The 144,179-nt window shown below is 34.6% G+C and overlaps 4 protein-coding genes and 1 pseudogene across 4 annotated transcripts; 2 read left to right on the forward strand and 3 right to left on the reverse strand.

Annotated features, from left to right (window-relative positions):
* Positions 1-10,349: 10,349 nt before the first annotated feature.
* Positions 10,350-11,416, reverse strand: LOC149570784 (uncharacterized). Its single transcript, XM_089812331.1, has one exon. The coding sequence runs from the start codon at positions 11,397-11,399 to the stop codon at positions 10,350-10,352; it is 1,050 nt and encodes a 349-aa protein (XP_089668457.1). The 5' UTR covers positions 11,400-11,416.
* Positions 11,417-40,528: 29,112 nt separating this feature from the next.
* On the forward strand, positions 40,529-41,119 carry LOC149570785 (uncharacterized). The gene has a single exon (XM_089812332.1). It carries the CDS (start codon positions 40,529-40,531, stop codon positions 41,117-41,119), a length of 591 nt encoding a protein of 196 aa, XP_089668458.1.
* Positions 41,120-41,550: 431 nt separating this feature from the next.
* Positions 41,551-52,492, forward strand: LOC149570786 (PH, RCC1 and FYVE domains-containing protein 1 pseudogene; annotated as a pseudogene).
* On the reverse strand, positions 50,444-66,329 carry LOC149570787 (uncharacterized). Its single transcript, XM_089812346.1, has 4 exons — positions 66,212-66,329; positions 65,205-65,290; positions 53,106-54,446; positions 50,444-50,794 (listed from the first exon to the last, which is right to left on the reverse strand). Exon 3 carries the CDS (start codon positions 54,054-54,056, stop codon positions 53,454-53,456), a length of 603 nt encoding a protein of 200 aa, XP_089668472.1. The 5' UTR covers positions 54,057-54,446; positions 65,205-65,290; positions 66,212-66,329; the 3' UTR covers positions 50,444-50,794; positions 53,106-53,453.
* Positions 66,140-105,027, reverse strand: LOC149570788 (riboflavin synthase-like). The gene is made up of 2 exons (XM_089812345.1): positions 104,512-105,027; positions 66,140-66,732 (listed from the first exon to the last, which is right to left on the reverse strand). Exons 1-2 carry the CDS (start codon positions 104,975-104,977, stop codon positions 66,332-66,334), a joined length of 867 nt encoding a protein of 288 aa, XP_089668471.1. The 5' UTR covers positions 104,978-105,027; the 3' UTR covers positions 66,140-66,331.
* Positions 105,028-144,179: the final 39,152 nt, after the last annotated feature.

A 144,179-nucleotide genomic window follows, 5' to 3' on the forward strand; every position in this document is an offset into this window, starting at 1 on the left:
TCAGAACCCAAGTAAAGTGGACAAATCAAACTACCAACATAGTAAATACCATCAACGCATCCCACTGGCCTATATGGAATGTACAATCCAACTCTGCAACAATGGTGAACCCTCTCGAATGAAACTATACCAAGTATGGAGAATCCACACACTGTACAACTCCTACAGTCAACACAACTCTGCAAATCATCGGCCACTATCTCATAACCATAACTCCCATACACTGCTGATGGTGAAAAGACATTACAAGATAACGAGTAAGAAATGGAATCCAAACCAAATTTGTCTGCCATCAACTCTTCAGCACAGGGATCAAATGCTAACTGATGTACATACCCTGCAATATAATGTTGATAAAAAAAACCAACCTCAGTCAACAGCTCACCATGAAGAAGTGATACAACCCACTGATCACCAGCTAAGTCAAGAGATGTCATAGCCAAAGGAGTAGAATCAATAACAACACCTGCTAAAGCATCACTCCAAAAATCTTGCTCTAAGTCATGTATTATCAACTTGTCAATTGCAGGACCTATCACCATGTCATGCCCATCACAAATCTCATCCCGAGGCATCAAACTATCCCATAACTGATGATAAGCACTAGGAACCAAAGTACATCTCTGTACCATCATCTCATCAACATGGTCATCAAAGGTAGATAGATGAGCATACCTCACAGTGTAATGCCGATAGAATGCACCAATCTCAGTTAGTGGCTTAGACTGCAATCCAGATGTAACTAACTGCAATCGATCATTAACCAAGTTGGAACTGACTACTACCTCTGAAGACATTGCGAAGGGAGTAGTATTACTAGTAGGAACCATGCCAACTATCAGCTGACCAACATCACACATGGTCTTTGATACAACATCTCTAGTCTTCGTGCCATTAGTACTAGAGGTCACCACCATGTCAGGCACACCACAAAAATCTGCTACAGCACCCAACTCAATTGAACCTGACTCTAGTGGGAATGAACCTGATATGCCAATGTTAGTATCAAGGATGGATGCATCCCCATCTCCACTGTCTCTAACAATCTCGGCCATGGACATCCTCGGATCACCAAACACCATAGCTTGTGACTGTATAGAATCAGGTAAAGACTGTAGTCGCTCTAACTCCATGGTCACCTTAGCCAAATGAAACTGTGACTCCTTGAGAGCCAATTGTGTACTCTCAAGAATCTCAGAAGTCACCTCAAGCTGCTCAGTAAGATCACTCACCTCATCTTCCTTGGCCAACAATGCATCACATGCTGTACTGCCCCACTCCATAAGATAATCTCTGTCGGCTACCAACTGCATATAATTCTGTCTCAAAATCCGAATAGCCTCCCATAAAGAGTGGATCTCTGTCAAGGAAAGATAACTTCCTCCCTGCTCATCACTAGTAGGAGAACCCCATCCATAAACTGCTAACAACTGACGAGCAGCATCAAAATGTTGGCAAGTGATAGAAATGTCTTGGTCACTAACTCTCAACTGATTAGACAAATGATGGCACTGGCTTGACTGTCTCCTACAAACCTCCTCTGATGCACTGTCTGAAGGAGTGTCCTCAAAGTTACTAGTCTCTAGAGTATTACCATCCATATCCTGTGAATCAAATCTAAAGCTCATATCAACATACGGAGTATCAAAAACATTAGCATTGCTGTCCAACTCCTCTATACCCAAGGAAACTAAGTCTTCAAAACTGCCCATTGCATCCTTCTGGATGTCATCAATGCCAATGTGATCCTGGGACTCATCTATACACATTGCCAAATATGAAATATCATCAACACATTCCAGCAAGTATGGCCGACTGGATATATGAACAAAGCCCAACATTGGTGTATAAAAACTAATACCAACATCAGACAAGATACTGGCACAAGAAAAGACAACACCATGTAATCTGCTAATCAAATCCATGATAGCACCCAAACAAACACTGCTACCAAAAAGTGTTAAAGATCTCCAGCCAACTGAATCCCAAATGCCAATATAACAATCTCGAGTCCATATCCGTAAACTAGAATTAGCTGGTAACTCAAGCAAAATCCTGACTTGAGTAATATGACCAATACCAACTAACTCCACATACCTGTCATGATGAGATAATGTAGTGACAATACTGTCTTCACACACCTTCAGCTGGCGGGATAAATCATGTGAAGTACTACTAGCCTCAACCTCATGTGACGAAGCATCTAACTGTGCCTGGTACTCTCTCTCAAAAAAGTCATGAATGCTTAATGTCTGCTCATCTACACCAGGTATCTCACCATCATGCACAACAACATCCTCATAATCATCATCCTTGAGGTCAAATCTATCTATCACTCTTTGACTAAAATCATCAAATGTAGTTACCTGATCATGACCTTGAGTAGTCATTCCATGATACCACCAATCATAGGCTGCATCTTCCAAGTGTAGACTTGCAATTTGAACAACATCACTCTCCTTCATGGGATTAAGTGTGAAGAAGGTCTGTAATTTTTGTAGCCATGCTCTAGCTGAAATTTTATTTGTTCCATCAAAAGTAGGTGCTATAAACTTGCTTATTTTATTTTTGAGCTCTCTTCCACTTATGTCATGCTCCCTTCTGTACTCTTTCTTGGGCATCAAAGTGTTCATCATATCCACATATTCTCTAAAAGGAACTGAACTACGAAAATCATCATCTAAGCCATTATAAGTAGCTCTTAATGTAATCAAGTTACCTGTAACCTCTTCCATAGGATTAATGGCTGGATTTGGTACTGGTGGCTCATCTGCAGGCAAGAAAATAGTTTTGGTTGATTTAGATGGTGTGGATTTCAGATTTCTTGGCTCCTCTGAAGTGCTCCCTTTCTCATTAATAGATGCAACTCCTTGTAGTTTTTTTGTCAATATTCGCAAAGCCTCTCTAGTTTTTGCCAAACTATCCACTGTTTGCTTCTGAGTATTTTGGATGTCTTGGAAGAATTTCTTTGCCATCTTATCTGGATCAGCCATACTTTTCCCTTCCTTGGATTTTTTACTTTTACTTTCAACTGGAGGTTTGATCAAAATTTCTTTATTCTTTTCTCGCTGCAAATATCTTTTTTCTCTTTCACTTAGTTGCATGCAACCATAAATTTTGACATGCAACTGATTAGAAGCAACATGCAACCACCAAATTCACCAAGAACTAACATGCATATGATTAGAAGTAGAATGCAACCATAAATTTTGACATGCAAGATTTGGGTAGTTATCAAAACTGACATGCAAGATCTGGGTAGTTGTCAAAACTAACATGCAAGATCTGGGTAGTTGTCAAAACTGACCTGCAACTTCTACAAACCCTCAGGCTGGCAAGATCATGGCTCTGATACCACTGAAATGTCCCTTTTCTGATTTTGTATGATATTTCAAGCCTCAAATCAGATCTTTAAAATCAAACAACTGATATCACAAAGATCCTCCAAATTTCTCAAGAAACCCCCAAATCGGGTATGCCAGAAATTGTGCCAAAAGCTTCACAGCTTCACCAATTATTAATAAATCTGAAAATGGAAATTTTTACAGAACTTTCAGCAGCATAACAGCCTACAAATTGACATTTCCAGATCCGTATAGCCTTTACACAACAGCTCGAAAATGTAGGACCAAAACTATGCTCATCGGGCTCCCGAAATAGCACAAAATATGCCCGGAAACACCACAAGAACACTAATAATCTATCTCAGAAGTTTAATCACGTCCCAATATATATATTCAGATCTATTTTAACAGCTTAAAGTATAAAATACAGCAGCAACCAAAACTGATATGAAATACTCAACCGGAAACACCAAACTCTCACAAAAATACACCCGAAAACTCACAAATCTGCACTGTTCAGCACAAAGGCAAACTCTGTATGAGCATGCACATGGAATGGCTTCAAACTCCCGTCCTTAGCCTTCCTGGAAACCTGCAAACTCCCGTTCTTGGGTCTCCCTGGAAACCTGCAAACTCCCGTTCTTGGGTCTCCTTCTCCACAGGTTTGGCAGCCTCTGAAGAATAACAAGGAATGAGCAAAATCAAGTTCTGGAATCCCCCCAAAATGCCTCCAAACCTCTTTAAAAAGGGCATAACTGTAACTCACGTCCAAGAGAGGTTAATGAAACATATTTTAATAATAATTATCATTTATTAGTCCAACGGTTTCCAAAGATTAACTCCCTTTTTCCGAAACTTCACTTTCTTGGGCCTGCCTGTCTTAGCAAAGATTATTATTTTTTAATTATTTGAAAAGGGGACATGATAGATTATCTGAGACCAACTTCTTCAAGATGCTAATTAAATTCTTATTACTGGACTCTACTTGTCCATTGCCTTGAGGGAAGTAATCTGATGAATGACTAACCTGTATTCCATTATCGTAATAGAAAGTAATGATTTCTGCAGAAGTAAAGTAAGATGCATTATCCATTACTAGTTTTGCAAGAACTCCAAATCTAACCAATATTTGTTCTTTGATGAATTCACAAACCACTGTAGAAGTAGTCTTTTTCATTGCCTTTGCTTCTACCCATTTACTAAAATAATCTATGGCTATTAGGATATAGGTATGTCCTTGACTTGAAGGAGGATTTATAGGTCCTATAAAATCTAAACCCCGTTGTTGAAAAGGAGCATCTATTATCACTGGTCTTAAAGGTAAAGCGACCAATTGTGGCTTTCTTGTAAACAACTTACATTTCTCACAATTTGCAACCCATTTATACACATCTTTAAACATACCCGGCCAGTAATAGCATTGTCTGAGAATCTTAAATGCAGTCACAGTAGAAGAGAAATGTCCCCCACAGGCTTCATCATGAAAAGTCTTCAATAATCTTACCTGTTGTTCTTTATCCACACACCTTAAGAAAGTGCCATCTATTGCTTTCTTGTACAAAACATCATCAAATATTATGTACTTCAAAGCTTTATTTTTTAGATCTCTCTTTTGTTTTGCTGTTAAACCATCAAGACACTCACCATATGTCAGATAATAGGCAATGTTGGAAAACCAAGGATCTTGTAAACTCACCATGAGCACTTTATGATCATCTTCAATGTGCTGATCCTCTGCCATAGCTTTGCAAAGTGCATTTCCTCTTACTAACTTCGTTGGTTTTATGTCTATATCAAACTCCTGTACTTTAGCAATCCATGTTCCTCTATGATTACAACCCACTTCTTGCTGAGTCAAGATACTTTTTACTGCAACATCAGGCACATGAATAACTGAATGAGAATGCAGAATGTAAAATCTAAAATTTTTCAACGCCTTTACAACTACATATGCATGCTTTTCCATGTGAGAGTATTTCAATTCCTAATTTTTCAAAGGCATGCTCATGAAAGCAATGGGAGCTTGTATGCCTTCCTTATTTTCCTGCATTAGTATGGTTGAAACAGTATGTTCTGAAGCATAACAATATATAATGAATTCTTTATTGTAATTAGGATGAACTAAAACAAGCGCATTTGCAATAGCCTCTTTTATATTTTCAAAAGATTTTTTACCAACTTCAGTCCATTTGAAAGTTTGATTTCCTTTCATCATATCAACTATACTTTTTACAATCTCAGAAAAATCAGGCACAAACCTCCTTAGAAAATTCACCTGGCCAAAGAAGGATTTAACTCCTATTTTACTCAAAGGTAAACTTAACTGTTGAATAGCTTTAACTCTATCTGGATCAATTTTCACTCCTTGAGAAACAATATGGCCCAAAAGTTTACCTTCAGTAACGCAGAATACTGATTTCTTTGGATTCAATGAAATACCATGATCTCTGCACCGTTGCAACACTTTTCCCAAATCTGTAATGTGGTCTTTCCATTTTTTAGAAAACACAGTCAAGTAATCAAGATATATCACAATAATCTTATTCCTCAAATCACCAAAAGATAGATTCATGGGCCTCTGAATAGTTGCACCTGCATTTATTAAACCAAAAGGCATTCTGTTATATGCAAAGGTGCCCCAAGGTGTAGTGAAATTTGTCTTGTATTGATCTTCCTCCTCTACTTGTATCTGATTATATCCTGAAAATCCATCAAGCATGGACATCATTTCTGATCCTGCAACCGCCTACAATAAATGGTCCATGTTAGGTAAGGCATAGTTGTCCTTGAGGGATGACTGATTTAAATATCTGAAGTCTACACAAATTCTTATCTCTCCATTTTTCTTCCTCACAGGCACAATATTTGCCACCCAAGTAGAGTTATGAATAGGGTAAATAATCCTGGCTTTCAGCATCTTGTCAATTTCATTGAAAATTGTGCCTTCTACCAAAGGATTATAGTTCCTCTGTTTTTGCCTGACAGGTGTTGCTCCAAGTTTAAGGGGAATTGTGTGTTTGAATTTTCCATTCATAAAATTTTTCAGATCTTCATAACTCCAAGCAAATACATCTAAAAAATTAATCAACAATTCTTTGACTTTTATTCTCTCTTCTGGAGTACAACACTTTCCTACGTTTATCATCTTTGGGCTATCTTCTATCCCTATATTAATTCCATCAAATTCCCCACAAGTTTTCCCTTTTTTATTCCTTTCTTTCCTTATGTAAGCATCATGTTTATTGAAAATTTTTTCCAATGAAACAAAGTGGGAAGGAATTATGTTACCTTTTAATTGAATTGTGCCTAATTTAATTTTTCTTTCATTATCTGATGAATGTTCTTCTTGCTGATCACTTTCAAAACAAAGGTCTGCAAAAGGGCCTGTACCTTCAATAAATTGCTGAATATGTTTATCATCATCAAACACTTGCCAAGATTCTTCATTATTAGGGACACTAGGTCTGAACAAAACCTCCATTCTATACACTTGATCTTTGAAATCAGGATGAGGCAACAACAAAGATGCAGATACGGCCAGAGAATCTGCTCTAGTATTTTGATCTCTAAGTACTGAAATTATTGAAAATGCTTCAAAACTCTCAATCTCATCCCATACCTTATTCCTATGGTTTCTCAATCTATTATTTTTCACAAAATATTGTTTTTTGATTTGTCTTACCACCAATTCAACATCACCTTGTACTTTCAGCAATTTGATTCCTCTTTGCTTAGCCGCTTCCATACCAAGAAGGAGTGCTTCATATTCTGTAGTATTGTTAGTGTTCTTGAAATATAACTTATAAGCCAAGCATGTAATTTCTCCATTAGGAGCAATCAATACTACTCCTGCACCAGAACTGGCTTTAGCATAGCTACCATCAAATTCCAATGTCCATATTTGTTTATCATCAAAATTAGTCTGATCTTTTTCTTCCTGAACATTAGAATCATCAGAGAAAAGCATGTAATTACCAAATTACATTTCCTGATAAAGTATTTGGGACCTAGGATCATCTAACTTGAGCACAGTAAACTTGGCTTTTTCTTTCGTCTCTAACTTCACTTTCTTATACCCTACTTGAATAGTTGCAATAGACCAATCTAATTTAATTTCTCCTCCTATGTCTTTACAAAAGCTTCTACTAAGAAGAATCCCATAGTTGGCAGGGATATCAGCCACAAGTATGGTGAGTTTTAATCTTTTGGAAGGATAGGCTGCAAGGACAACTTGGGCATCTTTTATTTGGCCGACTAGAGGCACTTGTTTTGCATCCATTGAATAGCATCTACCAAAAGCTTTAGTCAAAGGCAATCCCAAGGCTTTAGCTACTGATGCAGGCATGACATTATTAGAGGCCCTTGAATCTATGATACAATTACTCAATCTATTGCCATTAATAAAAAGAGATATATAGAAGGGTCCCGGTTTTAAATTTGAACTAGTAGCTAAAACAGCGGACTCTTCTTCCTGAAACAACTTAGAAATTGAAACACCTTCTTCATTTAAGGATTTACCATTGACATTAGCATTGAAAAAATTGTCAACCTTACTCGTACAATGTTCCACTAATCTTTGAAGTTGATCAGGATTTGATTTCAAATAATCAATGGGAGAAATCTGAATTTTACTTTCTTCACAAAATTGTACAATGTCAAAAGAATCAGCTGACTTACCTCTGTGATCTTTGTGTGAAGAAGTAGCTGATATATTATTATCTTTACCAATTTTACTAGAAGATGCATGATTCTTATTAGGTACAACATTGGATATTTGATTTTTCTTCTTCTGATTTCTGGTCATCACAGTGAGTTGTGGTCCATCCAATGTAGCAAAACAATCACCTCCATTTTTTGAATCTGACTCATACTCACAAAATAGATTTATGGATTCGTCATGTAGAGCATGGTCATCATCACTTTCTAGATATTCTATTCTCTGTTCTTTCTCTTCTTCCATTTGTTTATACCTGATCATATCTGCGCATGTGTCTCCATCATGATCAGCTCTAAGATGAAAAGCACACATCACATGTTTCTTAGGAGGAGCCTCAATAGCCAACCTCTGTTGTGGAGCAGGAATTTTTAAATTCTTATTCCCACCTTGATAAGGCTAATGAAAAGAATGAGCAAGCTTAGTGACCTGTTTCTTTAATGCAATTAGTTCATTTGATAACTTCTGTAACATTGTTTCAGTGTTGTTTTAAGTGCCAGTTGTGCTATTAGAAGGCCCAATATGAAGGTCTTTCTTCCATCTCCTAGAAGCTATCATATCATCCTCCATCTCTACAGCTAATGTTTGAGTCGTTTGCAAATCAGCTACATTAGCTCTTCTTATTTGGTAGCCAAGTTCAGGAGGCATAGAACTGATGTAGAAAGTCTTCTGATTATCCACTGTAGGTGTACTGGTAGTTGGAATTCTTTTTATCAATTTATTAAATTTGGCATTAAAATCCCTCATAGATATAGACGGTTCTTTCTTTATTTGAGCTATCTATAATAACAAGACTTGAGCATCTTCAGTACTTTTATACCTGTCTTCAAATCTTTGTTTCATGTCATTTCAATTTGTTATACATCCTACAGGAAAATCCTGAAACCAATCTGCAACATCATCTACAAGAGTATCTACGAACATTCTCACCGCAGTGTCTTCATACTGAGGATTAACTACACTACAAGCCTTATGAAAAGCACTTAGATGCTGCTCTGCTGAAATTGCATCGTCACCATTGAATTTTGGAAAATTCTTCCTTGAAGCTCTTGGTAAATCATGATTATCTACAAGGTTCAATGGTCTTATTGCATTTCCCCATGGGACTGCCATGTTTGTTATTGCTAAGTTTTGTACAAGTGTCTGAATGGAAACTGATAGGGGAAGAGAAATACCATGTAACAACAGTGAATCACAAGTGGTTGAAATGGAAATTCTACCTATTGGAGGAGAGGAAGATTTGCTTCTTCTTGGTCTGAAAGAGGCTTGCACAGGCAACTAAAATTCTTCAGGATTCTTGACTTCAAACTCCTTTGTTCTCGTTATTCCTTTTATGAATCTATCATCCAAGATAGGAAAATTGACCTTCTTAAGTTCTTCGTACACTGGGTCAACTTTTCCCTTCTATTTCGCACTCCTGGTAAATTTGGAATCCAAGGTATTTATAATTCTGAGAAAAACTTCTAATACTCTTTATTTTCAAAATCTTTTCAAGTTCTCCCCAGTGGAGTCGCCGAAAACTGTTGGTTAATAGTTTGTCTTCTCATTAGATTTATAATCCCTGACTCTTCTTCACGCCCAAGGTGAGAAAATAAGAGAATGCCACCAACAAATGGGTCAGCATATATGTACAATCACTGCCCTCTGAATTAACAGGTACAACTCCCTGATTGTATTAAATATTCAATGAATTTGTTTTTATCAATCACCAGATACATTGAGTAATGAAATTAACTGAATTACTTTGTCGGCACAAGCAATTCAGGCTGGATAAAATGAAGATAATCTATAACCCCCAGTAGAATGTCGATTATAGATCATCACATGAGTTTTAATATCTAACTAATTCTATCCTATTTTATATGAAATGCATATTCTAATTGGCGAATAGGAGCAATCCTATATAATGAAAGGCAAATAGAATTACCATTACTGTAATTTTCTTGACAAGAAATAGAATTCAGGAAGACATCACAATATCCAAAATATAACTATGCTTTCTATTCAAAAAAATTGCAAGTAAAATAATACTGGAACAACAAACCAATAAGTAGGCTAAGTAAATGGAATTACTTTGCTATCTTCCAATTCGCCCCCCCCCCCCCCCCCCCGCCACCAATCCTTTTCATAGCAGTATATATAGATCTTTCAATACATCAAGCTCGTAAGGGCTCTTGACTTTTCCTCTTCTTTGAATACAAAAAGACAAAATATAGAGAAAAAGACTTTTCAAATTTGGGGACTCAAACAATCACTATTTGAATTCGGTTTTGTAACCATTTTAGATAAAACTATTCTGACTTGAATACTGTTGACATTCTTGATGGTATTTTGATTTCATTAAGTAAAACCTCTGGATTGTGTGGATACAAAGGACATAGCTTGTGTGTACCAGCTAGTACAACAAATGGAACAGCATGTTTGTGTGCTGCTAGTGCAACCATATGCAGTCCTGCTGGTGCAATTACTCCACCATTGGCCAAGACCGCATGAGCACCTACTATAACCATATTCACACATGATATCATAGCAAAGATTGCTGAATCTGTAATTACAGTTGTTTGTAAATCTTTTGCAACTAGTTCTTTAGCAAGAGTATGCCCTTGATATCTTGGAGCACCTTCTGCAACAAATACTTGAAAAGATCTCTTTTTCTTGGCCTCACAAAGGAACTTCATCATAGCCTTTGAGTGTGCTAGAGTTAATATCACCTCATTCTGATGAATATGTTCCAATGCTTGCTCTGCAATCTGAGAGTAACAGTTATCAATTTCTTCAATCAATTCATTGACGGCCTCAATTACACCATGTTTTAGTTTCCAGCTTTTTGAGTTTTTGTCAGCAGATTTGCTTTTTCCTTCAGAGTCACCTCCGGAAGAACCTGTAGAAGAAGCAACTTGTGGTCCAGGAGTAGATTCAAGAAGATTATGTAGGGAAGGAGCTTGTAATGTACTCCTATTTGTCGCAGCCATAGCAGCAGCAGATAGCTGTGATGGGTTTTTATGTTGAATGTCATCTTCATCATCACTCTCAACAGAAATGTCTGAGCCCTTAACATCTGTTGTTTCCAAAGGTACATCCTCATCACAAATAAGATGTAATACATGTCTCACAATGTTCCCAATAGCTAGCTCGACGGGATTAGCAGCAATGAGTTGCGCGCCCACTGATCTTACTGCTTGATTAAGGGATGCAGCCTGATTAGAATGTGGTACGCGTTGTTGACAAATAACTAACCTAAGTAGAACTGCAGTTTCTCTGGCACTAGCCTGTGAACCTTCAACCTGCCATCGCTTAAGTTTGACCACAAAGTCATTAACTGTTGACTGTAGATCTGGCATCTTTCAGTTCCTTATCTTAATCTGATGTGATCCTTGTGGATTTGATACATCACCTTTAGCTAGCATCATCTTGAGAAAGACTCTCAGAAACTCCCTTATACATGTCTGGAGAATATTTCACAACTCTCATCTGCAAAAGATCATCAATAAGAGCACAATATCCTTGTCGGGTTGGGATCTACAACCTACCCAATATGAACAGACCTTTAGAACAACCCAACCGGCTTAGAGAAGAAAAGGAAATGATAGGGAAACCCGACAAGGACAGCCTACCTAAAGAAGACTTAGACCTAGACTCTTTTGATTTACTTGACATGACCATTAACACAACTCATAACATAGAAAACCTGACACTCGGGCAACAAGTAGTAAGAAGTAGGCAATCATGGCTCTTTCTTCAACAAAAGAAAAGTATATTTCACCATTAGCAACTAGTTCTCAAGCAATATAGATTTGAAGGATTCTAGAAGATTTGCATTTGGTTCTAGAACATCCTAGAACTATTTTTTGTCATAATAGTAGTCCCATTGCAATGACCAAGAATATAGTGTTTCATGTTAAACCGAAGCACATTGAAATTCGCCATCACTTCATTTGAGATTTGGTTCAAAATGGTACACTAGAGTTATAGTTTTGCCCAACTTTTGAGCATGTTGTTGATATCTTCATCAAAGCTCTTTCTACATCCAATTTTACTACCTTGAGAAATTAGCTTAGTTTCATTCCCATTGTTCATGCACGAGTAGATTGAAGGCATGCACACATGCACCGCTCATGAAGCTTAAGTTCCAACACTCATAAGTGGAATGCATTCACAATGCATAACCACCACTTTTTTCAACATTTTAGTTCTATGCTTAGTTTTACCACATGAATCTACCACATCAGTCTTAATTTAGATTTTTTTATTTATCTCATGCTTAATAAAACTGCATGTTATAGTTAACTTTGTAGGCATCATTTTTAATTAATTTTTAATTAGTTTTCGTAGTATGTAAAACTTTTGTTATCATGAAATCTCTTTGCATGTTATTGTTTAGGAATATTTTTTTATTGCAGTTAACTCTGATTTCTTTCATCATAGTACAAAGGTTGATATTTTTAGTTTTTCTTTATAATGTACTTTTTTAATTTGAGAACATACATTCAATAAAAATTGAGTTTTTATTCTGAGCTTTGATGTTCATTTTTTATGCTTTGTTTTTTTATTTCTTTGATTATCAATATAGCATAAGATCTTTTATTTGATATCTTAAATAGCAATAAAGAATGCAAAGTCTCCCCAAGGAAATGCCATAATGGAGTTTTAAAAGTATTTAGCAACTTTCAAGAAAATGTATGTCAAAGTGATATTACAACTCATAAAGATGTGGTGAGCTAATTTGACCAAAGGCTTATCAAGAAGGAGATCTTATGTTGGGAGATCATGTTTGGGATGCACTTGCCAAGTCTTTTGCAATTCAAATCAAATCTACCTTCATAGAATAAAGTTTCATCAAAAGACATTTTCTCTGAGATTTCCACAACTATTGCCCATGGCTTCCCATCGCAAACCATAATGAAGTCCTTCAAAAAATAGGGTACACATTCATTGGGGATATTTGATTTAAATGATACCAAATTCTATTGGTTCTTAGCTACACAATTATCAAAAATATCAATGAAATCAATTCTGAGGCATTGGCCATTCATGGTTGATGAATGGCTATGGACGAATTATTAAAGCACACAAGGAATATGTATACCAAAATGAGGAAATGAGTGTCCCTCTAGTGAAATCGTCAAAAGTTGATATGTTGGGGGAACAAACTTTGAAAGTTTCAAGGTTGCAAAATTTGAAGAGAATGCAACTTTGGAATGTATATTCATAATTGGGAAGAATGTTGCATCAAAAGAAGCTTGACATGGTAGTTTATTAATATGATATGATTGTCTTGCATGATTAGGCACTTAGTTGGTTACAAATAGAAACAAGTTTGACAAATGTGGAGAAGTTTCATAACATAATAAGTCAAAAATTACAAGTTTCCAAATGTCATTTTGTAAATAGAGTCTTCTATCCATTTTAGTCAAGGTTAAAAAGTTGACTAATTTTGTGGAAATTTTTGAATTAACCTCTCTAAAATATGCAAATCAAAGTTAGTTATTAATCTAAGGATTTAGGTAGTTATTTTTGAAAGGCTATAAATAAAAGGCTATTTAGAATGTAAAAGGGCATAATTCTATGAAGGAGAAATGCTGGAGAAATTTGTAAATGGACTTTTAGATTTATATTATATATTGAGTGTCCTTGAACTTGTATATTTTCAAGAAAATAACAAAGAACTCATTTAGTCATAGGTCTTGAATGTGCTCACCATCTATTGCATCACTTACTTTTTGTATGTTAAGTCAATGGGCTCTTATGTAATGGTGTAATCTAATAGTCTTCCTAATCTATGTGTTAAATTTGGAAAAATGTATTCATTTCATGGTATCTTGTTGTGAACATATTAGAATAGCATATCTTTTTTGTATCCCAGTTTTTTTAATTTATGTTTTATCATCATTTCATTTATCTACTTATAACCCCTTGTAATTAGTTATCCACCATGGAGTCCCATTCAGTATGTATATGTCTACCATTGGGGTCTTTGTTACTCATTAATGTAACACTAGGTTGAACTACTTTCAAATCCTTACCTTTCCAAGGATTTAATCAAGCTTGATACTAGCCTATTAGGGTTCCTTTGATGCCCTAATCCCTAGAGGACCTCCATCCTATCCTCTATCCACTCTCCACCTAGTTACACCAATAGCTATGGTTCTTTCTTTACCCAAATGCCTTTTCACAACTCACTTGTTGACCTTATTCCTATGATTTTCCTTAACCATGTAGTGTGAGGGATATCACAAGTATTTTTGTACTTCCCTTGGACTTATGGACAAAAATCTTACAAGAAATCACCAAGTTATTTCTCCTAAGCCAAAACTGCCACAAATAGGGCTAGTAGGATTAGCTCTCCAACTTGGGTTTTTGGGTTTTAGTTCTAAATTTCTCCAAAAGAGGTGGCAAAAAAAACTTATATTAAAATACCATTTTATAAAATCTTAAATATTTTGTGGGTCTCAAATCTCTAAGGTGTCTATACACCAGAAAGCAACTTTTAAGCCTATTTTCAAGGGTTTCACACCAATGTTAACTAATCTAGTTAGGGTATGTTGTTTACCCCTTAAAAACTTATTGTGGAATATTTTCCTATGGTATATGTTGACACTAATCAACCCTCCTCATTTTGCATCACTCGGTTTGAAGTATCAGACACCTTCAAACCCCAAAACTTCTCCTTTAAATCTGTGATTTCTTAACCAAGTACAATGGACTTGCCTAGGACATCACTTTTAAATTGCTTTCCATGCTTTTCAAGGCACAAAAAATTATATACAATATGTACATAGGATCTACTCCCATGTCCCCTAAAACCATAAATAACTCACAACAGGAATTCATGGGAGAGCCATTATTGCTCAAATAACCAAAACTGAAACAACACACAACCTACTTAGAAAAGAATTTCAAAATCTAATTAAACGAACACTTACAACCTAGAAAATTGAAGAAAAAATTATTGTAGAAACATAAGCAACACAAATCCAACACCAAATTGGATTTCTCAATCCATTTGTTCGTACAAGAAACTCAAATGCTACAAAGTGTCTTAATTTGAACTCGAAAGACGTGCATTCACGTGCTCAAAATTTCTTAATACCATTCCCAACCCTTGGGATGTGTTTGATTTATGATTTCATAGGTTCCCAAAGAGGTTGCAAGTGGTTAGCATAACCACCAAGCTTTTCCTTGTTCTTTGTAATTTTTTTGCCAAGAAGTTGTCAAGCAACTTTTCAAAAAGTTGCACAATCTTGACAACTTTTGGCTTCTTTGAGAAAATTTTCTCTCTCTTACTTGGGGACCTCCAAACCTATTAAGTTGGATCCATAAATGGTGTCTAGACATAATTTATCCCTTAGGACATCAAAATTCTTGATTTAGGCCATTTTTGCCTTCTTGATAACTTTTCCCAATTGTTGCCCAATTTGACATCTATTCTCTTTCCAATTCCAAAATGACATATTAGGAGTCCTAGGCCATGTAAGAGGATTAAATCACATCATAGAGGTTAGGGTGGTTGAAAAATAAACCTTCAAACTTCTTAGGGTCCCAAGCCTATGCCCCTTAGCACAAGTCATACTCATAAACACACACCAAAAACATCTACCTAGCAACTTCTATAACCCAAAAAGATTCCCTCAAAAAAGTCCAAACTCACCCACACCCTTGAGTTGGCTAGAGTCAGGACAAGCCCAAAATCTAAACCAACTATCAAACCAAAAATGAAAACTTGGACTAGGTGCTACTACACTACTCATCTTGTTTAGTTTAATGACTTCTCCTTTATATACTTTGAGGTTAAGAGTACACAAAATTTTTTTAAAATAGTCATCATTGAGAGAGTTTCCCCTCTCAAACATGAAGGAAAATTGCAAGTTGGTGGTTCCTAGAAGGACCTGTGTTTTCTACCATTGTAAATGTAACCCTCCCCTCTACTATTTTGCAACCAAAACACTATATAATAACACATTGCCAAAAAAAATTGAACTAATTTTTTCCTTAAACAAAATGCATTTATTAACTATTGAAAATGTGGAAGACTTGCAAGGCATTGGAAAATACATTTATTGGGAGGTTCAAATTAATTTGTGCTTTTTTTGTTGTCCGCCACTAGACTTGGATCATTGTGTGTTCTCGCTTTTAGAAAGTTGTGTGATGCTCTCTTCAAGAACTGGCAAGCTAATGACAATAAAATATGATTAATTTTTCATCGCAATTGATTGATTTTTTATAATGAACTTTGAAAAATAAACTAATGCATGAAAATCTAGTAATTTTTTAATTGGCTAAAGCAAAAAAGACTAATAACTATTTAAACATCTAAGCCCTTCCTATAGTTGACAAGTTGTTAGACCAAAGTAAGGGATATTAATGACTCTTATGTATCACACTTTTGATCCCCAAGAATATTATGCATTACTTAATACACAAAAAATGATAAATTTATCATTTGATATAATATAGTTGACCTATATTTCTCACAATAATAGACTTAGCATCACCAAAATCCCAAAATAAGATGTAGTCCTCCAATTTTTCATATGACCCTAAACAATTAAGCAACAACCATGGATATTTATATGGTCACATGATTTAAGATCAATGTAGTTGTTACTCCAGGCAATTTTCTATGACATGGAAGGGAAGATTTTGAGAAAACAAAAATGATAGTAGAATTTGGGTATATACATTTTGTCAAGTGTAGAGTAATAGGAAAACATATTTCTCAATTTTCTTAACACAAAAGACTAATTATATTTAAGCAAATGATAGCTACTCACCAATGTTGTAAAGTGAAAACCCAACCAAAAAATAACACCAAGTGGGACACCCATTACATAATAACAACTAATGTTAACAAAAGTAACAATTGATTACCAACTTGATCTATTGGCTACTCCTATAAGAAAAAATGTGTTATAAAAAATTGTTTTTGGTGCTAAACAATGTGCAAAATTATTTCCAAAATTAAAATTAAGTATTTTTTTCATAAGATAAAACTATTAAGAAAAAAATATGCTAAGAGAGTAGGTCACACACTATTTAGTTGAATAGTGAGTACCAAAAAGTATGTCATTTTAGATAATGCCTCAATAATTATTTTTGTATTGATACCATTCTATGTCATTTTAGATAATGCCTCAATAATTATTTTTGTATTGATACCATTCAACCAAAAGGAAACAAAATAGATCTTATCATCTTTTTAGTTTAGGTAGGAGGATCCAAATACCAAAACAATCCCCATATTATTCATCGGAGTTACATATTAAATATAGATCATTGTAAGCTTAGAACAAGTATAACAAAATAAGAAACAACCTTAGCATCTAGATCTAATCTATTATTATTCTTATATAGAGTACTATTATGTAGGAGGGAAGTTGTTAGGTCCAATGGAAGTACTATTGACTATTGCAATGCTAGAAGCGCTTGTGTCTGCATTCTTCTTCCATTCTTCACTCTTTTTCAGTTGTATAATGAATTCTTCAAGTGAAACAATGAACTCATCTTTGTCTTTCTCCATACTATAACCATATACCATTTCTTTCTTTTCAAACTCATATTTTCCTTCCTCTTGAAGTTTGATGAACTTTCTTTCCTTTATCTTCATCATGGTCATTACCTGCAAGGAGATATCAATGTAAATGATTCTATGAAGAGACGCAATAAGAGACATTGACATGCCAACATATATGTCGGTGTTCCTCATTTCCCAAATATGCCACAACAATGAACAAGAGAAAATGGACCAAAAGGGATTACATTCTTTATTTCTGTCAATGATTTATCCAGAGATAATATTTACAAGACTAAAGTCTATAAATGGGGAGAGACCAAAGAGTTCCCAGGTATCTTTGCAAGAAGGCATTCAAAGAAAACATGTAAATTACATATTCAAGATGGTTACACAATCTATAGACATTTGGTTTCCCTAAAGGCATCTTAAGTGGTAGTTTGTGTCAGAGGAGCCACCAAAGGAAATAGACAACTTTAGGTTCAATAGGTCTTTTCTAGATGTTACAAAAATATTTCTTCCAAGACTCATGGTTTAAATTTAAATTCCATAATGTTCATCTAGTTGATCAAAGATAGAGTTATCTTGGGCAAGGAGGGAATATACATTCTTAACTTTGATTTTGTGAAGGAGTTATTAGGCTTGTAGAGGGAGTGAGGGAAGTCAAGAGGAGATCAACAATTTAAGGGAAAATTATGTGAGGCTATTGCATCCTTGACAACATTATAAGTTCTCCACTATGATTGGGGAATGTCAAACTTGATCTTCACTTCATCCCAATACATGAGCTCCTTATTAACTATAATATGTCTAAAAAGAAAAATTCCTTTTTTGGCCCACTTTTTTGTAGAGCACCCTTGGAGTAAGGTCAAAGGGTTCCATATGTGATTAATATTCCACCATAGTGATTTGTTACCACATACAGAATTATCATGGATAAGAAATCTCTTATCATCAAACAAATGTCTAACATATTTCTATTTTTTTCATAAAGATTTAAAGATATTTGAGCCTTCAACTCTGCAAATGATATTGATGGAAAGTAGATCAAAGATATGGACTCCATTCCACTCCCTATATCTACAAGGGGAAGCTTTAGAAAGATTGTATCTTACCAACACTTTCCATGGCTCATTTCCATCTGTAGCTTTAGCTAGCCATTTAACTGCCAATGCAATGCCTTGTAATCTCAAATCTTTTAGGCCTAGCCCACCTAGTTCTCTTGCTCAGGTGCACAAACTCCATTTGAATGCATTCTTGTTTTTACTACAAATATTTCTTGCCACAAAAAAATCCTTATATTGATTTGATAAGGATCTAGGACTATTAGAGAGGAATGCTTTACTTAATTTCATAAAGTTAATTCAAAGCATTATTTAGCAAATTAATGTAAATGCTTAAATGAACAAAGCATAATAAGGTAATGACTGAAAGAAATAGAATAAAGAGATAGAAAACAAAACACAATTGATAATGGAGTTCTTCTCTAGGTCGCACTACATCTCTGAGTCCTACTCCAATAGAGGGACTGATCCGGTTAGCTCCAAAATCAATTACAAGTGTTCAAGATCTTTCTTTCAAGCACAATGACAACATTCTTCTCTAATGTGCAACAATAATTATCAAGCCTTCAAAATCATAATTTCCTTCTTATCACCTGGATGGATTTTCAAAGCCTACTATCTTGCTTAAATACATAAAATTAGCCATAATTAGGCTAAAACCATCAAAACAAAAAAAAAATCTCTTGGGAAAATAATCCCTGAAAATACCCCCTTTGCCATTTTTCAAATATTGCCTTATTTCATTTTTAGGGGCTATCTTAATAAAATAAATCTTATTTAACTAAGGTTGGCAGTTAAAATAACTTTCAAATAGAACATGCACTGCTAAATTAGGAGGCCGATGGTCATGGGTTCAACCCCTACTGGTCTCCATCAGTCTATTTGGTGATTTGTTATGATTTAAAATGGAACTCCCTCCAAACTTTAGTAAATTCTATTTGTGGTGTGGTAGTTGTTTAGGAAAACCACTTGGAAAGTGATTGTGGGTTCAAATCCAACCATGTACTTTTGGAAAACAAACCTTCCATTCAGATGCCATGTGTTAGATGTTGATTGCTTGAAGCTGCCATGTCACTTTGTAGATGTCATGATGATATCATCAATATTTTTTTTTCTTCCCAATTCAAATGTGCATAACTTCAACATATGAGTTCCTTTTTTGATGAAATGAATGTTGTTGGAAAGCTCTTGACAATCTCTTCAATTTGAAATCCAATGTTGACCACTTTGGAGATGATTATTTCTTCACCTTTTGACAGCCTTTGTACCTAATTTGACCAATCTTTGACTTCTCATAACTTTGGCATCCAAACTCTGATTTTGCCCATTCAAGTTTCATTGGAGTTAGAATTGTGAGCACTTTGTAATGATATTGATTCTTGGAGCATTGGAGACATTTTAATTGTCCTTGATTTTTATCCCCTGGATCATATATCCTTTTGGAGTACCTTAATTTGAGTAAAATTAAAGAGCCAAAAAGATAAGAAAATATATTGAATAAGAGGAAAAAATCTTTTGGCAAACCTAAGAGCTTCCTATAAGGGAAAGATATTTGTTATCCCATTTATTCAATTTATTTTCAAGCTTGATCTTGATCCATTCCCACATATCCTAGAGGTTGGGTTGACCTCAAATGGGATCCCAAGATACCTGACTATATGATTAGGGCCTCCCCATTGAATATCAAATCTTGTGCATGAATTAGGGGCAAGGGAGATATTTTTTGTTCCATTTATTCAATTTATTTTCAAGCTTGATCGTGATCCATTCCCACATATCCTTGAGGTTGGGGTTGACTACAATGGGATCCCAAGATACCTGACTATATGGTTAGGGCCTCCCCATTGACTACCAAATCTTGTGCACCAATTAGGGGCAATATCTTCCCAACCTAGGATGCAAGATTTAGCAATAAAGATGTTGTTGCCAGAGGTTGCACTAAATACATCTAGCTTTTTGATGAGGAGTTCCATGTTTTCTTCACTTTTATGAAATAGAAAAGTAGTGTCATCTACAAATTTAACATTAGAGACTACTTCCCCATTAGGCAAGGATAGACCCTTAATTCTAAGAGTCAAGGAGATGTCTCTCAAAAGGTAATTTTAGGACTTAGCACTAATAACAAACAAAGGAGGAGGAAATTTTTTGAAATGTCGCTCCCACTCACACATTCCCTGCTTTCGCCCATAGTTTCTCTTGCGTTCGGACTTGCGGCTCATAGGCCTATTTTGGCACCTATTCCAAGGCCTTCCACCTCCTCCCTATCCTCCTTGGTTGTCGTTGTGTCTACTCACACTGCTATGCCTATTTTTCCAGACGAGTCTGTCTCAGGGGTTGGTTTAGGGCCTCCTGTCAGCTCTCCCTTGCCAGCTCGTTCTGGTGGCGATGGCTCTAGGATGGCTTTTCCTGCACTTTCAGGGGGTAGGACTTCTTCCTATGCCAACATGGCAACCTTTGAAGCAGGTCGTCATGGTGCTGCTCGCATTGGTTCTAGGCCTTCTTGCCCTCGTAAGGTTGGTCTTGTATGTGGTTCTAAACCCATCATGGTCCTTTTAGACATTGATACCATTGCAGATATTCTTAATATGGAAAAGGAGTTCTCTTCCCTTGCTGCCATATTCTGTTTCTGGGGTTTTTGGCCCTGTCTGGTTGATCTCCACACTTGGATCTCCAAGCATTGGTAACCTATTTTAGACCATGGTGTTCAGATTTTTCCTAATGCTAGAGGTTTCTTCATTGTTAAGTTTGCAAGTGCTAAGGACCGAAAGTCCATCTTGTGTCATAACTATTTTTCATGGCAAGACAGATATCCACTTATGGCCAAACCGTGGCATATGAATTTTGATCTGCTCTCTAAATCCTTTAACAAGGTTCCTATCTAGGTCTGGCTTTCGAACCTCCCAATGCATCTCTAGATAGACTCTATTTTGGAAACTATCGGGGAATCTCTCGGTGAATTTTTATATGTCAACTCAGCCACTTTCAATGTTCTCCATTCCACGTGTGCTGAAATTCTTATTGAGATGGACATCTCAAAGGGCCTTCCAAAAAAGACTTGTTTGGCCTATCTGCAAGGCTCCTAGACTCAAATGTTGGATTACGAAGGTATCCCCTTCCGCTACAGAAAATGTCATATGACAGGACACATTGCTACTTCTTGTGTTGTTCAGAAGTCTAATCCACGATGTCCACCCTCCTGGTGCGTTGGGGTCTCCCTTGAACACTACATGGTGCTTAAGACCTTGGATGTGTCTTCGGTTGTTTCTTTAGAGGCTGAGGATGATCCCCATGCTATTGACATCCCAGAGCTTGAGGTGGTGGTGGATGTCAAGCCTTCTCCTCTTGTTGATTTGATGCCAGTGGTTGCTAAGGTTGGCAGGTTTTCAAGTCTGGCCTTTGGCCCCTCTCTTGGCCCTACCCCTGTCTCAGCAATTGCCCTAGTGGGAGACCAACTCTCCTCTCCTAGGGATTTTTTTGCTGGTCCTGCTCCCCTTGGTTTCCACTTTTTTGTTTCTTTTGGGGATTGCATTGGTGCAGTGGCTAGGGTGGAGGATGGTTAGATCGAGGTACTAATCCCTTCGTTCTGCCTTTGGATATGTATCTCTAGTCTAGCAAGGGAGACTCCAAATCAAAGGGAGTATCTTGAGCTCCCTTTCTATGCTTGGCCTTTTTCGAAGTAGGTCCTTTCTTCAGATCTTTGCTTCCTTTCTTGGTTCCAGTTGGTGATAGGTTTCTCTATCACCTCGGTCTTACCCTTTTGGGGAGAGACCTATTCCTCTTTGGTTAGCCGTAGTTTTGTTTCTGTGATCATTGGATATCTATAGCGGTGTACAGGGTTTCAGGCACCCTTCAAAACCTATTTTCCTTAATCAAAAACAAACAGAGGAGGAGCAAGCAGGCAACCTTGTCTAATAGACCTAAATATATAGTTGAAATTTGTATGAGCTTACTCCATTAATTTCTATAGTATCCATAATTCCCTTGAGCAATGTGAAAACCATGTTAATGAAGGAGGTAGGAAAACCAAGTGCAATCAATATCACATTCCTCAAAAATTAGTGTACTGTGTGAAAAAATTACTAAAGTCAATGTGGAATGATAGAACATGAACCCATAGAAGAATAAAAATCACCATAAGGGTCGTTATAGCCACAATCACTATGAATTGCATACTACCAAGCTCTTTCAGATCCCTTATCCTGCTAGCAAAAAGTTTTTAACTACCACCAAATTATTAAAATCAAAACTTATTGGTTGTTCTATAAATTTTATAGAAGTTGAAACTTTCACTGTGGCAACTAGAAATCTTAGTTGTACCATTACTTCAACTCCATTGATGTTCACAATAAATGAAAAAACTGGAAAATTTTAGCACACTATGTTCAGTACATGCAACATTACTACTTGTAAAATATAAGGGGTAATGTATTAGACTATTCCAGATGGCTAGTGAATCCACTACAACTTGGGCATTTTTGAGTTTCTTGGTCAGGATTCAATTTTGTGTAATACTATATTTCCAAATTGTTCATAAAAGCATAGAAATGATAGAGAATTAGTAAAATCTAGGTTGCCAATTTTAACCTGGAAGAACTTGAACTTTAGCTCATATGAATTAGCTATAAATATGAAGTCATGTTGAAAGAAAGTGGATGATAGTGAGGCATAAATTATGTGAAACATAAAAAACACCAACAATAAGAATAATGGGCTCATACTATAGATAAGATAAGATAAGATAAGATGAGATGAGATAAGATGAGATAATTTTATTAATGTCTAACAAAAAACCACAACTTGGGTCTATGGGACTAGAAGCTTACAACCAAGAAGATAGTAGACAAACGAAGTACCAAATAGTCTCCACAAAAGAACAAGCACAAAAATGAAGAAGAAGGAAGGAGATTGTTGATCCCATATTGGTTTTGACAATTGAGTGTCAACACACTTAAGATATTTATTAAGTTCATACCAATTTAGTAATACATGCCAAGTATAATATGTATAGATGTTGAGTTGCAATGAGTGTCGATTCACTCAAGTGCCAAGGAAATAGACCATGTTGAGTGATTCAAGTGCAGAGTGAATAGTTGATGTCAAGAAAGTTTGGGTGTTGAGCCAAACAAAATTACAATAAGTGTCGAGCATCAGTATTATTAAGTGTCGAGTAACACAAAATGGACGTAGATGTTTGTGATGCCACAAATAACTATGTAAAACATTTTTATGTAGACTCATGGATGGATCTCGAAGATTTGATGATAAGGATGAATCTATTTGGATTCCCTATGCAATCTACATGCAACCAATTAGAAAATTAGAAAATTTAAGCAGCAAAAATGATGAATCTCAGCCGTAGATTCATACCTAACCCTAAGCCACCAAAGTCTTTATAAGGAAGACGAAGCCCCATAATTCAAAAAGGAGATGTGAGAAAAGAGTAGAAGGAAGTAGAGGGGTGAATTGATCAGAAGGCATTCAAGGTGACCTAGAAGGGAAAGAATTGCATAATTAGTTTGCAAAACAGAGGATTAGTGATACAACATTATTATATCAAATCAAGAGGATCAAGATGGACAGATTTGAGATCTGAAATCAGCATTACAAGATTCTAAGTTTTCAAATCAAACATTCTACTGGTATTTTCTAACAATTGTACTAGCAAAGTGAAATCTTTTGGACTAAGGTTGACTTAATAGTCATTGTGAAATCCTTTAACAAGGTGACATTCCAAGTGAATGTTCAAAAATCCTTTAAATAGGTACACTTCTAGTAGGGCATGAAATCCTTTAACAGGGTGGGGCTTAATAGTCTCTTTTAGCCTTTAACAGGGCAGGCCTTTCACAGGGCAGATCCTGTTTCATGGTCAAACTCTATAACCTTAACAAGTTACACTTTATTGTTGTAGTAGTAAAATGTTGTGGGTGTCATCCCCACCCGAGTTTTACCTTCTCATTTGGAGGGTTTTTGAGTAATCATATATGGTATCAAGTGTTTATGTGGATGCATTTACTTTACTTGTTATATCAATATGTTAATACATATATTTCTTTAAATTAAATGTTTTATTGGTTAAAGATCAGGACTTCTAATTCACACCTCCCCCCCCCCCCAACCTCTCAAAAATATATGTTTCCCATTTGTAATTCCAACAATTGGTCTTAGAGCTAAGTTCTCATCAGAAGGAGCCTTACAACTTAGAGAAAAGATCCCGAGATGGAGGTCTACAAACTAGGAAAGATTATAGAGAACCAATGGATTGAGATCCAGCTCATTCTACATTTATTGGATGAAGCTAGAGAGGAGCTGAGAAAATCCTTAAAGAGAAGGAAAGAGATTTCCATTCTAGAAAATGACACATAGTGTAAAGAGATTGACACCACCAAGTTCTTTGCTAATGGAGACTCAAATGAGTTTGATGTAGCAATTGCAGATCTAATGGAGAAAAATAAAACACAAGCAAAAGAGATCAAAAATCTCAAGATTGAGCAAGAATCACAAGCCATGATGTTATGTGAAGTGACTGAACAAAAGAAGAGAGTCATTGAACATAAGGTCATGAGTGAAGAAGACAAAAGAAACCTAGCCAACAGATTGGAAGAGAAGTCATCTGAGCTTGCCAAAATCTCCAACACACAATTAGATACCCTAAGTCAGATGATGAATGCTCATCATGAGCTAAATGTCAAAGACATTGAGATCAACACACTAAAATTGCAGAATGAACAACTGCAAAGTGATCTAAGAAGAGAAAGAGAGATTGTTGAAAGCTTCAACAAGCCCAATGAAGTCATCAAGTATTGTGAGCAACTATTGAAATCAACTAGATCCAACCATGATACATTAGAAGTAGGCTATACCAGCACTGAAGAAGGAGAATCATCCAAAACTACTGAACAAAGGAATGAAAAAGGTAAGAACTCCAAACCCACTTTTCATTTTTGTGGTAAGAAGGGACATATAGCTAATGTGTGCAAGAGCAAGAATGCAAATCAGCATGACAAACCTGAAAACATGAGTCACTGTCATAAGTGCAAAAAACAAGGTCACTAGGCACATGAATGCAAGACCAGAACCATGCATACACAAAAATTTGAATGTTACTGCTACAAATGTCAAAATTATGGACATAGAGTCTTTGAGTGTAGATCCAAATCCATGCAGGCACCAAACAAGTCAGTAAAAGAAAGATGTCATGGACACTTCTATAACTGGGATTACAATACTAGGAAAAGCTGTTATTATTGTCAAGACTATGGATACATCCCTAAGAACTGCATAAGAACACATTTCAATGGTAACTCTAGTAGATGGTTGAGTCAAATCACATGCTTTAGCTATTTGAAGACTAGTCATATTAGCAAGCATTTCCCAACAAGGTCAAAAGCACCTAATTTTGAGTTCAACAAAGGAAAAGGCAAGGTAGATGTTGAACACACTAGAGGAGAGATGAACAAAACATAGAAGAAAAGAGATGAAAGCAGCACATCAAATGGAGTGATCACTTCACCTAATAGGTCAAGTGGTCACACCCATCAAACTAAGTAGAAGGAGGTATGTGGGACTGATATTTAAATGCTTTATTAGACATTAGTTCCAAGATAAGTTAGTACTAAAAATGATAAATTAGCATGAAGAAAGATGCAAAGGAAAATTGGAAGTCAAATATTCAAAATTTTACATTACTGTCAAATGTGAAAAGTCCTCTACAGATGCCAAGTAAAATGCTAGTAAGTGTTGAGTTGTCAACCAAAAGCCAGTTGGACCCGAGTCAATAGTGGCTGTCGAGTAAGGAAAATGCTAATAGCTACCGAGTGAAGGGAAATCTCTATGGATGTTGAGTAAGACAGAAATCACATTGAAGCTAAGTTTACAACTGTACATGCACCATGCAATAAATGCAATATTTTGAAAGGTATAAGGCCAATTTTCACCCATTTTTTGTCATTATGAATTCAGAGCAAAGAGCGAATAGAACGAAGAAGTAATTCAAAAGCTAGATCAAAGCATTTGAACAGATTCTAGCAAAGATAAAGCATCAGTTCGTTGATCTTAAAGGTATTCTTCATGTGCCGAGTTATGCAATTTCAATTTATTAAACCCTGGTTCACAAAATGACCTCTAGTTCCAAGCATGTAAAGGAGAAAGAAGCTTTTGAAGTCCAATATGTTAGCAACGAGGTTAAACAACCTAATTTCAAGGCCATAACAAAGATTGCTTACAAACAGGACCCTTCAAGTATGCTATCTATGATTCTGCCTAAGGTTGTCATGGTCCAAGATGTGAGGAAGTGTTGTAATTGCAAGGTAGGAGGCATTGGAGACATGGAAATTAGACAATCATACAAATTATGGGAAAACAGGGTGTTAAAGGAAGAATTCAAAATCGTGGAGAGAAAGGGCTTAACCTGTGCCCTAGAATTCCCCCACCGTATTTAAAACAAAGTGGATCAAAATAGTTCTAAGCAGAATCCATGATGGATGTTTATGGTTAGAAGGAGGGCCTATTAAAATCACGAAGAAAATTGTACATAGGCTTACTGGATACCCAACCCTACACTAGTACATTTTCGCAAATATGTGACTAAAACTTTTAGTCATGCCACTAAAATATTTAGTCAAGTGACTAAAAGTGATCAAATTCTGCTATTTTTTTGTAATTACACTGAGAGGCTTAAAACTACAATGGCATTCAACCCTTCTATAGAAGGTCATTCAAAAAAATGGATGAAAGAAAAAAGAAACTCTTCGCATTCCATTGTCAATGAAAAATCCGAAATATAGCAAAGAAACTATTCGCATTCCATTATCAACATGTAAAAACCTGAAATATAGCAAAAAAAAAACTAATATAGGAAACCAGTTTAGTCAATAACGCGCAAGAATATAGGAAACCACTTCAGTTTTAACGTATGTATTGAAAATAATGCCAAATGTTAACCCATACTTCAAAAAAATTATTGATTTAATTGCAAAATTTGAAACGCCAATTCATATTCAACCTCAGGTACTTACCATATAATGTGACAATCGTGTCTTAGAAACCCAAGAATTTTTTTTAACACAGAAATTTGATCCAAAATCAGCTTACCTTGGAGCTCTATGTGGCAAGAATATTTCTGCTATTTCAATTTGTGGGTATGTCCTTATTTCTTGTTGGTGAAAATTTTAGTTTTGTTGTGGGTTTTTCTTGAATTCTTCTCAAGCCGATATCATATTTTATTGATTGGCACTTATTTGGTTAAATTAAATTTTCCTAGGATGCTTTAGGAATTGGTAATCTTCTAGTCTCAGTATGCCTATCTTCTGGCCTAAGTATATTAAGCTATAATCTAACCATGCGCATTGAAATACTGATGTCCACTTCCTCTGATTCCAAGGAAGAAAAATGTGTGCCCAAACTTGAATCACCTCATTCAAAAGTTGAAGGAGGAAACAACATTTCCCTTACTACCTTCGGCTCCGAGCTAGATTGAATAGGAACAAAATTGCTTGCCCTATCTTGGATCGCCTTATTGAATGTTGGAGGGAAAAGCAACATATGGTATCCCCAATCTACAATATACTGATATGAAGGCATAGGATGAAACAAAATGTGGCATCCCACATCTGCACTTTCCTAATATGAAGGTATACCATAAAACAAAGGTGTAGGAGAAAACAACGTTTTGCCTCCCCCATTTGCAATTTTCTCATGTAAGGGTTTAGTTTTACATATCAAATCCACAAGGTTCTTTATGCCAAGGTAATGAGCAACCTGCATAACATAGAAAAGAGTTCAATACTTCCAAATAGTCCTTCTGATATAGTACTAAACAAACATAGACTGTCTTGATCCAAACTCCAAGCGCATTAGCAATTCCTGAATGCCTGATATTTTGGATCCATCTCTTCATTTTCCAAGCAGAGACATTCCTCTGATTCAGCTTCTACAATTGTTTAATAGTTATCACATTGGTGCTCCCTTCCTCTTTGTGCCCTGCCCTATCATTATTCCTATTACCAGGAGGATCTATTTGAATTTCTACATGTCCTGCATTGTTCGTATTATTTTTATCTACTAGAGCAGAGGATTGATGGATTTCCATCATTAGGGGCAGAGATATAGTTTTAAGCACATATTGATGGAATATGGACTCCTGAATTCTGTCAAAATATGTTTTCACATGAAAATTCAAAGCCAAAATCTTCACCAATAGTGTCTTGAATAGCCATAGAAATGAGGCGCATAGAAGACAAAGTAGAAATGTCCCTGTTTAATCCAACAGGTTTTTGTTCTCGGTAGCTCGCTCCAATTCAACATCAACAAAATCGTTCTCCCACTTTTCTACAGAAATAAACAATGCTCATTGTCCTCCTCTTAAAAAGCTTTCATGCATGTAGATTTTTCAAAAAAAATATTGCTAAGATATGGCATATGCATTAATAAGAGTGGATCATGATGGCAACTAGATTTCTTTCCATTATTGTAGAATTATCTTTGATTTTTTATTTAAAATCATAGAAACATGCCCATGTTTTGTATAGGGATAAGTTAGTAGTTTAGAATGTTTTTTATTAGATAAACAAGTTTTGCAGGGATCCTGAAACCCAAGTTTGAAACAGAATAAAAGGCTGAAAATAAGCAGATAAAGCCCAGCCAAAGAACAAAGGCCAGTACAACAGATCACCAAACAAAAGGTGACCAAAGTGGCAGAACAACAGCCACCAACACAGATTTTGACTAGGCTCCTGAAACCCAAAGATAAGAGGGGAAGAAATCCCCAACCATTATGCACTACAAAGAACGACATTCCAAAATCCAGGGGACAAAAAAAGAATAGCAGACCAAACTCATGCCTTGCCTTTAGATCCCTTCTTGTGAGAACGTAATGCCATGTCAAAAGAGGCTGTGGATGGCTTGATCTTTTTACCTTTTACTACAGTCCATCCATCCTCCACCAAACCCGCAACCTTCTGCCACCGAAAATCAACAACATTAGAGCCACCAAAAATCCCTAAGACCAGGGAAGAGGCCACAATAGGAAAGTCTACATCCAGGAAAGAGGACACAGGAAGGGCCGATATAGATGAAACAGAAATGGAGGGCACTTTAACTGAGGACCCTCCAACCCCCACCAAATTAATAGCCGGCTGGCATTGAGAATCAGCTAAGCTACAACGAGACCAAGTTAGTAGTTTAGAATGTTGTTATTAATAGATTGATTTTAAAAAGTAAGTGTATTAATAAGTAAAATTATTATTTTTGTGTTTTAAATTAATGTCATTACTAATCATTATTTTTTTTTAATAAATTCATAATTTTTTTATTGCAAGTTTGTTTTATTTCACATTTTCATATTTTTTTTTACACTAATATTTTTTTTTTAATTTCATACTTTTTTTCTAATTCATAACATTAGATATTGTCATCTATACCATTCAAAGTAATCAGTTCTCAACAATTTCAGTAGCCTTTAACAAATTTCACCAGCCATTATGATTTGATCAAGTACACCTATAACTTAAACTTCATCCTTCATTTTAGATGCACTTTTCTAATTTTTTACATTTATATTTTCTTTTGATCATTTATTCTATATTTTTCTTAGGATGTATTAGTTATATTTAGCATGGTAAAAATTTAATTATTTCTAAAGACATTAGTTAAACTTAAGAAAATGATATTTTTAGAATTAATTGAATACACTTTAAAGTTAGTGATTAATTAATATCTACATAAAATTATAATTTAGAATTATTTTTTGAAAATATAGAATATCAATTTTAGAAACTTTATTTAAATATTGGTGAATGTCATGATTGTATTGTAAACTTTTTATGCAAAGATTTAAGCCCTACTAAAAATTATTCTTGAATATTTGTTGCACATTTATGTCATAAATTAATTTAATCTAAATTTTGATATATTATATAGAATGTAGTGCTTCAGAATTTTTTTTAATGTAACTCAATATTTTTAATATTAAAATTTAAATATTAAATAAAATAAATATAATTAAATAGATAGTTAATTCCTTTATTGTTGTTAAATCATTATTTTTCTTGCTTTCATTATATATCTTAGGTCATGGAGAATCCTATCAACAGAATACAAAATGCTGAAATTCGAGATCTCGAAAACGATGAAGATGTTGTAATTATAGAAATAACAAATACCACTTTTGAGGATTTCGCAAAGACTTATAAATCAATTTCCAATCCTTCAGTATCAAGTGTCAATTCAAACAATTTCAATCAAACAAAGGTCCAAAAATTGGGAACAAAAATTATGAATTTGCGCAAACAACTGATTGAAAGACTTAAAGTCATTGCCTCAAATGCACATGCAATTGAAGGGGATGATGTGACTTACATTCAAGAAATAAAAGAATCATTCTATGGAACAGTTGTCATATTTGCTGCTTTTGGAGGCTTCTATAAAGAGTTATTTTATGATGAGCAATATGAACAAGGGGACTTCGAGTTAATCAAGGATGAGTTTATGAGATATTTAAATGAAGTCTAATGTGGGAAAATTCATAGTGCTCCATGCACTAAAAAAATTTGTAGTGTCCAACACACATTTCTGTATCTACTAAATTATGTTTTTGTGAAAATAAAAAAAATATTTTTGCATGTATTGTGTTATTAATCTCATATTTTAGAACAAATACAATGTAAGTTTAACGTATTCCCAAAACTAATAAGTTATTAAAAAGGTAAGAGCATATATAGTAATTCTTACATGATAAAGAATGCAATAAATCAATTAATAACAACATAGAATTTTACTAAATATAAAAATATACCTAAATATTCCTCTATTTGTAACATTTATAAAATATATGTTAAACTTTAATAAATACATAAATGTGGAATTTGGGGACATTTAGATGATATCAAAATGTAGGTTGAAATAAAAATTTTTAGTAAATATGAACAATTCAACAAAATTACTTACTCTACAATATTTATAATATAAGCATTTTTTAAATGTACTTGTATCCAAAGATTCCTTTCTATTTTGAATGTTTATGTTTACATAATATTATTCTTATCACAATACTATAAATAACTATTTTTTATTTATTTGATTTCTCTATGTATTTTCTAGATTAGTTATGGTTCAACCAAAAAAACTCTTCTATGAGACAGAGGAGCAAAGAAAACATTATAAAAGACAATATCAACACGAATATCGTAAACGTCGTATGCAACAAAAGGTAGATGCTCAAAGTGATCAATTTGAAAGTCAGGGGAAAGGCATTGAACTAGAACAACATGGTAAACATAGACTAGATGTTACTATTGAATAATTACAAAGTGAAAGAATACAAAAGGATAATATAGACAACCTACACATCAACACAAATAGATGTACACGTCTGCGCACATCTGAGGAGGCACATGCACAACAAGAGATAAGATGGGATGGGTTGGGGGGGGGAGAGAATGTTGTGATACATCCTATACACAATGAAGGTCTAAATAGTGTAGGAAACATACAGAACAATGCCCACCTACAGGAAACATAAGAAATTACACATCGAGAAAATATTGCCACGAATGTACATAATCAGGATTATGAAAGGAATACACATCAAGGCATATTTGAGGAGGCACATGAACGACAACTGATAAGAGAACAAAATAATGTTGGGATACATCCTGTACACACAGAATGCCAATACAGTGTAGGAGAAGTACATAATAATCTCCAGCTGTAGGCAACACAAGAAAATAGACATCAAGAAAATATTGAAATGAATGTACATAATCAAGATTGTGCAAGGAATCTTGAAGAGGAAGCTTTTACTTTAGTTGAACGTGTTGCAGAGACACCAGAAAATATAAATCAAAATGGAATACGATCAACTCCTAAATCATCTGAACGTGGTTTTCCTGATGCAAATGGATTGCTAGAAACTAATTTCATTAAATTACAATTGGCATTTCAAAATAAATTGGATAGGTTGGCATCTCCAGCCATGTGCTACATCTGTCAAGAAGGCTATATAGGAATTACTGTCTCTCGTACTCCTCAAGGTCCTATTTGTACTCGATGCAAACAAGAAAAGGGCATCCATAGATTCACAATTGAAAATAATATGGATCCAGTGGCACAACCAATAGATTTAGCAAATTTAACTCAAGTGGAAGAAATGCTCATTGTCGTGTCAGCCCAATATTACAAGTGACACATGCAACAGGTGGTCAATTAAAATACAGAGCACACACAATAAGTTTTCCACAGAATATTGAGAGTGTGGCAAAGAAATTGCCTCATTTAGTTAAAGATCTTCCATTGATTGTAGTGTGTAGAAAGGATCAGCGGGGAACACACTATAATTTCACGGTAAATTGAGAACATGTGTATGTTGCTTTACGATACAAGATTATGCATGATAAGTTCTACTCTAATGTGATTATTGATGAAAATGCTTTGGATAATATATCAAAAAATGTAGATCATAACATCTTCAGTGAGTTAAAAACAGTGCATATAGAGTTTGATTCTGATAGATATGATGTTGCTTTTATGGGCCCTTTAGTTGAGATAGATGAGATAAATATAATAGAGCACACAACATCAATGGCATCCAAACCACCAAATGCACAAAGAGAATTGGAGTTAAATCATGTATGGGTCAAAAATCCTAACATAGACGCAACAACAATAATGGATTGGCCTAACATTGGTGCATCTCCCATAAATGAATATACCATGCCAGGTTTACTTGATATGACATTTCCCTCATTATTCCCTAATGGTAAATGTGATTGGTTAGAACCACGATTGAAGAGAGTATATCTACATGAATATGTCAAGCACTTGATATGATATAGAGATAACAGATTTGGAAAACATCCAAGATTTTGTTACTGTGTACACCAATATGTTAGCAAGAAACACTAATCTATTTAAGAACCAAAGCATTAACCAACAAAATCAATATAAACTTTTAGATGAGACAAAGTGAGGTCCTCAAATGAGAATATGAGCCATGGATGGACTCTCTCAATGAGGATACTCACTTGATTTGGGGAGGTGTCCTTTGATATGGATTTGGGATGTATGCTCAAGCTTCAAAAGTGGCTTCAATGGTGGAGATGGATTTGGGATTTTTGGTGTGGATATGTGAAAATGGTATGAACTTGGCTTCTCAAAATGGCATTATAATTTTAGCTTAAGGATTGTGATTGAAATGGCTTGGGAGGGGATCCAATTTATAGGCCAAGGGCTTGAGGGATGGAGGGTTAAGATGCAAGGAGAGATGAAAGCTTAGGGAGGGCTAGGATGCACTCAAAGAGGAGCACATGGATTATGCTTGTTTAGCACCAATCAGGAAGTGACACATGTCACAGGGTCATTGGGTGGAGGAAAGGGCAAGGATGAGTCAAAAAAAGAGGCTCAAGGCTTTAAATGGCCCTCATAATGGCTTGTAAGAGCTTTTAAGGGCATGTAAGAGCATTGAAGGCTTTGTGGTTGGGATAAAGTTTTATGGTTGGGATATTTTGAGGGAGGAGACTTTGGTTTGGCTTAGGAAAGTTTTAAGCTCACTTAGGGAATGTGACAAGGTTAGGAGGGGATTAGGCTTGGGTTAATATTAGATTAAGGATGTTAGAGATGGGCAAGTGGATGGCATTCATGAGGGTGGGTGAGTTAGTGACTAAGCTAGGTTAGTATGGGTGGATGGGGTGGATTTAGGCTAAGTGGAGGATTTAGGATAGTTTAGGGGCTATTAGATTTGAGGGTCTTATTTATTAAAGTGATTTCAATAAATTTGGGATTTGGTATTAGATAGGAGAATAGGATTTAATTGATAAATGATTGGTTATTTGATTTATCAATTAGGACTATAGATGATTAATTAAATTAATCAGCTAGGGGATGGAAAAGGATTAATTAAATAAGAATTTAATTAATGATTCTTTTAGAGATAGCTAAATAGGATTACTAAAGCGGTGTAATCATATTTAAGTGTCTACATTTTACCCCTCTTTGACATAGTGTTGAGACAACACTATTTCAAAGAAGTTCGAATGGAGAGAACACAAGGAAGATGTTTTAGCAACAAGGTTGCCTCAGTCTCGGATAAGAAGAGGAGAGACTAGACTTAGAGATGCCCCCTCAAGAAGGTGGCAGGGAGAGAAGGCGATGCCTGAAAGCTTCTTGAAAAGCACAAGAATCAAGGACGAGTAGAGACACAGATTGGCAAAGAGAACGGGCGAAATTAGCTCAAACTATCACGACGGGAGAATGATAAAGGCAGGTCAGATGCATAAGAGGAAGCAAGCCTAAGACGAGCCAGGATTGGGGGGGAATGAAGGGATGGAGCACTATAAAAGGAATCCAGGAGGAGGGGATGGATGATGGGAAGATAAAGCTGAGCAACAGGATTTCAAAGAGTCGGATTGATGCAAGATGGGTAGATCCTTAAGACTAGGATTGTGGATCCCTAAAGCTAAGAGTGATGATTGATTCAAAGAGATACTAATGCATAAGTTGGGGTAGAAAAGATAGATGTTGGATATGGATGGGGGATAATGGAGATGAAGGGAATCCATTGAAGCGTTTTGAGAGGGGGGGTACATCAAAGAGAAGTACCACCATGTAGTTGAGCACTAGATTTAATATAGGAATGTTGGTTAATTGTCAAGGTCACCAAGAACAGTAAGGCTTGTTCACCAACTTTCCAGAGGACGTACGAACGGACTCAAAACAAACACGCAAGGATTGCCCCAGCATTGCACATGAATCTCAGAGGAAGCAGCGTGGAACCGACACTGAGTAACTCACAAGCAGAAAAGAAAAATAAACAAAAGACCTAATCAAGACCTTGCACTCGAATTGTCCCATTTGAGCACACCATGATATAAAAGATCATGGCGACCATGAGGGAACAGCCCAAATCACTTGGAAGAGATATGTTAAGAATCATGCTTGAAATCTCGAAAAGAAAATAAATTGAAAGAAAATGTAAATCCATAAAAAAGCTAACCTTTTGCCAAAGAGATCGGTAGGACTGGATATTGACGGACCAAGATCAGACGAGAGGAAGGATGCAGCCTGCAAGGATCTATCGGTAATATCAAGGACTAGGGTGAGCTGGGCAAGCAGAACTCTTTAGGACAACATTTTGATGACAAGGGATCTCGTACAAGGATTCGCTAAAGCACTTAACCAAGAGAACTGCAAGTTATGATCAAGCATGACTTGACACGAAGAGATGAGAGATTTGCAATGGGACCAAGCGAAGGACTAAGGTGCAAGGAATATACAACTAACAGATCAAAGGATGTATAAGGGATTACTATACAAAAAGCGCAGCATGATAGGATAGCGGAAAGAAAGAGAAAGATGAAAGGTTTGGGATGAGAAGATAGTGGATGAAAAGCTTCATATGGGGAGGTAGAGGAAAAGTGTGGGATAAGGAGATAGAGGGGATGAAAAGCTCAAAAGAAGAAGATGGATTGTGAAAAGCTTAAGATAGTGGGAGTCAGAAGCTCGGGATGAGGAGATAGCGGATGAAAAGCTCAGGATGAGAGGATAGCGAATGGAAGCTCAGAATGAGGGATAGCTGAGGGCTAAATACCAATGACAAGGGATGTACTAGGTGATGGAAAGATGGAGGTAATGCTGGGAGATGCAAGGATGGATAAAAAAAGGGAACAATGGATAGAGGGATTTGGGTAGAGGAATGCAAAAAGATAAGGATTGATGGAAAGATGGACACGACACAGTCTCCAAGGAATAGAATGCCCCCGATTATAACATGCTATTCAAGAGATTTTTTTATGGGGCCAAAATGTGTACACCAATATGTTAGCAAGAAACACTAATCTATTTAAGAACCAAAGCATTAACCAAAAAAATCAATATAAACTTTTAGATGAGACAAAGTGAGGTTCTCAAATGAGAATATGAGCCATGGATGGACTCTCTCAATGAGGATGGTCACTTGATTTGGGGAGGTGTCCTTTGATATGGATTTGGGATGTATGCTCAAGCTTCAAAAGTGGCTTCAATGGTGGAGATGGATTTGGGATTTTTTGTGTGGATATGTGAAAATGGTATGAACTTGGCTTCTCAAAATGGCATTATAACTTTAGCTTAAGGATTGTGATTGAAATGGCTTGGGAGGGGATCCAATTTATAGGCCAAGGGCTTGCGAGATGGAGGGTCAAGATGCAAGGAGAGATGAAAGCTTAGGGAGGGCTAGGATGCACTCAAAGAGGAGCACATGGATTGTGCTTGTTTAGCATCAATCAGGGAGTGACACATGTCACAGGGTCATTGGGTGAAAAAAAGGGCAAGGATGAGTCAACAAAGGAGGCTCAAGGCTTTAAATGGCCCTCATAATGGCTTGTAAGAGCTTTTAAGGGCATGTAAGAGCATTGAAGGCTTTGTGGTTGGGATAAAGTTTTATGGTTGGGATATTTTGAGGGAGGAGACTTTGGTTTGGCTTAGGAAAGTCTTAAGCTCACTTAGGGAATGTGACAAGGTTAGGGGGGAGATTAGGCTTGGGTTAGGATTAGATTAAGGATGTTAGAGATGGGCAAGTGGATGGCATTCATGAGGGTGGGTGAGTTAGTGACTAAGCTAGGTTAGTATGGGTGGATGGGGTGGATTTAGGCTAAGTGGACGATTTAGGATAGTTTAGGGACTATTAGATTTGAGGGTCTTATTTATTAAAGTGATTTTAATAAATTTGGGATTTGGTATTAGATAGGAGAATAGGATTTAATTGATAAAGATGGGTTATTTGATTTATCAATTAGGACTATAGATGATTAATTAAATTAATCAGCTAGGGGATGAAAAAGGATTAATTAAATAAGAATGTAATTAATGATTCCTTTAGAAATAGCTAAATAGGATTACCAAAGTGGTGTAATCAGATTTAGGTGTCTACAGTTATCATATGCTGAATATGATTATGAGACATCGAGCACATAGCTCTACAAGTGTTTGCATGAAAAGAAGTTTACAAGAAATGCCAATTACAATACAAGAGTTGCATGAACATATGGAGAAAACACCACATTCTCATTTAGTAGATAGATTGATGAGATTTGGGACTAGTTTAAGGGGAACTCGGTCATATTGGACAAAGTGTCGAGCAGAATTGACAGACATGCTTCACCAACTTGGAACACCAACAATATTTTTTACATTAAGTGCAGCAGACTTGTATTGGCCAAACTTGCATACAATGATGCCTAGAACACCACCAAGTGATCCAAGAGAAGCACAAATGTAGAGGAAACAAAATATCATTGACTACCCACACATTGTTGCACAATACATGCATCTACGAAATACCATTTTTAGAAAAGAAATACTCGAAAATGGAATGAATGTTGAAGACTATTGGTTCATATATGAATGGCAACATAGGGGATTTGCACATGTCCATTGTTTTATTTGGTTAAAAGGAGAACGAAAAATGGAAAATATTGATTGGAATAATCAAGATCAGTTGTACTATGTTGCATCGTATCTCCATGATTTGGTTCACGCATGCAATCCTAAGCGAGATGCACATCTTCGAAATATATAGGTATGATAATAAAAAAATTGAAAATTCAACCTTATCTTTACTTTATTCACTTTAAAATAAATACAATTATGATGTTCAACTTGATCTAAATTTGTATTTCAGGTATATCGAAATTTTAGTCTATACCCATGTTTAAAAAACACTAGACAATTGGTTGAGAGTGATTTCAACAATGACTATGATGAGATTTTAAATACTGTACAGAGGCACACAATGTGTAAAGAAGGTGCATGCCTACGCAAAAAGAGAGGAAAATTGGTTTGCAGGTACGTGTGCTTCCTAATTGATTCAATCTATTTCAATTGTTAATAATATTCTTTGTTTCTATATCATTATATTTATCAAAATGCTATATTAATAAAATATAGGTATAATGCACCATGGCCATTGAATTTAGAAGGATCTAGACTAAAGAAAGATATAGAAATTGGTGAAAAAATATTTGAGCCATTTAGAAATGATGATAGAGTTAACTCATATAACTGTTACATACTACAACTTTGGAGAGAAAATATTGATTGGCAACCTATTATGTCTAAACATGTGGTGATTAAGTATATTGCAAAGTATGCAGCCAAAGCTTAAAGAAGTTCAGAGACATACTATCAGATGTTATTTCGACTAGCAAATGTAGAAAATCTTGATGATTTAGCATCAAAAGCTTATAAGAGACTACTCACTGAAACATTGATAGAAAGGGATATTGGGGCACAAGAAACAAGTCATATGCTACTAGAGCTTCCTTTGGTGCAGAGTAGTCGAGTATTTGTCAACTTGAATGTTTCAAAGGAAGTATTCAATGTAGACCTAAATGTTGATGAAGAAAATGAGGAATGCACCATATCTTTCATCGATGCTTACAGAAATAGGCCACACTTTATGGAAGTTTGTGCCTTATTGATGTTGCAAAATCATGGATATATAACAAGAAAAAGAGAGGTAATGATAAATGGAGTCCAAGGAAAAAATCAGCTATTGTAAGAGTCTTTCCTAGATTTTACTCAATTCCTGCACGTGACTCAGAAAAATAGATTGATTTTTGCTATTCAGAATTATTGCTTTATAAGCCTTTTCGTGACATTCACATAGATATTGGCAATAATGATGATTCTATAGTTCCAACATGGGATAACTTCAGATATAATCCATGGAACCTTGAAAGAAGACAAGATTCAAATAATAATGAAAATCAGTCTGATTCAGAATCTGACGAAAATGATAATGCCCAAGGCACTACTATAGAGAATGAATGGGAGATTTTATCTAGACTCCATCGTGCTCAAATTATGCAACTTTCAGAGATTGATATGTTGGGGAGAAGAGATATTGATCGACAAACAAATTGGTCTCAAGAATTTCAAAGTAAACAATACACAAATGAAGCTATAAATTTCATTAGCTTGATGATAAATGAAGGTTGTCTTATACTAGATGAGATGCCACAATGTGTGGACTATGAAAAGCTCAGTGAACAACAAAGTAAAGCAATTAACATTATAATGTCACACTATTATACATGTCAAGATGCATCACCCTTACGCATGATAATTCAAGGGATAGCAGGAACAGGGAAGTCATATTTGATTGGTGCAATAAGTCAAGCATTACAAAAAGCATCCTTTCCGCAATGCTCTCCTCTCCTTCTACTTCCACCGAAAGGTATTGCAGCATTCAACATTGGTGCATCAACGATCCATTCCAAGTTGAAAATACCTATTAAAGAATTCACCGAGCTATAAGAAACAAGACTTGCACATTTCCAAGAGGAATTATCTAATGTAAAATACATATTGATAGATGAAATGAGCTTCCTTGGAGAGAGGTTAATCCAAAACATAGACTCTCGTCTTCAACAAGCATTCCCAAAAAATAGCCATAAAACTTTTGGAGGTATGTTTAGTATTTCATTTTCTTAGAGTAAGAGATTCACGTACTAATTTACTTTTTTTCCTTACTATTAGAAAACTAAAGCCAAAATAATATTATTTCATTTAACATGTTTTCAATATTTTTCTAGGGATATCTATCATATTGGTTGGAGATTTGGCACAATTGCCTCCAGTTGGTGATAGACCAGTATATGAAAGTAGAGGGCATGCAAAGCTACTATGGCAAGAATTCCATACTATAGTTACTTTAAATCACATATTTAGACAAGATGGACAAAGCAATGAGCAAGAAAGATTTCATGTTCTTCTATCAAATATAAGGGATGCAAACCCCACACTAGAGGATTGGATGATACTTATGTCAAGATGTAATTCAAACATGAGTATTATAGAAAATGAGGAGTTTCAAAGAGGTGTTCATTTATTTTCAACAAATGAAAATGTGTACAATCATAATAAGAAAATGCTACTATCATTAACAAACCCTATTGCACGAAGCATTGCTGTTAAAACAACACAGAGTTCTATGGATGGAGATGGAAGTGATGAGTTGGACATGGAACTACTACTTAGCAAAGATGCAAAGGTGATGCTAACTTCAAACCTATGGATTGAAGCTAGTCTTGTCAATGGAGCATTAGGATATGTTCGAAGTATTGTATATAGACCTGGAAGTGCACCACCTCTACCGCCATCATATGTACTTGTGGATTTTGATAGTTACTTTGGAATTCCTTTCGATGATCATCTTCCTCAGAGAGATCCAATTCCTGCAATTGATAGGGGTGACACAAAGCAGATTCCATTGAGACTAGCATGGGCTTTAACTATACAAAAGTCACAAGGGCTAACACTGCAAAGAGCTACTATTGATATAGGTCCCATTGAAAGAACCGGTCTCACATTTGTGGCAATATCACGTGTCAAATCTTTGCAAGGAATAAGAATTATGCCACCCTTCACTTATGACAGATATGAAAAAATGAAGACAGGGAGGCAAGTTGCTAGAAGAAAGGAAGAACAAAGCCGATTGAGAACCTTAGAAGTTATTTGATAGATTGTGCATTTTTTCAACACATTTTTGTTATTTTTTTGATATATTATAGACATTATCAATAAATTTTGGTGGTTTGTACTTCGCCAAATAATGAACAATATTATTATAATTTGTCTCTTGATCCAAATGCTTGGTGATAAAATCTAATGCTCATTTATTTATATTATATAAGTTTGGTAATTCAAATACATTATTTTGTACTTGAGTTAGTTATTTGAATGGTAAAAATTGCATTTTCATATTTTTACTTGGCAAAAAAAAAATCTCTTATTCTAAGTATTTTTAATATTTCTTGCACAACATGTAGTACTAAACATTATTTATTTTAACTCTTACTTTATTACAAATTATGGTTAATTTTAAACTTATAATTTTGAAATACTGATATTTTCTATTTTTTAGTTTTATTGCAGTGAAGAACTGAAACAATGGATGCTTCAAAAAATAAATCAAAAATCATTGTTGGAAGCCCAAATGATTCTGTAAACTCTAATACATTTTTTGAATCTGATATTGATAAATGTGTAAGATTGGTTACAGAGTACTGCAAAGGTATCGTGAAAACTCTTGAACACACACCATTAACGATTGACGATCCCGATGAGTTAGAAATATGGAAAATGGTGGATGTTGCAAAAAGAGTACATGAGGCATCTCATTATGCAGATGCATTTCCATCAATGATGAAAGAAGTTCATCGTGATCATTGCACAAATAAAGGTCGTAATACCAATCTAATCACTAAAGAATATGTCATGTACTTACATCATTATGGTGAAGTGCTTTACATATAGTTATTACTTCTTTGACCTGTGGTACTTATTAAATATGATTATATCAGAACATCTCTTTTCTCTTTGATTTGTGTAAGTTTGACAATCAACAACTTTTTTCTTTTTTTTATATATGTGGTTTTTATGTGGTTTTATAAATATCTTCCATATTCTTTTTTAACTTATACTACAATAGAATGAAATTCAGTTTTTTTAATTCTTCACATAATGTGTATAGTTACTTTCATAGCTCTATATTCAAAACATGTGTAGGCTATACTTTCATAAGTCTATATGCATGACTTTCTAATATGTTTGGTATCAAAATATTACTTTATATGGAAGTGACAAATATGTAGCAACACAAATATATAAAACATTAAATTTATTTATAACAAATCTTAATTCTATGTATAAACCTAACCATCATGTATAAATCCTAAACCTAAACATTATTTTTTGTATAGATTTATATAATATGTACCATTAATAAAATTCTAAAATAGATAGCATTAAATGGACGTGGAAAATATAGATGGAGTGTTATTTATAATGTACACACCAAAAATAAACTAAAATCTACATGTCTCTCGAATCAAAATTCTAATTATAAGTATAATCCTAAACATAATTTAAATCTCAAGATTGTCCATTATCTGAACTCTAACATTAACATTAATCCTAATCTTAAGTATTTGAAGTATAATAATTGTTATTGTATCATAAACATATTAATAATATTCTCTATCCTAACTGTTCAATCACCCTAATTATAATTCTAATCTTAATCTCGACCATAACATTAACTTTGATTTAAAGGCAAAACACAATCATAACCATTAAAATAAATTATGACCCTAACCATAAATCTTACCTTAACAATAAACCTTAACATAAATCTAATGCTAACAATAAACCTTAACATTAAATTATAAACATATCATGATCAAAAATTTATTTCTAACTTGACTAAATTTTTATAATCATAAATATAAGTACAATCCCGACCCTTACCCTATCCCTAACTTTAATACTAACGCTAAGCATATTTCCACTCTAAACAAGATGATAGACCCAACATTAACACTAAACCTTATCTCTAATTATTATAATAAATAATATATGGTAAGAGTAATCCTAAAACTAAACCTAACCATGATATAAATTGTAAAGTTGTATTTGAAACATAATCAAATAAATATATAGCAATAGTATTCCTAATAATAAGTTATATTTGAAATAGAAATATTTCCACTCTAAACAAGATGATAGACCCAACATTAACACTAAACCTTATCTCTAATTATTATAACAAATAATATATAGTAAGAGTAATCCTAATACTAAACCTAACCATGATATAAATTGTAAAGTTTTATTTGAAACATAATCAAATAAATATATAGCAAGAGTATTCCTAATAATAAGTTATATTTGAAACAAAATCAAATTAATTATTCAATTTGTTATGCACGCCATCACTGCTACTAGCTAATATATACTCTATATGTAAAATACACTGAGATGCATCGAGTCGTTAAATTTTTTCATTATTCACTTTTAATATACATTTAAAAAAATTCAACACCTTGATGCATCTCGACGTATTCTACATATAGAGTATATATTAGCTAGTTTATAGTTATAGGTGACTAAATAGGTGACTTTGTTGATCATCTGGTAAAATCACAAGGTTAAGTGACTAAGTAAGTGACCAAATAGACTACCAAATAATTGTTAGTCACTAATATTTAGTTCCCTGAATAAAAACTACTAAATAATCAGTCACTAATAACTGGTCACCAAAACTATTAAATAAATACTTAAAATAGAGTTAAGTGATTATTTGTTATCAAGGTTCTTAATTTTTTTCTCTTTTAAGATAAATTGTGTAAGTGGATCTTTTTTTGTCTATCTAGGGCTTGTTTTTCCATTCTCATTAATGGTACCCCAGTTGATTTTTTAGTGCTACTCAAGGAGACCCACTATCTCATTTTTTATTTATCATAATGGAAGATGGTCTTAGTCAATGTATACCTTACAAATAGCAACTAGGGCCATGAAATAGATGTTGATAAAAATAAGATATACAACTTATATATCAAACAACAAAATTTAAACACACATTATTTATTATTTTAAAAACTCAAAATTTGAATTAAAAAAATATAATCTATATAAGAATTAAAATTAAAATTAAAATACAACACTTTACTTAAATTTTAAGGCAAACACACTTTCTCACATAGAATTTCAAAGTTTAAAAAAGAAAATAAGATGGTAAGATAATGTGAAGCAAACTTAATGCAAAAATTTCATCCATTTTTTGTTAGTATGGGAACAAGAAAATGAAATGTTGGATGGGGATTGCAATGACATTGCCATGGAGGGAAAAATATACTAGAACAATCAAATGAGCTCTCAAGCAACAAATCTGTGAGTTGTCGGGTTTCTTGACATGAGGGGTTGGCCTATGCATTTCGTAGGGCACAAACAATGGTTAAGAAACTCGGGAAAGCTTCACCTTTTTTACTACAATTCGGGCACCTCTAAATGTGGAGGATGCTCTTGTACAATCCACACGTAGGTCCAACTTTAATGATTATGCTCCTTCCTATGGCATCCTTGATACTCGCAGGTATTTCATGATTTTTCGATTGGGCTATGGGATTTTGGATTAGGGCATTTGGAGTTTAGTGCCTTCCAAGAATTTGGGACTTTGCATGCTCCAAATAACATTATTTTATGCTACTATGTTTTTTAATTTTCTCTTACCTTCCAAGAATTTGGGACTTTGCATGCTCCGGAAAACACTTTTTATTCTACTCTGTTTTTACAAAATTTCTCTTGGATATACCAACATCTCAAGAAACCCTATTCATCAAAATTGCATGTGGGAGTTGTTGAATTCCCCAAATATATTCAATGCATGTAAAATCTAGAGCCAGAGCAATTAGAAATTTGCAAGTCAAGGGATTTTGATCCTTAAAATGTTTTGATTAGCCTTTCTCTATGATCTATGCCTAGCGTTTACAATTCCACTGCAACTACTATTGCTTGGATGGCAAAACCATGGTTCCAAATGCTAATCAGTTAAGCGAAATTCTTGTACTTATTTCATCACTTCAATTGGTACATCAAAAAAAACTCCCAAAATTGATATCAATACGGATGTTGTCTAATATATATATACATGTACATATGTATATATATATATACATATACATACATATACATATGTGCATATACATACATACATATATATATATATATATATATATATATATATATATATATATATATATATATATATATATATATATATGTGTATATGTATATGTGTATATACATATATATATATATATATATGTATATATACGTATGTATATGTATATATATATATATATGTATATATGTATATATACGTATGTATATGTATACATACATCTACATACGTATATATATATATATATATATATATATATATCTTTGCTTCTTTTCCCTCCAACCGGATCATGTATGGTTGCCCTTAAAAGCCATTGGCCACTATACATGAAAGCATTGGAGAGTGTTGGATTCCAAGGAGAGATTGTAGTACTCTTGATTTGCTAGGGGTACTCTTTCATTTATTTTTGTATATTTTTAAAATGGTATTATAGATAACAATGATTACGCTGACAATTATCTTCCTTGTATCAATTTTGTTCAAAAAATTGTCGTTACTCAATCTTTCGGTGGGTATTACATTCATATTCTATAGAGAACAAAGAGGGGAAGGAGATTATATAGTGGAATTATCCCTTGAATAGGATTATGTTATATCACGGGAATCTAATGGATCTTCACTTAATACAATTTAGGTAGTGGTTGAAACAATCAAACATACATTAGTTTAGTTGATTCGAACATGTTGTCTAATTAGATATAATCTTGGACTGGCCACTAGATGCCACGGAGTTGTTTCTATTCTCATTGTTGTCATTACAGTGATATGGTTTTCTCTTCGTTCTGGCCAACAGAGGCCACAGAGTTGTTTGTATGGTTACTATTGTCATGATGATGATAGATTTTTTTACTGTGTTCAACCATGCGAGACATGCTACCACCAATGAGGCAAAAAGAGTAATGTAGCTTTGGTGAACATAGTTTTAGTCAGTGTTGTTACGGCAATATAAATTTGTTTGCTACAATGGTTGCAATAAAAGCACAAACATTGTGAGACTGATCAGAACAGGTTTGTGGAGCACTAGTTTTGTAGTGGTTGTAGTTTCCAATAGTTTTTTTTCCTATGGATTTATGCTTGTCTGCATCTTTCTAATGTGGAGTGATTTTTTACAAGAACTACAATGGTTCGAAAGTTTGTAGTGCTTCCCAGGATATCAATCTTACCTTGCAGGCATTCAGCAAAGCAGTAGGTTTTCCTTGTTACCTCATATTTCTCCCAGGGTCTTTGAAAAATCAAATTTGGTATACATAAATTTTGTTTATTTGAGCTCTGATTGTTGAAAAATGTTGGATTTAAAGCTGGAGTGCATGATGAGGATTCTATATTTTAAATTTTCGACAACAAAACATGAGAGTTTAGGTTGAATTTGTGGCCTGAAGTTCAGTTTATGTTCATTTCTCATTTGCTTGTATATTTGCAACCAAGGTTTAGATTATGCTTATTTGTCATGTGCTTTTCAGGGCCTACCCCTACCCCACCCCTATATTTTAAGGGTAAATTTAAAGATAATTTTTGTAATCCACTTTCAATTCTACCTTGGTGATGTCCACTCTCTCTTCCAGAGCTCCATGTTAAATTACAGGCTGATAGGATAGGTTGACGAGTCTATCTTTTTAGTATTTTACACTTGCCAGTTCGATTTATTTAAATTTTTTGAAGACCCCTTTAACAAATCCATCTTGGACATATTTTGCAATGATGACATTTCATGAGACCACATTTTATTAAGGCATCTTACCAAATAGTTCACATGCCTTATCCATGCTTCTACTTGTTGCATGCATATCTACCAAGGCATTTTCATCCTTCATGCTTTTGATTGATGCCCATGGCTTCTTCTAGAGCTCCCATATTGCCATAGTGAAGAGGATGCTGGGAATGGTTGTGGAATTTGGCTTCACACCCGAAGATTGCATTAGCTTGCAAGTTTCTAAATCCTTTTCATGAATGTAGTTTGCATTAGATTGGATATTGTCAAATTCCATTAGATGACATCTCTTTGAATGATTTTGGAAAATAGTTCATGTGCCTTGCCTATGCTTTATTGTTTTGCATACATGTCTACTAGGGCAATTGCAATGGCAACATTTGGAAAACCTCGCGAGGTATCAATGCACTGCACTCCAAGCTAGCTAGACTGTATTACATCTTATATTGCATGGTAATTTTTGTAACACAGGTGTATGCGTGTATCCGGCAAGATAGCTAAAAATGAATATAACTACTATGCAGTCCCTCCCAAAATGAATATAAATACTATATAGTCCATCCCAATTGAAATCTGTAAATTTCATTGCAACAATCAATAAAAATTCAAATTTTCGTTTATGATATACAGTCTTCCATCTAGTTAATGCCCTCCAATCTGGATGAGCATGGGCTATAAAGTGGTAAATAAGTCATGAACTTGCTCTACCATTTCCTTCCTATGCTGCCAGTAATAAAACTACTAATTCACAACTTCTAAAACATTTTGGAAATGATTTAACGTTGGCAGAGTTTTCAAAGCTGGGGTAGGCTTATTCTGCTTGTCCAAGGTGTAAGTATTATACAATAAAATTTGGTGACTAAATTTTCTAAATACTTCACTTGTTCAAAACATTTGTGTATTTCGGCAAATTCAAAGATGATTAGATGATGTATTTTAGTGAATTCCATCGCGAAGATGACAGAAAGCAAAGCTTACTTGGTTCACCTTCTATCCAATTTATCATACAGTAAACCATCCTTATACACCTTCACTTTATTTACATCAGAAGTTTATAACAGACTCTGCAACTTAAAGAATCAATTCTATAGATATACTCTAAAATCTACAGTCCGACATGCACTCAAAATAACGAATATTACCTTCAGCAAGGTGCTCCTGGGCTTGGAGAGATTTGTCGCCATTACCAGCAGGCACAACAGTGTCTCACCTGCAGGCTTTCTGCTCCAATTTGCTTCCATCTTCTCTTCTCATACTGTTTATTCTTACCTGGTCTTTAACTACAGTCATGGCTGCCTTCTGTCTCCAGCTAATAGAATCATGCAACCATTCACCATTACTGTTTTGATTTATACCCTTCAATTGCTCATGGCTGATATCTGCAAACTTTTTAGAGAATACAATTTAAATTGGATCTTGTGTATGATAAGGTGTACCTTCTCGGCAGCCAAGTTTGGTTTGCTTTGTACTGAGTATGATACCAGATACATGAAAGCAAATTAGCTTCTGGGTGGATTTGAGATAAATCAACTATGGCCCTTTTCCCATTCAGTACAAAAACCAGCCAGTTAGCATTTTCTGATGCCATGAAATGCGAACTTCTTTTGCACTCTCAATTCATTGTTAAAAGTTTTCAGTGTAATAGCACTTCCGCAAAACCATTCACCATTACTGTTTTTGTTTCTACCCTTCAATTGCTGGTTCAATGTTTCCAGCACCATCTTGCTTTGTTCACTTTTATATTCTTCACTTCTTTTGCTCCTTTACCATGTCTGGTCCCCTCCATTCTTGTGTTACTGGAACTCAATTCTTTCTTTATTTATCTTGACTTTATTAATTGGAGAGAGAATAAGCTTTCAATCTCTAGATAGCTAATTGAGGCGCTATTTTACAAAAACAGTGCATTGTTTTCCTTCGCATCCTTTTTGAGGTTAACCTTTTCGTATCTGCATCTCCTAGGGAAGGAACTGGCAGATGTTCTATCAGAACTTGCTCCATTTCTTGTTGTATCTATTGTTCTCAATGGTTTACAACCACTACTGTCAGGTGAGCATTTAATAATGCTTTCTATTATTTAAAGGTTGGTTCATTAAGCTGAATGCATTAATTTCTTATATGTGGATAATCTATAAGCTATTTAAATATATGATTTTAGGTGTGGCTGTTGGTTAAATTAATTTGGATAATCTATAAGCTATTTAAATATATGATTTTAGGAGTTATGTTAAATCCCTCAAGTCAGTTCATCTGTGAACCAAGACAGATTCATATTGTCGCAGCCGAACACATTGAGATATGTTTGTGCATTGTGGGATATAGTTTTAAATACTCCTCATGTGTAGAGCCAAACTTGTATTTCTCTGGCAATAGCTGTTGAAATCTTGCACAATCTCATCAAGTCCCAAACATATTTTGCAACTTGGAGGGGAATTTTTCTCTTTCCCTTCTCCTTAAGCATGGCAGACACAATCTCATTACACAGCTTACTCAGATCACCGAAAAAAAACAAAAGTATAATTGAAAGAAGTTTGTAAGAAATTGAGTTCTTAGAGGCCAGTATAATAAAATACATTATAAGAAATTAGAGCCTAAAAAAGCAATGCATATCAAGAACCACACATATAAGAAACCTGTACAGTTAAAAAGAAGAGAAAAATTGGTATACCACCATACAAAAGGTGCATGCTATCTATAAAAAGCAATTAGGTAACTGAATAATCTTTAGAAGTTGAGCCTACGTAAATGTTGTCCTTAAATTTTAGGGGATTGAACAATCTAAAAGAAATTCCTTGACCCGAGATTTTAATGATTTCCCCCATAGTTACAACCAACAGTGGGTGGTTATAATTGTTGGGCAACCAAAAGTCTCAACTAAAAATGCAATCAACATCTTTTTGCAAGATTGTTGTTGACATCATTTTTACCCACAATTTGACAACTATCTTCCAAGCCATCTGGTTCGCTTTCATAAAAATAATAATTTAGAAATGGAGACTAGTAAGGAGTTTCAGTTGTTTGTAAGAGACCTATACTTTCTCCTAAAGAAATTGTTTGTTTCTTATAGTAAATAGTTTTAGGTTAAGTTTGGACTCTTGTGTGATTGTGGAGCTTCTATAAATGTAAAAAATATGGTTCTTGGCACTAAAACATGTATAGAAACACGTTTTGGATCCTAGAACCATATTTGTTACTGTAGAAGTATCCAAAGCACGAATTTTCATGAATCCCAAAGTCCAAGCTATAACAGTTCCTAATGTCTTTCACAGCTTTTGTGCATCTTTAGAGGCTACCAAATTCCCTTCAATCCCACCTTCGCTTTGATTATAATCCTAGCAGAAGATATTGAATCCATTTAGTAGATTAGTTTATATTACTCATATATATTCAGTAACAAATAGCAATGGGGTTTGTTATGAGCTTCAATGTTTGATCTGTCATTAGAGTCATAGCTGAGTCCAAGAGGGCTACTTGCACTGGAGGTAGAATTGTTCCTCTACATTACACTATAACACTTGATTAGTAAGGAATTCAGCACACCTGAAGGAAGCTCCCTGAACCACACCTGAATTTCACAACATGCAGATAAATTTAGAGCTACCATTAGCAGAGATCAGTTCTTTGAAGGAAACTACTGTTATGAACTCACAGATTTCATTATGAATAGTTGCAATAAGCATGGATACTAATAGCACAACAGTAACAATGTTTTATATAGATACAATAATAATAGCCTCCACCTGCAAAACCAGTATTGCTATTCATAACCACCACTTATAAGAGCATATAATTAGCATGTATAATCTTTCTGTCTGTCATTTCCTCTTCACTACTAGTTTGCAACATCTCCTTCTTGTGCCCAGGCTTACAACCCTTTCGAGTGATCACTCATTTGGGAGATCCTGAATCATTCATGATGGCTTCAACGGGAACACCAATTACTATGTTCTTGGCCTCCTCAATACTGTCTTTTGTAAGGATAATATAGATCAGGTCAGCATTAGTGGAAATAGTCAGATATAATGGTGAGAATGGAAAAGAGAAGATTCACCAGCTTTGAAATGCTACAAGTGCATTCATCAAAATACCATTATGAAGAAAAAGCTATCATTTTAGTAAACATCATAGTCTATGCAATGGGACACCTCAAAAGTTGGAATATAACAGAAGAAATACCTTCAATAAGTATGTTCAATCAAGAAATGAGAAAAAAAATATACAAAGGAGTTATCAGCATAGAGTGAAATTGAACAAAGTATTCAATCCAACCATTTTTACTACAAGAAGCTCAAAGTATACTCTTGAGTGTTTATTCTGAAACAAAATGTTATTTTCCTAAAGAGATGGACACTATTTAATATATACAAAAGGTCATTTTTAACAAATTCAGTGACACTGTTAGAGTAGAGTAAGAAATGACATTTAACAAGAGGATTGAGCTTCATCCAAAAGGAGAAATTGAAGCATTATTATTCAAGGGAAAGGCGCTTTGATATGTGCCAAATAATTATACACAGGCGTAGCTTCAAAGCTAATTTATCACAGAAAATAAAATCAGAAAGAAACAGTCAGCTTGCATTGCATTTTCTGGGCAAACTATGACGAATCAAGAAAAAAAATCTCTGGGTTTAGTCCAGAATGGGGTGAATTATGATAAGTGTCCTGGAGTTTGTATTTACCAAAGAATAATTTTGGTGCTCTAGATGGAATCCATGTCCCTTATGTTTCTTGTGATACTTGGCATTCAACAATAGTAACCTCTACAGGGAAATTGTTTACATTTGGTGATGAAACATACGGAATATTCAGTCATGATGATCACAAGAGTGTGTTTTATCAAAGATAAGTGGAGTCTCTAAATGATTTAAGGACTGCTAGAGTTTCTTATGGTGTGCAGCACACTGCTATAGTGGTAGAAGTCATTGTTGGACATTCTAGTACAAGATTCTTAGGAAAATTGTTCACATGGTTGATGGAGATAAAGGTCGACTTATTCATGGGAATAAAGAGACAGAGATCTTACCAACATGTGTGTTGGCACTCATAGATTATAACTTTCAACAGCTTTTATGTTGTCACACTTCAACTGCAGGCTTGATAACTTTTGGTTAGGCCTTTACAATGGAAAGTATTGTTTATGGTCAGCTTGGGATACCCAAGCTGATAGCAATTTTCCTTGTTCTATAGAAGGGAAAGTAATAGATGAGACAGTTAGGATATAACTTGATAAGCATACCATGTTGCAGATTTGACATTAAAAATTAATGTTTTTACTTGAGAGAAAGGAGATAATAGAATATTGGGCCATGGAAATGTAGAAGATAACAAAATATCCACACTAGTTGAGGCTTTAAAAGGTAAACATGTCAAGAACATTTCGTATGGCTCCAATTTCTCTATAGCCATATGCCTTCACAAGTGAGCTTCAGGGGAATATAAACTAGTATGTTCAAGATGCAAGCAATCTTTTGGATTTACAAGAAAGCATTGCCATTGTTACAATTATGGTTTAGATACTTTCCATTCATGTATTTCTAGAAAGTCCACGAAGTCTGCAATGGCACCAAATCCAAATAGACCACAGTGTATGTGATTCTTATTTTGTTATATTGAAGCAAGCATAAGAACTGGCAATAAAAAGTCCTCAAGTTGTGGGAGAAGGATGAGATCTTGAGACAGAGATGCAATAAACAAGAATCAGATCTCAAACAAGAAGCAAAGAAGCCACGCAAAGCCATATATTTTTCCGTGGCAGAATCTCATAAATCAATTTACAAATCAATATTCAATATTATAATCTGATATCTATCTTTATTACTGTCAAACACATTTGCGTGGATGCAATTCTTTCAAGGTGTTGTTTAAAGAGCAAGACAATTTATCTTCAAAAATGAAAACTATAGGAAGCACAAGGAATTTTCATCTAATTGAACATTATTTGTTAGGAGAAAATAATTATATGGCAATCAGCAAATCTGTTTGCAAAAACATAATCTAAATTAGCATTCCAATCTAATACATATGGCATACAAATTGCACTTCAGTGTCAGGCCTCCTTTTCAATAAAGCTAAAATCATAATACCACTATGCAATGCATCTTCTCACAAAGGCAAACATTACCATGCTTGTAAAGTAAGGTTTATCTATGACAAAAAAGGGAGAAAATCATAAGATACCAGACTCATAAATCTTAAAATAGCCACTCCATCCTATGCATACATATTTGTACTTCACTTTTTTCACAAGCTCTAAATAGCGAGGAGAAAGAAGAATGATACCTTATATACTTGCGGCATTTGATTATGAAACAACTATCTTTCTTTCTAACACGCAACAGAACCTTCCAACCTTTAGGGAATCCTTGAACAAAGTCTTCAGCTTCCACAATCTTACATTTCTTTCTTTTGGATGCCCATTCCCCACCCAGATTCTCAAAAAACACTTATAGATCTGCTTATGTTTCTAAGGTTCAAAATCTTCTCTTCAGTTGAGGTACAAATGGTTCTCACATACCCAAGGCTTAATGTCACTAGAATAAGCAGAATTTTGTGTCACACAATTATACATATCTGTTGATATTTGGTCACTCTGCAAGCAGTTACTTGTAGTTTCATCCTGTATACATCTCACAACTGTTTTAATAGTATTAGAGGTAACATCAGATGTTCTACATTCTCAAATATTGCATTCCAAATGTTTGTAATCGGGCTGCAGTTTTTCATTGAAATATCATGTGTATCCCCTGGTTTTTTGAGCACAAGTTTGTCTTCTGCATTAACTTGTTGTCCCTTCCATCTTGCATCCTCTTTCATTCTCAGCTTCTTTTTGGGTCTATCCAAACATGCATCCAACATAATCATATTTCTGTCCATATCCAGAGATGTTGCCCTTGATGTCTGCTGCATCTTTGCACCCGAAATAACAATAGCATCATCACAAATTTTATCTTCTATCCTTTCAATAGAACTCTCAATCTGCATATCCTGAATGGCATTGTTACTTTCAACTAGCAGTAAATTGTCCTCTACTGTGGTTGGGCATATATTATCAGATTCATGGTCAAGAGTACTATTTGAAAAGGGATTGCTGGCACTTGCTGAGTTAAGGGAAGGAAGATGAGTTGACTGCAAAGCAAATGCATCTTCTTGGATTTGGTTTCCAGTAATTTTAAAAACAGGATGACAGTCTCCTTTCATTAAAAACTGCCTCAGTAGCATGATTTCTAGCATTTAGATCAGATGCACTTTCATGGTTCCTTCCACCTCCAGTTGAGGGTCTCAACACATTGAGAAGCCCACCTCTCTGTCTTGTAATGCCACCAAATTGTTGATTTCTTCTCTGAGATAGACACAGCCTTGAATAAGTTTGCTTTCGACTACCAGCACTCTCATTAAAAATAGACCGGTCTATCTTACGGAGCACAATATCATCAACCCACAAGTCCAAATCCTCATCTGAACATTGTGCCACACAATTGATTTCATCTTGAGACAAATATCACAAATCTATGGCTGGAATTTTATGAAAATCAAGATGACTGTCCAAATCATCCAAAGTTAATGCCATCGCCTGATGCAATGAATCTTAATTGGACCATTCAAGCTTAGGAGATCTAGCACCTGTATATAACTATAAAAGCTGGATGACTGAAGAAATCACTCAAAGTACTAAATACTCTCTGCAGTTGATCAAAATTTTGATATTTAAAATGTTAAACTCTTTTGAATCACTAATCATAAAAGTTAGGTCAATGAATTAATAACTCTCACATTATGTACTCTAAAATTTAAATAGATAGGTCAAAAAATGTTTAATTACCACAACATCAAAAAAGTTACAAACTATGAAGGGATCAAGAAGATAGATCCAATGCATTGGAAAAAGAAAGAATTACCTCTGATGCAAGAAATTTTAAGAAATCAGCTATATAACAATGCCAAACTGTTCCAATATCAATATTCATGAAATAAGAGCCATTAACAGAATATACCAAATACTTTAATATAGGCAATATTTAAAAGTTAAAAAATGATATCAGTTAATATTCATATTGTAGAAATCTCATCTGTACAAAATACACGAGATTCTGCACAGTTAGTGAGGTGAGAGACAAAACAGACTGCAGAAAGAATTCTGTATGGTTGAGACCTTCGGAAGGGTTTCCAAGGATTAACTTTTGATGGAGCCAGCAAAGGCAACCAAATCTAGTTGGAGGTGAGTAGTGATTAGAGATAAGCAGTGGTTTTCAATCTTGGTTGTTGAACAAATAATGGAATAGAGAGGGAGCCTATGAATTTTAGGTTTTCTTTGGCCTCCTGCTTGGATTTTAAAAAGTCCTGGTTGGAAGACACTCTTTTAATTTCATTAATGGTCTCCCTAGAGTCAATAATCCTAATTAGAAACTTCCACATAATTGGGAAGGGGCGAGGACATTTTTCCTTCTTATATGTCATTGTCTTCTCCCATTGGTAAGGGGAATGGATTTGATGGCATTAGATGGTCAGGCCTAAGAGAACAATTAGCCTTAAAGCCACCATAGGCAATGTTTTGATTCTTGCTTAAGCCACATGGTGTCTTTTAGAGTTGTCCTCGGCAGATTTTGTGATTGTTGTGAAAGGAGGATGCTCAAGACCCATTTTGGGTACCCATTTATTTAGATGGAAAGGTCTTTAATAGATACATAAAAATATCTTCCTGTGCAAGGATTTGGCTGCCCTAGGCTTGTTAAAGCAGTGATGGGGAATGATGGTGCAGGTGATTCTTGCCCTCAAAGATCTCCACTTGGGAGAATTTTGTTCAGGAATAAACCTCTGATGATATAGGCATGGTGGTGAAGACTTTTTTCTACTAAAATTTGATCGATAGAAAGTATTAAAACAAAGGAATAAATTATATTTATTACAAGCTAAAGCTCATAGCATAGGTGATAGAAATTCATTCATTTCCAAAAACTAATGAGCATTTTATAAATTCCATTATTAAATACCATGACCAACTAACTGTAATTGGATGAGGACAAGTTTTTCCATTGTGATGGATGGATGTGTTAAATTTATTAGTGTCAAATGAAATGCCAAGTTCATTGATTTTATCTAATTAAGATTATTGGTACCTCTGCTCATGAATTTGTCATTTCTAAATATTCAAGTATTATTACTTAGTTACCGGATTCGTGCCCTAGAGGCCGGATCCGGATTCGGGTCCGATCCGGATCCAGATTCGTGCCTGGATTCGTGCAGATCCGGGCAGGATCCTTGTTTTACACAGTGGATTCATCCGGATTCATGGCCCACGAATCCTGACGAATCCATTGTGTAAAACAAGGATCCTGCTCGGATCTGCATGAATCCAGGCACGAATCCTCAAGGATCCAGCGTGAATCCTCAAGGATCAACAAGTTTAAGTGAGTCTAAGTTATTCAATATGACTTTTTTAACTATATTTTTTTGCTTTCTAGTGCTAAAATGACCTTTTTATGCATTATATATACTAATAAATGAGAGAAACAAATAAATAAATAAATATATATATATATATTCACGAATCCTAATCGGGGGGAAAAAAAAATCACAAATCCACGGATCCGATTCACGTGCCCGAATCGGATTTGTATCCCGAATCAGTAACTAAGAGTATTAACTCTAACATCGGCCTAGAACTCTGTTTATAAGATAGCTTCAATTCAATAATTTATGGATGAGTGTTAGTGTGATTCATCTTGAATGAAGTTATCCCACCAGCGCTGCTATGCTGGCACACCTATTTCTTCAAACTTAGGCATCAAATACCAAACTTCCTCCACCAAAAATCCATTCTACCCAAATTGAATATAACATGTTTTTCTTCTGCTCATGATCAAGGTCCTCTATAGAATGATTCTCTCCTTCAACAACCAATTTTTTATGCTCGAATTTCAGTTTCACAGCAGAAGGGTCAGCTTGAACTTTGTCAATCTCACTAGTATAAAGCAAAAACAAAACCTCTAGAATTTTTCACAAGTTTTGACTATAATTTGGTGTAATTTGCTATATTATTTGACTATAAGCATAGTGGGGCCCTTTGACCTCAATTATGCCACATACATGTATATATTCTTTTTTAATTAGTTTTTCTAGGGATGATACCAAAATCAAGCGTCCTAGAGTTTGTATTTATGAAAAGTTTTAACAATTCCAAGATTTCCATCTAACTTTTGACCCAACGCTAATCCTATGCATTTTTTGCATCACCAGATCTCAGCACATTCATGTCCTTTATCATTTAGGGGAATACCACACTAGATGGCTCCTGAGGTATTAAATTTTCTTTACTTGTAGAAATGGTCTCCTTGTTCGTTGGATTCTTGATTTCATGCACCCTTGGAACATAGACAATTGTCATTTTATCTGCTGGTTTAGGTCATTAAAAACATAAATCGCTATGACTTAGCGGTTACTATTTGGAGCTTAGGTTGTACAGTCATGGAAATGGCTACCACAAAACCACCATGGAAGTAGTATGAAGGGGTAAGAGAATTGCTACTGTTTAATATTTAATATTGCTGACACTACTTCAGTGAGGGAGGAATATTCATGTATTTTAAAACTGCTGACTTCCTCTTAGGGCACAAATTGCATAATTGATTTTATTAGCTTTTAATTAATTTTTCTTACGAGTGGCTGGTATTTTGAAACCATTACGCTCATATGGTTACTAAAGCATTTGGTTAAATGTTTGAAATTTAATGGTAGATTTTTAATTATGTGCTTTTGCGACCCCTTTTTGGTGTAGGCTTGGTTCGGTGACACCAGAACTATGTAGTCATATTTAAAATTCACAGCCCAGCTGATATGAAATTCTATATATTCTCATTTCTCTACTTTCCCATGCCTGTGCATGTGTATCACATAATTATAAATCTATATTTCTCCTTTACAGGTTGCTGCAATGTTTAAAATTGGCAACAGTAAGGGGCTGCCAGCAATTCCTGACCATCTCTCTGACGAAGACAAGAGTTTTGTGAGGCTTTGCTTGAAGAGGAATCCTACAAATCGTCCCACAGCTGCACAACTCTTAGAGCATCCATTCGTGAAAAATGCAGCACCATTTGTAAGGCTGGACCCTGGCTCAAAAGCCATGGAAACAGAGGTGGCATTGCCCTCATCTGCTAGTTGTATTAAAACTTCGGTATGCACTCTCTGTTATAATTTTATTCTTATACTTGGCTCACATTCTTCTGTCATGTGGAGTCTTACGCTGATACATTCTATGTGTTTTGGTTATAAATGATGGCATCTAGTTTTCTCTCAGTTTCACTTTCAATTACCTTTCTTACTCTAATATGTTTTATATAAATGAATTATTATTAATCTAGAGAGTTCAATTTTTCATTTGTGCACATGGTTGTGATTTTTAATAAATGTACTATCAATGGTTTTACCCATCCTATTAGTCAGTTGCTTTTTCTGGTATTTGTTTTGATGTTATGATGGCTCTTATTTTTTAGCTGACAATATTGCTATATGAATTTAGTCACAGAATGGTACAGTTATTTAAGCACTACACCATTCCTAAGTTACCAATGTTGGTTCTGATGCTGATGAGGGTGCAGGGTGCTAATACGCAGTTTTTTTTTTTTTAGGGGGGGGTGGGGTTTGGATGCATTTGGGTGTGTCCATATATATATATATGCAAAGATATGCAAGAAATATACAAAAATATACCATCCCATTGCATGATACTTCACCATTGATAGTTCAATTTGAAATAACAGTAATGTCTAATTACTAAATTACTCAAGTTTAAGATTCCAATGCAATTCGAATTACAAAATCAAAAGATAGTTCATAGTTCAATGTTGATCATCAAGAGTCATGGCTCAAGATTCACAATTCAAATTTTGTCAATTAGAATCATAAGGATTCTCAAAAAACCCACATTCTGATCATCTCCTTCTACTGCAAGAATTGCAAGTTCATTTGAATGAGACATGGTTCCAGTTTTGGTAGATGCATGTGGTGCCATGATGTTATCAACATCATCATCTATCATCACAGTAAAATCTTGAAGTGTTGCATCCAAGTTCGCACATTTAGGAATTACAACCCAAAGCTTGGTTGACCCTTACTTGTATCCATCCTCCTTACGTGACATAAGACACAAATTGGTATGAATATGAACCTACATGACCTCAACTTTCTTTGAGCTCAAAAAGGCTCCAACACAATAAGCTAAACTGCAACAAGTTAGTAATGCATCTATGACTTAGTTGTTGATTTATTTAGGACTGTTAATGTGGTATAATATTAACATTGTTATATATTGTTGATAAAGCCATGGACATTCTCAGCACAGCCGCAAGGAATTACGACAACTAGCTCCACCAACGCACTTTTTGTGTCTGCTGAAACCAAGACTACTGCAGTTGTCACACCAATTAGTGCCCCTAGTTCTGCAACGCTGACTTGTGTTTGGACTAGACATACTTCTCCAAAGGGATACAAGTATTATTATAATAGTGTGATAGGCGAAAGCAAGGTTTTAAGCAATATTCTTTTATTTAATCTTGTTAGCTTCACTTGAAATTTTGTGATTAATGTTAGACATTCAAATTATGCAACTTGTTCAATAGAGGTCACTCTTTTAAGTTAAAATGCTATCATTTGAAAAAAAATATGATACAGTTTCTTATGGTTTCCAATTTATGTCATCTTGCAACCAGTAGTCATGCTGAAAAAATTTGAGCAACAAAAGCAACTACAGCATCCTCGACCAAAACTACAACAACAAAAGCCTCAAATGCTACAACCCCAACAAAAACAACAACAGCCTCAAATGCAACAGTCCAATGCACAACAACAACCACAACTTCAATAGACCCAGCAACAACATCGGCCTCAACTACAACAACCTCAGTAACTTGTTCAACCTTAATTATCAACTATATGTTTCCTTTTATATTATGTTCCATGTGGACCATAGTACTAAAATATAACAGTAATTTGGTACTTAAAATTTTGATATGAATTTTTACCCAGACCTTTGTGTTAACCAACAAAATAGAGCAACTAAGATTTCAATAATGTATAAATCCCCTTTAGCCTCTCTGACATAGAATCCTACAAGTTGTCACCTCCAAAGAATGTGGGTGGAATTAGTTGTCCAATTTTTAAAGATAATTTATTTTAACAATAGAAATATAATTCATGCCTATGGAACACTTTGCATGCTTATTTGTGCTTGTTGATGTGGCTTCAAGGAAATTTTTGAATTTTTCTATATAAGTAATTATTGTTTTAGTGTTCTTGATACATTTTCACTTACTTCCTTTTGGCTACTATTACTCCTGAAAATAAACTCTTTTGTGCCTTATTTGTGTGCAATGTCATGTGGGCTTAGTAGTCACCATTTTATTTTGAAATGAAAAATACTTTATAATCAATTTTTTTCATCTATTCTTTCCTCAAAAAATAACATTTATTTTGTGTAACTACATGGTCAAAGGGTGGATGTAGAATCTGCAGCTGCAACTACATGTTTGATGCATGACCTTGGTGATGTTACATCAAAATTTAAGGCAATACTTAAGTGGAAGAGCAATGCTTGTACCTGAATGCAAGCACTTGACTACACAGATATTGCAAGCTAACTGATCTGAGAAAGGCACAGATTCTAATGTACTCCTTGCAATACTTGATATAATAAAAAATAGGATTGAAAACAACTTCAAGTAATCTAGCTCTGGAAATCCTAATGCTATACATAACCTATTATAGCTAAATATACTATTAAATATTCTACGAAATGTACTCATACAATGCTATACACATTGTATGATTATTCTTCAAAGGGTATTAGCTCAATGGAAGAGCACTTGCTTTTAAAGTAGGAGGGTATTATTCCATCATACCCTATTATAAATAAATATACTACTAAATATACTAATTATGTGACAAATAGATCATTACATATAAAACTAAATATATGACTAAATCAACTTTCAAATTTACGACTAAGTATGTGGTTAGATATACTATTAATTATATGAATAAATGTGTGACTAAATCAACGATTGAAAATAGTGACTTAAATCAATCAAGTAACTAATAGTAGTAAATATCCAGTCATTTATAACACTACTAAATATACTACTAAACAATTTTACTCACTGATATTTGATCCATGATTAAAATATACTACTAAAAATCAGTCAAGTGACTAACAGTAGTTAATATCCAATCATTTATAGCACTACTTAATATACTACTAAGCGATTTTAGTCACTGATTTTGATTTATGACTAAAATATACTACTAATTTAATAGTATATTTTAGTCACGGATCAAAATCAGTGACTAAAATCATATTTAGTAGTGTTACAAATGACTGGATATTAACTGCTATTAGCCACTTGACTGATTTTAGTCACATATATACAATTTAGTGATTTTTTTAGTCACATATTGTTGTTTTTGTGCTAGTGGTAATTGCCATGATTCTGTTACCATTAGAATTCAAACACTTATATACCTTGCTTTTAGTGGAGCATCCTAGGAATATACCTTCATCACTCTTTGCATCAAATTTACCTTTCCGTGTATCTTTCAGTATGTAATACTTGCTTCCAAAAAATTTGAAATAATTGACATTAGGTGCATATCCATACCAAAGTTCAAAAGGTGTTTTGTGTGTACCTTCCTTGACTTATACTTGATTCAAAGTATAGACTGCAGTACTTATAGCTTCTCTCTAATACTTTTGTGAAACATTCTTCTCTGTCATTGGTGTTTTTGCATAGTCCATGTTTGATTTCTTCCTTCTTTCAGCTATACCATTATGTGGTGGAGTCCTTGGTGCACTCATTTGTCTCTTGATTCCCTTGTCATTGTAGAATGTATTGAACTCATCTGATATGAATTCACCTCCTCTATCTGATCTCAAACACTTCAAACTCTTTCATGTTTCATTTTCAACTCTAGCCAAATACCACTTAAATGCTTGAAATTCATCAAATTTTTCTTTAAGAAACATCACATTCATCATTGTAGAGAAATCATCAACAAATAGAATAAAGTACTTATCACCATAATAACTTTGCACTCCAATAGGACCACATAAATCAATATGAACTAACTCCAAAATATCATCAAAACAATAACTCTTGATCTTAAAAATAGACTTTGTCATTTTTCTCACTTAACATTGTTTGCACATTAGCTTATTAGGTTTTCTCAATTTTGGTAATCCTCTTACTCTTTTCATCTTACTAATGTTTACCAAATTATCAAAGTTTGCATAACATAGCCTCTTATGTCATAACCAAACATCTTCAAATTGTCCAAAATAACATATATCTTCATATAGGTTCCAATATAAGATGAATCTATACATCTAGACCTAGTGATATAGCAAATATTGTGCAATGAAAGGTCAATCTGATGATATATGAGGACTGGTTCCAAACTGATGAAGAGTGGTTTGGAGAAGAATTACTTTGAGGCCGACATTGGATAAAAATATGGATTGTTTGAGAAGTTTTAAAGATAATAACAAAGTTTGTTGTAAGATCTATGGTTGGAGAAATTCAAAGAAGATTTGATGAAGGAAATTTAATGATTTGAAATGGAGCACACGGTTCAAGGTGAAAGCGTGTCAACTGAGTGTTAGATTCAATGAATCTAAGTTGGATGAAGATCAAACAATTGTGATTAAGCCACAAAACAAGGAAGAATACGGTGAAGCAGCAATAAGTTGTCTATTTAAGGGATAAATGAGATGTTCATTGTTACTGATTGAATTGTTCATGCTTTCATTCATGAATCCCGTTCACCATGGAGGACAAAAATATTCCTAAGATGTGGTGAGGAATCAAAATCAAGACTGTAAGGGCCCACGCTAGGTGATCCCAACAGAAAAGTTAAAGTAGGAATTGGTATTGGAGAAGCCCTCAGAAGGATGGTTCAAAATTAACTTTATGAGTAGCTAAAGGAAACCTCGAACAATTGGGAGCAGTACTCATTATCTAAGATTGGCAGGGTAATGTAGTAGCTTATTGTGCTAAAAGCTTGAGGAATGAACCAACAATGTTAAAAAGGAAAATGTGACCTTGATGATTGTCAAATTTGGTAAATTCATGGATTTAAGAAAAGTGCATATGGAAGGGAACAAGAAATCATGAATGGTAATTTGGTGCCTAGCACTTGCAAAACTTTATCAATGAAATCTTAGAGGAATTGGCAAGCTTTGATATTTTAAAGTTAGTCATGTGTGTGGGTTGAAAAATCAAGAGGCTGATAATTTGTCGAAGGGGGCTTTATCTTTTGAGGAGTGTGGCAAAGTCAAGGTGGAATATTTTCAAATTTTAACCAACCATGATTAAACTATTAATGTGTGATCAACCCCATTACATTGATTTTTTTTCTTAAGAAAAATGCAAGGCAATGATTTGAAATGAGCAATGTAATATCATACCTCTTATGAGAACAAAGAGATTGTTGAAATCTTTCGAGTGAAAATGTTTCATCATTTTAAGTGTGACAAAAAATGAAACATTCATTGCAAATCATGTAATGAGGCACGGTACAAGAATTTTAATGCCAAGGTTGACAAAGCTTTAGTTGGAGTTATTATTTAGTGTATGGATGGGACAAATGTCTCAATGAAAGGATTAATGGTGTTAGTGAATGTGAAGAGATAGTTTGGAATGTAGCAAAGAGTGTAGCAACCATGGAAGCCACCTTTACCCTACTCACTACCAAACAACAACAAGCTTTCTTTGGATCAGTGAAGGCAAAGATGTTAAGACTTTAAATGCAAAAGGAAGGATGTAATCCAAACAACTTTATAATTGTTGGTATAAGCTTCATTTAAGCAAAACATTGTTTCTGTTTAAATGTGGATATCCTAGCTACTATGCTAGCGTGGGGTTTAGAAATTGTGAAGGATATAAAGATCATTAAATCGGTTGTGCACTCCTTGGTTGGCAATAAAATGCTTGTAGGTAGCATTTTTTGTCATTGCATCAAAAGCTCAAATTGTTAATGCTCGATACAAATGTCGAGACTTACCCGAATCCACGGCACAAATCTCCAAGAAGGTGTTGATCACCAAGTCAACACTCAACAATCTCCCCCCAGCACCAACTAAGCCTTCAAATCCAACTGAAGAGAGACTTAACCTGTGACCCAAGGGCTTTGGTACCAATTGTAGGTAGCATCTGTTGTTGCATCAAAGCTCAAACTGTTAATGCCCGATGCAAATGTTGAGACTTACCCGAATCCATAACACAAATCTCCAAGGAGGTGCTAACCACCAAGTCAACACTCAACATGCTCAGTGGCCTAGAGTCAATTTTTGAATGGGGGGTGCCTAGAGTCATTTTTTACATCTTTGAAGGGATAGACGAGCCTGTGCAAGCAAGGGCAAAATAAGTTATTCCTTTTGCTAGGTGTTCTAGAAGGTTGGACAAAGATGAATATCAGATGAGTGTTCTTGAAGCATGGAGGAGCTCAAACTTGCACTGCAAAGACAAGAGTTTGAAGTCAACCAAAATACGTTTTTGGAAGTTGGGCAAAACATACCATGTCAACAAAGATCTCATAGGGCAACTCATGGTAGACACAACATTGTAAAGGCACCGAAGTAGAGCTTTGGGTAGGATGTTTTTTGTGTATCATCTGTAGTGTTTAGCTTTTTGTAAATCAAAGGTGTTTTCTGATTTAAAGTACAAGCAAATCCATTACAATAATGAAGTTGTATTATGCCTATAACAACTATGTATTCCCCAAGGTTGGTTAGTGAGTTATGGATGTCTTGGAGGGACAAAGAGAGCGGGGGAGGGGGGAGGGAGGAAGGGGAGGGGAGGATGGTTATGATCCAATTGTTTTGGTTTAAGATAGATGGAAATTTTGTTAGAACACATAACTCTCTAAGTAGGTTCTATGAATATCTTGAATGATATGAACTTATACTGTCATGGTGTTTAGTTTGGAATACTAATTTATGTATTCATTTCCCTTTAAATTTATAAAAATTTACTATTGCTGACCAAAAAAAATGTAGTTTGCAATTAAAATTCTAATTGTAATTTTCATCTTACTTGTCGCCAATGAGTATTCATCCAAATTTTCTTATTCATTCAACATACTTGAGTTTGTTTACTGTTTGTAAATCACTACTAAAATGATTTGTTATGTAAGTAGATAGCAAGTTAGAAGCCATGTATTGCAATTATGCTCAATGTCAACAATTGTACCTTTGCATTGATCCTTCAATTCAATTTATCATAATGATCAATGTCCTTGAATTTTAACATGTCCAATTGCACCTACTCAATCTCTACATTTAGCTAAACAAGAGGAGCGGGTACTCATAAATTAAAAAGCATCAAATCAATTTACCTTGCATTGAAGTGTGTGTCAACCTTTTCCTCTTGATAATCCAAAAAATGCATATCTAATGTTTCTCAAATGATAGTGAACCACCCCTGTAAAATTGTAAGACTCTAAATAGTAAACATATTTTTGTGTGGACCTTCCCATTCTAATTTGAAAAGCAGTTTTACCGCATATGCATTCCATTTCATATTGCATTGGAAATGTGAGGTAAGATGCTAACACTATCTATACAAAACATAAATGCAAAAACATTGATCTTGTATCAATAGTGCTGGAGGTAACAAATTTTCTTGCTTTTTAAAGCCATAAAGAAGTTTATCAAACTACTACTCATTGCAAACATAAATCTAAAGCAACATGCAAACCAATTATTGCATAAAATCATGCAGCAAGAAAACTGTGATGTAACTTTATAAAAGAAGCATCTTTTTGTAGTCTACACTAGCATTTGTTCCAAAAATATTTCCAATAATCACTGTCATGGCCACCATAAAGTTACACCATGTTCTTGGGTCAGAATATATGGGCATTAGTCAGCAAATCTCATGAATACATGAAAGCAGTAGTTGAAATGTGGTAACTTAGGTTCCGAGGAAAAATTAAATCTCATACATTTCATGAAAGCATAACTTAAAATTTGAATTCTGAAAATGCAGGTTGTCCTTTGTGACAGAAATTCTAAAATGCAGCTGATCATATATAAGATCTGATCTTTGCCTCCATATAAAAGTGATATGTTTGATACGAAAACATTACTTTCCACAAAAAAAAAAATTCTTGGCTTCCAGTAAAACTGGGTTCTACTGCAATTTTTGGAGTCTTTCATGGTGCTTACACATTGTGGTAAGAATGTCTAGATTCACAACATATATATTATAGATTCTAAATTACCATCAAAATCATATACCAATGGACTCACTTCCATGACACAATATATGTTTAGATGAAAGATACAAGTGTCAAAAAAATTATTGAGACAAATTACCATTACAAAAAATTGTTTTACTCACCTGAGTACAAACTTAATTGATCTATTTCCATTGGATCTGTTGAAATTGCATGCCTAATACAAGGACCACTTAGGTCTCCAAATTCAATGATCATATCTCTCATAGTTATAGATATTTCCTCTAGCCATTCAAAACAACAGGGTCCTTGTACCCACTCAAAAGTCTCTCAACATACTTCCCAAGGATATCCACCTCTAGGTTGACTTTATTGCCAACTTTCTTCCCAGGAATCACTACCTTCTGTTGGGTGTAAGCTACCAGCATAAAGTTAAAGCAATCTTCATCATCAAAAACAACAACTGTTAAGCTTGTGCCATCCACTGTTATAAATCCCTTAGGAACAATATACTTCAGCAATGCAGGGAGAGTTTTGACCTTGATCCATAGAGAGTCACCTTCTTCTTCCTTGGATACAATTTCCCCAGTCCCATCAATATGGCCCTGAACAAAGTGACCGCCCATTCTGGAGTTCAGTTGCAGTGCTCGTTCTAGATTGACATCAGACCCAGCAACAGTTTCTCCTAAAAGATAGAAAGAAGAAAGAAATTACAGACTGCCAGATTCTATAATCAATACTATCGTGAGATGTCCTTTGATTAAAAATTGTATAAACTTAGAGTGCAAAAGGTATTAAATCTTAACTAGGACAATAATATAATCATATGGTATGTTGAATTCTCTGACCATTAGGTAAGCATATTGTATGCTGGAGAGAAAATTACCTACCTGTTGTTATTACGTGGTGTTAGATATATATGTCACCATGGCTTGTAATCCATATCCATTGCCCAGCCTGATGATGGTCTATCGTGTTTTACACAATTTTCATTACAAGCTCTTCAAGGAAATTAATTGTATTCAATGGGTTTCAGGAATACATCTAGATAGCGGCCATGTCTTATGGACAAAATTACCCTAAAAAGAAAATGACCAAGAGCTGCACTGCAGCTGGAGTCCCTGCCTTATGCAAAAGTAAGAGACTTAGCAAAAAAAATAGGTCTGGTTTATACATATTAATATATAATTTAAATCTGTTTATAATATCTTCGTGTACCAGGGTTTGCCCTTCCTCATTAAATGTTTGAGCCAAAGAGAAAACATTGGGACTTATGTCCATATTTTAATTCAAGCCAACTGAAACTGCTGATGAAATCATGCCCAACTATTTCACATATAAGAGTGCAAGCTAGAATTTATTGAAAATATGCATCCATTATTTTATGATTATTTTTCAAATGTATCTCAGCCCATCATTATAGGAAAGGAAGTGCATTCTTGAAGCACACTGAACAGCATCAAAAAGCATTCAAAAAGAAGTGATGTTATTACAAAAGTGGCCCATAAAAAACAAGAAAGTTGACTGTTTGCAAAGTATCAAAACGAATTTAAGATGCTAAGATTGCTACAGACAACAGAAATTGAGATTATCATAAAAGTGTCCCAAAAAAAAAATAGGTTCACTGTCTGAAAAGTGTTAGATTAAATTTAAGACACTAAGATTGCAATGAACAGAAATAACTTATAAAATACATTGAAATTTCTTCCGAGTTCCCCAGTTTAGCCTTTTGGCAAGAACTCACATTTTGCAAGTACTTTGTTTTCGGATTTGTCACTTAACTCAATATTCTTACGCCCACACAAATGACAAATGAAACAACAGTTAAGTCAGATATAATGATGCTTTAAAATAACTCTGCTAATTTTACAAGGCACAGCTACCTTAAATGATACACAATGAATGGAATCTATGTGTGCTTTTAACCAAAAAGCAGATGAAAGGTGTAGCCATGAACTAGAAAGCTTTAAAGCAATAATCATAACTAAATAGAATCCAAAGAGTCTATGCCACACCAATAAATTATAAAATTTTGTAGCATTAAAAATAAATCATTGCCGCACTATTTGTTCAAAGACAAATCATTCACAGTAATGTGCATAAACAGAACTTCAAGCATGTCAATAGATAACAGCAAGCTATCCAAATAAGGGTACATCCAACATGAGAAGAATAAACCATTCATCAATCATAACACAAACTTCACAATCTCCAAAAATCCCATTTAGATAACTTGCATTAATATCTATCAAGCCAGTGCATCTAAAAAAAAAACGTCCCTGATTACAATAGCAATTCTCTAATATATAGCTTTAACCTCCCTGAGTCTTTTCAATTTCGTAACTGTTTCTTTAAACAGTTACAGAATAGGACATAAAATATGAAACCTTTCATAACAATCTATTAATTTTTTTAAATGAATTAAGGCATTATGTGTCAAAATAATATCTTCAATGTGAGTTTGACAGCTGAAAGATGACCCCTATGCATTGCCTCACCTCCAGAAACGTGATAATGAAATGAAAAGTGTTAATTTCACAATTCTGTAAGATTTTATTTGTCCTCAATTACATTCTGATTTCATTAACAGATGTTTATTCACACAATTACCTTGTTGCATACCAATAATTTTCTTTGGCTTCAAATTGATTCCCATGGACTATTTGGACTAAAGTAATGTACTCTTTCTATTATCAACCTTTACTTTGCCGCTTGCAATGAATGCCCAGCCTTCTTCTGAGTGTTGACACATTGCTATCAATATTAAGATTGACCTTAGGTGGGCAACTGAAAGCAACAGACATAGCCACAGCCTGAACGTTACGACATTGAACATTGAATATATCCTTCATAATGTAATATCCCTTTCCGGATATTTTCTAAAACCTATGATATAAACTTACAATTTAAATCTGAACAATAAACCAGTACTTGATACAAATTTCAAAGCTTCAATCGATTTGTAACCAGAGGATTTGCATACGAGAGAACTCAGAAAAGATTGTTTACTCATCCAATATTCAAAAGTACAATATAAACCAGTAATTAATCACCAATGGTTTCCTAATAACGTTACTGTATTATACATCAGCAATACAATAACATGCAACAATTCAGAATATCCAATCTTACAAACAAAAATAACAGTCAGATTGGCAATATAGATAAAACCTGAAAGAAGGCTAGGTTTGCGTCCAACCTCCAAAGTTTCTTCAAGGGTTTGCGTCCTCAAAGAAATAACCAGCAACTATTTCCAGCTCCCAGATTAATATTTGTTTGAATATTATAAACTTCATATCTCCTCCCATGTAGAGTCTGTTGTACCTTTATCACTTTTCCCAATGTGATGCACGCATGTTTAAGCAATGTGGGATAAAGCACTTTTTTGTCTTTTTGTCACTTAAATAAACATAGTACTTTTTTTAATAAAGTGACAAGTTAAATGAACCTTTAAAGTCACTTAGCCAGTAAACCATATAATCGTTAGGCATTAAAATAACTAACCAAACGAACTCAGATAAGCACGTGCAATAGCTCGTTGGAAAGCTCTCGGTGAGACGCTTCCAACCCAACACTAAGATATCACGAATATTGAGCTCTGTTTACTTACTAAAAATAGTAAGCATCCAAACAACCTGCCATAACTGCTCTGATGGATCCGAAACTGGAAATGTCTAGGTCAAATCTTGAACTAAACCCCATAAGAACCTTCTCGCCCCGAAACCTAGGCGAAGTGAGCCGGCAACACTAAATTATAATGTCCCAAAAAAAGGGGACATTACAAAGCCTCCCTTCTCAAAGATTGCTTGCCCTCAAGCAATCCGCTCATATCTACAGAAATCAAATGCCAGGATCCCATACTCGCCTTGAGAATGAGGTTCTACTCCTCAGTCGATATACCCTGGCATGCATCTTCCCAAACTCAGAATGGTGGAACAGTACAATAGGAATCAATGTGCCAAATAACTAAATGCCAGGATTCCAAGTCTCACCATAAATGGACACCAACTACCATGTGTTGCTGCCCTATGTGCCAATACGCATAGTCGGGATGAAAGCCTCCCTCCATGAGTGACCCTGTGAATCTCTACTGTCAAGTGAAGATGGAAACTCAACAATATACCAATATCCACCCCAAGATGATAACAACCCAACTCTACAACAAGATCCCCAATAAAAAGCAAAACATAAGGATGCTCCACCTAGATCCCAAGTGAGAACTCGTGCACTGTCTGAGATACCACTGACCAACTCCTGCAGTATCTGCACCACTATACCACTGTACCACTCCGATAATATCTGTACCGATGACAATGGTAGATCCAACCAATTTGACTCCACCACTATATCACCCTAGTGGAAACAAAGTAATCCTAATCTTTGGAACTCTGATGTGTCAGAAGGCTGAAACACACAGATCATAGTCATAGCATAATCACTAGATGTAAGATACTATTAACACCTAGATCCCCGATCAACCAATACATCATGTCAAACCTGTCGCCACCTGGGTCCCAAAACAATCGAACCCCACATCCATTTTCCATATAGAGGTATAAATACCTGGTAGCATTTATAACACAACATCTCTCTAAAGCTCCCGCTAAACTCCCATGGATGTGATAACTAACCAAACCATCATGTCAACTAACACCATAGTTGTCCTGTAACCATGTACCCATAAGGGAACTTTGTGACATAGAAGTAGCAAACCATGTTGGATACATATCAGCTTGATGTATAACCAACAGCTTTCCCTGCAAGTAATCCCCCACAAACAGCTGAGTTGGATGCTTGCATCCACTAATCCCACCTTTCGAAGATGGTGAAGACCCATCCCACAAAGGATGATATAATTCTAGAACCAACCCACACCGATGCGTCATCAAGTCCTCCGTGCGTGGGTCAAAAGAAAAATGATGAGCACTCCTCACTGTGTATTCGCAATAAAATGCTCCAACCTCTGTCAATGGCTCATCACTAAAAACACTTGAATCAAACAGTTGATCCCTCTAACTTTGAAAATCAACAAGCCGGCATCCAAAATCAGCTACATGGAATAAAGTGACAGATTTGCTTCGAGAAGATGGAAACAAATCAACATGAGAGCTATACTCCCAACCGGATGACACTCTGCAAATGCCCTGTGTGGATGACGGAGTAGCGTCTTGTACTACCACACAATTCTCAAGAGAATCCACCATTGTGACACAAGAGCTACCAGTAAATTGTCCTGTATCAACTGTCACGGCACTAATCTCAGGAGAACTCGATACAATTAGTGGTTCTCTACTGTCCTCCACCAAGGTACTCGTCCCAGCTGAAATATCTGTAATAGATGTAACCACATCCTTACTACAACCCTGGATATAAAATTCTTATCAACTGCCTTTGTATGTAACTGTACTATATCTGCAGTTGTTGGAGATTGTGCCAAACTCAACTCCTCTGTAAGCTTCTTAATCTGTAATTGTGACTCTTGAAGGGCCAACTGGGCACTCTGCAAAGAGTTCATAGTCACCTCAAGCTCATGAGTGAGCTTATCAACTTTCTCCTTGTTTCCCTGCAATGCAACATAACAAATGCGATCCCACTCGAGAAGAAAATCTCTATCTACAAGTAGTTGTAGGTAATTTTGTTTCATCATTCCAATCACTTCTCGGAGTGCATGTATCTCTGCAAGAGAAAAAACACTATCACCATGCTCATCTGTCAAAGGAGTACTCCAACCATAGGTGGCCAACATTTGACGAGCAACATCAAAATGTTTAACGGTTGTGGCAACCATCCTATCATTAACCTTCAATTGGCTTGCTAAATGATGATTCCCTTGTGACGAAACAATTCCATACAAACCTTCCAATTTGTCATCCGCACTGTGATATGAGGCTATATCAATGTCACTCGCCATATGATAAGCAGCATCATGTATGCTATCATCTAGGCACTCCTCAGCATCTATGGTTTTGTTGCTATGCACCTCATAGGATGGCTCAACTGACGAGGTAGAAGTTGTTGATATAACAATATCTTCACACTCTTCCACTTCCAAGGTGGCTACGTGTCCATCCACATCATGATCTTGGGATTCATTGTCATCAAATGAATTTTCTAATTCGTTTTCTAAGGTCTGATTTTTTCCCTCCATAAGGTTAGTTGTATGATGGTCACTAACTGCTGGGAATTCATCATAGAAGCTTCTAGATACTATAGAGACCTCTTGTTCCTCTTTCCTTTTAGTAATATTATCAAGTTGATCAATAGCTTCCTTATGTAAATTTTTGTACCTGTCCTCTGCAAGGAGATCTCGAGCCAAATCATAGCATTTATTTCTTATCATATCTATCTTGTTTTGCAGCCCTAGCTGAAAGTCCAAGTAATCAATGAAAAAAAATTCTTTTTGAAGCTTTGACGAGAATTTGTTATAATTATCGTACAGTCTCCTTACTTCAGTTTTAATATCGAGTTGGAAGTCCATTTGATTCAGTGCCCCCATTGTTTTGGTTTTTGCCACTATAGGAACGCCCTTTTGATACAACTGCTGCTTTGAAACGTAATGCATTGTTGTAGATTAACACGCACCAGTGTAATGATCCCAGCTTGAATTCTAGGTTGCTGTAATATTCTGAACATGAGTTGAATGGTTCAAATGCTGGTTAAATGAAAGAATATATTGCCGAGAGGCATTTAGTCAAACAACTCTCAAACAAACTGAATACACTCCAATCTCCAGCTTAATAACACTGTCACATAACTTCATTGACTAAGAACAGATGACTGCAACCACTATTGCCTGTAAGTCTGCATTTTCTGAGAAATGGTCGGTCTCAGTATAAGGGTAACTCGTAATATTCTGCACTTATATTTTGGACCAAAATGTTGCAACTTTTGCTGTGTGGAATTTAATCAAACAATTTTCAAGTAGACTGATATGTTCGGAGGTCACTGTAACAAGTCTGAAAATGCTTTAAGTAATTGAGCTGAGAGAATTTGAACCATCATATCCAAGCCATTGGTGTTTAAAACTATATTATTCACAGTCGGTTTGGTGAGAAGTTTAACATTTTTCCACTAAATCAGTTCTTTGCACTTGTTATACCAGATCACAAGACCCTTTTCTGCAAGCGGGCAATGGAAAGAATTCTACCTGTTGTAACTTAAGGCAAAATGCAGCTTTACTCCAACCAGGACAACCCTTCTAAATAATTACAGATGAATGAAGAACCGCAAGTAATATCAGAAAATGATTAACAATTTATTTTCTTTTGTCTTCACTGATTCTTCTTGCCACAACTCCCCTCAGACCCTGGATATATATTTTGTAGACTCATATAGCACTTCAGTTGCGCTTTCATAACTGTATACGAACCAGTTCTGGATATTTCGAACCTTAACAGCTCAGTAGGTTGATACTACTCTGACCCGAGTTTGTACTGTTGCCGAGTGGTGTGTAGCTCGAACCACCTTGAAGTAATATGGCACCCGCGTTTGACAACAACCAACCCTGGATTCTACCACACCTGTGCACATATGAAGACCCCTATAGCTCACGATGGACAATAACCTCTACCCCAGTAGTTACCACCTCCTTTCATACGCTGTCAATGTCCGCCAAGCAAAGACTGGAATGGATTGCGTTTTACTCACGTCAATAAATGGAATGATGTTGTCGACCTGAATATGTATGACCCAGCTGTAAATATGAGTCGATTTGCTATTACTGGATGTGTCCAACCCGGTTCAGAATATGTTTAGCCGTGGATAGTAAACTGGAAGACCTGTTCTAGTATAATTGTGACCCCGTATTAATTGGTACTCTCCTCACAATTTCTCCACAACTCTCGTCCTAGACAGCTGTCATGCAAATGCCAAAACATGAATCGATTCACTGCCCCACCATCACAGTGAACAACGGTATTTCAACCTGTGTTTGCTCACTGGTCGTGGGAAGGGTTTAACTCAGGTTCCACGTCTTATAACTTCCGACTGAAACTGAATACAAATGAGAATATACTACTGTCGTCTGAGAACGTTCTGCTAGGAAAAATAACCCGTGGTGTGCCCCAGCGGATGAAATGTACACTAACTTCGAATGGGTGCCTTCTAATTGAATCTGTGCCCACCAATACGACCTCATGTGTAACTCTTTCTTGAACTAAATCTGGAATGTTGCTCTTTACTGGAAAATGTAGGTACAGGTTCAGAATACTAAAAAAAAAATCACCAAGTTAATTCTACATGCTCATACCTTGCTCATAATCGGTTTCTCTAAACTCCATTAATTGCCAATTTTCTACCCGTATCATTTACCATTTAAGAGAGGAAGGTTGGGGTGTCGTCCAACTTCCTTATTGCTTCCAAAACTTGAGGGTTTTTGTCCTCAAAGTCTCAGGCCAGTCACATCAAAGCAACCAGAACGAGAATATTTGAGTTCATAAATTTCTTGTGTATTCCCTGATTCCACAGGATGGCAAGAGTCTTGGCTCTGATACCACTTTAATATCCCTTTCCGGATATTTTCTAAAACCCGTGATATAAACTTACAAATTTAAATCTGAACAGTAAACCAATACTTGATACAAATTTCAGAGCTTCAATCGATTTGTAACCAGAAGATTTGCATACAAGAGAACTCAGAAAAGATTGTTTATTCATCCAATATTCAGAAGTACAATATAAACCAGTAATTGATCACCAATGGTTGCCTAATAACGTTACTGTATTATACATCAGCAATACAATAACATGCAACAATTCAGAATATCCAATCTTACAAACAAAAATAACAGTTAGATTGGCAATATAGATAAAACTTGAAAGAAGGCTAGGTTTGCGTCCAACCTCCAAAGTTTCTTCAAGGGTTTGCGTCCTCAAAGAAATAACCAGCAACTATTTTCAGCTCCCAAATTAATATTTGTTTGAATATTATAATCTTCATATCTCCTTCCATGTAGAGTCTGTTGTACCTTTATCACTTTTCCAATGTGATGCACACATCTTTAAGCAATGTGGGATAAACCACCTTTTTGTCCTTTAGTCACTTAAATAAACATAGTACTTTTTAAAATAAAGTGACAAGTTAAATGAACTTTTAAAGTCACTTAGCCAGTAAACCATATAATCGTTAGGCATTAAAATAACTGACCAAATGAACTCAGATAAGCACGTGCGATAGTTCATTGGAAAACTCTCGGTGAGACGCTTCCAATCCAACACTGAGATATCACGAATACTAAGGTCCGTTTACTTACTAAAAATAGTAAGCATTCAGACAACCTACCATAACTGTTTTGATGGGTCTGAAACTAGAAATGTCTAGGTCAAATCTCGAACTAAATCCCATAAGAACCTTCTTGCCCCGAAACCTAGGTGAAGTAAGCCAGCAACACTAAATTATAATGTCCCAGAAAAAGGGGACATTACACATAAGTGGAAATTATATGTCACTGTATATGATCTTTTCTATGTTGAAGATTGTAGCTACGATAGAGATTTTTATCTCTAGAAATATGGGTGTTATTATCGTTATGGTCACCTTCAGCTAATGAGGACATTTATAATAATTGTAATATTAAATATAAAGATATGTCTTATGACATGCGTTTTGGCATGGAAATACAAAGAGTTTGTGCATTTGAAAATGAAGAGTCGTGTTTTGGGAAATCAAGAGACCTTCAGTTGTAATGTGAAGGGTCTCTCTATCTGTTATATATATCACATCAAGAGAAGAACATTGTACACTCGAATATTATAATATCACTAAAGTGATTTTTTGTTGTGTGGCTGAGTTTTTCCCTTCATTTTTTGATAAGTTATGCGAAGAACATTGTACACTCGAAAATTATATTATCACTAAAGTGATCTTTTGTTGTGTCGCTGAGGTTTTCCCTTCATTTTTTGATAATTTTTCCCAAGGTAATTTTTGGTGTATGTTGTAGCTATTTTTTTCCCTTATTGCTATTTACCTTTATTTCTCAGTCAAATATTCAACATGGTGTCAGATCAAGGTTTGATTACAGCATATAAGGACACCTATCCTTTCTTTTCTTGATCGAAGGATCTTTATTGGCTCTATAGTTTCTTTAAGGTTTTTGTATGAAGTTTCGCATGAACACCTACATGTGTTAACATTCACTTGTATATCAGAGCCAGCTTTTTAGATGTTCAATTGTAGATATTTCAATAAATTGTGGGGCCAAAGATCATAGGTTGGTCCATTCCGTGCAAAATATCAAATCATCAGATTGCTTGGCTGAAGTTTTGTCCCATCACCATGCATGAACGAACCAAAGTGTTAACATGCAAATAGTTATCCTTGCTCCATTGATGACTATTTTTATGCAGAAAAAAATCATAAGAAGAGGAATGATTTTTATGCTTGTGAATATACTATGTTACTCGGAAACGCGTTTCCTGCCCTAAGCCTTGAGTTTCGAAAACCGTCCCCGTTTCGGAAAGTTGGGGACGGCCGGAAACGTTTCCAAGCCATCCCCCCCAGCAAAAAAATCGGAAAACCGTCCCCAAAAATTCGGAAACGGTCAACGCGTTTCCAGATGGTGTTGACCATCCTCGAGACTCCGTAGTTGTTTCCTATCCGTCCTAGGGACTACTTGAAGTTTCCAATTTTAAAATAAAATTCAACTTTAAAAAAACATTACTAGTGATATGCAATTTTTTATTGTTTTCCCCTGGGGTGTAATAGAGAAAATATTAGATCACACTCTACCTAGCTGTTGTTCATGATTAGTTAAATATTTAAAAACGTAACAGTAATCCGAGTTTAGAAACAAACAATAATCTTAGTATCTGCCCAGAAAATTTCACTATTAAATTGTTAATATACAATACTTTTATTGTTTTCCTAGGGGTACAATAGAGAAAACATTTCACACTCTACTTTACGTAGCTGTTATTCATGATTAGCTAAATATTTTATGCTAAAGTTTCATCTTTTGAAGCTGTTATAGTGTAATATCTTCAAATAGGGATGCTAGGAAAGATAACAAATATTATAAACTAGGGCACAAACATTCTAAATATTTATTTGCATTCAAATACGTCAATTATAGGCTACAGCTCAGATATTATGTCAGAATCAGATATGAGTTTATCAACTAAAGACAGTTTTTAAGATTATATTCTGAGTTTAAAAACATACAATAATCTTAATATCTGCCCTGGAAATTTCAGTCTTGAAATACAACCTTCCTTACTATTTCTGAGATAAAATAGAGATGGATATGCAGATTTTGATACTCGACTTGCCTAGAAGTCTGCTGTCCAAAAAACATAAATATAGGGTTTACACATATCAAACATGCAAAGTCGTCCTTGAAATGATGGCCAAGTTATAATGGCCCAAAATGAAGGTTTCAAATCCTAGTGCAATTAATTACAAAGGTGCTGAAACGCAGCACCAAATTAAGTTGCTCAGGTCACCTATAAAATCGGCTAGCTAAAAATGTCTTTCAACAATATATATATATAGCCGTCCCCTGCCGTCCCCTATTTCAGCCAAAAAAAAAAACCGTCCCGGAAACCCATTTCCTCGTCCCCCCGTCCCCTCGTCCCAAAAACTCAGGGTAACATAGTGAATATACTTGATGAATATTGAAGGTTGTGGTGCTCAAGTATATACACAAGCATAAGCCCAAGCACAAGCAGGAGGAACATGCAAGAAACCTTCAAACTCCATAGCCTCAAATTTAACGTTATTTATTCTGATGAGAAATTCCTTACACTTCTTTATTATTGCTCCGTGTGTGTGTTTTTGATCCGTATCTTCTTTTATGGCCTAGTGATGGGTGTGCAAATTGCTTTTGTTTTTGTCATGGTTATCAGGAGACCTGTCTCCCCCCTAAAAGTCGTGTCTCGGTCTTGGAGACTTTTCACATCTCTGGAGACCTCAAAAAAGGTTGGAGACTTCATGACGAAGTCTCCTGAAGTCTCCCTATCTCCTAATCCAAAAAGTGAAGTCTCCCCGAAGTCTCCTTACAAAATATAAATGTAAAATATAATATTAAATAATTTTATATATTTTAGCCCTCTTTTTAATGTTTTTAATGCAAAAATTAAGACCACCGACAATTTAAATGATTAAATCATTTAAAATATTTTATTTAATAAATTAATAACTTTAAATGGTCTTAATGATTTGCCCCCGGTTGTACTACCATCAAAGGAACCTAAGTTGGAGAGTGATGATTTTTTGGAGAGCATGATCGCTAAAGACCTTGAGATGGATGATCACAACCTTGTGGAGTAGATGATAGTACCATCAACATACTAATGCTAAATATATTTCTGTTTTTTGTTTTTTGTACAAAGTGTTCATTTTTGTTTACATATCGGCAATTCAACTTCAAACTATACTTTTTTGAATTTAAAATTTGAATATGTAATGATAATCTCAACGATTATCAATCTAATATGATGGTGATCATATGCAATATTCGGAAAACAAATATGTCTATGAGATACAATATTGTGATCATGTGAGTTTTGAAATCTTTGACTCTATGAGTCTATTTTAATTTTTAATGTGACATTACTATTATTATTTACTTTAGTCTTTTAGTCTTACAGTATTACTATTTTCAAATTTTCACTTATAAAAATTAAAAAATTGCCGTCTCCAAGTACCCCCATCTCCTATTTGAAAAATTGCCATATCGGTACCAATACCAGTACCAAAGACCTCGAAGTCTCCCCGTCTCCTAGTGACCTTGGTTTTTGTACATTCTTTATAACTTTTGCCTTGTCTTAAGCATGTTAAAACCCCTATTTTGCCAATAATTATTAAGGAATATAGTGCATATAATAAAGTCTTAAGGTTTGAAATATTTCTTGAAAGAGTGGATGTTTAATGCATAAATATTGATATATGTTGATTCATTCTGCTACAGGAACTAGACATGCGGGAATATGGAGTCGGTTATTCAGTTGGAAGAACAGTTTTGAAGTTGTCGTTTTATTACATTAAGTAACTAGTTTTGAATGGCTCAGTTTTGGCCATATGTTATTTTAATCAGACTGTGTTATAAATTGTTATGTATGGCCAGCGGCCAAAACAAACTATTATCTATGTTCAGGAAACAAGCCAACGGCCATTCTAGGTAGTTATCGATATGGTTGAACATTTTAAGCTATATAAGTGAATGTGAATCAAAAGACATATCATATCTATAATCTATGAAAATACTCTGTTCCATATTATCTTTGAAATTCTAAAGGACGGTTTTCAAGTAGCAGTGGGTGTTTAGAATATCTCTCACCTAGTGAACCAGAGGAGGGCCCCCTCTCGAAAAACTTGGTGAGATCCTTGTAGATTGCTTTGTAAGTATTTCAGTATTATCAATTTTTTGTGTTTCTTTCAGATTTGATTGTATGCATTCACAAGAAGTTTGCTATATATATGTTTGCTAATCAAAACATTACAGAGCTTGTTAATTAATCATGAATTCAATTGTTTGATGGAATCATTGGTTGTGACAGTCTTATAAAGGAATTGTTTTATTAGTTCATAAAACTATTACATAATACTGTTCGCTCTATTCTTCCTACTGCTCTCATTCAACCCTAGTATTCAGAATATTATTTGCCGTATTCCTCCGACCTTATCCTTCCAGTCATTGAGCCATAATATTCACAATACTCACAACCTCCTGTCGTCATCTATAATACTTCCTGTCACCCCTTATCATACTTCCTGCCGCATTCTGTATTTTGAACCAGCCTGTTGAAAACAACTTCTTGCCGCTATGAAACTTCTTGTCGCAATCTGAGCAAATTTCAATTCTCATTAGACAAAAACTTTGCAATAAGTATTCATTGAGATTAATTGTTTAGAAGAGCGTGATTAATTGTTTAGAGGTGTGTTAATAGCATTCATAAATGTATTGTGTTTAACTATTTTAAGGTGTGAACTTTAGATTATAATTCATTTGGAGAAGTAATCCTAGGTGTGTGATAATTTAGATAAGTTCAATTTATTTGCAAGTAGTAATTTGCATTCATAAATCTCTTGATTTATTATCTTCAGCCCTTGAGCAAACAGCCGTGATATCTCTCGCAAGTCTACGATTCCCAGATTGACATTCTCGAAGTAATTTTGATTCAACTATATCTATATAAAGGCTATCCTACTGAAACTTAGTTTTACCCAACATTTTTGGCGCCATTGCCGGGGAGAGATATTAAAGGCGTGAAACTATAATAAATCAAGATAGGAACAGTGAGCCTTTGAGAAATCTTGAGCAATTGTCGACCTTGCTTAGGATAGTACCTTTGGTTTCCACTGCAGTAAATCATTTAGGTGCATGAATAGGCCTAGAGATAATCAAGGTAGGTTTGTTAAGAAGGAATCCGTAGGTAGTTCAAAAATTCAAAAACCACAAAAAGAGAAAAATCCATCAACTATAGAAATCAAACCAACCGGTGAAGTTAAAATCCAGCCATCCTCTCAATTCACCTCTCCTACTACACCCTCTGAAATTGCTGAACAGTTTGCAAAGTCATACGAATTTAGGTGTAGTAAGCCTCTAGAGCCTCAAGAACAACCCTTTAAAACATATTTTACACCTTGGGCAACCAAAGTTTTGGAAGAAGTCATGGCTGACAATGTTGAAAACAACAATGTAGGGGGAAATGATGCTGGAAACAATAGGAATGAAATTGTTCAACATAATACAACCTTCAAATTTCCTATTCAGCCTCCTGTCGATGATGCTCCTATGAAAAAATCCCTCACTCAGCACTTCCCATATTTAGAGGGTCAACCTCCGAGGATCCTGATATGTTCCTATTTGAATTTGACGTCCTTTGTAATAGCTATGATTATCAAAGTGATGCACAAAAACTAAAACTATTTCTTGCTACTTTGAAGGATGCAGAATTACGATGGTTTATGAGTCTTAGGGACATTAGAACATGGAACCAAATGAAAGATGCTTTTCTATCCAAATATCAGGAGTACTGTAAGACCAAGGAAGTATGGGATGAAATCTTTCGCATGACTCAACGAGATGAAGAGTCAGTTGAAGATTTCTTGGAACGTTGCCTTTAGTTTACAACGTCACGATGTCCTGATTTAACTTCAAAAACCATCAAGATGCTTTTCTTAAGAGGGATTCGCGATGAAACCATGGATGCCTTAAATTTAATTGGAAAAGGTGATATTTCTAAAATGTCCCTCGAAGATATTTGCGATATATGCAGGAATTATTCGTGGTCTCATCGATCCATTTGCGGGAATTCAAGTAAGTTTTCTCCTATGGGTAATACATCAGGTATTTCTAAGCGTGAAATTGGTAATTTACTTGACGATCTTAAAACTGACTTATTAAACCATATGGGCAAACAAATTGACACGTTGTATTCTTGTAGGAAACATTAGGAAGCTGAAAAAGCCTTGGTAGTATATTGCCCAACTTGTCGAAAGAAGCATGAACCAGAAGACTGCCCTTACAATTGGACTCACATAGCATCACTTGAGGAAGCAAGCAAAACTTCAACATTACGATCTCTTCCTGAAAGGATGATTCCTATGGAATATGCTGAAGAACCAGTTTATTATATGGCTCCACGACGTCAGTGTTTGCCTAGAGGGTTTTCTAATGACCATTTTCCTGGATCATCTCAGCAATTCCCTACCCAAGGACCATGGTATGGAGGTTGGCAACAACCCCAACCTTATCAGCAATGGCCCCAAAATTTCCCACAAAATACACAACCATGGCATCAAACATGGAGACCATATGCACCACAAACCTCCTATCCGCCTCCACAACCTTATATCCAACCCTATTTTCGACAACAACCCTTTCCTCCTCCACCAATGATAAGTCCTTACCATCAACCCCAACAATTTCTTCCTCCTCCATCATCCTCAAATCCGCCTTCAAATCCTCCTCAACCACCTAAATCTACTTCAATGCCAACTCAACCAAACCTGAATCCCAATAATAAGCCTCCACAACCACTTTATCATAATGAGATAGCCAATTTTCCTTCATATCCCGTAAACACAGTTGAGTTGGATGGACTACAACTCAGGTTTGGAAAAGCTCTTAAGGGACCTACTATTACGGAGGTTAATGACGAACCAGAAGAAGCTATAGAAAAAGAACCAGAACCTCCTTTTCCTGACTGATTTATTACTAAGCCAGACCCTAAAGAACCAACACCTACAGGATTTGATCTTATGAATGAATTACAAAGTGTTAACATCAAAAGTCCTCTTTTGCAAGCTCTTAAGGATATTCCAGTATACAATAAAACAATAGGTGAGCTATGTACCCGACGACAGAAAAAGAAGGATCCAAAGACAATCCAAGTTATTGGACAATTGGCAGAGTTAATGTTGGGGAATATCACCAATCCGAAATATGCAGATCCTAGCAGCCCTATTATCCAGGTAAATATTGGTTCAATCGCTATTTCAAATATAGTTGTTGACTTAGGTGCTGCCATAAATGTAATGACTAATGAGACCAAACTTAAATTATCTTTGGAGGGACTTCGACCTACTCCTACAGTACTTCAGATGGCTGACCGATCTTTAGTTAGACCTGAAGGGGTTATAGAGGATGTTATTCTTTCTATTGACAGTTGGGATTATCTGATTGATTTTATAATCCTCAAGCCAAAAGCTAAGTTGGGGGGTTATCCTTTGATTCTTGGACGACCTTGGCTAGCAGCAGCTAATGCCCATATTAATTGTCGAACAGGGAACATGGTTATCTCTAATGGTGACCAAACAAAGGAATTGACCTTGTATCCTCCTGCCCAACCTTTGTTAGATACCGAGGAACCTACATGGATAGATAGTGATTTGGAAGACCCTACCCCTGTCCTCACCATTGGGCAAGCATCATATTGTGAAAAACCAACTGATGAGACTCTTTTAGAAAACTTCTTTCAGAATAGGTATGAGTCTAATGATACCCTAGAAACTATGGTTTTTCCTTCTCGTGCCACTGTCAATTGTCCTTTTGGAAACTTTCCTTTAGTAGGTGAAACTCGATCCATCCAATATTTCCTCATGTTACATCAGCTTTTACCTCATCAATGTTTATATACTGCATTATTATCTTTAGAACATCCACCATAGTCTATTTTTGACACTCCCTCATCATCTGCACCTATGGAAATTCTACCCCGTAAAACGCTCAACATTAATCCACACTTAACACCTACCCAAATTCAAAATCTTATAGATATGCTTAAAGAACATCACGCTGCATTTGCATGGGAATATCAAGACATGCGAGGCATTCATCCAGACACTTGTACTCATCATATATATATTGAAGAAGGGAGTCGCCCAATTCGACAACCACAATGCTGACTTAATCCTACTTTACGCGATGTGATCAAAGAAGAACTACAAAAATTGTTGAATGTTGGTTTCATTTATCCTATTTCAGATAGCAGGTGGGTATCTCCTTTGGTTGTTGTTCCAAAGAAAAATGGTAAGTGGCGTATTTGTGTTGATTATCGAGCTTTAAATAAGGCTACTAAGAAGGATCATTTTCCATTACCCTTCATTGATCAAGTTTTAGATACTCTTGCAGTTTGGATGGATTCAGCAGATAGAATCAAATTCGCATTGCTCCAAAAGATCAGGACAAAACTACCTTTACTTGTCCATGGGGGACTTTTGCTTACAATGTTCTTCCTTTTGGATTATGTAACACTCCCGCTACTTTTCAACGTGCGGTTCTAAGCATATTTGTTAATTTGGTTAATGATTGTGTGGAAGTTTACATGGATGATTTTACCGTCCATGGGGGCACTTTTGAAGTAGCCAAAGACAACTTGGAAAAAGTGCTTAAGTGATGTATAGACACTAGTTTATCACTAAGTCATGAAAAGTGTCATATGTTGATGACCGAGGGCATTGTTTTAGGACACTTAATTTCCTCGAAAGGTATCCAAGTTGATCCCAAAAAGATACAAACAATCCAAGATCTTCCTACACCAGTCACCCAAAAAGATGTTAGAAGTTTCCTAGGACACGCCAAGTACTATAGGAGATTTATTAGAAACTTCAATAAAATTACCTCTCCTTTGTTTGCTTTGCTAGGTAAGAATGTTGCCTTCACTTGGACCCCTCCGTGTCAGGAAGCCTTTGAAACCATTAAAGAAAAGTTGGTAACCACTCCCGTCCTTCGAGGTCCTAACTGGGCACTTCCTTTCCATATCCATACAGATACTTTTGATTCTTCCATGGGAGCTGTTCTTGGACTAAATGAAGATAATCTTTTCTATTCCATTTACTACATTAGCAAGAACTTCACTAGTGCAGAGTTAAACTATACCATCACTGAGAAAGAATTTTTAGCCGTTGTTTATGCTATTAATAAATTTCGACATTGTATTACCGGTTATAAGGTGTTCATACATACTGATCACTCTGCCATTCGATACTTAATGAATAAACCAGTAGTTATAGGTCAAGTTATTAGATGGTTACTTTTATTACAAGAATTTGATATTACTATACTTGATAAGCCTGGTCGAGAAAATGTGGTTGTAGATTTCTTATCCAGAGTGCAAAATGCAGACACTGATCCTGTCCCTGTTGATGATACATTTCCTGATGAACACCTCTTTGCCATTTCCACCAAGAGTCTGTGGTACGCTGATATTGCCAATTACTTGGTTACATGCAAATTCCCATCTCATTTCTCTCCTTGAGAATGCCGGAAGCTAGTCGGTCTCATTGGACAGTACACTTGGGTCAATGGTCTTCTCTTCCATACCGGTATTGATAATATCATGCGACAGTGCATTCCTGAGGAGGATGTCTTTGATATTCTCCATGCTTGTCATACTGAACCTTGTGGTGGGCACTTTGCTGCTCAACGGACTGCTCAAAAGATTCTTACTGCAGGTTATTATTGGCCTACACTTCATAAGGATTGCAAGCGTTATGTTCAACATTGTGACCAGTGTCAACGTATGGGTCGTCCTACCCGATCCGATGAAATGACACTTCACCCTCAACTTTCCATTGAATCTTGTAAGAAATGGGGTCTCGATTTCATTGGACCTATCAACCCACCTTCCAAAAACAAGGAGCATATTCTTGTTTGTACAGATTATGTTACCAAGTGGGTTGAGGTGGTTGCCCTTAAGCATGCTTGAGATACCAAAGTTGTTGAATTCCTATATTCTAGGATCTTCACTCGCTTTGGTGTTCCACGTAAGATTACAACTGATCTAGGACCTCAATTTACTTTAGACCTCATTGCTGCACTTATCAAAGAATATGAAATTCGCCACAAAAAGTCATCACCTTATCACCCTTAGGTGAATGGACAAGTCAAGGTAACTAATTGGGAACTGGAGAATATTCTTACTAAAACTATTGCACTTCATAAACGCGATTGGGCCACACGACTTCCTAAAGCCGTGTGGGCCTATCGTACTACGTGGAAGACCGCACTGGTCTGACCCCTTATGAATTGGTTTAAGGTAAGAAGGTTGTACTTCCTATTGAGTTCAAGATTAAGACTCTTTGCACTGCCCTTCAACTCGGATTGAGTCTCTCTGATGCTCAAAAGGACCGTCTAACACAGCTCTACTCCTTTGATGAGTTACATCAAGAAGCACTTCTGAATACTGAACTTACTCAAAATCAACGAGTACTATGGCATCATAAACATATTCGCCAGCGTTCTTTCCAGCCTGGTGAGTGGGCACTTCTGTACAACTCTCGATTCCAGGATTTCAAAGGCAAGTTTCATACCAGATGGCTCGGACCTTGCGAAGTTGAGCGTGCCTATGACAATGGTGCAATTCAGCTTCGCACAGTGGACTCTGAATGTCACACGCTCCTCGTTAATGGGCATCGACTAAAGCTATATAAGAAGCCTCTCTCTAGGGAAACCTTCTTTCTGGGACTTGCCAAGGAACTCCTTTTGGTCTCCTTCAACATTGAGCAGACATATATACATATCTATATATATATATAATTTATTTATTTTTAAAAAGAGAGAGATAGAGAGATCCAACAATGAAAACCAGTCTCTAGCATTGTTGGCCAACTACCAGTTGAAAACTGGTTCGCCAGCGATCGGTAGTTGTCAATTCTCTGGAAGTGAAAACTGGTTTGCCAGCGCTTCCAGGCGGCACTAGATTGAAAACCGATTTTTCGGCGGTCTTGTGTCGTAAATAAATTAAAAAAATTTTTAAAAACCTTGATGGTTGCGACAAGAGGTTTCCTTGCTCTTGTGGCCCTTCTCTTTCTCCCGCCATTCCTCTCTACTGTTATTTTGGATCCTGTCGCCATTATTTTGGCATTCCTTCTTCCTAACCCTCTTGTCGCTTGGAGTTCTTTAATGGTCTACACTGCCACGTGTTTCTCTGTTGTTGTGGTCGTTTCCTTGCAAATCTTTTACGGCAGATTCTCCTTCTCACGTGCCTGTTGTCATTATCCTTGCGGCTCTGTCCTTTCTCTGCTGAAACAATCTCCTTGGATTTGCTGACGACTTCACCTCGACTTCCATGCTATCACCACGTTAGGAAGTATTTTCTCACCTTATGCTTTATTTTATGTACTTTATTTTTTTCATGATTACTTGGCATTACCGGGACAGATCGGCTGCTTAAGCTGGGGGGGTTATGAGCCATGTCGTCATTTTCGCATATGCCCTTATTGAGTCATCATTCCCACGTCAGTTATTACACGCTCCTTTCCATTATTATTAAGTCCTGCGCCAGGCCACTTCTACACAAGCCTTCTGTCCTTAACAATTAATTACACTAACCTTGCTATTATTACTACTTTTTGATGGTATCGTCCTCATTTCCCTGTTGTTAAATCCATTTCATACTTCTTGTCACTTTCATTTTCACCATTGCTCTTTGTTTTCCACTGTGATAAACCTTTCAAATTCTATCGCCTGCCATGGGGGGAAAACATGTTCACATTCAACCAAAATCCTTGGATAAGTTGTATGCTGATGAGGAAGCCCTGAAAATTTTCACTCATGCTGGATGGACAAATTTCTTCAAACGCTTGTGTGGATTTGATGCGACCATAGCCGCAAAATTCACCGCAAGATTTCAGGGAACTCATGCTACTCTTCAGGGATTACAGTTTCCTGTGAATGTAAGGACAATTGCAAAAGTCACTGGTCTACCCCAAATTGGTGACCTTTTCTTTCCTACTCCATCATCCAGGGCTACCGATTTGAAGCCTCACAAAAAGCAATTTCTACAACGAGGAGAATCGGTTGAGAACGTCCAGGGGCAAGGGGTGGCAAGGAAATCACTTCTGGAGCCATGTGATGTTGTTGCAAAGATTTTAATTCATTACATCACCTACGAAGGGCGCTTCAAGTATGTATTTGCCCACCATTTCCACTTAATGTTACATCTGCGATATGGTGTTCTTGTTAATTTGCCCTGTTACCTATTTTGTTCTCTGAAACGGTCCTGTGACCAATACAATTGGAGACATGCTGATTCCTTGGCCCATCATGGATTAATCAAGCTCATTGTTAACCATAACCTTCACCTGGCTCAACCAACTCTCGAATGGGATGCATTTGTGAATCATACCCCTATAGAAAATCTTCAACCTCCTGCCGCCGATGATACCCCTGAAGCCGGTTCTTCCAAAAAGCGGCATTTGAAACCCCCAAACCTACCAAAAGAAAAAAGCCTTAAAGCCTAAAAGAAAAGCGGAAAGTGAAACCCCAAAACTTAGCCCTCGTCCCATGATTACGCGACAGAAACAGAATACCCCTTATAAATTGCAAGGGTTAGTTGAAACAATAGAATCCGCAAGTGATATGGAAATTCTGGGAACAAAAGAACCCCAGACAAAGAACACCCAGCTTTTGAGAAGGATGAGGAGCCAGCAACGTAGAAATAAGAAACAAAAACAGCAAAAAGAAGACTCTATCCCTGAGAAAACAATTTTTGAAGAAGAAGAGCCACCTGAACAACAAAATGAAGAAGAAATTGGACATCATGATATCAAATTCAGCGAAGCATTTGGTGAAGAAGTTGGGGAAGACATTAATGTTGAGATTAATAAAGAAGAGGGCACTATGGAAGATCAACAGGAGAATCTTGAAACTGCAAAATTACAGGAAGATGTCCATGAAGAAAATGCTCAACAAGAAGAGACCATAATGTAGGAACACTCCAATACCAATACTGATATGGTCCTTTATCAGGGTATAAATGTTGAGCATCCTCTTCTTGAAACTGCCCGTAACGATAAACTCCTTCTCACTCTTACAGTTCAGAATGACCCCAATCCAATTGCTACAGGAACAAGTGAAATTCATGAAGTTCCTGACATTGAACAAAATATGTCACTCTTTTCTAATGCACAATTATGGCAAATGGTCACTCAACTCCAACAATCCAATCAACAGTTGCAGTTAAGTTACAAGCACTTGCTTCTCAGGAAAAGGGAACCATTGGTGCAACCAGAGTTGAAGCAGATACGAAGATATTAAATTTGAAGCCTATTGGATCCAACCAAACACCTCATTTGCATGAGGACATGCAAAACCTTTAAGCTGGGGGGAATGATGGGTGTGCAAACTGCTTTTGTTTTTGTACATTCTTTATAACTTTTGCCTTGTCTTAAGCCTGTTAAAACCCTTGTTTTGCCAATAATTATTAAGGAATATAGTGCATACAATAAAGTCTTAAGGTTTGAAATATTTCTTGAAAGAGTGGATGTTTAATGCATAAATATTGATATATGTTGGTTCATTCTGCTACAGGAACTAGACATGTGGGAATATGGAGTCGGTTATTCAGCTGGAAGAACAGTTTTGAAGTTGTCATTTTATTACATTAACTAGTTTTGAATGGCTCAGTTTTGGCCATATGTTATTTTAGTTAGACTATTTTATAAATTGTTATGTATGGCCAGTGGCCAAAAAAAACTATTATCTATGTTCACAAAACAAGCCAGCGGCCATTCTAGGTAGTTATCGATATGGTTGAACATTTTAAGCTATATAAGTGAATGTGAATCAAAAGACATATCATATCTATAATCTATGAAAATACTCTGTTCCATATTATCTTTGAAATTCTAAAGGACGATTTTCAAGTAGCAGTGGGTGTTTAGAATATCTCTCACCTAGTGAACTAGAGGAGGGCCCCCTCTCGAGAAACTTGATGAGATCCTCGTAGATTGCTTTGTAAGTATTTCAGTATTATCGATTTTGTGTGTTTCTTTCAGATTTGATTGTATGCATTCACAAGAAGTTTGCTATATATATGTTTGCTAATCAAAACATTACAGAGCTTGTTAATTAATCATGAATTCAATTGTTTGATGGAATCATTGGTTGTGACAGTCTTATAAAGGAATTGTTTTATTAGTTCATTAAACTATTACATAATACTGTTCACTCTATTCTTCCTACCGCTCTCATTCAGCCTTGGTATTCAGAATATTATTTGCTGTATTCCTCCGACCTTATCCTTCCAATCATCGAGTCATAATATTCACAATACTCACAACCTCCTGTCGTCATCTATAATACTTCCTGTCACCCCTTATCATACTTCCTGCCGCATTCTGTATTTTGAACCAGCCTGTTGAAAACAACTTCCTACCGCTATGAAACTTCCTGTCGCAATCTAAGCAGATTTCAATTCTCATTAGACAGAAACTTTGCAATAAGTATTCATTGAGATTAATTGTTTAGAAGAGCGTGATTAATTGTTTTAAGGTGTGTTAATAGCATTCATAAACGTATTGTGTTAACTATTTTAAGGTGTGAACTTTAGATTATAATTCATTTGGAGAAGTAATCCTAGGTGTGTGATAATTTAGATAAGTTCAATTTATTAGCAAGTAGTGATTTGCATTCATAAATCTCTTGATTTATTATCTTCACCCCTTGAGCAAACAGCCGTGATATCTCTCGCAAGTCTACGATTCTCGAATTGACATTCTCAAGGTAATTTCGATTCAACTATATCTGTATAAAGACTATCCTATTGAACCTCAGTTTTACCCAACACCTGGTATGTGCCTCCATCTGTAATGGAAGTCTTTTCATATTTTTCCCACCTTTCATTCATCACTGGCTGATAACTGAAGTTTCTTGTTGTATGCACTGGAGACATACCGTGATTCTATGCTACTTTGAGTGTGCAGTGTTTGGTGTATCTTCTGCAATTGAAAGAGATTTACTTTTAATGATGGTCTTGTGGGGTGATTTTTGAACCATCATAATCTAGTGTGGAAGATGATTTTCTTGCAGAAATGTAAGGAAGCACATCCTTTAATTTTTTGTGAGTCATTATATTTCACACTTTGGGAATAAAAGGCAAAATTCAAGCTTCTCAATCCTAGCCAGTAGACCCATTTTGGTTCGCCATTGCCAAATTTGTCTTCTAATCCCATCCTCAAACCTTCTCAAATTCTAGGCATTCCATTCCCCGACACTCAATGCTCACAGTTTTCTCGACATAAGTGGAATCAAAACCCATGGGGAATGCCTGCACATTCACGATGTGCTCCTTCGTACCCACACTTATTCTGAAATCAGTGTTCTTCATGTGTATACCGAACATAGTATTTATGAAAGTAACAAGAATCGCCGCAATTCGGGTGATTTTGGCAATTTTATGATCCGAGGAAGGCTAGGCGATTTTTGCTGACTTGTCAAACCAGATTGCCAATTTTTGAGGCAAAAATTGCCTAAATTGGCAATTTCAACAATTGCCAAAATTGGCCCCAAAAATCGTCAAGTTGGTAAAAAATTCCAAAAATCGCCATTTTTTTAACATACATGATGAATCGATTGTTTATGTTCCTTGTTTATGTATGTTAGGCTTTAGCTTCTATTTGATGATGTTATAGTGTGCTTAAGTTATATTCAATAAAGGGTACATGAAATAAGTCCTAAATCTTTAAGATCTTTGAATTTGAAGGGTCTTTTCACCTTGCCGATTCCTAGCCGATTTATAGGAGATTCCCGATTCAAGTAGGCCTTGCCGATTCCAATGTTTGGATCTTTGGTATTTATTTAAGGTAATTCTTGTGCCACGAGAATGCAAAGACAGAGATAATTCTTGTTTCATTGTCTCTTGGAATTCATTGGATGGACATCATTACGGAGTAAGTGCTCTGTTGTCAACCATGGAAATCTAGGTGGATGAAAGCCAACTACTTGAAGTTCGAATTACAGAATTGAGACGTGAGCATCATGAATCCCCAATAGGAGTGATACCATTCAGTCGCCATAGATCTAGTGGAGATCAATAACATTTTGACAGTGCTCAATGTCGGATTGATCGCCCACACCTTGGTAATCTTTTTTTTAATTAACACAGCTAATTGATTTGCCAACGCTCTCCAAACCTGTCAGAAAAGATGGTTGATTTTGATCTATGAAAAGAACAAGCAAAGTGGATGCATTGTTAGGAGCTGTTGGGTGACGATCTTCTTCATTGTGATTGGGCGGTATGTTTTTTAAGTTGATACATTATTATACTTCTAGTTTCTCGAAATATGGTGGAATATCCCTTTGTTGAGAATCAAGTTCTGCACTCTACACTAGCATCAATCTGTTAGTTCATGTGTCATATGTCTTAGGTGTATTTTTTAATCTATATTAAGATTTGTGAAGGAAAGTTATTTCAAAACAGGATCTTCATTTAGCCTGTGCTGTTATAGTGATTAGAACTTTTGGCATTCTCTCTGCTTTGAAAAGTATATGATCATTGAGTCGATTTTGTGAAGAAAATTCACCATGCCACTACAGATTTGCACGGTCATCATTTAAGTGATAGAGAAAAAACTTCCTAGTAGAGAAAAACATGTATCAGCTAATGGTAAAGGATTTTGTCCTACACGCATCATGTATCAGAGTGCAGAAATTACCCTCAACTTCTTATGAAGAGTCTCAAGTTGCTGTTCTTAAAAATGAGTTGATATATCTCACTATATAGAGATAAGTATTTCTTGATTATGACTTTTTTGGTATTGGGAATAGTGTATGCTTGCAGCATTGATCTCTATGTAGGCTAATTCTTTGAGTTATTATTAATTCATCCTAGTTGAAGCAATACAGACTGTGTGGAGTTTTGGACTGAATTGGTGATGCATTATTGCATTCAGACGTTAGTCTCAAAGGCAAGTTTTCATTTGCTATCTTCCCATGGTGATCAAGATAGATCTTAATTAAAAAGGAGTTCTTATGGAATCCCCGCCATTCTTTCATATGTTGGCATATGTTGTTAATATTTTGGTATTGTAGATTTTGAGACTCTTATTAGATAAGAGTTTTTCAGCTATGATACCCTTTCTTGTTCATTACAAGTTTTTATTTATGTAAAATTATTCAAATTGTAGGGATAACCTGATAAATCTTTCACTTATGAGAGATTCATAGTGAACATCATGTAGAGAGAGTCCATGATGTCATCATGTTGAGAGATTTCATGATGGGAGTTGGAAGTCACGTTGAAACAATCCATGATTGTATCACATTGAGAGAGTCTGTGATGAAAGTTAGTTGTAAACCTCACTAACTTGTCATATTAAGAGATTCCATGACACCATCATGTTGATTGTGATGAAAAGCTTGTTGTGAGTCTTTCAGATAGATTCATATTAAGCGATTCCAAGATTAATAATACTAAGTCACTTGTTTCACCTATCATGTTAAAGTGATTCCATAATTATTAACTTAGTTACCCAGTTCTACCCCCAGCCCTTTGAACCAAGCGAATTTCAAACCGGTTCTTGTTTTTGGTCCCCTTTCCACTTGGGTTCAAATCCAAGCAAGCTAGTTCCTCCAGGCTGAACCTAGGTAGAACTATGGTCGAACCAGGACATACCCAAACAAACCGAGTGCGAATCAAGTAGAGTTCCACTGAGATACATTATATAATTTAGTGCAGAAAATGATTATTACAATATTTGAATAAAGATCTTTAACATTACAAAACAAAATTTTCTTAAGTGCAGATATATATCACATCAAATTAAACTAGCACTCAATATATCTTTAGGTGAAATTTTTATATCCAATTGCCAATAATGACCCCTATTCAATCAATTGGAAGATTTGTATCGTGATAAATGATATTTTAAACATTAAACAACATCATCAATAGGTGAAGGAAATTGCAAGCTACTTATATAACATTTTTCCAAGTAGGATGTTAATTACAAACTAACAAGGTCTTTGTACAATGAAAAGTAATAAGGATTCAGCAACTTAGAAAGCAGAAAGTCATTAGTGCAATTGATCCCATTGACATTGGCACTATTTGTGAATCAACTATAGCCTTTAATGATGAGAAGAAGAAGATGAAGATTTAGATAATCCATTAGATGATTAAAACTTAGTATAAAGTTCTTATTGTTGAAAGACACAACAATGATACTTGGACTCGATATTATTTTAATATTTTGTTATTGATAATAGATATGATGTTATGATTACAAGTTTATAGTGTTTTTGTTGTTTTTATGATACTATGTGGCTTTCTCATCTTAATTCATTCTTCTTGGCTGCATACATACATACATACATACATATACATATACATATATATATTTTACAAGTTTTTATACTAAAGAACCCAAACAAACCCAAATTGCATTTCAAAATTTTGTCGTACCAGCAAACCGGTTCTTCACTCAAACCAGTAACTTAGATTATTAACAATGAGTAAATTGTTCTCTTATTGTCATGTTGAGAGATTCCATAACAACATCGCGTTGAGAGAGTCCGTGATGAAAGTTGCTTATGAGCCTTGTAGGCTTGTCATGTTGAGAGATTCCATTGCAACATCACCTTAAGTGAGATTTCTTGTATGAGAATTTATGTGATTAGAATTTATCATTGACATTTTTGGTTGCACCTTTGTGGGACTGTTTAGCTAAAGATCTCTCTCTCTCTCTCTCTCTCTCTCTCTCTCTCTCTCTCTCACACACACACACACAGAGGGAGTGTTGATGATTGTAGCTGCGATAGAGATCTTTATTTCTAGAAATATGGGCATTATAATCAATATGGTCACCTTCAATTGAAGATGACATTTATAATGATTATAATATCAAATATAAAGACGTGTTTTATGACATGCATTGAGGCATGGAAATATAAAGAGTTTGTACGTTTGAAAATGAAGAGTCGTGTTTTGGAAGATTCAAGAGACCATTGGTTGTAATGTGAAGAGTCTCTCTATTTGTTATATATATTGCATCAAGCGAAGAACATTGTACCCTTGAATACTTTATTATCAATAAAGTGATCTTTTGTTGTGTGGCCGGGTTTTTCCCTTCATTTTTGGAAGAGTTTTCTTAGGGTAATTTCTGGAGGATAATTTCTGGTGTACGTTGTAGCTGTTTTGTTTCCCTATTACTGTTTATCTTTATTTCTAGGTCGAACATTCAATATTGTGTAGGCATCATGTGAAGGTCGGTAAAGGTAATAGTTTCTTTCAACCAATTTTCTAGTTATGACTATACATTTGTAGTCTTCTTTTCATAATACTAATATTCATGTAGTGGCCCTTTGGCATCCTTCACATGTCAAAGAAACTACAACTCCTCAGGAATGAGAACCAAAAAAGCTTTGCTTTTTCCATCCTCACCACAAGTTGTTGGACCAAACTTTGGGATGTACTCCTTTGGGTCATTAAGAGGATCATAATGATTAATCCAATCCACGGCTACGATATCAAGTTCTTTGTTTGTAATATCAATCCACCTTTATAATCTACCATGGCATCATCGAACATAGCAATGTGAGATTTCAATTTCATTCCATATGCATCAACACAAATTTTTTCACAAACTACAACCACGAAATGTGTTTTTTCCCCATTCGTATTCCCTCGTATTGACCTTAAAGGTCTTTCTCTCTTGTCATTCTCTACCTGTAAAGAAGTCCTAAAATGCTAAAATCCCTTTTTTGTTACATGCTTTGCTCTGTTTTGCCACAAAAATCTCATGTCTTGTTCTTAGTTGTTTGCCACAAGGATGGGAATGACTAATGAATTCTCCTTCAGATATTTGAAGAAATGACACACAAAGACCACTTTCAGAATCCAAATTACTACCAATCGCATTGTTCTATTTCCAACCAATCCATTTTGTATGTATGTTGCAATTGTTGTTCACAACATTTAGTTTCGAGCTCAATTTCAAAGCACGTGAAAACGTTATTGTATCTTTGTTTCCTTGTAAATTTGATACCGACACAATGTTGCTTATATTTAAAGGATTTTGACCAACATTTGATTTCCTCTGTTTATCTTCATATGGTTTTCCTTCTCTTTCTGAGGTTTCTAAATCATCTATTATTGTTGTGGAGTCTGATCAATCTCCAAGTGGGAGACTGTTGTGATGTGGAGCCTAATCAAACTCAAAGGTTTATTCAGCGTGGTTTCCCCCCAGATTATTTCTACGAGGGTTTGGGGGCAGCACCCTTGCAGCGTCCTAGGGTAGCACCTCAAGTGCACTTCTTATTGTAGTACAAGGTGGGGTCAAGGGGCAACGCCCGCACAAGGATTTTTGGGGGCAACGCCCCTAAAGCCAAAAATGACTCACTATTGTAAAAGGCATCGGTTGTTATTTTTCTATTGGACAACTTATTCTAGCCCTAATTTTGTAAGCAGAAAAAGCTTGTATAAAATAGCTTAGGGTTAGGGATTTCATTATGTATGATTATATTGTAGTTTCTTGCAACGATATTGAGCTATAAGGGATTACAAATTGTAATCACTGGAAAATAATAATATTGGACTTGTTGTTGGTGGACGTAGCCCAAGGATTGGGTGAACCACGTTAAATCCTTTGTCTTGTTTTCTCTTCTATGTGATTTATTATTTTTTGATATTGGTTATATTTGCATGTAACTGTTATTTCTGTCTATGGTTAATCCTAATATCATCTTCATAGGTCACCAACTTTCTTGACTTGAAAGTTTCTAAAGCATTTTCAACAAATTATTTTTGTGCTAGCTTCACATTATACCATTGTATTATAAACTCCACCACTTGCATGACATGAGTAGTTACCAGATCAAATTCTCCTTTCAGTTCCATTCTCCAGTTAGTTTTCAGTTCTTGCTTTAGCATTGTTTTGATTCAAGTGACAAATCAGGTTTTATATTGACCAAAAAAGAAACCAAGATTGGTTCCGGAACCTATCAAAGCCTTTGATGGCTAACAGCAACTTTTGAAGACACTTGGTTGTATTAAAATGCCGAAAATAGTAAGACTCGTACCATTAAGGAAGTGATGACACGCAATCGGCAATTTGATGAGGTTGTCAATACTTATAAAATGCCTGCCAACTTTGAGCTTTTTCAATAAAGCTTTTACAACACTTAAGGAAAGTGGAAATGATTCATTCCTTTACCATTTTATATAGCATGTCGACTCCAGGATCAAGTTTTTAACTTATTGTGCTAATGAACATTCTTTTTTTCTCTTGTCAATATTATAAACTTTTAATCATCAAAATTCCATTTACAGGGGCTTTCCATAAGACAGTTCACAGAACATATAGAGAGCATCTTTTAATTCCGACATTGCTTGACAGACTCCATGAAGAAGAAAACTTTTGCAATGCAAGCCTATGGCTCAAGATTATCAATTCTGAAATCCATGATATGAAAAATATATTGCACCAATGAGCTGTTTCTTTTTCTTTCAATGCTTTGTTTTAATCTCACCAACATCGCCATAGCATTTACTAGAAGAATTAAAAATGGCAGTTCTGTCATAACTTACATCAGCATGGTACTCACTGATTATTCAACTGAAACCATCTTTCAGTGTTTGTCAAAAACCCCAGAGTCTTGCTTTCTTGAAATATTCTCTTGCTACTAAAGTCCAGACAAGCCCATAAACATAATGCAAATCCTGCTGTACACCACCTTTAGTAGCATCCCAAATGACACCAGGAGACTGTTCCTTTTGTCTCCAGAACTGGTAGTCAGTAAATATTTTTACAGCAACATTTAACCAAATTCTTTTCAACAAATCAACAAGAGATAACAGAATGCATATGCAGAGATTAATCCACTCATAGGCACTCTCATTATCTATGAGACAGTGGCAGAACCTAAAAGTTCACATTTGGCTGAGTTTCAAATAGGGGCCAACACTTGGTTTACAGTTTCCAGTTTAAGTCACACAAAGAAGAAAAGAATATGCACATACCATCGACTAGGCAGACAATCATGGGCATACAAGCATTGAGATCAGAAGGCAAAATGGCACCCAAACCAGTCCTTGGGTTGATGGCGACTACATCCAAACCTTTCTCTTTGCTAAATTCCCAAGCTACCTTTGCACCCAGTGTTTTTGCCACACGGTACCAAACCTATTGCATGCATCCATCACAAAGAGGGAAAATATAGAAGAAAATAATTGTAAAAACAGGGAGTGAGTGAAACAGAAGAGACCAAAATTTAAATTTGTGAGAGCAAACAAATCTCTCATTGTACCCTTCAAGCTGCTGTCTGTGCAATAATTCTTTCTGCAGCTCCCAACCCTGATAGAAACCCTTGGAGAGAATATTTTGTAAATATGAGATGTTTGAAAAGAAGATTATCCCCACTGCAATGACCTGGGAGGAGCAATTATGTGGCTGACCCTATTAAACCAGGGATGTGAATTGCTTTACTATTGCCACCTGACTTATCATGCCAATTTTTACACTGCTCATAAGAATAATAGAAAAATTGAAAAGCTAGTACATAAACATTGCAAGATACAAAGAAATGAATCCTATCTTTGCAAACTGATTGGCCAAAAAATATTTTCCTTTATTTTCAAATGCGAAATTGAGAAAACCATGGGCAAAAACATGCAGGCTGACAATCACAGAAAAAAAGGAAAAAAAAACAACAAAAAATAGATTTGGAAAATGAAACGATTCCAAACCATAGCATCTCTTTATTTTTGTTTGATGGCATGGTATCCAACCTGCTAGCCTAAACCTACAAAGGCAAGGACTACAAACTAACTCTGTAGGAATACTAAAGCTCCAAGGACTAAATGGAATGTGTTCAAGTGTCAAAGGCATTGGAGTTCACTAATGAATGTTATGGTAAATCAATGTTGCTATAGTTGTATTAAAAATAGAGATGAAAGCTCCTTATATAGATTTACAAAGACGATGTTTCTAAAAAAAACAATCATAAACTAAAGCCGAAAATAGAAACTACCCAATAAACTAAAGAGTAACTAAGATGACCATTAAAGAAACATTATAAAATTCTTATACCCTCCCTTAATGGTCATTGTATGACTGTTGTCTTTTGGTCACAAATTCTACAAAACATTTTGTTGTTGCTAAGACCCTCCCTGGATTTGCAAAATGTTAATGACCAAGAAGCCAACATTCGCCATAACAGAATAGAGAAGAGTGCCCCATTCTTCACAATACTTTGCAACAAGAGACAAGAGCCTATCACTGAGATGATTATGCCACTAACCCTCCCAGAATCAATAAAACATCTAACCAAAAATCATCATAAAATATCCAACCTGCTATTGGATAATGGAGTTGCTCTTCCCTAGAAACACAGACAAACAATGAGAACAAATACACAATTTTGAGAGAAAATTGACAAACCCTCCAAACTTTGCAGATGAGCATGATGCCCCAAAACAGATTGCAAAAAGGCATGATTTTTTTAAAAAAAATCAACATAAACCGAACATAATTTTTGAGGTGAAAATTTGACCAAAACTCAGCATGATTTTAGATGTGAAAAATCAATCAAAACTAGACAATACAATACTTCATTTTTTAGGAAAAATGGTAAAACCCACAGGATAATTTTTGACGAAAATAATTATAAACCCAAAAAGGAATCCCACACAACTTTGCAAATTAGAAAACTAGAAATTTTTTAAGGGAAATAATTATGAAAACCTATTAGAAATTTTTTAAAAAGGAAAACTTATGAAAACCCACCAGAATTTTTCAGGGAAGCAAAACACAAGACTTGGCATAGTAAACTAGCACATGCAAGTACATGCAACCTTCAAAAATCAGAGACTTTTGAGGCAACCAAGAAATTGCACGATCAAAACCCTTACCAAGCTTGCGATTTCCAAAAAAAATCCTCAAAGACTAACCATAGTTCCATAAAATACATCTAATGATTTTTATTTCTAAAAATCAAAAAACAATTTCTGGAAAAAAAATCATATTAGAAGAGGTTCGGATTTCCTTAAAAAAACTGCCAAATTTTATGAAATCCCATCGACTTGCTCTGATACCATGTTATGGTCAAAACTAAATCGGTGGTTGTAGTTGTATGGAACTTAGGAGATGAAAGCTCCTTATATAGATTTACAAAGACAAAATCGTGAACTAAAAATGGAAATAGAAACTACCTAATAAACTAAAGACTAAATTAGATAACCATTAAAGAAACATTATAATCTTCTAATAATGAAGCCCCATATTTCTAGAAGATATCATAGGGTGTTGACATTGGATCTCTTCTTTTTCCTAAATATAAAGATACAGCAAGTGCACTGCCAGAGCCAAATCCTTGTCCAAGACTAAAGAGTAAAAGTACCATATAAGAATTATTATTGTGTTGAAAATTGTAACCTGTGAAACCAAAAGACCAGAAATACTAGTAAAAGCTAAAGACTGCATATATCCTCGAGAATTAAAACCAATTTGATGCCCTCTATGGTAGGTGTCTTATCATTAAGCTCATTTCTTCTTATTCGGGCAAGAGGTTTATTTAGGATTGCCTTCTTCCTCCTCCTCTTATCTATAGTCAGTCAGTACTAACCATAGGTTGCAGTCGGGTAGAAAAAATCCTCAACAACTAACCACAGTTCCATAAAATACCTCTAATGATTTTTATTTCTAAAAATCGAAAAACAATTTCTAGAAAAAATTCCATATTAGAAGAGGTTCGAATTTGCTTAAAAAATCTGCCAAATTTTATGAAATCCCATTGACTTGTTCTGATACCATGTTATGGTCAATACTAAATCGATGTTGCTATAGTTGTATTGAACGAAGGAGATGAAAGCTCTTTATATAGATTTACAAAGACAAAATCGTGAACTAAAAACAGAAATAGAAACTACCTAATAAACTAAAGACTAAATTAGATGACCACTAAAGAAACATTATACTTTATAATATTCTAATAATGAAGCCCCATATTTCTAGAAGATATCATAGGGAGTTGACATTGGATTTCAAATTTTTCCTAAATATAAAGATACACAATTGGGCAAGTGCACTGCCAGAGACAAATCCTTGTCGAGGACTAAAGAGTAGAAGTACCATATAAGAATTATTATTGTGTTGAAAACTGTAACCTGTGAAACCAAAAGACCAGAAATACTAGTAAAAGCTAAAGACTGCATATATCCTTGAGAATTAAAACCAATTTGATGCCCTCTATGGTAGGTGTCTTATCATTAAGCTCATTTCTTCTTAATCGGGCAAAAGGTTTATGTAGGATTGCCTTCTTGCTCCTCCTCTTATCTATAGTCAAGTCAGTACTAACCATAGGTTGCAGTTGGGTGGAACACTATCTGTGCTGGTTGGTGTTCCAGATACATGCTTATCTAAACAATTCTGACTGAATCTTGTGTAGCCACCACAGCTTCCTTATTGTTCATTTGGGCTTGAAGTTGAAGAATTAAGCTTGCTAATGATTAGAAGTCAGCAGCAATTGAATGTCATCGAAGAGGAGATTCAATTGTTAGCAAGGCAGGTTTGAAAGGTTTGGGACATCTCATTCACCTTACTTTCAATTTGAGAGAAAAAAATTCTCTAGCTTGAACTTTGGCATTTTACATAGGGATTTAGGGCATTATCGGCCATCTTTTCTTATAGTTCTTCTGTTGTAGCATCAAGGAGGAGAAGGAAGACAGTGAGTACATCACTCTTGTCAAATTGTGAAGTGCAATTACAGATGGCCATGCTTTTCCTGAAGGATTTTGTGCCATATACAGAGGCCAAATCTTTAGCATTGGGAGATATTAGCCTAATGTAGGGGTAACATTCCATGACATATCAAGAACTAAGGAAGGATTGGAGTGATGGATGTGAAGGGTTGGAGAAATTTGGGGTGAGTGTAGTAATTGGGATCTTCTGTTGGTAGTGGATGATCAAAGGCTGTGAAGGTGTGATATCTTAATATGGACTTTATCTATGGAGAGCTAATGGGTTGCCTGTTAGAATAGCAGAAAGGACTGTCACTAAACAGAATTTGAATATCAAATATGATTTGGGGGCTGTCCTATAGGCACATGGCTCCACTGCTGAAAAACATTAGAGTAGTTAAGTGAGTGCATTGAGGCATTACAATTGCAAACTGAAGCAGAGGAGCAAGGTAAGGTTCCCCCTATTGCTGAATCTCTTCCTCCATCTTGATTTATTCTTTCTCCTTGGGACCTTAGTTTCCTAATGTGGTTGACATATGGCTATGGACATGATATTCACTGATGGCAATTCCATTGTTCGTTGTTCTATTTGGAAGGAAAGTAGGCAGTGATGCTTGATTTTATTCCTTATACCACAGCTCCTCCTTGAACAAGATGGGTGACAAACAATTTGATTCTAGCCATTAATGCTTTGACAGGACAAGTAGCCCATGCAGTTGCATAAGGAATTCGTCACTTAAAGGCAAATCTTAACTGATTGCACTATTAAGTATTCTGGGATTTTTGCTGAAATTTAAGCTTTGGCACTGACAGGGAGAATATCATATACTGACTGTGATTTGTGTGCCTTCTATACTACAGCAAGTTTTAATGTCCCTATTTTAATTAAAACCTAGATCAATTAACTTTAACTAGTGTTTTCCTTATTTCCAGTGAGCTAAGGTGAGCAGCAGGGGTATATTTTATTTTATATTTACTTGTTCCTATTTTAATTCATGTTTTTGGGAGTTTTGGCTATCAAATATTATATATTATCTAAAATATCGCCAGGAAAGCATTGGTTTTCTCAAGAAGCCAATTATAGATGATTCCTGGCAGTTACAACAAGAATCTATGACAGGTGTAATTCCCAATATGATATTGTAAGTGGTGGAGTGTGAGAATTGGCAGGATTTTTTGGTGCATATTCAAATTTATTTTTCCCTTCAAAAGAAGGCTTTTGAATTTTGGATGCCTAGTTTGGCCTAAGATCCACAAATTCATGGCTAAAGACTTATAGTGGATCTTTTGCTAGTTTGACTTCTCGATTCTTGCATTGTATGAACTCCTTGTTCTGCAATGTCAATAATCTTTTGTGTATGAAAACCCATAAGAGATTAGAGCTTGTGGACAAAAACTCATTTTAGTTGTAGAGGTCAGAGGATAAAACCCCTTTGACTCCGAAGAGCATTCTCACACAGGAGCGCAATGGAGCTTTATGGGATTGTACAAATCAGCTAAAGTTGGTCTAATTTCTGTGTGTAAGTGTGAATTTTGCAATTTGATTTCCGAATTAGCAATAGAAGTATCAACATATTTGAACAGTTATATTGCTATAGCACCTTCTGTGTTGTTTGGGTGAGATATTGACAATGTAAAGCCAAGATTTGACATGTAGTCAGTTTTGCATAAAAGTGCAATATGGTTCCAATATTTCTGTTGTTGTGTGTGCTACTGTTTATACTAGTATTTTTTCAATACGGGACCATGTCCAAGAGCTGCAGATACCATTTTTGCTATGGATGAGGTTGGGTGGTTTCAGTGTGTCCATTGACAATGTGTCTGATGAAGTGGAGTGTGAGTTCTATGCTTTGTTTGCTCCATATCATGTTTGTGATGTTTTAGTGTCATGCCCTTAAAATGGGTCAACCAGAATAACAATTCCTATGCAACTAAAATTGGGCCAACCAGAATAAGATGTCAGTGGCCATGTAACAAATAGTGCCTCCTTGTTGGAATGAACCATTAAGGTATATAAGGGAGGCCAACTTATTTAATTAAGATTATTTCTAGGATGGTTGCTGGGCAGTGATTCCATTAAAATAGCAAGGATAACTTGAGTTAAATAACACAGAAGGGTAGCATTTATTTGTGCACAGTTACATCCATTGCAAGGGCAATGGACTTAGTGAAACATTGAAAAGGTGTGACTCCTCACTTGAAGATATAAGAGTAAGAATTAATCCAATTGGACAAGCATTATCATCCATGAAGGACCAACGTAATAAATGGAAATAAGCATCCGATCTATAATCCAAAAGTAAGACAAATAAGAAAAGAATTTTGTCAAATACTGTCAGCTTATATATTTGTAAGTTTATGCACAGCAATGTGAATTGAGCAGATGAATGCAATACTGATAATTTTCTGAAACATATAGGGAGAATCAATTATAAAACATCAATGAACCAATGGATCAGATTAGAGATTTTGAGATCTGAATTGAATTTGGAAAAGAAGCAATTTTACATTTTACAAGTAATTGGTGCAATAGGGATGAGCCTACTGTTTTTTAAGGAAAACCTCCTATGAAGTCTTTGATTTATTTATTGTTGAATTAGATTGCCAATCCATCAAAGATTTAGGATAAGCATTATTCATTGGATTTAAATAAAGCAATTATATTAGAAACTAGCAAGAAAACATAATAGGGAGATGCAGGAGTACAGGTCCCCTCAATTAAGTCAGCACCCATTGAGTTGGTTGCTTGTAGGCCAAGTGGCCAGATTGACTTGGTTGGATGTTCCACACTCTTGGGCATAATTGTGGAAGCTAGTCTACCGCGATGCTTTCCCCTCAAGTTTTTAATATGGTTGAAGTTGTAGTGTGCATGTTTACAACAGGAAACTTTCTTATCATTTGTTTGATGTTAATTGATTATTTTCCCTAATTTCAATTACTATTGTGTAATCTAGTAAAAGAATACTCTAATAGATAAATTATTTTTCTTGATTTGTTATTTCTTGGGCAAAATTAGGTATATCCCTAAAGGGGATATTGCATTTTGCTGATATTTTGGCCTGTCATAACAGTTCCTCTTGTTATACAGATCATATTTAATATTAATAAAACGTTTGCAAGATATGCAACTTAAGAGTTGACTAGCTAGATTTCATTGCCCTATTCGGGTGTAGTTTAGATTCATTGTTATGTAGCTGTAAGAGTTTCATATGATTTATAGAGGTTGCAGAAGTTTCAATTGCTTGTGATGCATTGCCAGTGTTGATTTGCAAACAATATTATGTAATCTTAATTAAAAAAATCCAGATTTTGTTTGCCATAATTCTCAGACCTAATATTACTTACAGAAGCATTATCTAGCGTATTAAAGTGGCACCAATGCTAAGCTCTTGCTTATTAAATGAATACGACATTCAACTCATTTGGTTGATTATATATCCTAACTGAAGGAGACGGTGTACAATCTCTCCCAGATAAATTCGGCAAAAGTGATCCGATGGACTGTGCCATTTGAGTCATTTCCAACAACTAGATGAATAATTTTAGAATAGATAAAACAACATACCTAGGGAAGTTTTTCTGAGTGTTTCAGGAGACAAACCCACTGTAAATGAGTTCGAATTGTACCTTGTCAGAGTCAGACATGTACCGTTCACAGCAATGCTATCCCCCAACTTTATGTCTTCCACAACAAGGTTGGACTCTATTACCATCTCAAAACCCTCTTTGTCCGCAGTTCCTATCTGCTTAACCTTTCCAACCTCCTCAACTATTCCAGTAAACATGCACCTGATACCTGTTTTCTTTAGAGCACTTGTTCTATAATATTGTATGGGCTTCATTCTTTTGCATCCTTGTAACGAACTGCTGTCTAGTCCACCATATTTAGCTATCGACAATGCTGAAGTCCGAATGCATTGCTGCTCAGCTAAAGTGCCAGAGATCATTAGAGAATGACATTTTCGTGAGGAAGATAAATGGGTGGACTGGAGGGTCTGTATTGAAAAGCTCGTAGACCCCATGCAAGCCATTTGCTCTCGAACAAAAGTCGTCACAGCTCTAGTTTATTGTGAACACTGTTTCGATTTTAAGCCGGATTTAATTTATTAGATGCATGATATGATATGATAGATTTTAATGACGTCCACGAGACTCAATATTCTATGGGACCCATGCAGTCACCCTCCCGAATCGGGAGCGAAACTAGTCAGTTGCAAAGTTTTAGTTAACTTGGCTCTCCTTCTCTGAAGTTTGATAATCAAATCCGTTGTTCTCTTCAATTGATCTTCCTCCAATAAATAGTTGAAGTCCTAGTTCTGCAGCATTTTTGTATAATCAGATCTGATGTCATTGTAAGCCAGGCACTCCTTGACAAAGTGTTGCTCTGTCTCAACTGTTCCCATATTACAAAATAAACATGTTTTGTCTGCCCACTCTTCCTTTGGAACTTGCCATCTACCAGTTTCACATCGCAACTAATGTGAACTAGTTCTAAGTTGTGTCATCAACATTTTTGCTTTCCAGTTAATAGGTGCTCTTATATAGGCATTTTCATCATGGCTAGAAGTGGGATTAAATTCTTTAATGTAATAAAAAAAAAAAATTCGCCCTATGTGTCTTGTCCATAGAATATTACGAAATTTTTCATTGACAAATTTCTTTATTTCTTTAATGTTATCTGGGCAAGTTTGGATGTTGATATCCCATTGTCGCATCCATTTGTCATTTTGCTTCATCCATGTGCTTTTCCGCCTCACAAGTTTTTCCTCTATGACCAACTTGGGCCAACAATGTGTTTCCAGACCTTGGGTTTTCTTTAATAGCTTAGCATCCGAACCAATGCGACGGCTTCTAATGGAAAGGAACCCACCTCCGCCAAAAGGATCTCATACGGAACTGTGCTCTTGATTTTAAGATTGCATGTGATGAAGTGTTTTTGAATTCTTTCTACTTGCCACCATTTTTGTTCAGACATACTACCGCCCCACACTTCACATCCATATAGAATAACCGCAATGACCTGCAAACCAAAAAGAGTTTTCATGGTCGTTAAATCCCATAATTCTGCGTTCCTGCACTTGTTTTGTAAAGAGTATAATGCCTTCCAACCCCCTTGGATCCTTTTTTATCTACAAGTATCCCAATTGAGTTTGTTATGAAAATTGATGCCCAAGTATTTGTACTCTTCCATAATCTCAAGGGGGCTATTTTCAAACAGAAACTCGTCTTGTATGCCCCTATTCTTCTTTAGCGAGAAGATCATAATTTTGGTTTTGCTAGTGTTAACTTGCATTCCTACTTCATGACAAAAAAATTCTTGTGCTTTCAAGTGCTCTTTCAAACCTTTAGCTGTTCTAGCTTGAATAATGAGATCATTTGCATATAAGAGCAATCTTATCACAAAGTGGGCTAGCTGCACCCCCTCACCATTGGTCTTGTTTATCCACTCTTCTAACTTGTCAATATAGAGCTTGAATAATGTTGGAGATAGTGGACACCCTTGCTTAACCCCGATGTTGCTGTCAAAATCTTCTGATAGCCCTTCTGTCATTTTGATTTTAGCTTTGATCTGCTCATATAATATGTAAACCGCAGACCTAAGTTCTATAGGAACTTCCAACTCTTCCATTCTATCCCATGATTTATTACGTGGCACTATGTCGAATGCTTTTTTTAAGTCCACGAAAACAACAAAAATCCTCATTCCCCAGAGTGTCCCAAACTTTCTCTATCAAGTGTCTGAGAGTGATGTCGTGATCTATAGTAGAGTGTTTCGGTCTAAAGTCTGCTTGCCCTTTTGCACATTTGCCTTCTGTTTCAGCCCAGTTGCTAATTTTTTGTTCTACCAAACTGCCAAATAACTTGCCAAATAGTGGATTGATCATGATGGTTCAGCAATTAGAAAATTTGTTTATATCTCCACTTTTGTGGAGTGGGATCACCACACTTGTTGTCCATTTTAGAAGGAAACCTTCTCTACTGACACTGTTGAAAATCTTAGTGATGTGTGGTGTGAAGGTTTCAACACCCCATTTTAAGTATTCAGCTTGTAGCCCATCTATATCTTGCGCTTTACTAGCAGGTAACCTCCTTATGCCTTGAATAATATCCTTTTCGCTGAATAACTTCCTTGTAGTCTCTGTTTTCATGGTTCTACGTTCTCCTATATCACACTTGTAGAGAGTCTTGGCATATTCCAGCCATTTGGTTCCTGTTATGTTGTTCTCTATCTGAATTTTTCTCTACTAAAGCTCTTTCCAAAACTTTCTGGGGCTATTTTTACCAAGATTAATCAACTCGATTCTTCTCTTGTTCACATACTCTTCTTTCTTCTTTTTAATCATCTGATCATACTCCTTTCTACTTTCTTTGTTCATGTTTTTTTTCCAATTTCTTTTTGCCATTTTGCACTCCTCATCAAACCACGGATTGGCCAGAAAAGTGTTGTTGGCTTCTCTTGTGGCTCTAGATCTTTTACACTCCTCCAGTGCTTTAATGATAGTAAGAACAAGATTATCCTTGTCCATGAAATGTTGTTTATCAGACTCGGGATGGTTTTTCGAAACCCTAGACAGTCGCAAGAGAGAGTCTTGGAAAGTATCATGATTTTCTTGTGTCAGTAAAACTTTGCCGATCGGAATCATCTTCCTCTTCTATAAAGGTTTTGGGACAATATGTTGATCTTTAAAATGAGTGGCCTGTAGTGCCTACCCCTAGGTCGCATTTTTGTTATCATTGTCGAACTCTTTTAGGGCTAGTTTTATGTTGATGGTTAGCAGCATTGTTTTGAGATTATCAGATATTGTGCTATGGATTTAATTGATATGTGATGAGATTACTTAGACTCTACATTTCATGTATGCATAATGATTATTCAATGATTTCAGCTATTGATGATGATTAGTTAGATGATTTATTATCATATGTGTTTTCTTATGGATACTTACCCCATATTTGCATGTGTATGGTGTGCGTGTTTGTTTTCTTTATGTATGACGTGTTTGATGTGGTTAAGGAAGGGAGTTGTAGTCACCTGCTAGTCGAGATCTACACAATGCACCACTTCCTGCCATTGCTTGTTTAGTTTAGTATATATTATGCTCGTACATGCATGGTTTTATGCAGGTTGCAGGTACTAGGTATCGACTTCTCTGAATTGCCAGGATGAGCGTACCCTATCATATTATCTCAATGGTAAGAGAGGGGAGATAAATTCTCAAGTCCAAATCCCAAACTTTTAAGCCATTTGTCCTAATTGGAAATTATGACAAGTATCTGAGTTGAGTACCCTCTGAATGCGTTAGATGACGTAGTTCGTGATATTAACCCTTTTGGTTTGATTTTGTATGTGTTTTGCTATAGTGAAATTTTCGTATTTTACCTTGTGAGTTTTTGGAGTATTTTCTATTAATTAAGCCTAATTAAAAGATTTAATTAATAGTTTAATTTAATGAAAAATTAATGTGGTATTTTAATATTTATTTTATTTAATTAATTAAAAAATTAATTAAATAAAATAATTAAATTTAAAAGTTATAATTTTAAAGTTGGAATGTGATAATATTTATTTAAGTTAATAAATATTTTAGCAATTAAGTTTCGAAAATGAATTTAAAAGTGGAAAAGATATTAAAATTATTAAAGGTTCTACATTGCATGATATGTGCATGTGATTAAAATATAAATATATTAATATAAGAACAAGTGGAGTTATTAAAGTTAGTGCATGAGATTTAAAAATTAATAAATTAAATTGAAAATAGTAAAATGAATACTAAATTAATTAATGTGCATTATTTTAACATTTAAGAGTTTGTGAATTCTCAGGAGTTGTCATGTAGACAACACAAGAGTTTGCACTCTAATTATGCACATGTTGTCTACACTTAGGAGTTAGCATATTATTTGAGCACATGGTGTCTACAACATTCTAGACACCTCATCATGTTCATCTTTTATCATGGAAGTTATGTGTTTAGTTGTCATGCTTATCTCCTAGTTCTTCTAGACACATTCTACATGCATCTTAGAGACCTTTATATAGAGGCTCTCCTAGTGTGTTTGGACAAGCGGAGATGCATTCAAGAAGCTCTTATGCTTCAATATGCTCATATGCTTCTACAAGCACTCTTAGTCACGTGGGGCAGTTGGTTCAGATCTTGGAGGAATGGCGAATGTTAGAGAAGGAAGGAATTTTTTCTACGAATTTCTAAAGCATAACATATAAGCATCAGTGTCCAAGTGCACTTGTGATTTTCGCATATTCTATTTGCACTCTTTCCCTTCCTATCTTCATTGTGTTTGTTATATGTGTTTGAATATACTTCATGAACGAATCTTCAATCTTGGAATTGGAATCTAGATATGTATGTTAATTTTTATTTGATTGTGAAGAAAAATTAGAAAACCCTAGCTTCCATTCATGAAAAGAAATAAGTTTTGAATCGGGTTTGGGTTTGAATTTAAATTGAGAAATTAGATTGACAAGGATTTAAATTTGAAAATGGAAAGAAGGAAATTTCTAAATTGGAATTTTTTTTTTTTTAAAGATTATGTATATGTTCTATGTAGAAATATACATATATATATATATATATATATATATATAACTTTGTGTGTGTGTGTGTATATATATATCTATATATTTATATATATACATATATATGTATAATGTAGTATAAAACTCTGCGTGTGTGTGTGTATATATATATATATATAATTGAAAGTTTGTATGTTAAATCGCAGTTGAAAATTAAATCTAAAATTGCATATGATAGAAACGTTATTTGAAAACGCGAATTGCTTTTAAAAAAAAAGTTTATTAAAACAAATTAAAAAAACCATATTTATAATATTGGGGTGGGCGGGGTTTATACCCACTGCACCCCACATCCACAATTATATGCCGGCGGACTTGCTGACGTAGGGGGCCGCATGGCCTATGTAATAAAGCCTGCGGCACCCTGTCAGGAGGTCGCACAGCTTAAAAAGGCATGGCTACCCTTTTCAAAAGGGGGACGACACATATGTGGTCGCACAAATTTTTGAAGGCCGCAATATAAATAAAAATTGTTGTTGGTTGGAACATTCGATTTTATTATATGATGCAATTCAGTTTTTAAGTTAGTAAATATTGATAATTGTAAGCATATATATATATATATATATATATATATATATATATATATATATATATATATATATATATATATATATATATATATATATATATATATATATATATATATAATTTTATTTAAGTAATTAATCAAGTCAAGAAAATTTCTAATAAGTGATATAGTTAGAATTTTATTAGAATGAGTTCAAATAAAGATTATTGAGATTATTTTAGGGTTCTTGAAATTGAAAATTGACTTATTGGAAATGATAGAGGATTTAAAAGTATTAATAATAATTTGTCAATTATTATTAAAAAGAAGAGATATTTAGAATTTTAATAATTAACTTAATTAAATCTAGTTTAATTAAGGTTAATCATTGGAATATAAGATAAATCAAAATTTTGAATTATCCAATTATTGTTTCAATAATATAGGGTTCATTAGAATTGCACATTGGCTTATTGGGAATCAATGAATTAGAGGAGATCGAATTTAATGGAAAAGAACTCATAATGTGTTGAGAAAATTATCAAATTTTAAATTTAAAAATTTAAGTTATTCCAATGCTTATCTTAGTCAATTTTAGAAAAGAGCCTTCTCGCTTGATAATATTCATTGAGCTAATAATATAATAATGAAATTATTAGATAATTTAAATAATTGTAAATTATTTGATGATTAAGTTATGAAAATAGAGTTTTGATTGAAATGATTATCGATAATACGAATTTTTTAAAGAAATATTAGTATTCATTGAAAGAGTGACGAATGTGGTCATTATAGATTATTAATAAGATTTCCAATATAAGTTGCTATTAAATAATAACAAGTCATTATTGAACTATTAATATTGGAAAATTGGATTATAGTTGATTTTTAAATTATAGTTAGTTATTAATCAATTGATATTCTTTGGGTTGTTGATATGGATATGTAATTATTGATTAAATTAATTAATTTAAGTTAATTAAATTTAATTAATAATTAATTTATGTAATAAAGTTTAATTGATATGCTAATATCGATTCCTCTAGCGAAGTTGTGAAGTATATACATTGAAGTTGATAAGTTTTGCTCTAATAACTTGAATAAAGACTTTAGATATTTTAATGGTTCTTAGTGATGATTTAATCAAGAGACTTAAGTTTTAGTAATATTTAATTAAGTTTTAATTAAGTATTATTAGAATGATAAAATTCATGGATTGTGTACTTATGTTAATTGATTGATTTAATTGATCATTTTAATAAAGTTATAATCTTCTTATTCAAAGATTGATAACTGGCTTTCTTATATTTAAACGAATAATGATCCTTTGTTTATGTTGAAAAGTTGAAGTAACATTAAAGAAGAGTTATTCAGTTAGTAACATGGATCTTAGCAAATGAAGGGAATAATTTAATTAAGGGTCAAAGAAGATTAGTTTAATGAGTAAATATTTACCCCTAAGTTATTCTTAGAATGTAATTTTAAATAAAAGAAGGATAATATTATCGAGGAATAAACGAGTTGACTTGTAGGTCAAATGATTAATCTTATACACTTGAAGTATACTCGCAAACAGAAAACTGAAAAACCTCTACACTTAATTCAGTTATATAATTTTAGCAAACCAAAACATATGTATGCATTGTGTTTTCTCTATGTTTCTCGTTTTGGGTTTTTGGGTTGACTAGTGTTGACCAGTTATAGGACGTCTACCAGAGGCTCGGGGGTTATGAGATGTGATGGCATGTTGATGTTATTTGATCTCGATCTTTCTAAACCCAACCATGGTAATGTGATGGCATGCTCTACGAGATGTTTGTATTTATTGCTTGTTATTGTTTTTCCAGTCTTCTTGTGTGAAGCTGAGATTCTTATGTATGAGACACTTGACCTAATCATTTTTGAGTCATCGATTAGTTATCCTTGGATTACTTTCTAGTCACCATAATGGGACTGAAATGTTGATTTATTTCTTGATGATGTCATTTTGTGACATGTTTTGACTCAACCATTTTGGAATCTTTGATTAGTATGATTTTGAGATATATTTTAGTTATTGAGAACCAATGGATACTTTTGATTATCAATGATACCTTCAGTTGCCAATAGAGAACTATTGTGGTCATGATTATCTATGGATGCTTTTCATGTGCTCATGGAGATTTGATGCTTTTATTGTGGATATTTGATATTCTTATTGTGGATTATCTTTTGGTATTTCTTTCTAGTCGCTTGTATAGGACTGGGGTGATTATACGATTTATGATTCCATGAGCTTAGGGTAGGTTATCTACTTGTAGTGTTGGGAAGTGGCTTGCAATGGAGGTCGGGACTCTAAGTGGCTGCCAGGGTAACTCATTGTAAGTTTTGTTAATAAGTGATAAAATTTACACTAAACAGAGATAAATGAACCTAATAAGATAAGTGTTTGCTCTCATCCATGTCTCGAGTGCTAGTACAGACTAGGATGGGAGTAGAGAGAACGCTTGGTTGCGACCTTGCATTCCATAGTATGCCTTGTCATTATGAGAGGATATTAGTGGCCGCATAAAGATCAGTAGGGACCCATAGAGTCCTAAGCTAACTGCTAAGGTAACTTCTACATGATATATGCGATGACACTTGCCCGCTTACAGAGTAGGTTTCCTACATGTCTTTGTGTGCCTCTGGGATTAGATGTTGATTTTGTGATTGGAACTTTTGAGTTAGTATACTTTTAGGATTCTTGGACATAGAGATTATTTATGCTATGTGATTTTAATAACCTATTTGGGACTTGCGATTATCTCTTCAGCGTAGTGGGAGTGGACCATTTAGGTTCCATGCGGTCGGGTGGTAGTGCTTTTTCACTCTTATCATTTGAGATCCGTCCGTAGACACCATGACTAATGCATTCTTTGTTGGCATCTATCTTCATGGATTATGGTGGTGGACATGTATCCTCACATTGATGATTTGCATATGTTAGATGATGTTATCTTATGCTTTACTTTGCATGTTAGATTATTTTCTGCATATGATGTAGTATGATTTAGGAGTGACATTCCTACTATGCTGATACCGATGATCTCTTTGGTGATTTGGGATGTTACACACGGAGGGATGGCTAGAATCCACGATGGTCTAATGATGCTATTAACGATTGGGAGGAACCGTGCACTTAGTTAATTATGTTTGGTGATTTATGGTTATGATGATGTATCATGTATGGTTTGTGGTTTCATTTATGTTATTGCTTCATGGATTAGATTTAGTATGATGATGTAGTTTATTTTCACATATGTATATTCTTTTATGCCTTTCATACCCTGTGACATGTATAGTGGATGATTGAGCAATCGAAAATGTAATTTATGAACATTGGGCTTTTCATTATTATTTCATGTGGATGTTGTAGTAGATGGATTCATTAATTAGTTATGCTAGATGTGATTCAACGTTAAGGGATTCTTAAGAATGTAACTTGTTATGTGTGTATGTTTATGTTTTCTTTCACTTGTATTGTTACTATTGCTTCCGTGAATGTTATAAATGGTTTTTACTTTCATGTTTTTAAAAAAAAAAGTTACCAAACTTAGTGAAAATTTAGGTTAAATCTTTGGATCCTTTGGCGGGGCATTACATTTAGTATCAGAGCCCAAGTTTCAACATTGGGAGCTCTGGGTATATTGGAACGCCACTAGTGTTAACTAGTTGAACAAAATGAAAACTTTGAACTATCATGTGTATCTCTTTCAAACTAAGACTTGAAACTAGGTGAGTTGAAACAGAACTTAAACTATTACTTGTATATTTTTTTTCATGCTTCAACACTTAGCTTTCAAACTTGAAATTATACTAAAACATAAACATGGGAAAAACTGAAAATTGAAACTTATTCTATTTTCAAAATATGTATCTTTCATCTTTGTTTTAAGGTAGTATGCCTTTGATTATCTTTGCGAGCATTAAGTTGCTCTTGTTTAGAATGTATTAGGGGATCTATTATAGTAGTTGTTAAAAGAATGAATGTTAGATCGATATGGTTTTCGATTTATCATTAAACCAGAATCATATTGCTCTAAGTGTGTTGTAGTGTCACCAATGGAATCATATTCCCTTACAGGGGAAAAGGGTTCAATGGGACCCGCATAGTGAGTATCTTAGTTTTTTTTTTTTCCATTCTTGCAGGCTTCCGGGAGTAAGCCTAATTCTAGGGGGGGTGGATGTAGTGCCTACCCCTAGGTTGCATTTTTGTTATCATTGTCAAATTCTTTTAGGGCTAGTTTTATGTTGATGGTTAGCAACATTGTTTTGAGACTATCATATATTGTGCTATGGATTCAATTGATATGTGATGAGATTACTTAGACTCTACATTTCATGTATGCATGATGATTATTCAATGATTTCAGCTATTGATGATGATTAGTTAGATGATTGATTATCATATGTGTTTTCTTATGGATACTTACCCCATACTTGCATGCGTATGGTGTGCGTGTTTGTTTTCTTTGTGTATGGTGTGTCTGATGTGGTTAAGAAGGGAGTCGTAGTCACCTGCTAGTCAAGATCTACACGATGCACCACTTCTTGTCATTGCCTGTTTGGTTTAATATATATTGTGCTTGTACGTGCGTAGTTTTATGCAGGTTGTAGGTACTGAGTATCGACTTCCCTGAATTGCCAGGATGAGCATACCTTATCATATTATCTCAATGGTAAGAGAGGGGAGATAAATTCTCAAGTCCAAATCTCAACCCTTTAAACCATTTGTCCTAATTGAAAATTATGATAAGTATCTGAGTTGAGTACTCTCTGAATGTGTCAGATGACGTAATTCGTGATATTAACCCTTTTGGTTTAATTTTGTATGTGTTTTTCTATAGTGGGATTTTCGTATTTTACCTTGTGAGTCTTTGGAGTATTTTCTATAAATTAAGCCTAATTAAAAGATTTAATTAATGGTTTAATTTAATAAAAATTAATATGGTATTTTAATATTTATTTTATTTAATTAATTAGAAAATTAATTAAATAAAATAATTAAATTTAAAAGTTATAATTTTAAAGTTGGAATGTGATAATATTTGTTTAAGTTAATAAATATTTTAGCAATTAAGTTTCAAAAATGAATTTAAAAGTGGAAAAGATATTAAAATTATTAAAGGTTCTACATTGCATGATATGTGCATGTGATTAAAATATAAATATATTAATATAAGAACAAGTGGAGTTATTAAAGTTAGTGCATGAGATTTAAAAATTAATTAATTAAATTGAAAAGATTAAAGTGAATATTAAATTAATTAATATGCATTATTTTAACATTTAGGAGTTTGCGAATTCTCAGGAGTTGTCATGTAGACAACACAAAAGTTTGCACTCTAATTATGCACGTGTTGTCTACACTTAAGAGTTAGCATATTATTTGAGCACATGGTGTCTACAACATTCTAGACACCTCATCATGTTCATCTTTTATCGTGGAAGTTATGTGCTTGGTTGTCATGCTTATCTCCTAGTTCTTCTAGACACATTCTAGATGCATCTTAGAGGCCTTTATATAGAGGCTCTCCTAGTGTGTTTGGACAAGTGGAGATGTATTCGAGAAGCTGTTATGCTTCAACATGCTCATATGCTTCTACAAGCACTCTTAGACATACAGGGCAGTTGGTTCAGATCTTGGAGGAATGGCGAATGTTGAAGAAGGAAGAGATTTTTTCTACAAATTTATGAGGCATAGCATATTAGCATCAGTGTCCAGGTGCACTCGTGATTTTCGCATATTCTATTTGCACTCTTTCCCTCCCTATCTTCATTGTGTTTGTTATATGTGTTTGAATATACTTCATGAATGAATCTTCAATCTTGGAATTGGAATCTAGATATGTATGTTAATTTTTATTTGGTTGTGAAGAAAAATTAGAAAACCCTAGCTTCCATTCATGAAAAGAAATAAGTTCTGAATTGAGTTTGGGTTCGAATTTAAATTGGGAAATTAGATTAACAAGGATTTAAATTTGAAAATGGAAAGAAGGAAATTTCTAAATTAGATGTTTTAAAAAAAAAAGAAGATTATGTATATGTTCTCGGTAGAAATACACATGTTTATAGATCTGCATATATATATATATATATATATATATATATATATATATATATATATATATATATATATATATATATATATATATATATATAGTAATTTGATTTTTAAATATGATGAGTTATTGAATGTTATATATATATGTATGTATGTATGTATGTATAAATAAAATTTTATTTAAGTAATTAATCAAGTCAAGAAAATTTCTAATGAGTGATATAGTTAGAATTTTATTAGAATGAGTTCAAATAAAGATTATTGGGATTATTTTAGGGTTCTTGAAATTCAAAATTGACTTATTGGAAATGATAGAGGATTTTAAAGTATTAATAATAATTTGTCAATTATTATTAAAAAGAAGAGATATTTAGAATTTTAATAATTAACTTAATTAAATCCAGTTTAATTAAGGTTAATCATTAGAATATAATATAAATCGAAGTTTTGAATTATGCAATTATTGTTTCGATAATATAGGGTTCATTAGAATTGCACATTGGCTTATTGGGAATCAATGAATTAGTGGAGATCAAATTTAATGGGAAAGAACTCATAATGTGTTGAGGGAATTATCAAATTTTAAATTTAAAGATTTAAGTTATTCCAACGCTTATCTTAGTCAATTTTAGAAAAGAGTCTTCTCGCTTGATAATATTCATTGAGCTAATAATATAATAATGAAATTATTAGATAATTTAAATAATTGTAAATTATTTGATGATTAAGTTATGAAAATAGAGTTTTAATTGAAATGATTATCGATAATACGAATTTGTTAAAGAAATATTAGTATTCATTGAAAGAGTGACGAATGTGGTCATTATAGATTATTAATAAGATTTCCAATATAACTTGCTATTAAATAATAACAAGTCATTATTGAACTATTAATATTGGAAAATTGGATTATCGTTGACTTTTAAATTATAGTTAGTTATTAATCAACTGATATTCTTTGGGTCGTTGATATGGATATGTAATTATTGATTAAATTAATTAATTAGAGTTAATTAAATTTAATTAATAATTAAGTTATGTAATAAAGTTTAATTGATATGCTAATATCGATTCCTCTAGCAAAGTTGTGAAGTATATACATTGAAGTTGATAAGTTTTGCTCTAATGACTTGAATAAAGACTTTAGATATTTTAATGGTTCTTAGTGATGATTTAATTAAAAGACTTAAGTTTTAGTAATATTTAATTAAGTTTTAATTAAGTATTATCAGAATGATAAAAGTCATGGATTGTGTACCTATGTTAATTGATTGATTTAATTGATCATTTTAATAAAGTTATAATCTTCTTATTCAAAGATTGATAACTAGCTTTATTATATTTAAACGAATAATGATCCTTTGTTTATGTTGAAAAGTTGAAGTAACATTAAGGAAGAGTTATTCAGTTAGTAACATGGATCTTAGCAAATGAAGAGAATAATTTAATTAAGGGTCAAAGAAGATTAGTTTAATGAGTAAATATTTACCCTTAAGTTATTCATAGAATGTAATTTTAAATAAAGGAAGGATAATGTTATCGAGGGAATAAACGGGTTGACTTGTAGGTCAAATGATTAATCCTATACACTTGAAGTATACTTGCAAACAAAAAATAGAAAACCTCTACACTTAATTCAGTTATGTAATTTTAGCAAACTAAAACATGTGTCTGCATTGTGTTTTCTCTATGCTTCTTGTTTTGAGTTTTTGGGTTGACTAGTGTTGACCAATTATAGGATGTCTACCAGAGGCTCAAGAGTTATGAGATGTGATGGCATGTTAATGTTATTGGTTCTCGATCTTTCTAAACCCAACCATGGTAATGTGATGGCATGCTCTATGAGATGTTTGTATTTATTGCTTGTTATTGCTTTTCCAGTCTTCTTTTGTGAAGCTGAGATTTTTATGTATGAGACACTTGACCTAATCATTTTTTAGTCATCGATCAGTTATCCTTGGATTACTTTCCAGTCGTCATGATGGGACTGAAATGTTGATTTATTTCTTGATGATGTCATGTTGTGATATATTTTGACTCAACCATTTTGGAGTCTTCAATCAGTATGATTTTGAGATATGTTTTGGTTATTGAGAACCAATGGATACTTTTGATTATCAGTGATACCTTCAGTTGCCAATAGAGAACTGTTGTGGTCATGATTATCTATGGATGCTTTTCATGTGCTCATGGAGATTTGATACTTTTATTATGGATATTTGATGTTCTTATTATGGATTATCTTTTGGTATTTCTTTCCAGTCGCTTGTATAGGATTGGGTTGATTATGAGATTTATGATTCCATGAGCTTAGGGTAGGTTATCTACTTGTGTCAGGAAGTGGCTTGCAATGGGGGTTGGGGCCCTAAGTGGCTGCCAAGGTAAGTCATTGTAAGTTTTGTTAATAAGTGATAACATTTACACTAAATGGAGATTAAATGAACTTAATAAGATAATTGTTTGTTCTCGCCCATGCCTCGAGTGCTAGTACAGACTAGGATGGGAGTAGAGAGAACCCTTAGTTGTGACCTTGCATTCCATAGTATGCCTTGTCATTATGAAAGGATACTAGTGACCGCATAAGGATCAATAGGGACCCATGGAGTCCTAAGCTAACTGCTAGGGTAACTTCTACATGATATATGTGATGACACTTGCCCGCTTACAGAGTAGGTTTCCTACATGTCTTTGTGTGCCTTTGGGATTAGATGTCAGTTTTGTGATTGGAACCTTTGAGTTAGTATACTTTTAGGATTCCTAGACTTAGAGAGTATTTATGCTATGTGGTTTTGATAACCTATTTGGGACTTGAGATTATCTCCTCAGTGCGGTGGGAGTGGACCATTTAGGTTCCACGTGGTCTGGTAGTAGTGCTTTTTCACCCTTATCATTTGTGATCCATCCGTAGACACCATGGTTGATGCATTCTTTGTTGGCATCTATCTTCATGAATTATGGTGGTGGACATGTATCCTCACATTGATGATTTGCATATGTTAGATAATGTTATCTTATGCTTTACTTTGCATGTTAGATTACTTTCTACATATGGTGTAGTATGATTTAGGAGTGACATTCCTACTATGTTGATATCAATGATCTCTTCGATGATTTGGGATGTTACGCATGGAGGGATGGCCAAGATCCACGATGGTCTAATGATGCTATTAATGGTTGGGAGGAACCGTGCACTTAGTTAATTATGTTTGGTGATTTATGGTTATGATGATGTGTCATGTATGGTTTGTGGTTTCATTTATGTTATTGCTTCATGGATTAGGTTTAGTATGATGATGTAGTTTATTTTCACAAATGTATATTCTTTTATGCCTTTCGTACCCTATGACATGTACAGTGGATGATTGAGCAATCGAAAATGTAATTTATGAACATTGGGTTTTTCATTATTATTTCATGTGGATGTTGTACTAGATGGATTCATTAATTAGTTATGTTAGATGTGATTCAACATTAAGGGATTCTTAAGAATGTAACCTGTTATGTGTGTATGTTTATGTTTTCTTTCACTTGTATTGTTACTATTGCTTTCGCGAATGTTATAAATGGTTTTTGCTTTCATGTTTTTTTAAAAAAAAAGCTACCAAACTTAGTGAAATTTTAGGTTAAATCTTTGGATCCTTCGGCGGGGCATTACATGGCCACCTTTATCAAAATGGGGTTATGATCAGATTTTAGCTCCATGGGGCAATCCTCTATCTCAAAGTTGATTATCTTTGCAACATAGTCTTGCGAGCATATTACATAATCTACAACACTTTGTCCATTGTATCTTTTGCATGTGATTCCACCTGATCTAGGCCACTTTTCCATATCATTGCATATGACAATGTTATAGAGGCAACATAAGCCTAGTAATTCAGCACCAAAATGATTAATCTTTCCCATGCTATCCTGTGAAGATCTTTTCCATTTTTGTGTCCCTTCTTCTTCAAGCCAAACTGGGTCTCTGCTTTCATTGTAACTCTGCTTAAGATTGAGAGTTTGGTTGTTTGATGTTCTAGCATTGAAATCCCCTATTATCATTATTTCCCCTAAAGAGCTAAAGGTTGCTATGGCTTTTTTGAGTGCATAGTTTGTAGGGAGACGAAGTGAGGAAATTTAAGATTTAAAAAAAAAAGTAAAATAGACATTGAACTAGTTACAATTAAGGTTGAAGTCAAGCAACTTGGTAAAATAGTGCACCTAATAAAATGTGTACAAAAAATGACTTTTTAAAACATTCGATATTAATCTCTAAAAATCTCTAATAGTTGTAACATATATGCAACTTAAATGGACCAAATAGTTATTATTAACCATAAATATATGTTATATATAACTTTTATATTTAACACAAAAGGACAAATACTTCAACACAAAAAAAAATTTGTTGTTATAAAAATACCACATTATTACATAAAATGCAACCTATATCCAACACAAAGGGACTAGTAGTTAAACACTAAAAGTTTCTCACAATCTCACAAAATTTATGAGAAAATATAAGACATTTATTGGTATTCACTTTTTATATGTGTGATGAGACATATTATTGATATGAGTTGATTTAAGTGAGGATATCATATTTTGAGTGGCATACATATATTAGATAGCTATGATATTTTGTTTGAGACAAGAAGTTATTTATTTCACTCATTAATAAATTCATTTATTTATTTTTTCTATAACATTATAAGTTTTCATGTGTTTAAGTATTGGTATATTTTTTATCAACACTTGAATTTTTTTATATTTACAAATAGATCAATTAATTACAATATATAGTAAAAAATGTGTTGGAAGATTAGATAATATTTTCACAATAGGGTGATCGACTATTGGACCCTGGTTAACTATTAGTTTCTCTCCCCTATTATTATTAGTATTTGATTTTCTATATCTCATATTGTCTTATAAATTTCATATTTTCTAATGTAATTATACATTTATATATTTATATAATTTTATATCATATATATTAATTTATTTATATATTTTAGATAATAATTTAGATTTTAATATTACTATTTCAAATTATATTTTAAATAGGTCATGGTGCTGATGATGAAATTTATATACAATCATATCTCCATCCAATAATTATATATTCTATAATTACTATTTTATTCATTAAATTAATTTCCCAAATAAAATCATTGTTAGTCATAATAAATGTACATTTTTAAATTTGACATTACATTGATTCTTCAGTGATGTCACTCATATCTATCTAATTAAGTATACAATTTCTAAATTTATTTCTATAAATTTTGTAATTTAAAGTTTATCTACATGTTTTATATTTTTGGTCCATTTAATGTTTTAATTGTTTTAATATTTTGTTTGATTTTTATGTACCTATTATTTGTATAATATGCAATATATTATTGATATATAAAAATTAAGAGATATGTGGATTTGAAATCTTTGTATAATAATACTAAATAATAACATTTTTTACATATTATATTTAATTTACTTTGATAATTATTCAATGACAAACAAGTGTCATGTAAAGATGTAACAGAATATGACTGATTGAACACAATTGAGAACCTAGCCAAACACACTTGTAGAGGACAATAAACATTCACGTAGACCAAATTGAGTGAAAATAAGATGGACAAAAACTCTATGCTCAAGTTTTTTAATGCTACAACATTTGTCTTCATATACATCGCCAATAAAAGCGACTTGTAATGTGAATTTTTTTTTTTTCTACATCATTAACAATAGCTATCAAAAATTTATGTGGCTAATATAAAGCATCACAAATAATAATAAAGAAAATTGTTGGTATAATTAAAAATTTCCTAATTACACTTTCTTTAGCTTTCTTGGGATAATACATTGTATAATAATTTTTATTTGAGACACTTAGGGATTTGCCTCTTTATTAGCACATGGTGTAGGAGAAATTCCACTTTAGGTGGTTATAGTAGTTATCACAATCTTTATGTGTTGCTTCCACCTTTATTATTCATATCATAATGTCATCCTCCACATGTTGAACATACTTCATTGTGGAATGGAGGGTGATCCATCTTTAGTCACCATGTGATTCCAGCTTGTTTGGGTAACAACTTATCTACTTGTGATCATTGTCTCTTATTGTCTTACTTAAATTAACAAGGCTCATTGGGTATATTTTATAAATGTTTATTAGCAATAATGTCATGCTTACATCTTGTTGCAATTGTCTTGTCATTATCTTATGGAAGTGTTATTATAATATTTCATTTGATCTTAGGGGTTTTATAGAGTCACCTAAAACTTTACCACTAACCATGTACATGAATGTTTTATGTTTCTACTATCTAATTATGATGTTTCTACTATCTAATTATGACCATTAACTATTCTCTTAATAATAACTATAAAGGTAACACTTATAGGGAGTAACTTGATGTCTCTTGTTTAAAGATCGGTATGTTATTTAATATAAGAGTGCAATTCATTTCAATTGATAGCTATACATATACATGCACACATACATATATTTTATGTTAACATTGAATTATGTGCTAAATTTTTTATATTTCATTATCTATTTACATTATTATAGTTTGAAGTTATGTATATGTACATGTATGAAAGTTTTATATTGTTATAGTTTGAAATTTTATAATTTGAAAGATGTATGTATGTGTTACTTTAAGTATCTCATATTTCAGATATATGTGTGCGTACACATTTTAGTTATTATTATTTATCATTTATAATTATATAGAACATACATTATTTTAAGTATCTCATATTTCAGATATATGTGTGCGTACACATTTTAGTTATTATTATTTATCATTTATAATTATATAGAATTAGAGTATTACGCTATATTACTTATTTAATTATCTTTTTTTTTTTTTTTTAATCTATCTATTTTTATATTATGTATTGTTTATTTATTTTCAGAAAAAAAACATATAGCCTAGATATATTTATATTAATATAAAAAACTGAGGTGTCAAAAATAAGGCTCTAAAGTGGAATGTTTTCAACTCCCAACCCCATATACAAAAAAATTCTAACATAACCATATTTTTCATTTCCAAACTCATTAAACCATGGCACAAACAAGGAAAACTTATTGAGATCTAAACTACATGAAGAATCAAAACAAAATTAGTTGTATTATTTACATTGAACCAAACTATGACATCCAAAATACATCATGAAACCAAAGAATGAGAAAAAATTGATGCAAGAGCATCCTGGGTGTAAGGGCAATCTTGCATCACCCAAAAATATTTCTTTTTCATGTTTTTCAAAATTGGTGTTTTCAATAAGGGTTATTCCTATACAGAGTTGCTATTTGTGGGAGCTTGCTAATTTTAGTAAGTTGGTATTATGAGCTCAGATTGTCCTGATCTCATATGTGGAGGTTCATCTTTGAATTATTAGCCTCCCAGATGAACTTTATTGTCATATCATATGTATTGGTGTAGTTATTACAGATTTTTGGTATGAAATTTGGTTATTCATAATACAAGTTCAACAGTGAAAGCTTAAATGGCTCTGAAATGAGGTGAAACTTAAGCTAATGGACATGTGCATAATTATCTACTATAGATCGCTAGCTGAGGATTCAAAAATGTGTTTATAATAGCCCATCAGGTCAACAGCTTGCTAGTTATGGTCTCCATAAGTGGACCCATCCAAACATGTAATTTGTCAATAATTTTGAGTTGATCATATGTAATTAAGTGTAATTAAATGATATAATATGAGTTTGGATGACCTCAAGGGTTAGGGCTTAATATCTAGAGTCTTCTTAGATGGTAAAAAGTATTTATATAAGGAAGGCCCATAGGTTGTATAGGATAGTTCTGGGTGATAGTTGCATCTTTGTCTTGTAGACTATTGTAAGGAAGGTGCCCATGTGGGTTTGCATATTGTAATCTTGTAATTTTGCATTTGTGATGATAATAAGAAGCCCATATTTTGTGAGGGGAATGCCCTTCATCAAGTGGTATTAGAGCGAGAGTTCCTAAGTGTGTAAACATATCATCAATTGGGAGGTAGTTTTCATTAGGATCATGGTTTGGGCTAAACGTGTAGACAAATTGTATATTGCGAGACAGTTTTCCTTAGGGTTTTTAGTGAAAGTGCAAAAAATGCCTCTATGAAGAGAGTGTGGTGGAAGAGTATAAGGGTTACACATAAAGTTTTTAGAGCCCTGATGCAGGAGCATCCAGAGGTAAAGGGGCAATCCTGTGTCACCCAAAAAATGTACTTAGACTTAGTTTCTGTTTCATGTGTTTTCATTTCTGGATACCCATTTGGGTAAAATAAAGGTTCCAACTCTCATAGTTCCACTATCAGTGTTCTAGGATAGAGTATTTGAACACCTTGGGATACGTGTAAATGCCAAAAAAATAGGAGTATGTAATTGAGCCATCATTTTTGTGAACTAGGAGGTGTAAATTGGCCAAATGAATGTAATTGTAATTTAGAGCATTCCAAAAAAAGAATCAGGTCAAAAAGCCCCATGGTTTGAAAGTTATTGTAGTTTTTTGGGTTTCGGAGACCTCCTAAGAATGCTTCAAAGTCAGGTTAGGGGCATTAAATGACCTTGAAAAGGGTCAAAAAATGGGGGAAGAGTGAAGCTGGTCCATAGGGCTATAGAGCGCTTCGAGAGCTTTTCAGAAATGTAAGCGGTTCGTCAATCGGAGCTATGGTTCAAAAGTTATGCCTCCCGAAAGTTCGGTTACCATTTTTAGATTCTTCTAGATTTGCACCAACTTCTAACGCGGCTTTTGGAGCCTTCTACTTGGTCGGTGGATGCCTACTAGCACTTTCTAGAATGTATTCCTAGTCCTTAACCCTCCGGGGTCTACTTAAGGACATTTCTAGCATTGTAAAAGGCAGTTTGGAGTGGAGTTTGAGAGGGGGTACTGAAAAGAAAAATTATCTCCAGATTTATGTTATTGTAAGCCCTTAGGGCATGTTTTGAAATCTATTTTCTTTGTACTGAATGTACTAGCTTATTTTCACAGTTAATACAATTTCCCTTTTCCTGTTGTGTCCATTCTGTGCTTGGGTTGTGTCCCCATCAAGCCCTCTAGAGATAGATACAAGCATTGGAAGAACAAATGTACAAAGGAATAAATCTTGTTATAAGAGATGAAAGTGAGGAAGAAGAAGAAGAAAAAAATGTTGAAGAAGAGGTTGTTTTGAACCAAGAAGAAGAGAGACCTTTTAGGGTCATTTCTTAGATTGGAAAAAGACCTAAGTTTGAGGTTCCCACATTTTTAGGAAATCTTAACCTAGATAAATTGATCAGTTGGATAAATGAATTGGAGGAATACTTTAAGTATGAAGATATTGAATATCTTGATAGGGTCAAATTTGCAAAGGCCAAACTAAAAGGGCATGCGAAGATTTGGTGGCAAGAGATTCAATTGGAGTGAAAAAGAAGAGGGAAGGGAAAAATCACAAGATGGGACCAGATGATAGCTAAATTGAAGTGATAATTCATTTTTTGGATTATGAGCTTGATTTGTTGAAGAAAATGCAAGGGTTTTAACGAAGGGGGAAGATTTTTTCAAGAGTATATCAAATATTTCTACTAAGTTCTCATCAGTACAGGCCATGCAAAAGCTGACAAGGAGAAAGTTGGCCATCATCTCAATGGGTTGAGGCCAAGTATTTGGGAGGAATTGAGTATGGTCTCAATTAATAGTATTGAAGAGGCACGCCAGTTTTCCCTAAGAGTTGAGGAAAAGTTAGACAAGAAGTTTGATCAAAAAAAAGTAGAAGAGGTCACAGTGGAAGATTTGGTAGACAACCTTGTGAAAGTTGAAACGACGATTAGAGAACAAGGATGAGGTTAATAGTAGTAGCCAAAACTATAGGGGAAATAATTTTGATTATTTTTGTAATTAGAAAAATAGAGATTAGAGAGGAAGAGGAAGAGGGAAATAATCTAGAAGAGGAGGCTTCCATAGAACTACTTTCACTATGGAGAAGAAGGGCATAGAGCATGCGAATGTTCTTAGGGATAAGGATAGACTGATAAAATAAAAGAAGGTCAGTTCAGAGTTGTGCATGTTAATGAAGATGCCAAATTTTCACATTCTAAAGATGATGAAAGGGGAGAAATCCTAGTTAATAGAAGAGTCCTACTGAGTGGTGAGAATAAACTTGATCAAAGGAGGAGCTTGTTCTGTAGAAGGTTTAAATGTGAAGATAAGTGTTGTGACATGATTACTAATGGTGTAACCACTGACACTATGATGTTAGAAAATATTTTCACAAAGTTAAACCTTAAGAGGCATAAACACTCATATTCATACCATATTTCTTGGGTGCAGGATGACCACAAGGTCATGGTTAATGAGTAGTGCCTGGTGAAGTTCAAGATTGGAAGCTACCAAGATGAGGTACTTTGTGATATCATACCTATGGGCATATGTCATATGTTTTTGGGTAGTCTATGACAGCTTGACAAGAATGTTGTCCATGATGGGCATCCAAATACCTATACTCTAATACAAGATTGAGTGAAACATAAGTTGAAGTCATTGAAGGAGAAGGAAGAAAAGGTATGTAGTGCTACTAGAATATGTTTCGTTGATGGAAAGAAGTTTCTCAAGGATATGATGCATGAGCATATTTGTTTTGTTGTAATTCTAAAAGGTGATAAAAAAGTAGAGGAGGTACTTGTAGAAATTGCATATTTGTTGGGAGATTTTTTGATATTTTGTTAGATAATGTACTTGATAGATTACCTCCAATAAGGAAGATCAATCACCAAATGGACTTGATTCCAGTATCTAATTTTCTAAACAAGGCAATGCATAGAATGACATCAATAAAAAGTGGAGAGTTGCACAGATAAGTTCATGAGTTATTACAGAAGGGATTGATTGAAAAGAGTCTAAGTCTGGGTATCGCACCAATAGTATTGACACCTAAGAAGAATGGAGAATGGAGGATGTGTAAAAATTCATGAGTTTTCAACAAGATCACAATCAATTATAGATTTCCATTGCTATGAATGGATGGTATTATGGACGATTTGAGTGGAGCTATGTATTTCACAAAGATAAATATGAAGAGCGGGTACTATCAGATTTTCATGAGAGAAGGAGACGAGTTGAAGAATTCCTTCAAAATAAGGGAAGCATATATGATTGGTTAGTCATGCCTTTTGGGCTAACCAATGGACAAGGCACTTTCATGAGGCCAATGAATGAGGTATTGAAGGAGCTTTCAGGTAAGTTTATCATTGTTTTCCTGGATGATATTTTGATTTTTAGTAAGACATTAGAGGAACATTTGGTGAATATTTGTAAGGTGTTTGATAAGTTGAGGGAGGAAAAGTTGGTGATAAACTTGAAGAAGTGTATTTTTGTGAAAAAGGAGCTAGTGTGCTTGGGATTTGTGGTATCAGTAGAAGATCTAAAAATGGACTTTTAGAAAGTGAAGGATGTCATCGAATGGCTTACTCCAATGAGTGCAATAGAGGTAAGATCTTTTCATGGGTTGGATAGTTTTTACAAAAAGTTTATAAGAGGTTTTAGTAGCATTTGTGGACCTTTGACTAAAAAAATGAGAGGAGATAGGAAAGAATTTAAGTGGAGTGTAGGCGTAGATAAGAGTTTTAACTTGTTGAAATATAAAGTTATAGAGAAACTTATTTTAGCCCTTCTAGATTTTAATAGAGATGTTTCAAATAGACTATGATGCTAGTGATACTACAATAGGAGCTATTTGAGCTAAAAAATTAAACATGTTACTTATTTTAATGAGACATTTGGATGATGCCAAAAGAAAGTATTATGTTTATGATTAGAAATTTTATGTTATAGTGCAGGCATTGAATAAGTGGAGATTCTATCTTCTTCCTAAGGATTTTGTTTTCTATACTAATCATAAAGCTTTGCAATATTTAAATCGTCAAGGAAAATTGAACCAAAGACATTTGAAGTGGGTTGAGTTTTTGCAGAGTTATACATTTCATGATATTGCTATTAGGATTTTACTATGTAGTTTTTGAGTCAAACTCATTGACCCATGAATCATGAGTAGTGATTCAAACATGAATCCATCTCTCATAAGAATAAATGGAACACTTAGCACTCATTGGATCTAGGTGATACTCACAGAGGTGTAGCACCGAGACTTCCCACGAGGCCACCCATCCCAGTACTACTCTAGCTCAATCACACTTAACTACAAAGTTCCCTCCATGGTTAAACCCACTATTCTTGCAACCCCATTTTCAAAACCTTCACCATGTGTTGTGCCTTATGAGACATTAATGAGAAATCCCCTTAAGTTCATCAATTAATAAGTAGGATATATTTTTCCACAATAAGTCAAATTGTGATATTGCTATCAGGATTTATCTGTGTAGTTTTTGAGTCAAACTCATTGACCCATGTATCATGAGTATATATTCAAACAGGAATCCATCTCTCATGGTAATAAATGGAACACTTAGTACTCATTGGATCTAGGCAATGCTCATAGGGGTGAAGCACCTTGACTTCCTGAGAGGCCACCCATTCCAGTACTACTCTAGCTCGAGCACACTTAAGTACAAAGTTCCTTCCATGGTTAAACTCACTATGCTTGAAACCCCATTTGCACAACCTTCACCAAGTGTTGTGCCTTATGATCCATTCATGAGAAATCCCCTTAATCTCATCAATTGATAAGGAGGACATATTTTTCCACAAGTCAAATTGTGATATTGTTGTCAGGATTTAACTGTGTAGTTTTTGAGTCAAACTCATTGACCTCTGTATCATGAGTAGTGATTTAAACATGAATCCAATTCTCATGAGAATAAATGGAACACTTAGCACTCATTGGATCTAGGTGATGCTCATAGAGGTGAAGCATTGGGACTTCCCAGGAGGTCACCCATCCTAGTACTACCTCATATAAGGCGCACTTAACTACAAAGTTACCTCCATGGTAAACCCACTCTGCTTGCAACCCCATTTGAAAAACCTTCGCCAAGTGTTGTGCCTTATGACCATTCATGAGAAATCCCCTTAAGATCATCAATTGATAAGAAGAAGATATTTTTTCACAACAAGTCAAATTGTGATATTTCTATGAAGATATAACTATGTAGTTTTTGAGTCAATCTCATTGGCCCATGTATCATGAGTAGTGATTCGAACATGAATCCATATCTAATGAGAATAAATGGAATACTTAGCACTCATTGAATCTAGATGATTCTCATAGAAGTTAAGCACCAAGACTTCCCAAGAAGTCACCCATCCCAGTACTACTCCATCTTGAGCACATGTAACTACAAAGTTCCCTCCATGGTTAAACCCACTATGTTTGCAACCCCATTCACAAAACCTTCACCAAGTGTTTTTCCTTATGAACCATTCATGAGAAAGCCCCTTAATCTCATCAATTGATAAGCAGGATATATTTTTCCACATCTAGTCAAATTATGATATTGCTATCAAGATTTAACTGTGTAGTTTTTGAATCAAACTCATTAACACATGTATCATGAAAAGTGATTCAGATATGAATCCATATCTCATGAGAACTAATGGAACACTTAGCACTCATTGGATCTAGGTGATTCTCACAGAGGTGAAGCACCAAGAGGTCACCCATTCGAATACTACTTTAGCTCGAGCATGCTTAACTATGAAGTTATCTCCATGCTTAAATGTATCTCCTGCTTATTGAGTTATAAATTTGTTTTGAAATACAAGAGTGGGAAGTCTTAAAAAGTTGCAAATGCTCTTAGTAGAAGATAGCTTTTGTTGATAGAAATGCAGATTGAGGTGGTCGGGTTCAAGGGACTCAAGAATTTGTATCTAGAGGATCTTGATTTTGGTGAGGCTTGAAAATCTTGTACATAACTTGTTACACTTAATAGGACAAAGTGGTTGCATTTCATAATCCAAGATGGTATGTTGTTCAAGGGAAGTCAGATGTGCATTCCTAGAAGTTCCATAAAAGAGAGTCTCGTCAAGGAGAAGCATAATGGAGGATTGGTTAGAGACTTTGGTAGAGATAAGACTATTGCTTTGGTTGTTGAGAATTATTATTGGCCATAGTTGCAACAAGATTTGAAACTTTTTGTGAATAGTATGTCAAATGGTGAAAGAAGTGAAGAAAAATAAGGGGTTATATCAACCATTAACTATACCTAAGAAGCCATGGGAAGATGTCAACATTTATTTCATTTTTGGTTTACCATGGACATAACAAGGGCATGATTCCATATTTGTGGTGGTTGGTATATTTTTAAAAATGACACATTTCATTCCCAGTAAGAAGACAAGTGATAACGTTCATGTGCCACATTATTTTTTAGAGAATTGGTAAGACTACATGGTCTACCAAAGAGTATTATTTTTTATCGAGATACTAAGTTTATTGGGTATTTCTAGCATACATTGTGAAAGAATTTGAAGTCAAGTTTGAAGTTTAGTTCATTCCCTCATCCACAAACTGATTGACAAACAAAAGTTGTGAGACAAAGTTTGGGGAATTTGCTGAGATGTTTGGTTGGGGAGAAGCCAAAAGGCTAGGATCTAATTTTACCATAGGAAGAATCTGCATACAATAATTCTATCAATATGAGTACTAGTAAATCACCATTCCAAATTGTATATGGGAGCAGTTCCAAAAATGATTCTAAATTGAAGCAGTTGAATAAAGGAGAGATAAGTAGTGTTGAAGCAAAATATTTTGTTGAACATTTGAAGAACATCCATGAGGAGGTGAGGCAACACATTATAAAGATGAATACATAGTATAAGGTTAAGGATGATGTGAAAAGAGGGTATAAGGAAATTCATATTGGAGATGAAGTCATGGTTCATTTGAGGAAGGAGAGATTTCTAGTGGGTACATATAATAAGATGAAAATGAAGAAGTTTGGGCCATGCAAGATAGTAAAAAGGTGTGATTCTACAAATGCTTATGAAGTTGAGTTGCCAGTTGAAATGAGCATTTCACCAATGTTTAACATTTTAGATTTGACATAATATTATGAGAGAGGTGATGGAGATCCAATTGTAGAAGCATAGTCAAGAATTATGGCATCTACTTCAGCTAAACAAGAGATTGAGAAGATATTGGATAGTCATGAGGGACGAAGCACTAGGAACATAAAATATAAAGAGTATCTGGTCAAATGGAAAGGGAGATCAATGTAGGATTCAACATGGCTAGCATGGGAGAAGGTTGACCATCTTGATTTTCCTCTGACCACCTAATACATGAGAGGGTCACTTCTCAAATTATCCCAAGTGTCTAATGTAGGAGCATTACCCAAAAATATTTCTATTTCTAATTTTTGTGTTTTTAATAAGGGATATTCCTATACAAATTTGTTATTTGTGGGAGTTTTCTTATTTTAGTAAGTTGTTATTATGTGCTCAAATTGTTCTAATCTCTAAAGTGGATGTTAATCTTTGACATATCAACTTGCCAGTTGAGTTTTATTGTCATCGTATGTCTTGGTGCAGTCATTCTATATTTTTGGTATTTATTTTGGCTATCCAAACTTTAGGTCCAGAAATGAAGGTCTAAATGCCTCTTAACTAAGGTGAAACCTTACTAATGAATGCTTGCATAATCAATCATTTTAGATTGCTAGCTAAGGATTCTAAAATGGGGTTATAAATAGCCCATCAAGTCAATGGTTTTCTAGTTACCATCTTCAGAAGTGGACCCATCCAAAAATATAATTTGTGAATTGTCATGAGTTGATCATATGTAATAAAGTGTAATTGAATAATATAATATGAGGTTAGTCAGCCTCCATGATTAGGGCTTAGTGTCTAGAACCTTCTTGTGTCATAAAAGGTGTATGTATAAGGAAGGCTTATAGGTTGTCTAGGATAGTTTTTGGTGATAGTCATAGCTTTTTCTTGTAAACTATTGTAATGAAGTTTCCCATATGGCTTTGCATATTGTAATTCTATAATTTTGCATTTAGGAAAATACTAAGAAGTTTATATTTTGTTCTCTCAATTTGTGTCATTCTTTGTTTATGATGTTTGTTGGGGTATTAAGGGGAGCACCTTTCATCAAAAATTTGAATGTTGAAACATTAGCATGAGAAGCAAAAAATTTGAGTAATGGAGGTGAGATTCCTCTTAAACTACTCCCTATAGACATTGTGAGTAATAAAAGGTGACACTAGAACATCATCGCATAGAAGACCCAAGTAAAAGTTAATGAACAAAACCAACAAGTGAATTAAACTTACATCATTATTCCACTTTATAATTTTTTTATAATTAAACTCTTCCCTATTCATCATAGTTTTCTTGATCATTTGCAATCTAAACTTCTTTGTTCTTCAAACTACAAGTGAATTCCTAAACACACATAGAAGAACTTTCCCTATCTGGAGCCAAAATCATAGCCTAGTTGACATGGTCAAGCCTAAACCTATGTCGAGGAGTAATATTATCAATTAAATACTTAAATCCAATTATAATTATTTATTTAGTAATATTTAATATTTAGGCTTATTAATGGGCTTTTGAGAGGTTCTGTTAATTGATAAAATCATTTATAGGATAATAAAGAATATTGTTGGTGAGAAGATAAACTCAACATGTAACCAAGTTAAGCTAATAGATAAACAAATAAGTATTATCAAAAGATATAAGGCACTATCAATTATGGAAATAAGGAAAATTCTATTGGTAAACTGAATATCTAACACTATTGTTACAAAGGAGTACTATCAATAGACTAGCACTATCGACAAACAATAAACTAGATAAATGGGTAAATCATGTGCATGACCATTAAAGAGAGATTTATTGAATCTAAGACAAAAGATGAAATATAGTACATGAGTAAAAGAATCAAAGGAAATAATTTTTAGATAGTTGTACAAAGATCTAAGTATTGAATTTGAGCAAGGTTTAGCAAATGGAAATAAAGTTAGTTTTATCAGGAATGATAGAGCAAGATTTGATGGAGCCGACTTATAGTTAAAAAATGTTATGGAAGATTCAAGAGGAATCTTCATGGAACTCTAATTAGGTTTAGGCAAGCATGAAAGACAAAGGACAAGTAAGAATAAAAATAGGAGATCAAGCATAGGAATGAAGAGATGTCAAAGAAGAGAAAAAGAAGATTGAGAATTATAGAATTGTGGAGTGATCAGAGAGTAGAGAAGTTATCGAGTAGAGGAAGAGCCCAAAGGATCTGGCAATTTTTTGGAGAGAGAAATCATAGGTCAAAGTCTTCTTTATTTATTATTAATATTTAGCAACAAGATTGCAAAATCCTTTAAGTAGGTAATTCTTAATAGGACTGGAAGTCTTTTGTATGAGACTATTTGTAAATCCCCTAACAAGGTGAATATTATATTGTTGGACTAACTACCAAAATTTTTCTTTGAGATTCATGACGTGGATTGATCTCCTCATGTGTTTTATAAGTCATGAACTTGTATTGCAAATTAACAAGTTGATATTTTGATAGAATGGAATGATGACAACTTTCAAATTTCTAACTATTGGTATCAAAGCTTGGTCACAAGTTTTAATCTCCTTAGGTAATGCAGAGGGTGGGATTGTTGGACTAACAACCAATGTTTCCCTTTGAGATTTGTGATGTGGATTAACCTCTTTTCGAGTTCCTATTTTTCTATAAGTTGTGTGGTTGAATTTTGCATTAACATGTTGATCTTTTGACATAATGACAAACACAATGAAATTCAAGTTTCTAACATGTATAAGAGGGATTAAATATCTTAAGATGGTACTCTTTAATAGGACTATATATGGTGAAAACTAAAATTTAGACAATTGTTATGTTGTCATTGATGTCAAAACTTATTGGTAAGAATTTTTTCTATCTAATTTGAGAGGCATATCTAGATGATTCATGAAGAAGATTTGAGAACATGGACATAGCAAAAGGACCTAGAGGAAATGCTAAGTTATGAGGAAACTATATTGGGAACTTGATTAGTTACACTTTGACAAGATAAAGTGATTGTTTAAACATGCTACAAATAAAGAAGATAGTTCCACTAAAGCTTAAAAGAAGTTATCAAAGAATGGCCAAATACATAGACTTGAAAGAGCAAAGGAGTAGAAGATTATGAAACTTGAAGTATATGTCGAGTGATGCTAGTATTGACTGAGTACTAGTATAAGCTAAGTAGATTTAGTGTTAACCAAACATCACTATCGATTGAGCATTAGTATATGTGTCAAACAAAAAAGTTAGTAGCAACCAAGTAACTAAGTGATGACCGAGTGTTGGTACACATTGTTGGCTGAGGGACACTATTTGATATATTAAGAGGAAATCATGATTTCTAGTTGACATAGTTGATTTCTTGGAATATGTAAAATGTGTTGAAGATAAGGATGGATGAACTAGACCATTTAATTCAAGAGAAACTACGTTTGAGCATTTCTATGCAAGAATTTGAGGCAAATTTTGGAGAAGTTTGTAGAAGAGAAAAGAGGAGACAAAATGTTGGAAGGATTTGATGAATCTAACCAAACCCTAAGATCTATGGTGATGTTTAAGCAATAAAATATCATAATTACCATATTAAGGAGGAATATGGGCTAAGCTAAAAGAAGGTTGATAGAGGTTAGCAAAGTTGGTGAAGACCTAAGAAGGTTGGAACAATTGTTGATGTTATTGATTGGCAAACTTAAGCTAGAAGCTGAGAAGAGTTGCAGAGAGTTGAAGTCTAATTGATTGAAGGAGTGTCAAGAAGATCATAGACAAAGATGACAATGAAGACTAGATAGTGGATCAACATGCGAACCAACTTATGATCTATATTTTTAAAGTGAGTTATATTTATCAAATAAAACTTGAAGTTACTTTTCTAACCATTGTATTAGTATTGAAATCCTTTAATCAAGGTTGAGCTAACAATCATATATAAATCCTCTAATCAAGGTGGCATTCTAATGGAATGTTCTAAAGTCCTCTAAAAAGGCCACTCCTAATGGGGTGATTAAATACTTTAGCAAGGTTCCATTTAATGGTGTGATTTGTAACCTTTAACAAGGTTGGCTCCTAACTAAGCTCACTTCAGAAGAGTGAAAAATTGGTGACATGTTATTGATGGTTTTTTTTCCGAATTGGGGTTCCACATTAAATCCTAGTGTCAACTTGTATGGATGTCATTTGATATGTTTTACTGTTAATGTTTTACATTCTACAAGTTTCATGAGTATTACGACATTGGACTGCAAGTTTATGTTGTTGATTGTTTACTATAGAGGTCGAGCTATTGAATTCATAGATTTTGATTAGTTGAATTATTTAAATATTTAATTGGTATATCTAGACCTTGGATAATTGGTTGATCCCCCTTGCCCTTGGTTATTCTAAATATTCTAACAATTAGTATCAGAGAATTGGCTCTTGTAGAGAAATTTTTCAAGGTACTTTGAGCTAAAGATCAAGATGTACAAAAAGGAGGTGCCAAAGTTTAACAAGTAGAACTTCCCTGCATGAAAAAGTTTGATGAAGTTGCATTTGGAAGGAATTAGATATGGTGCGATATACTAAACAAAAAATGCATATGTGGCAATAACAATTGTTCATCTAACAGCTCAAAAGATGAAAGAGAAGCAAGAACACAACTAGGCTATGCTGGAGATTTCATCAAACCTTAGCTACATAGATTTTGATGACATAAAAGAATGCACCACTACAAAGAAAATGTGGGATACATTGTTGCCTATCTATGAAGGAGACACAAATGTTTTGAGAGCAAAGTTATGAAATGAGAATTATGGAAGGTGAGAATATTGTGGAAGAATCAAAGAGACGGTAAATTCTATAAGAAGAGTGAATGGAAATATTGATGATGAGACTGTAATGAACAAGGTATTGATAACTCTACTTCCTATGTATGTTATTAGGGTTTCTGCAATACAAGAATTGAGATGCACCCATGGTAACAACCTAACCTTGGAAGGTGTAATTGGTAGGATTATTGCTTTTGAAATGTCAATTTTTAATAATTTCACTCTTACTTTTGCTGAATGCTTTTTTAAATCACAATTGGTTATTAGTAAGAAAGGAAAGACAAAGTGTGTGAATAGTGGTAATGATGTTTTTGATAATGAATGCGATAATCTTGAAGCACTAATGGCAAGAAGAATTTCAAGAGGCAAAGGAAAATACAAAGTTGAAATTCCTATAAATTTTATTTCATGTAACAAAATTGGTCATATTGTTGCAAGGTGTTTTGACAAAGAAGACAAGGGTGAGAAAAGGTAAAGCAAGTACACAAGAAGAAGAGATGGCTGAGACAATATGAAAAATAAGGACTACAAAGATAAAGGTAAGAAATCTTGTTACATTTTGACTTGAAGAAATAAATAATGATTTTGAAACTAATGATGAAGAAATTATCAATGTTGCTATGAAAGAAGATTTTTACGAAGATGATAAAACTACATTAATCTCATATGTGAATAAAGGAGGTAGGTGGATAATTTATAGTGGTTGATCATATCACATGACTGGTGATCAAAGTAAATTTGAAACCATGGAACCATACAAAGGTAGCTATGTATGTTTGGCAATGATGCACCATGTCTTGTGAAAGGTAAAGGATCAATACAATTGATTGAGAAGATCAAGTGTGAAAATGTTTACTGGGTTAAAGGACTTAACTATAACTTGTTGAGTATTTCACAATTGAAAAAATAAGGATACAGAGTTGAATTCTATCAGAAAAAGGCCAATATATATGATGCTTTTGGTGAATTGATTTGAAGTGGGGATTAGACAAGAGGTAACTTGTTTTATCTAGATTTATCTGACGAGACATGTTTGTTCGCACAAAATAAAGATATATGGTTATGGAATAAGAGGCTATGTCATGTGAACTTTGATAATTTGGTAAGAATTAGTAAGATGAAAAGAGTAAGAGGGTTACCAAGATTAAGAAGCCTGATAATGCTATGTGTAAATAATGTCAATTGGGGAAAATGACAAAGTCTAGTTTCAAGAGCATGACACACACATCTAATGATATTTTGGAATTGGTTCATGCTGCCCTTTATGGACCTATTGGTGTTTAAAGATTTTGTGGAGACAAATATTTCATTCTATTTGTTGATGACTAATCTAGAATGATGATTACGATGTTTCTCAAAGAAAAATCTGATGCTTTTCAATTGTTTAAGTGTTATTTGGCCATACTTGAAAAAGAAATAGGTAAGAGTCTAAAAAACTTGAGATCTGATAGAGGAGGAGATTTTATCTCTAATAAGTTCAATATATTTTGCAATGATAGAAGAATCAAAAGATAGATGTTAGCACCTATGACCCCTTCCCAAAATGGAATAGCTAAACGATGGAATAGATCAATCATGGATTGTGTTAGAACACTGGTGATGGAGAAGAATGTGTCATAGAAATACTAGAGAGAAGTGGTAAGTATAATAGATTATACTTTGAATAGAGAACAAGTCAAGTAAAGTACAAAAGTTATTCCCTTTGAATTATGGTATGGGTATGCACCTAATGTGAAGTGTTTTAAAAGTTTTTGGAAGCAAATTCTATATATTAAAGATTATTAGAAATGGAAAACTTGATGCTACAAGTGATGAAGGCATATTCCTAGGAATTTCCTTAAGAGAAAATCTTATAAGTGGTTGAACTCTAACACTAAAAAAGCTATGGAAAGTGCAAATGTGAAAGTTGATGAATATACAAAAAAGAATGAAGTTGATATCAAGACAAAACCTAAAGATTACATCACATTCATGTTGATATAAGATTGTTTTGAAGTGAAGAACCTGTAATAGAACAATCATTACTTTGTCAATGATGTCAAACTTGCTACATATTGGTGAGATAATTTCTTTTTGGTCTAAAAGCTATCATTTAGTTGATTGATGAAGATGATTTGAGAAGAGGAGATAACAACAGAACCTAGAGAAAGGTTGAGCTATTTGTTATGTAAAAGAAGCACTAAGACCAAGTAAGACATTGATATTATAGTGTATTGTCTATCTACTTAAAGTCTGAAATGAAAGATTACTCAAGTTAAGACCAGAAGAAGATCAAGTATGAAAAGTGTCTATCAAGCCTTGCTGAGCAGTCAGTGCAAGCTGAGAAGAAATCAATGGAAGTTGAGTGAGAAACAATAGGTGTCAAGCAAAGATGAGAAATAGTGGAAGCTAAGTGATCATCAGTATATGCCAAGTAAAGTTTAGTTGATGTCAAGCATCAATAAACTTTAGTGTTTTCTGAGTAAACTAGTGTTGGCTAAGTGCAAGAACAATATAGAAGTCAAGTGACATCATATTGATGTCGAGTGCCACTAATTATGTTAAATCTAAGATTTAAAAAATCTAAGCCAACTATTTTGTTTTCTTTGATTATGTGAAGCATTTGGAAGATAGCTATGATGAGATGGTGGCATAGAATTCAAGGTAAACCATTTTGAGGTGAATTCAAGGAGGATTGAAGAATAAGTTTCTAGAGGAACCAAATGGAAAAGTGGGTAGATTCATTGTATCCTACCTAACCCTAAAATGGATAATTGTGGTTAAGCAAAAAAAGATCTTAATTCTCTATTTATAGAGATAGTTGGTCAGAAGCAAAGGTTGTTGTTACCTAGGGTTTTGAAACCCTAAGGAGTCCCCTCGCACTCAACTATGTGAAAAGGTATTAAAAAAAATAAAGCTTCTAAATTAATAATTTATTAATTATTTTGCTTTATATAATATTTAATTCCTAAAAAGTGTTAAATATTAATATATTTAAATGCAAAATAATTAAATGTCAAATTAATTTAAAAGAGCATTAATCTCTCATGTAGTTAATTCCACAAGAATTAATTAATTATTATTATGTGAAAAGAAGTAAACTAGTGAGTTAGTAGGAGTGGATTAAATTTGAAGAAGAATGTGAAATAATTAATTCTTAATAGAATTAATTATTATTGTAATGTGCATAAAGATTTGTGAAATCGGAGTGGGGATAAGGCAAAGAGATAAAATTAAATTAGTTCGGCAATAAGAAGGTTGGGTAGTGGGGTAGTTGAACTTCTTTGGAAAATTATTTAATGGATGAAAAAGAATTGTAACGTATTCTTCATCTTGGGTTGGAAGATGCCTGTGCATTTTTCAAGAAAGAGGAAGGCATTTTTAGTTTGAAGATTTGTAGCAGAGAAGGGAAGGAAGAAAAGGATATTTATTTTTCAAACTTGTTTATGATGCAAGGATAAAATGATCCTATGGTTGTTTTGTTTACATATTTGGAATAAAGATAAATTTACTTTTAGATCCTATGGTTTGAATTTATATTTTTCTAGTTGGAAATGATCTTGTGGTTACTCTAGCCATGTTTAGAATATTATCTTGTTCATTTATCAAGGTTCTTGTGTGTCATGGATTGCTAAGATTTTATGCACCATATATGTAGAGAATGTCAAATTTCCCTTTTGTTTCTCTGTAAATGGGAAGATTGATTATATAGCCTATGCACTATATATTTGATTTCCTTCTTAAATTAAGGTTCACATTCATATCATGTTGATGAATGGATGCTAGTGTTCCTTCTTTTCCTTCTAGTTAAAGGCATATTAGAAAATTATTCACTATAAATCAAAAGGAGGGAGCTGTACCTTCATTTCAAGATTCAAAGAGCACTTGACAAATAATTGCAAGTGACTCAACTATTGGTATCGGAGTTTTTCTTTTAGTTGGGCATTCAAGAGTTATTTGTAAAGTATTTAGGAGGAAGACAATTTTGTTTACTAATAGATTTTTGGTGACTCTATTGGAGAAAGAAAGCAAGTTCCAATTCTTTTCTTTCTTTGGATATCTGGAGGTACCTCCCTGAGGATGGAGGTTGGTGACTAATTTATTTTTGGTGAAAGAAGTTTGGTGCTATGGCTTTGGTGGCATTTTCTTTATCTCAATACTCATCCTTACGTAAAAAGATCAATAGAATATCTCCCAAAGTTTTCTAGTGATGTAAATCAAGACCCTGATGATCACATTAAAGCAACTATAGTTGCTTGTGGGATTCTTGTTGTGTAGGAAGAGAACATATTTGTTAGAGAATTTGTGGAGAGTCTCATTGGAAGCACTGCTGATTGGTTCCAAATTTTGCATAATGGTTGTATTACTTGTTGGAGTGACTTCAAGGTAAAATTTCTTCCAAGATTTAAGCCTACAGTTGATGTTTCCAAGTTATTATTAAATTTCTTTCAAATTCAAAAGAAGGAGATTGAACCTATGAGGGATTTTGTAGATAGATTCAATAGGCATGCTAGTAAAATTCCCCAAAATAGCCAACCAAATGAAAGTAATCAACTATGTATTTTCATTGCTACTTTACAAACTGAAATCAAGTTTTTATTTAAGTGTCAGAGAGTGCAAACATTGCAAGATGTACAAAGGGAGGTTATTAGTTTAGATGATGACATGTTTCTAAGTGGAATGAAGTGTAAAGAAATTGCACAAGAAAGAATTTATCTTTGTGAACAATAGAATTATCCAAAGGAAATACCTAAATAGAAAAGGCTCATTCTCAAATTAGTAAAATAAGCACCTCCTATTTATCAAAGTCTAACAGTTTTCAATGATGAAGATCTCCTAATCGCCCTACAATTGAAAGTACTCCTTTAGTATAGTTGGAGCCTACCATCTACATGTTGATTATGATAATGAATATGCCTCATAGTCAACTAACTTAATGATTAGCCTTGATATACCTCCCATTGAACAAAGCCTACAGGGTGAAAGATCAAATGAAAACTTATTAGGAGATTTTCCAACTATAGAATTTGATTCTTTTTATATTTGGGACTTCTAATGATATTTCATCAAATGATGTTTTTTGGGAAGGTATGAAAGATCAACATACACAAGAAAGGATTGATGACATATACTCTTCTAAAAGTATGGTTGATGACTCAATGCAATGTCTATCAACTCGCTTGGATCACTCTTCCTATGAGCATGAAGTTGATTATGAATTATTCCTGTTTGATCTCTTGGAGACTAATGAAGCATTATTACAGCCTAAAGCACCAAATGATTGCCAAGGAGCTTAAAAGGACTAATGCATTTTACAGCCACTTGTAGATCTTTTCCCCTGTCTTCCTTTGGAAGAATCGGTGCAACAAATTACAATGGAAAAATCATGTGAGCAATCCAAAAATCAAAGGACTCAAGTTATAGAAAAAGTAGTTGACATTCCATCTATCTTTTGAAAAGATAATATTAATTTGAAAAATGTGGAAGAAAATCTTGAATCTATATTTATTTTCCCTCCTCTGTATTCATTTTCCATACATTAGTTAAAGATCACATTGGCCATGTTGCTCACTTGTGTTCAAAACATTCGTCCATCCTACCAAGAATTGATTTGGAAAGGGTCATACTTTTTCTAGCCTATAAATGGTCACATTTAGTTTTTAGGGTTTTCCCCTCTCCATTGTAAATAATGTTCTCATTTCTGCAAATTTTGGCTTGACTTTGTTTCTTATTTTGTTTTGTTATTGTTTCCCTTCAATAAGTTGAATCATCTTTTCACCCTTCCCTTTCCTTGAAGTAATCCATACTCTGAGGAGTTCCAAGAAATAAAGGCCCATCAAGTTTCATTGTTAGAGTTGTAAGGTTCATTCCTTGTCCAAAATTCATTTTTTATTTCTTGAGAGCCATGTGTGGAAACATAATGATCACACAGTGAAGGACACCCAACAACATGGAAGTGCAAAGGTTCTGGATATTTCTGCACTTTTATTTCAAGAAGTTAGGGTTTCCAAAAGATGATTCATGGGGGATGGAGTATTGTGTTGATATTTCTCATGAATTTTCTATGAGTGGGGGAAAGCTATAGGATTCAAGTTGAAAGCTTATATGAGAAACTGTAGGAAATTTACTGCTAAAATGGTTTATATTTGACTGTTGGAATTTAGGCAAAAAAAATTTCAATTATAGAGGGCGAAGCACGGGAACATATTTGATAGCGTACTCTAGCATGAGTGTTCTTAGTGTGAGTTCATGTGTTGAAAACTTTCAAAGCTATGGTTGATGCTTTGCACTGGTGAAATTGGGAAAATTACAGAGGAATATATTGGCAAAAATGCCCACAAAATGTGGATGATGAATTGAGAAGCTACTTGCAATTTACTAGCTTCCACCTTTGATGGTGATAGAAGCTGTCTAATCCACAAGGAATATTACACATTTTAGTGCAGCATTGGTGTAAAGGGGAAATTTTCAATCTCTACGACCTTTGTCAGCATTAGTTTAGCCCATCATACAACAATTTCGATGGGAACCCTAGAAGTCTGAGAAAAGAGGACCATAGGTGTCTAGAAGGATTATAGCCTCTAGGAGGCTGGAGTTGCTATCACATGCACTAATGCATTTCACCAAGTTAGATGAACTTCAATAAGCTGTTAAGACAAAAGTACAACTCCATGCTAAGAAGGAGCATGAGGAACTAGAATCAAAAGTTGATTTCTGTGTGCAACAAGCAGAAACAAATACCTTCTTGAAGTAAAGAAGCAATTGAGGGTGGTTGTCTAGGAGAGGATGGAGAAATCACATTTGTAGCATGGTTGTAACTAGCCAGGAAGGTTAGTTGAAGACTACGACTATCCCATCTTTTGGTTAGTCATCACCTATGAGCATTGAGTGATCTAATTTTTGACTCCAAGAGAGTAGACATAACCATTGACAAGAATCTCAATCGAGCCTATATTGAATCATTGACTCGAAATGTTAAAAAAGTTTATAAAGCATTACACCTATCAACATCATCATTCTCCTATCAGTTGGAATTGCGAGTTATGATAATGAGAGAAAAAGGTGTGTGTATGAAGAATTTGGGATTCGTGAATTCAAAATCAAGTTTAGTGGATGAATCACATGAAAACACACTTCATTAGCAATTATAGGCTATCAAGCAATTTCTAGCAGCATTAGGATTTTTTTGAAGGCATGCAGACTTCGTGTAACTTCTACTAAGATAAATTCTTACTGTAGAGACCAATGTCTCCATTTGTACACAAGGATGTGATGCAGGAGCATCTAGAGGTATAAGGGAAATCCTGTGTCACCCAAAAAAATGTACTTAGACTTAGTTTTTGTTTCATGTGTTTTCATTTCTGGATACCCATTTGGGTCAAATAAAGGTTCCAACTCTCACAGTTCCACTATCAGTGTTCTAGGATAGAGTATTTGAACACCTTGGGATACATGCAAATGTCGAAAAAATAGGAGTATGTAATTGAGCCATCATTTTGGTCAACTAGGAGGTGTAAATTGGCAAGATGAATGTAATTGTAATTTAAAGCATTCCAGAAAAAGAATCAGGTCAAAAGGCCCCACGGTTTGAAAGTTATTGCAGTTTTTTGAGTTTTGGAGACCTTCTAAGAATGCTTCAAAGTCAGGTTAGGGGCATTAAATGACCTTGAAAAGGGCTGAAAATGGGGGATGAGAAAAGCTAGTCCATAGGGCTATAAAGTGCTTCGAGAGCTTTTCGAAAATGTAAACGGTTCATCAATCGGAGCTACGGTTCAAAAGTTATGCCTCCCGGAAGTTTGGTTACCATTTTTGGATTCTTCTAGATTTGCACCAACTTCTAATGTGGCTTCTGGAGCCTTCTATTTAGTTAGTGGATGCCTACTAGCACTTTCTAAAATGTATTCCTAGTCCTTAACCCTCTGGGGTCTATTTAAGGACATTTTTGGCATTGTAAAAGGTAGTTCGGAGTGGAGTTTGAGAGGAGGTACTGAAAGGAGAAATTATCTCCAGATTTATGTTATTGTAAGCCCATAGGGCATGTTATGTAGTCTATTTTCTCTGTACTGGATGGATTAGCTTATTTACAAAGTTAATAAAATTTCCCTTTCTTGTCGTGTCCATTCTATGCGTGGGTTGTGTCCCCATCAAGTGGTATCAGAGCTGGTTTTCCTAAATGTGTAGACAGAGCGCCGATTGTGAGGCAGTTTGCACCAGGATTGTGTGGTTGTGGGTTTGAGTTAAGAAGATGCCTCCACGAAGAGAGCGTGGTGGAAGGGTCAGAGCTATTAATCCTGAGGAGGTT

Source organism: Cupressus sempervirens, chromosome 2 (assembly GCF_028749045.1).
Source record: "Cupressus sempervirens isolate cs-2001-9-10 chromosome 2, ASM2874904v1, whole genome shotgun sequence".
Classification (NCBI taxonomy): domain Eukaryota; kingdom Viridiplantae; phylum Streptophyta; class Pinopsida; order Cupressales; family Cupressaceae; genus Cupressus; species Cupressus sempervirens.

Bases quoted from the DNA above. Each gene is read 5' to 3' on its own strand.
- LOC149570785 (XM_089812332.1), top strand. From the start codon at position 40,529: ATGCTACTATCATTAACAAACCCTATTGCACGAAGCATTGCTGTTAAA.
- LOC149570784 (XM_089812331.1), bottom strand. From the start codon at position 11,399: ATGCCAGATCTACAGTCAACAGTTAATGACTTTGTGGTCAAACTTAAG.
- LOC149570787 (XM_089812346.1), bottom strand. From the start codon at position 54,056: ATGCTAGAAATCATGCTACTGAGGCAGTTTTTAATGAAAGGAGACTGT.
- LOC149570788 (XM_089812345.1), bottom strand. From the start codon at position 104,977: ATGGCTTGCATGGGGTCTACGAGCTTTTCAATACAGACCCTCCAGTCC. The intron at 66,733-104,511 runs GTATGTTGTTTT...TCTATCTTTTAG, and splicing joins ACTCAGAAAAACTTCCCTAG to GAGAAACTGTTGCTGGGTCT.